At 38.7% G+C, this 144,179-nt stretch overlaps 1 long non-coding RNA gene across 1 annotated transcript; it reads right to left on the reverse strand.

Moving 5' to 3' along the window:
• Window positions 1-11,240: 11,240 nt before the first annotated feature.
• LOC134529270 (uncharacterized) lies at window positions 11,241-70,912 on the reverse strand. The gene is made up of 2 exons (XR_010074519.1): window positions 70,575-70,912; window positions 11,241-11,423 (listed from the first exon to the last, which is right to left on the reverse strand). It is a non-coding gene; the product is annotated as an uncharacterized LOC134529270 (long non-coding RNA).
• Between the last annotated feature and the right edge of the window lie 73,267 nt (window positions 70,913-144,179).

The raw sequence follows: 144,179 nt of genomic DNA on the forward strand, positions 1-144,179 counted from the left end.
TAATTTATTTTGAACATTGTATATTAATTGATTTAAAAACTGTCAAAATATATTAATAGTTATAACAAATTTAGTACGATTAATATTGTTTATTAATAAATTTTTGAATCTAATATACATAAATGCACAACATTAACAAAAATAAATAATACTGATATGACACTGGCATTCATCACAGTCAAGTTTCCATGCATAGCTCTGACTGAATTACAAAGATTAGAACTACAATAACAATAACTTGATGAAGGTGTCTTCACCCCCTGCGACTCGGCTGCAAAGCAACCCGGCTGGTAAATTGAATCTTCTATAATTTGCTTTGCTTCCCATTTGTTGTGTTCAAACACTTGAGATGTGTTTTTTTGAGGCGCACAATCTCTTTCAACTGCTTCAACTTTTTCTGTAACAAGAATTATCCAAATATTCTAAGGCACGCACTTAATTGCAGACAATAATGAAACAGCAAAATTTTAAATTTCAACATGTCATAGGTGTGCCAATTTGGAAGAATGATCTATTATACAATCATATCTGATGGCTAATGGTTTATATATGTTTTAGATTGGCACTGTATTCGTTAAAATGCAATTGAATTCTAATACATGAAAATTTTATCTTTGCTATTGACTTCACACTATTAATAAGCATGTATGTGTAGTTGTATATATGTGTGTGTGTAGTTACCGCTATATTGGAGGCAGGGCTGTGGGGCAGCCAGCTGGCTCGTTAGCCTGCGGGTGGGGTGCGGTCCATTACTGCCACACAGCTTATCGGATTAACAATGGCGCCTCGCTACTCCCGCTTCCTCCTTCCTTGACACCTTTGGAGGGTTTGGCACATTCCCAGAGCCCCGCCTGCGTGAAGTGGTGTAACTAGGACGCCATTGTTCTGGGAGCTTCGTGTGTCAAGTCAATCCTGATGACGCGACACTTCAAGACCATCTCAGAAGGGAGCTGAGGGGTATAAAAATGGCGCAGCCAGCCTCCGAGGAGTGAAGTGCAGAGGACGAGTGACTCCTTGGTGAGCGAAAGTGGACGACAAGCGAAGGGCTTCAATTGCAGAGACTGGTGCATCGGGACTGTGTTGTGTGCGATGGAAGAGTGAGTATTGCGAGGCAGTGTGTTGGGACAGAGGTGCGAGGTAAAAGACGAGTAGGGAGAGTTACTGTCGAGTCGAGCTCCAGTGGGGAAAGTAAACTGTGGACTAATCACTAAACGAAATAGTGATTAATATGTGGAAAAACAATTTAAATGTTGCAATTTAACTAATAGTTTAAATAGCAGTTAATAAATAAAACTGTATTTAATTGACTCGACTATTCTTTTCAAACCGGTTTTCCCACTTGTAAAATTTTGGTCAGAAGTAGGGATAGCCCTAAATAATAGACTTAGCTATTAAATTAAAATAAAAAAAATTAATTTATGCATTTAAGACTAAATTTAGTGTAAAGTTAGTGTTAATTTTGAGTGGAGGTTTAGGCTAGCTCAAAAGTGAACCATAAGTACAGTTAAAAGGATATAAATTACATTTACATGGTCATTGCATGTTGACTAGGAAGATAGCTGCCGACAAACTTAGGAACATAATGGCTTTCGCCTACCCATTCTTCCCTATTTGTATCGAATAATTTATTATTACATACTTAATTTTGTCAGCATATCCTTTGTAGTATCTATTATTAATATCGATGTGGCAGTACTCTCAGTGTCGTTACTTGGCACGTCTTTTTCTAACTAAAACAAGTTATGTTAGCGCTCGTGAAACTAACTCACTCTTGTGCCAAAGTTTCTAACTATTCGTGATGCGTCCAAGATATTGCCTTCTAAACATTACTAGGTATGTTTAAGATTTTTGATGCTTGGAGCCGCAAAACTAACCTATGTCATAAGAGTATAGCTGCACTAACATTTTAAATTGAAACATTTTAAATGTATTTTTCTTGTATACATTGAAAAATACTAGATAGATAAAAGGGCATAAGGTTATAAATATTTTAACACTTTTTTAAAAAACCTTCAGTGTATGTTTTAGCATAAATGAGGATGCGTGTTATGTGTAAAGAGCTTAAATTCCAAGACATACCTATTTTTAAATTATAAATACATAATAATATGTTATTAAAAAAATTTTAATGTATTAGTTAGCTTAAATTTTGATATATGCACCTATGTTAAAGACATAGCAATGTGTTAAGATTATAAATTTACTAAGTTTTATGTACAAAACATTTAATGTTTTATATATCATGTTACTATATATGGTACATACGAAAGGGGTGTAGGTTACAGGTATTACCTGCATCATATTATTATAATAATGAATTTGTTAATTTAAAATACTTTTTGAATGTATTTAATAGCAAATTTAATTATATTTGGCACAAAAAAGGGATTAAATTAAAGACATACCTGTGTCATAAAATTGTAGTTATATGAAGATTTTATTTTTTTAAAACATTTTTAACTATTTAAATACCGCATTATATATATAAAATGTATAAAGCTGTGTAGTGTAAAGACATATATATATCATAAGATAATAATTATAATAAAATTATATATTAAATTTATTTTAGTAAAATTAGTTATAATATATCATACAAATGTAAAGGGCATATGACAAAGACATACCTATATAATATTATTATAGTTATAATAATTAATTATCAGGGATTAGGTCGAAAAACATAACTATTCCCTAAGGTTATGTAATAATATTTATTAAAAACTATTTATTTATTGAAAGATTTGTAATAGATATTTTATTTTTAAAATGTTCTTACTTTATATATATCTTTGAAAAGACTAATATAGTCCATGATGTCATGGTGGCTAAGTGCGCAAAGATGTCTGTTTTTTAATGTACTTTTTTAAAATCAAGCACTATCAAGCATGGTTAGTACTTTGATGGGTAAGAACGATTTTTGTACAACTATAAGAAAAAATAGAATCCCAAAGCATACGGTCGGAGAGCTCAATGGTATAGACCGTCATGGAATGAGCAACATTCAGGAGTGCTGGAAAGTATTTGCTGTGGACGAAACACTCACTCACCCCCTCCCTCTTGCCCAATCCCTTTGTTAATTAGCATATTGCCTCCACACGTGTGTATATATATATATAAACACACACACACATGTATCAAACATTCCTCATAAATTGCCAAAAGCAAACTCGCCGCATTTGATATAAAATTTTTACCTCGCTGAAAGCTTGAAATAATCAATTAGTCGGTACACAAAATTACACACACACACACACACATAAAATTGTTCACATGTCAAGATACAATGATGCAACAGTTTTATTAACGATCTAGGTTAAAATCGCGAAACGAACCTAGATAACTTCAATGATGCAATTCACCCCAAAATGGCCGTAAGATTGTGCTGGTTATTGTGAAATCAAAATTGCTGTTCGGGCACTCTGTGAGAAGATTTGAGTCTCATGTTGTTATATTGGGATAAAAATTAATATCTCATAATCACTTATCAACTTATGGAATTTTTGTATTTTGTAAATAATATTAATACAAACGCAGGAAGGACACGACACGCCCCAAGTTCGTAGCTGGCTAGCGGCCCTGCCTGACCACTGGCGTCACGCGCCATGTCACGAGCCATCCACTGACGTAAGGCATGCCAGGCCATTGGCGTCACGTGCCGTGTCGCGTGCCTGGCCGGATTACAAGGGTCATCGCTACCCTCCTCCTCCCCCCACTCTCAACGCTATCTATCGCTGAGCGGCCTTGGGAATTCCGCGGGCCGCCGCGCGGAGTAGCGTGAATAAGACTTTTTGGCCGTCGGGTCAGCCCGAGATGTCTTGACTGGTCACAGCCGCTATCGTCAGTTCTGGAAAGACGACCCACTAGCATAAAAGGGCGACGTCGGCCTTCGCGGGGTTCCGAGCCAGTTCCGGACGAGTTCCGAGAGTTCGGAGAGTTCCGCGAATGAAGGGAATAGACCATTCATCTTAGTAAGTTCACCTCGGAATTTGAGATAACCAGCTATAAACTAGTATAAGCTTGTATTTTGACATCCTAAAAGTTGTCTCAAAACCTACATATGGTAGGGTGTACGCGACTATTAAAATCTAACGTCAAAGGTCACAAAAATCGATGTTTTACACATTTATTTGCAAATATCTCGTTTCCTAGGGGTTTTTCGCTATTCGTATTTTATTATCAATATTGTAGAGGATTAAATTCCCTACAACTTTGGTTTCACTAATGTTTTCATACGTTGAATCGTTTTCGAGATAGAGGACGGAGAGCGCGCGGTTAGAGCATCATTTAAGGTCAACCGGTAGTCCCGGTCAAAAACACGCCATATAAAGTTTATTAATTATTTATAAATACATAATTTTTAATATTGATCATTTGTTATTAACTATTACATTATAATTAATAATTATTTTACTTGCGTATCTATTTTTAATTATCAATTTATTTAATAATATCTACCTGCCCTTGTAGTTATAGAATTGTTAAAAAAATACCTACATTATATTTCGATTCTAATGTAATTTATATTAATAACTTCCTAAATAAATAAAAAAGAAAGAAATTCTTAATAAATTAATTTATTAGAAAATATCATTCCATACATTTATGATTGTGGAAATTAAAAAAATTGAATAAAAATTACAAGAACTACAACTTATAATTTTAATTATCTTCTTCTTCATCATCGTCGTCTTCCGACCGCTGTAGTATTTCAAAGTCCTCTTCTTTATCGTCTCCAACGACATTTGTCTCCAGGTCTTCCATGATGTCTTCATTGACATCGCTCTGATATGGTAAAGCATTGAGACAAGCTTGCCCATTACACTGGCCACAAGCTAAAGAGCACTGCGACCCCGATTTCCTGCACCCACATTGCGAACCACAACCACTCTTGCAGTTGCAGAATATTGTGTTAAGCAATTCCTCTGGAGCAGTTGCTAAAATTGTGATATGTTCCAGGATTCGTTACGCATTGTCCCACCCCATTCCTGGGGTTCCAAATCACGCCCTAACCAAGTTTGAACTTAATAATAAACACGATTGAAATGTTGTTGAGCTGCTGCACATGTTGGTGGAATATTTGATAACTGCACAGGTTTATTCAGTTTTGTAGACTTGACGTATTGTGCATAACGAAGATGATCGATACTGTCCACAGATTTTGGAGCATTATATACTGCCAACAAGATTTGAATTCCCTTCTCAAATAATCTTTGAACCGGACAGTTTTCTTCTTCAAATGCTGCGACAAGTTGATCCAAATTCGGCAAATGCTTTTAAAAACTTTTTTTTAAAGCGCAGAAGTCGTATCACAGCCACTTAATGCGTGCAGAAACAAGATGTGTTTTTTTTAACGAGGATACTTATCAAAACTATTATTATTTAATAGATAGATATTTAAGTAATGAAAAACCAATTATTAAATATAATTTTAATAGTTAATAAGAAATAAAAATTATTAATAATTATGTATTTATCAATAATTAATCAACTTTATATGGCGTGTTTTTGGCCGGGACTACTGGTTGACCTTAAATGTTGCTTAACCGCGCGCTCTCCGCCTTCTATCTCGAACACGATTCAACGTATGAAAACATTATTGAAACATAAGTGTTAGGGAATTTAATCCTCTACAATATTTATAAACAATACAAATAGCGTAATACCCATAGGAAACGAGATATTTGCAAAGAAATGTGCAAAACATCGATTTTTGCGATGTTTGACCTTAGATTTAAATAGTCGCGTACACCCTACCATATGTAGGTTTTGAGAAAACTTTTAGGATGTCAAAATACAAGTTTATACGAGTTTATAACTTGGTATCTCAAATTCCGAGATACTTACCTAATTTTGACTAAGATTACTGGACTAGAAGAGCGACGTCGGCGAAGAGGGTAAGAGACCCCCCTCAAGAGTGACGCGACGCGGAGCGACGGGATCGAGAGTGTGAAAGTGGCGCGAGACTGTGTGTGTGGACAGGCGCGAGGTAAGGGGCGTACCACTGTTTAGCATAGCTTCAGTGAGGAGTGAAAACTGTGGAACTTGATAGACATTGAGTGACTTGCGAATGAACATTTGTAAGTGACAGTGATTGGTGATCGGACATTTTTAAGTACAATTATTTATTAGTAATGTAAATATTAGTAAATAATAAAACGGTAATAAAACTTAATTGTAAAACTTAATTCGACTATCCCTTACGAACCTAGTTCTCCCCACACAAGTCGCAACATTTTGGTGTCAAAAGTCGGATAGCCATAATTAAATAATTTACGAATAGTTAAGAGAAAATAAAAACAGTAATTAGAATTTAAATTTTTGGTATTAAAATTAGCATAAGGAACTGTATATAGTTAGAGTGTAGTTGTAGTAAAGTTAGTATTAGTTTTCAGTAGAAGTTTAGGTTAGCTCGTAGGTCAAATTACAATGTAGATCTTAGGACAGTAGTGATAGACTGGTAGTGTATGTGGACAAGAACGATGGCTGCCGACAAGCTTAAGCATGTAATGGCTTTCCTAACCGATTTTAAAAATGATATGAGTGAAATGAAGAAAGTCCAGGAGGAAATGAACAATAAAATGGAGAGTAACCAAGAAGAGATGAAGAATTAAATGAGGATTAACCAAGGAGAGATGAAGAATGAAATGAAGAACTGCAAAGAGGAGATTAAGAATGCTATGAATGCAGAGATAGAAGACATCAAGAAGTACCAAGAAGAAATGAAGAATAAGATCGATGAAACCAGCATCCAGTTGGAAGGTAAAGTGCAGTGTTTGTAGCAATATACAGCAGAACGGCGTAACAGCTAGCTCAACTCGAGCAGGCCACCGAACAGCGAGTAGCAGCGGTAACTGAAGAGTGCCGTCGGATGCTCTGGGAAGCTACATCTGCTAAAAAGCGGAGTAGTTCTTCCGGAAACGTGAAGGTGTAAGGTGTGACTGGTCACCCAAAATTCAACAGGCGACAGTTCAAGGCAGCTGCTGAAGTGAATGGTTCAGATGAGGAAGAAAAGGCTTACGGCACTAGTCTTGGCCCTGCGATGATCTCCACTAGAGCTGTTGCATACCATACAAGTCCTAGACCAGAACGACTATGGAGCATTGGCAGAGGCCCTTGAGCTGAGGTATGGCGACCGACACATGGGAGAGGTTTATAAAACAGCCCTAATAGAGTAAGATCCCAGAGCGATAAGACATAACTTATTTATACACAGATCAAACCTTAGGTTCTCAGTAGCGTCTCGTGTGCTTTGAATACCTGCGTGCTTGTGGAGCTCGCCTTGTGACACCTGGGCAGGTATCAGGTGAGAAAGTTAACTAAAAGCAAGAGTTATTTAACTTAAACTTATATGGCTTATTTTTATATATATTTTGTAAAATATTTTTCTGAAGTCGTATCGTAAGTGTCAGACACTTATTATGGACCAGAACTTTTGTCAGACGCTTTAAAGCTCCACAAAAAATTAACGAATTTAACTTATTTTTACATGTCTGATTTTTAAATATGTTATTAAAGTAACTATTACAAAGTTATATTTCATCAGTCAGACAAATTGTAGTGACCAAACATCCCCTAAACAAAAAAATTATTCAGCCAGGAGTACGAGCGCGAGAGCACTATGCATGCGTTTCAGAGCGAGTGAGAAGTCCATAATTTCGGTACCCAGAAATCAACTTTGATGAAATCTTTGGAGAAAGGTGTAGGACACAATTCACCTGATCAAATGGATATCTTATTAATTTATGGATCCTTTTTGCTTCACACCATGAAAAAGTCCCAAAAACGTTTGGAGCTATTTCGAAAAAAATGCTACTAATGGTAACGCAGCTCAAAGCGACAAGATATGACGTTATTTTTGATCAATATTTCTCTCCTTTTATCAAAGACTACGAAAAAGGTCTTCGCCAAGAGTCTACTCAACTGTATTTCAACATTGCTGGACCCGATCATGTTAGATCGTCAGGTTTTTTAAAAGAACTCAAAAATGTCCATTTTAAACAGGCTCTCGTTGATTTTTTTATTCAGCACTGGGCTTCTGATGAAATGGTGCCATCTGTTGAGAATCAACGGATATTTATTAATTTTAAACAAAGTAATTCTTACATCGTTGATAGTAACAAAATATTATCATATGTAAATGACAGTTTATCGTGTCCAGAGCATGAAGAAGCTGACACTAAAACTATTTTTCATGTTTTTAATATAGACGTTCAAGCAAATTTTGTTATAAGATCTTCTGATACTGATATTGCGATAATTATGTTAGGACATATGCATAGTTTGAAAAATGATGATTAAAATGTATGGTTAAATGCAGGCACCGGAAATAACCAAAGATACATTAATTTGACAAATGTTTACGAGCACTTGGGACCATCTTTGTGTAGAAGTTTGCCAGGATTGCATGCATTGACTGGGTGTGACTTCAATCCTGCCTTTTTTTTTAAAAAAAAAGGTAAACAAAACCATTTAATATATTGATGAAACATGAATATCAGCAGCTTTTATGCAGTTTGGATATCCAGAGTCGTTTACCGATGAGCACATACAAGAAGATATTTTCAAAATAGTCCAAAAATTTATCTGCGAAATTTATAGAGTTCCTGGTATACTCGACGTTGATGCTGCCCGGCTTCAGCTGTTTTTAAATAATTACAGCATATCTAATGTTAACGAAGAATTCAATCCAAAAAAATTTTAAAAAATTTTGATGCTAGCAATTTCCGCCATGTAAAACTGAGTTATTGTAACAATTTCTCCGAGCAAATTATATTTCTAGCATATGGAATAATGCAAATGAAAAAGAACCAACCATTCTTACTCCTGAAAACAATGGGTGGAGGTTAGAAGATAACCAGAATCACTTTCATTGGTTTGATGGTGACGAATTACCAGGAGATGTTAGTGAATCCCTTCAAAAATCAGGTAAGTACTATACTTTGACTTCAAGTTTAAAATCTATTATATTTGTAATTTAATGTTTTTTTTAATTCTGTGAACTGTTTTTTTGCAGAAGAAGCTACCAGCAACGACAACATAACTGATGACGATGAGGATGATGACTGAAGGGACAGAATTATGATTGGATGAATGATGAAAATTCTAATTATTGTGACGAAGATTACGATGACTTAAAAAATAAACAAATATTTGCTTTAATTAATCATAGTTAAATATTTTTTAATATAATGAGTTTTTCTTAAAATTATCCCAACTCGTATCTTTTTTACAATAACATAAAAATAATTCCTAATAAAAATAAATAGCTCCGAATATATAAATTATCCCAAATATATGGAATAATTTATTTTACTTCAATATTTATTAATTATAACCTTAATGTTGAAGTTTATCTTATTGAAATAGAGATGCAAAAATCTTGGATCTAAAGCAGTAAGTATTTTTAATACATTTAATTTTTTTACTCTGAGATGCATGCGCATAGTGCTCTCGCGCTCGTACTCCTGGCTGAATAATTTTTGTGTTTAGGGGATGTTTGGTCACTACAAGTTGTCTGACTGATGAAATATAACTTTGTAATAGTTACTTTAATAACATATTTAAAAATCAGACATGTAAAAATAAGTTAAATTCGTTTATTTTTTGTTAAGCTTTAAAGCGTCTGACAAAAGTTTTGGTCCATAATAAGTGTCAAACTTACGATACGACTTCAGAATAATATTCTACAAAATATATATAAAAATCAGCCATATAAATTTAAGTTAAATAACTCTTGCTTTTAGTTAACTTTCTCACCTGATACCTGCCCAGGTGTCACAGGGCGATCTCTACAAGCACGCAGGTATTCAAAGCACACGAGACGCTACTGAGAACCTAAGGTTTGATCTGTGTGAAAATAAGTTATGTCTTATCGCTCTCGGATCTTGGACTATAAAGACACTTCAACAGAGATATTCAGATACTCTCCAATAATTCGAAGCTGGCATCGAGCGACTTATGCAACTCGCCTACCCAGAAGCACAGAGTTCCACCAGCAGCTAGCCACTAGTGCTTTTATAGATGGACTCAGACATGCGGAGGTTCAGCAAACTCTTCGTTTGGCCCGACACAAGAATCGCTATGAGGCCTTGGTCCATGCCCTGGAAATTGAGGCAGCATGTAGTGCCTCAAGAAACACAAGCATCAGGACAAGGAGAGCTGGACTGGAGCCCTACAATGGAGAAAATGCCAGAAACACCACTAATGAAGTATATATATTCATGGCATTGAAGAAGTTGCTGAATGATACTCCAGGTAACCAGATCAGAAGAGCAGGAGGATGTCCACGGTGGTTCGTCTGCAATGAACCATTACAAATAGACTCAGAACAGCCACCAGAGACACTTCACCTGTGCATGGACAGCTGGATTTGGAGGTAAAGATTGGAACTTGAACATTGTCACAGACTTTTATTGTTGCTGATATCACCGATGAGGTAATTTTAGGAGTGGACATCATCAATCGATACGGATTCGTTATTGACATGGAAGGACAGGTACTGTGTATTAAACATGAAGAGGTGGCCTTGTTTACCCCCGACAGTTAGAATTTCCTGTAATGCAAATAGCAGTTATCGAATTTTGTTCAATTTCAGCAAACCATAGCAGTTAGGATAATGGGAAACCCTAGAGGCAACATGAGCTACCTGATAGAGCCGATATGACATAAGGATTGAAGACATTCCTGTTCGCTCGAAGCATTGCAAGGTTCGGCGAGGTTTTACCAGTCAGGGTGGCCAACCTTCGATTCTCGGAAAAGGTTTCTTAAACAGGAAAACCCAATAGCTAGCTGCGAACCATTCTCTTGGGTAGGCCAGTGTGAGTCTTCCTTACAATTAAACATGACTCGCAACCAGTGAACCCAATCTAGAACATCTAGTAAGGCGATTCCAAAATAATCTAACAGATGGAGTAGGTACTAGTAAAACTACAATTTATTTTGAATAACATTGTTTATAGTATTTTCCATTACTAATGCAGTTTTAATGTTTAATATTTTATATGCATAGCTCTATATTTCAGGTAAAAATTCAAATTTGCCTTATAGGCGTATACGTCAGAATACTTGACTACTAGCACTGGTGCCAAGTGTTACAATTCTACCTTTTTAATGGTGTATTTAAGATAAGTTGTAATTTAGTTTATCCCCACTGTCCTCATCAGCATTAAACATATAAGTTAATTCTCTCAAAACTACAATAATAAATAAACTAAAGTTACAAACTAAAACATACGTACTATCTGATGACAGAGCGAGCTCAAACGTTTTCTTCCTGCAATATGTGGAATACTTGCACTCAATTTCAAACAAAGATGAATAGTTGAAGCCAGAACATGAGAGAATCTTCTCCGTGGCACTCAACACAACCGGCTGATTAACAGAGGTACATCTGTAGCAGCGCAGACTCGTTGTATAGGACACTGAAAACATGACCACAAATTCTGTAACTATTTAAAATTAAAGCAGGTAACAATATTATTTCAATAATAGGAAAACATCGGTAAAGGAAACCAAAGTATAATCCCTTGTAAACAATAATTAACTTTGACACTCAATTTGAAAATTTCAGAAAATTGTGAGCTAGTGTTACTCATACCTGTATGAAATACTTAAGCCTACTTGCAGAAATTGTAAAAAATCACTGTGTACAAAACCAAAATTTCTTGCCCACCTACGGCACGATCATACAGGATTATTTTCAAATACATACATTAATTTAATGTTATCTTAGGCAGTTGCTGTTAAGTACTTTTAGATAAAATATGAATATCACGTTTAGAGAGTAATGGTCTACTCTGGTTATTTTCAATATTATACAAGTAAATTCAGATTTCAGTTGATATAGACCTCGTTGCGTTAAGTTTGTGTCAAATTTACAAAAGAAACATTTTTTAGAAATTATTAACTTTGCACATACAGGAATTAGAATGATGTGTTATGACAGTCACTATGGAAAACTACTAAAAAAAATATACGCTCGTGAAATGGATTATAAGACACAAATAGCAAACACAATGCTTAAAAAATTTATTATAAAAAAATGGAGTGTGTATTTTCCATATAATTTTGTACACCAATTATGTAGCCTATACATCATACATTTCTGCATACACGATTTCACTGTTCTATTTGTTAAAGAAATTTCAACCTTAGTATTGGCATTTAATTCAGTAAGAAGGATAGCTTGGTGGGGGGAGGGGGGGGTAGGCAATCACTCACTATCCACTGCCGAGAAACACGAGCGTCGCGTGAATGACCAACGAATGTGAAAGATCACTGTTCTTCAATCTTAAAGCATGATTCACACCGAGGCCGTTCCCGCACACTGCGCATTCATTGGGTGCACGCGTGTGACGTAACTGGAATGGCTGGGAGCAGGCTGGAACGTTGCCAGGACAGGAAGTGAGTGTCCACACATAAGGCAAAGACAAATAAATCAGCTTTTCAGTGAAAATTTTAAAACGAGTTTCATGCTGGGAAAAGGGAAGTATGGCAGGCTACGAAGTCACTTATAATATTAACAACTATGATGTAGAGGCCTGCCTGTCAAAATGTTTGCAGAGCTTCATAAGAACACACGTAATTTAAAGTTCAAACAATTTTGTTTTAAGATATCTCCGTTAAACTTTTTAACGATTTTAACGATTTTATTTATGTTTAATACACATTCTTTTTTACTGGTTTTGGATGTACTTATACTTTTACGTCAATGAAAAATGCTTGTAACATGGCCGTATATCCCGGCCACCCTGTAATTAATAAGCCCCTCATTGTGAAGGCATTTGTAACTGTGAATCGGGGATGATAAACGTACATAATATTAATGCCAATACCATGTTTTAAGAAATACCGGTTAAACATAATGAAGTTTTCAGCTTATTGCATGCATACAGGCCTAGACCACCTAGTGAAATGATTTGTGTCAGTTACTCCCACGCGCAAAAACTTTGGGCCAAAGTACCATCCCTCCCCCCTCCTTAACAAACAGCTGCAAATATTACAGACATACGTCCTTGCTTGAAATCATGTTTTCACAATAATTTATAAAAGTAAAATATCAAGCATACGGTATTAGTGTTATAGAAGTTGTAGCTATTTCTCATATAAACTATTCTGACATTTTATGTATGATACTACAGTATCATTTTAAGTTTTTAAAAGGCGTGCTGCCGATTAAAAGAATGCATGCAAGCTGCGCTCTGCGCATAAAAGCGACCATAAAAGTTTTGTGCGAACCATTGTCGGCCTTAGACTCTCCAGCACTTTTTGACATGGAACACTTAAAGTATTACTTCTAAGCCTTGCGGCTACCATAGTTATATCTATATAGTATTAGACTATATTGTATAAGAAGTATATAATAGGGGCTCCTGCGCCAGGGTCCTGGGTGAGGAGCTGTATGTCCGATCCACCATATTGGATTGTGACGTCACGGCGGCCATCTTGGATGAGTGTAACGGGACACAGCGAAACGGGACAAGTAGGACATTAACCTTTGACCCTCAAAATTCGCCAAAATTGGGCAAAATTTGCCCAAAATTCCTCAAAAATCGCCAAAATTTCCATTTCTGTGGAAAAAAATTCCGCCAAAAAATCTCAAACAATTCCACAAATTAAAAATTTCTCTTCTTGAGGGAAAGATTCCCGTTTCGAGGGAAAATTTCCCGTTTTTAGTCCTTAAAAATCCCGGCGGCTAGAAATGTCCATATGTAGGCTTAAGCATCCATGTCGACAGCCTCCGATAAGCCTCTGACGTCATCATGGATTATGACGTCACCGTTGCAATTTCCGTTACGGTCGCCATCTTTAAAATCTTTATTTATTATCCGATTTTATTGAAATTTTTTTTGAAATTTATTAAAAAAATCACTTAATAAAATATAATAAAAAATATTTAAAAATCATACTTTAACGACACGGAATTCGGAGTCCTCGGTTCGAACCCGGTGAGTGCTAAAAAATTAAAAATGGTGACAGGCTCCTTCCTCAATGGTGGATGCAGGCAAACTGACTCCCACCACTTTTTTTCAAAGGCATATATATCGTCACCTAGTATGACGTCATGTCTTCGATGCTGGAAGCCATCATCATTGTATCGTCGGCTAGAGTGCGCTGATGCCATGTTAGTTTAATTCTTACCCGCTAGAGTGCAGTAATCATTTATTATTACTGTGACACCCGACATTTTGTCATTTGCCCCGCCATCTTGAAAATCCCTAATTTCAATGCTATAAAATCGGGAAAAATTCCATAATTCATTAAATAACCACTCATTAATTTACATATTGAATCGATCGATTCCTGTCCTCGGTTCGATACCCGATCGATGCAATAATATTTAATTTTAAGTAAAAATACCTAAAAAATGACAGGTTCGAAAATTAAAACACCGCAAGTTATTTTACAAACATAATATTTATTACATAAATTCTATTTTACTACAGGATCACCTGCGAAGGTTAGCAATCTTACAAACATTTAGGTCCGCATAGGCGTGAAATGACTAATTCTTAGCTCCAAACGGTTTATACCAGAAAGAGTCCAACCAGATCCTTTACAGACATAGTCCTCCTCTTCTTGACAGAGTTTCTGGATACCTTGTTTAACAGTTTGCTTGCCATCGATAGAACTGTAAATTACTGCAGCCGATGTCTTGAATGCACAATTCTTCACTTTGTCATCGAACGGATAATGCTTTCCATATATACAGTCCAACCACAAGTTATATTTTAAAGGTGCGTTTGTTGCTACGTCATCAGTAAGCTGATTGATTATGTCCTGTCTGATATCATCAAGAAAATTACAAATGTCCTTCAACTCACTTAACGTACTTGGATAATAGTAGTCTTTCAATGTTCCACGAAATGCAGACTGCGCCAAGTAGAAGCCATTATCGTTCACTTGCAATGCACCGATCACAGTCTTAGGTTTATTTTCATGTTCAGATGCCACAGCAATCGGTTGCTACACATCGGTTTTTTTACTTGTACGCTCACGAGTTACCAATCTAAACTCAGGAGTCGTAATTGCTGCAGGTAGTTCAGCAGTAGGCGCACGGACTTCACCTTTACAGTTTATCGCATGTCGACGCAAATTATAAATTCGAGTAAACCATTTATGACACTCGTCACAGCGAAACTTCACGCGAGAAGGATTCTTCGTACATTTACTCCTCTCATGTCTCCGTACATCATGTGCAAATGCAAACGTCATGCCGCAGTAGCCACAAGGATGCCTAGTTGAAGACAAACCCTAACCAGATGTCGCTGTTACTGCAACTGTACCATTTCCAGGCATACTCTTATGCACATCAATGCATCGTTGTTGTATAGAAACCTTTACTTTCTGCCACACTGCAGGACCTTTACATGTCTCCAAGTGATGCTTCAAATTAGCATTTCATGTAAATTGCTTGCGACACTTAATACAACCAAACATTTTACGATAAGGGTTCTTGTCACATTCTCTCTTCTCGTGTCGACGAGCATTGCTGATGTTTGAGAAACTCTTGTCACAGTAACGACATCGATGTTCGTTAGTTGTTGACGATTCGCCATCCATTGAAGTCTCCATCGAGGGCAAAACAGCGTTCGTCGAGGGTTCCTGTACAGCCAGCACTACCGGCATTAAAGGCTCTTCTTTTGGTGGTATCACGTCTGTTGAAATCTCCTCCAATGTTGACATCGTCGTTGCACACGGGATCTGCTCCTTCTTCGTCGTAGCTGTCGTCAAGGTTCCCGTAGTCGATGGTACAACCTCCGAGTTCGACGTTAAAGTCGGTTAAGATGCCATCGAGTTCGCAAGAACAGGTAATTACGCGATTTATGCACAAAATTAAACAAACTAGGTTATCCATACACCGCCGACGTCAGTACATACTGAGCGTCCTGCTGTCTAGGACTCGCTTATATACATGCACCGTATGGAATAATACGCTAGTCAAATCAGGAACCATCTACAATAATACTAGAGTCAAAACAACATTAAAAATAGAAGCCCGACAACGAAAAGGCAGCACATTTGGAAGCACCGACAACGAAAAGGCAGCTCATTTGGAAGCACCGATAACGAAAAGGCAGCACATTTGGAAGCACCGACAACGAAAAGGCAGCACATTTGGAAGCACCGACAACGAAAAGGCAGCACATTTGGAAGCACCGACAACGAAAAGGCAGCACATTTGGAAGCTCCATCAAAAAAAAAAAAAAGGCAAAAAGGAAGCACAAGTTACGAGATCTAAGTCTTAGTTAGAAATCAGAATACAAGAAATAAAAACATTAAATTCTTATAATTTAAATTATTTATTTTATTTCTTTACATTATACAAATGCAAGTAAAACAAACCATTATTGTATGTAGCCAGCTTTCCTCAGTTCCATGGAGCTACGAAGCTTCTAGAACATAAGTTTACGAGACTGCGAGAATACAGGACTACAAGTCTACACGAGTACTTGACTACTTCTTAGCTCCAACAGCTCCAAATGGCTCCAACAGCTCCAAATGGCTCCAAATGCTCCAAACGGCCTCCAAATGGCTCCAACAGCTCCAACAGCCTCCAAATGCTTAACACAGCTCCAAATGGCTCCAAATGCTCCAAACGGCCTCCAAATGCTTGACAGCTCCAAATGTCTCCAGCAGCTCCAAATGCTCCAAATGCTCCAAACGGCCTCCAAAATGGCTCCAACATACACATATTGAAAAGAATATTCATGAACAAACATAATAACAAGAATAATCGGGAGCACACAAAAAAAACCACCACACGTTTTCTTTGATGTCATAAAATTACAGGGAAAAAAAATATTTAATAAATAATAACAAATTTTAAATGTAAAAAATACAAAAATACATAAAATTCTGGCTTGTACTAGAACTCTAACTTTGCTCAACAATGAAAAGTTCACAAGCTAGCAGAATCTGTTTATGTATTTTTGTATTTTTTACATTTAAAATTTTTTATTATTTATTAAATAATTTTTTCCCTGTAATTTTATGATATCAAAGAAAACGTGTGGTGGTTTTCTCCGTGTGCTCCCGATTATTCTTGTTATTATGTTTGTTCATGAATATTCTTTTCAATATGTGTATGGTTTTCTCCGTGTGCTCCCAATTATTCTTGTCATTACGTTTTCTCCGTGTGCTCCTGATTATTCTTGTTAATAATTTGATGGTTTTCTCCAAGTGCTTCTGGTTATTTCTGGCTAGACATCTAATGATTTTCTCCGAGTGCTGCTGATTATTTGTGTGAAATAGATCTCTGCATGAAGGATATTTACTTAATGAGTCATGTCATTTTATTCAGAGTTACATTTAATTTGTGAATTTCTGCTAATAAATTGACACTTGCAATAATTTTACCAGGTGGAATTAAAGAAATAAACAACCATTACTCAGTCAAATAATATGCCATGAGACATCAGCGAAGCATTAACTTGTAAGACGAACTTCTTCTTCTTGGTGTCTAGCGAAGCCCTCCTTCTTTTGCGATCGTTAGTGAGCATCCCGCACCCCACATAAAATAACTGATTAATATTTACCTGCAAGCAACACGTGGCTACATCTGTTGATGACAGCCAGAACTACTTGCATCAATTTGCTTTGCATTAGATAACCTAACTCTCACCACTGAGTGGTGCTATTGTAACCAGTTAGAGTCATGTAGTCTCGTAGTCATGTAGCCTCGTGTCCTGGAAGCTTCGTAGTCCTGTAGCCTCGCAGTCTCGTAACCTTGTGTTCTGGAAGCTTCGTAAACATGATGCATTGGAACCTCGTAGACCTGTAGCTACGTAACAAAGTATCCATGGAATCATATAACATAATGCTGTTGGAGCAGTGGGAGCAAAAGAGAAAATGCCGACGAAGACAGATGCGATAATTGGAGCCTTTTGAAGCATTTGGAGCTGTGTTAAGAATTTGGAGGCTGTTGGAGCATTTGGAGCCTTTTTTTTGGAGCTGTTGGAGCTGTTGGAGACATTTAGAGATGTTGGAGCATTTGGAGCCTTTTGAAGCATTTGGAGCCTTTAGAGCTGTTGGAGCCATTTGGAGCTGTGTTAAGCATTTGGAGGCTGTTGGAGCTGTTGGAGCCATTTTGGAGGCCGTTTGGAGCATTTGGAGCTGTTGGAGCCATTTGGAGCTGTTGGAGCTGTTGGAGCCATTTGGATCATTTGGAGCTGCTGGAGACATTTGGAGCTCTCAAGCATTTGGAGGCCGTTTGGAGCATTTGGAGCCATTTGTAGCTGTGTTAAGCATTTGGAGGCTGTTGGAGCTGTTGGAGCCATTTGGAGGCCGTTTGGAGCATTTGGAGCCATTTGGAGCTGTTGGAGCCATTTGGAGCTGTTGGAGCCATTTGGAGCTGTTGGAGCTAAGAAGTAGTCAAGTACTCGTGTAGACTTGTAGTCCTGTATTCTCGCAGTCTCGTAAACTTATGTTCTAGAAGCTTCGTAGCTCCATGGAACTGAGGAAAGCTGGCTACATACAATAATGGTTTGTTTTACTTGCATTTGTATAATGTAAAGAAATAAAATAAATAATTTAAATTATAAGAATTTAATGTTTTTATTTCTTGTATTCTGATTTCTAAATAAGACTTAGATCTCGTAACTTGTGCTTCCTTTTTGCCTTTTTTTGTTGATGGAGCTTCCAAATGTGCTGCCTTTTCGTTGTCGGTGCTTCCAAATGTGCTGCCTTTTCGTTGTCGGTGCTTCCAAATGTGCTGCCTTTCCGTTGTCGGTGCTTCTATTTTTAATGTTGTTTTGAATCTAGTATTATTGTAGATGGTTCCTGATTTGACTAGCGTATTATTCCATACGGTGCATGTATATAAGCGAGTCCTAGACAGCAGGACGCTCAGTATGTACTGACGTCGGCGGTGTATGGATAACCTAGTTTGTTTAATCTGGTGCATAAATTGCGTAATTACCTGTTCTTGCGAACTCGATGGCATCTTTACCGACTTTAACGTCGAACTCGGAGGTTGTACCATCGACTACGGGAACCTTGACGACAGCTACGACGGAGAAGGAGCAGATCCCGTGTGCAACGACGATGTCAACATTGGAGGAGATTTCAACAGACGTGATACCACCAAAAGAAGAGCCTTTAATGCCGGTAGTGCTGGCTGTACAGGAACCCTCGACGAACGCTGTTTCGCCCTCGATGGAGACTTCAATGGATGGCGAATCGTCAACAACTAACGAACATCGATGTCATTACTGTGACAAGATTTTCTCAAACATCAGCAATGCTCGTCGACACGAGAAGAGAGAATGTGACAAGAACCCTTATCGTAAAATGTTTGGTTGTATTAAGTGTCGCAAGCAATTTACAAGAAATGCTAATTTTAAGCATCACTTGGAGACATGTAAAGGTCCTGCAGTGCGGCAGAAAGTAAAGGTTTCTATACAACAACGATGCATTGATGTGCATAAGAGTATGCCTGGAAATGGTACAGTTGCAGTAACAGCGACATCTGGTTAGGGTTTGTCTTCAACTAGGCATCCTTGTGGCTACTGCGGCATGACGTTTGCATTTGCACATGATGTACGGAGACATGAGAGGAGTAAATGTACGAAGAATCCTTCTCGCATGAAGTTTCGCTGTGACGAGTGTCATAAATGGTTTACTCGAATTTATAATTTGCGTCGACATGCGATAAACTGTAAAGGTGAAGTCCTTGCGCCTACTGCTGAACTACCTGCAGCAATTACGACTCCTGGGTTTAGATTGGTGACTCGTGAGCGTACAAGTAAAAAAACCGATGTGCAGCAACCGATTGCTGTGGCATATGAACATGAAAATAAACCTAAGACTGTGATCGGTGCATTGCAAGTGAACGATAATGGCTTCTACTTGGCGCAGTCTGCATTTCGTGGAACATTGAAAGACTACTATTATCCAAGTACGTTAAGTGAGTCGAAGGACATTTGTAATTTTCTTGATGATATCAGACAGGACATAATCAATCAGCTTACTGATGACGTAGCAACAAACGCACCTTTAAAATATAACTTGTGGTTGGACTGTATATATGGAAAGCCTTATTCGTTCGATGACAAAGTGAAGAAGTGTGCATTCAAGACATCGGCTGCAGTAATTTACAGTTATAACGATGTCAAGCAAACTGTTAAACAAGGTATCCAGAAACTCTGTCAAGAAGAGGAGGACTATGTCTGTAAAGGATCTGGTTGGACTCTTTCTAGTACAAACCGATTGGAGCTAAGAGTTAGTCATTTCACGCCCATGCGGACCTAAATGTTTGAAGATTGCTAACCTTCGCAGGTGATCCTGTAGTAAAATAGAATTTATGTAATAAATATTATGTTTGTAAAATAACTTGCGGTGTTTTTATTTTCGAACCTGTCATTTTTTAGGTATTTTTACTTAAAATTAAATATTATTGCATCGATCGGGTATCGAACCGAGGACAGGAATCGATCGAATCAATATGTAAATTAATGAGTGGTTTATTTAATGAATTATGGGATTTTTCCCGATTTTCTAGCATTGAAATTAGGGATTTTCAAGATGGCGGGGCAAATGACAAAATGTCGGGTGTCACAGTAATAATAAATGATTACTGCACTAAACTGAACTGAATTGAACTGAACTGAATTAAACTAACATGGCGTCAGCGCACTCTAGCCGACGATACAATGATGATGGCTTCCAGCATCGAAGACATGATTTCATACTAGGTGACGATATAAATGCTTTTGAAAAAAAGTGGTGGGAGTCAGTCTGCCTGTATCCACCATTGAGGAAGGAGCCTGTCACCATTTTTAATTTTTTTTTGCACTCACCGGGTTCGAACCGAGGACTCCGAATTCCGTGTCGTTAAAGTATGCTTTTTAAATATTTTTTATTATATTTTATTAAGTGATTTTTTAAATAAATTTTAAAAAAAATTTCAATAAAATCGGATAATAAATAAAGATTTTAAAGATGGCGACCGTAACGGAAATTGCAACGGTGACGTCATAATCCATGATGACGTCAGAGGCTTATCGGAGGCTGTCGACATGGATGCTTAAGCCTACATATGGACATTTCTAGCCGCCGGGATTTTTAAGGACTAAAAACGGGAAATTTTCCCTCGAAACGGGAATCTTTCCCTCGAAAAGAGAAATTTTTAATTTGTGGAAATTTTTGAGATTTTTTGGCGGAATTTTTTTCCACAGAAATGGAATTTTGGCGATTTTTGAGGAATTTTGGGCAAATTTTGCCCAATTTTGGCGAATTTTGAGGGTCAAAGGTCAATGTCCTTCTTGTCCCGTTACGCTGTGTCCCGTTACACTCATCCAAGATGGCCGCCGTGACGTCACAATCCAATATGGCGGATCGGACACACAGCTCCACACCCAGGACCCTGGCGCAGGAGCCCCTATTATATACTACTTGTATACACACTAAATTTACAAAGTGGCAAACAAAAATACAATATAAGAGTTTAGTTTGTTTTATAACTCACTATATGATTATGGAGATTTTGAAGCGCTGAAGCTGCATACATACATTTTTTTATGTGCTAAGCATTGGCTGCTCTATCTTTGTTTAATGTAGAACAATCATTGTCGCTCTCAAGACATTCTTATAAATAACATTTAGCGATCAATCAATGTCTGTACACACATGCCATATTCCATTCCCGTATTTAAATCAAATTCAGTAACTACCGAAAACATCAAAACTAGACTAAACTATTTTTACAATATTGTTTTTCGTCAGCGATGATGAGACAGTAAGTCGAATGTGATACAACTTGAAGTGTCGATCTACGCCTCATATTATATATATATATAGGATATATATACACACACACATAAACACACACACCACTAGTTATGTGAGCGCCATGATTAAATTTTTGTTTGATCGTTTTATGTAACACCATGCTATTTATTTTTATTGCTAATCATTTAATACAGTACGGAAATAATTTCATTGTTGTAAAACTATTTCTATTCAAAACTTGCTCGTAACAAACTTTGCCTTTTCTCTTGTTTTCGTGTTATTTAATTTATTCACGACTTGATTGGAATCTAAGACATATTTCCATTTCACTATCGATGAGTCTTCTGTATCTCCTAAAGAAGTGGCATTTATGTTCTTTTAAATAATTGTGAAATCATTTAGAATAGAAATTAAAATAGCCTAAATTTCAGAACCTACTTTTTGTTTAGTTTCACGAGCCATAGTTTGATGTTTTAAGTAGAGCGTACAACAGTTGCCTCACAAGACGGCAAAAGAGCGATGCGGTACGGCGTTTCCTGTATTGTGGAGAGGCTAACGCCACAGTCTATCACAGGGGAGAGGGTAACGCGCTATAATCACCTGGGCATGTAATCTATAATCGCATAAAAAGAGAGCAGTCGATCATTGTCTGAGCATCTCCTTCAACATTATTCACTTCACCTATTACCGCGAGCGAGAAGCTAGACTAGCGCTCTCCGTGTGACGTCAGCCGGACGTGATGTGGATGGAGGGGGAGGAAGCGTGGGGAGTTAGGACGTGGCGGCCTTGATTCTCACATACGCCCATAGTCAGCAGACAGAGCGGGTATAACCGAAGAGTGTTTACATGTTAGCAGATTATCAGCGCTTTTTTATTTATACCGACCCAAAATAATTAAATAGAACCGAAAGAGAAACTGACTGAATTAAATTACAACTTCCAATTACTGAGTTGAACTTTTCATTGTGTGAATATTTTTAGGTAAGACAGTAAGAACCATGATAAAATTGGCATATGTTGTAAACAAAATAGTGACTCGATTTTGTGTACAAATTGATAGACCTAGGTTATAAATACCGTTACCCGTCAATTAAAAATAATGGTTTGCTCAAATCGGGAAAGCCAAATTTAAAATACTTTAAAAGTATTAATCAATTATTGAAAGTCTTGGAAAATAGCGTTTTGAGTTCCGAATGACTAGTGAAAAATTCGCTTTTTTAAAATTATTTAAAACTTATTAAAACAACTGTAACTTGCTGATACCGAACAGATGAAACGTTATTAAACAGAATTTATAATGAAAAAGTTTGCAAATGATCTACTGTATCAATTCTTGATTTCGACTCTTGGATCACTAATGCTATACGCCGACCATATTCTTAAGGGAAAAATGTGCTCAAAGACAAATTTCCTGTTAGCCCAAAAAGTAATTTGAAAATATAATAGTCCAAATCAAATTTACTGGTTACTATTACTTACACTTAAATACTATTGTTATGAGGATGCTAAAGACGAGGCAATGCAGCAGGCCAGTCAGTCCGGCGTGCAAGCCAGCGGGAGGTCGAGGGAAGCTGTCCGACTACCTGACACAAGTAGCTTCCGTCCCTTTTGCGGTAGTCCGATTAGGAGCGGCGGCATTCTCCTTGTCTCTCGAGGGATCTGCGCGTCCCGAGAGCACTGTCGTTAGAAGTAGCGTAACTAGAACGCAATTGTTCTCGCACCTTCAAGTGTTAAGTCAAGGATTCTGACAACGCAACACTAAGCATGGCTACGAGAACCTTTACAGGTCGAGGCCTGGCAGGTATATAAGACGACGCCGACCTCCGGCGAAGGAGTGGGAGGTTGTTGGCAACACCGGCGAGAGTGCGAGACAAGTGAATACTCGGAACGAGTGACCCCTTGGCGAACGTTAGTGGACGGCGAGCGGCGGGCTTCGCGTGCGAGGATTGGATCATCGGGGAAAGAAGCACCCGGGGCGGTGTTGTGTGTGCGGCTGACTAGTGAGTAGTGTGAGGCAGTGTGTTGAGACCGAGGTGGGCGGCAAGAGACGAGCAATAGAGAGAGCCACTGTCGAGCCGAGCTTCAGTGGGAAGAGTAAAATGTGGTCTATTAAAAGTGTGATTACTTTTGACCAGAAAGTTTAATTGTTATAATTTAAGAAAAAGTGTAATTATTATGATTTAATTGATCAAACTGTAGTTAATTTATTGGGATTTCTTTCCGGACCTGTTTTTCCCACGTTCATAACAATCTTTGCATTTTTTTATTCCATTATACTCTGATAATTTGTAAGAATCAGGCGCAATCATTTTCGTTTACAGGCAAATATAAATATAAAAAAAACTCAACCAATAGGATGTACAATTATGCGTGGAAAAAAATTGACAACCATGTGATTTATGGCAATTTCTTTGGAGGAAATGTTTACATTTATCACTAACCCGAGTAACTAGTTTTCTGCCCTGTAAAACCCTCCATTTCTTAATGTACTACGATGTAAACGCATACGTAGTATGAATGTACCGTTGTGGGACAATGTTAGAACATTAGGTCATTTAACATGCAAAGTGATAAACGTGACGTTTACCAATAATAAAATAAATGTTAGAAGAAGACTGGCATAATTCCTACAATTAACGATGAAGAAAACTTCAAATGACCCAAATACCGAAGGAGCCTGAAAAAATAATTTGATTCAAGCTGGAGGAAAAAAAACATTATCCAGAATCTGTGCACTATGTTTCTTCAATCCATTATAATTACGTGTATGTTCCTGATGTCAGGGGTGGATCCAGTGATGAGTCCTAAGGGAGGATGAGGAACCGGTGCCCTTCAGCTAATTACAAAAAATAACATTACCAGATATGGAAGTCAGGGACTTATTTCCTGAAACATAGAGCAATATTGACAAAACTCTGCTATAAAAATTCGGGCATAGAATATCCAATATATAATAAACATATTTTGATACCAACCTGATAAACATAATTCAAAATTATTAACCTAAAACTAAATATTATTAGAAATCTAAATTCATTATTTTTAAAACAATTCAGATCAAGTATAATGCAATACTTGGGGCATTAAAAAGATATTGGGTAAATCAAAGAAAAAAATATTCATCTCGATTGCTTCGACACCAGATAATTATACAATCTAGGTAACCTAGAAATAATACAATACTGAAAGCATGTCTTAAATGTTTGTAGACCTACGTCCTTCCAAATAAAATTAATTAAAATTTTAACCCATGATATTTGGCTGTAAAACATTTTTTGTGTCTAATGTAAAATGTATGAAAATGAAATAATCAAACCAGTGGACTAAGATACGTATTTAATAATGTTAAAGCAATTAGATAGGCCCACACAAAGAAAATGCATTTATCAATACTTGCTTTAAGCCAGATTTGTATAATCCAGTAATTAAAAAAAAGTGAAAATTTTTCAGTGACGTGGTTTGAACCACGTAAAAAATTACCTTTTATATTTTACAACCATGCGCTCTGCCACCGCGCTACTGAATACATTGGAATCGAGGAAGGAGACTATGTATTATTCTTAGTGTAATGTCAGGTTTCTATCGTATTTAAAACCATGCTGCTTATTTACTTTTACAGCGCGCGAAACTATCTCGGACACTACAGATACCACGCAGTGTTGCCTACTTCATTATGAGAAATTGCTTAAAAAAAAGCATAAACTTCCGATTAAAGATATACTCCACCATATACAGTAAGGTTAACAAGCAGTGTTGCCAACTTCATGTTGATAAATTCCTTGAAAAGGGCACAGGTAAATTTGTCATTAATGATACGAAATATTTTCCATGTATCCTTTGATAAATGTATAAGTGTTGGTATAAATAAACAGCATTCCATTTTTTTTGCAATGTTCGGCTCTTAGGGGGAAATCTCCCCCTCTCCACCCCCTTGAATCCGCCTCTGCTTGATGTACACATGTAAAGTAAACTACATAAGACTAACTAATATGCACATCTCGATCTACAAGGAGGGTAAATATCCACCTTTGTTTTTAGTTCAGAACTACTGAAAGTTTTTTAATCTAAAATATAACTCACCTTTCGACTTATATTATTAGGAGTATATTACCAAAGCATACTTTTTGTTCAAGATTCATAGACAATACATTTCCAGTGCTTATTTTATTAGCACATATACTAAGGGCGACAAGGTCCGAACATTCATAAGACCCACGTTATTTCAAACAACGATCAGCCAAATGTACTGTGATGTCACGAACTGGAAGCCAACGTTTAAGGAGGTGTCCAAAGTTTTGGCATTTTTAACACGAAAAACATTGAAAACTAAAGTGCATACGAAAATAAAAGTTTGCGTCGTTGTATTACACTTAAGGTAATTATTTAATTGATATCGGGTAGAACAAAAATAATTTTCAAGGAATTTTCTCTCTTAAGTATAGAATCTTTATTGTTCTTTAGTATTACTTTGACATCATAGTAGGGGGTGCAGGCTATTACTGGACCAATGTAAACATTGAAATGTAAACATTGCGCCAGTACAAGCCTGGGGGCCGCCATCTTGTTTCATGGAGGCCGCCATCTTATCTCGTGGGGCCGCCATTGTTGTTGACATTAGCTACCAGGGCGTGCCACCGTCGCAGCCACTGGAGGCCACCAAGTTTTTTATTTAAAGGCCGCCATCTTAGTTCAGCCTTTAGTTAACGGAGCGCGCCACCGTCGCTCCGAAGGCGGGAATTGTATACAAAAAATCCTGGGCGGCATGGGGATTCGATCCGTGGGACACAGCAACATCGAGGTTAGGAGGCAGACGCCTTGACCATTAGACCACGGGACCAGTTGAAATATGGGGAATTAAATAATGTACATATGCTTTAAAGAAGCTATGCTTAAACCGCTATGTCTTTAAATTTAGAAACAAATTTGCTTATAAAAACAAATATACCATCATGATGTATGCCTAAAGCAAACCTCCACCACTCCACAACCGCCGCCATGTTGCATGCTTAAACCATCAAATTTAAAAAAAATGCATAAAGCAATTGCCGCTATACTAGCTATGCCTAAATCGTCATATTTAAATTTCGAAAAGAAATAAAAAACGAACCGACATATTTAAAATTTCCAAAAAATGTATATATATGCACCACCATGATGTATGCTTAAAACAAACACCGCCATACTAGTTATGCCTAAACCGACATATTTAAATTTTCCAAAAAGAAATAAAGTCCCCACCATACTAGCAATGCCTAAAAAGCCATATTAAAATTCGAAAAGAAATAAAATATCAAACCATCATGTTTAAAATTTCGAAAAGAAATACCGCCATGATGTATGCCTAAAGCAAACCCCCACCATTATGCTTAAGCCGCCATGATAAAAATATCCAACCGCTATGCTACCGTCATATTTAAATTTCGAAAAGTATGTATGCTTAAAGCAAACTGCTATGCTTAAATTTAAAAAAATAGCTTAAAAGATGCCACCACCCAGAGTATGTTTAAAACAAAAACCGCCATACTAGCTATGACTAAATACCTGGGAGCAACATAACCTCAAAAATCCCGCGCAGAAAGAGCGAGATGTTGTCCGCTTGAGCGTCACTCATAAACTGCACAATTATAATTCCCACATCATATTATAAGCATAATAATGTCATTAAAAATAACACTGTGTGTGAAAATGCTATAGTGGTAGTACTGGTGCAACATGCCAAGTAAAAGGCATAGTTAAAATAGCATAGTTAAAATTTATAATATTGTACAAACACTGTGTAGTAATTGGCTCTCTGCCAATGTGTTCAGTATTAAGCATAGTTAAAATTTATAATACAGTAAAGATAGTTAAGTACTAAGCATAGTTAGGACAAAGACTATTATTTTACGTCAAGTACAAACGCCGTGCTGAGAGCCTCGCTCGTGCGCCGGCGACCAGGAATGTATTAAGCAAAAATAGGACCCCTACAGGTAACACGTAGCATTAAGTAATTAAAAATAAAAATGTAGATGCGGCACGATCGACATAAGTTACCGATATAATAAAAAAAATAAACCAAATAATGTGAAGCGTCATGTACCAATAAGCATACATAAAAGAAAAAAACTCACCGGAATGCACCCAGTCCAACCAGGCGACGTGTAAATAAAAATAAAAACGCAGACAAAAAGATTTATTAAAAATAGGAACGCTATGTAAGCCGTGTAGAGTGCAACCCGCACAACCGACAGCGTTTAGCGATAAGTAAATTTATAAAATATATTACAAAGCGGGAGCGGCCCGCTCACGAATATGCTTTAGTGTTATAAGCATAGTTAAAATTTATAATATTGTGAAAACAGAAAAAATAAGCGTAGTTAGGACAAAGACTATTACTTTGCGTCGAGTAAAATAAGCGTTGTACAAACGTCGTGCTGAGAGCTGGAAGCCTCGCTCGTGCGCCGGGCATAGAAATTTATTAAGCATAGTTAGGAACCCTAAAGTTAACACGTAGTGTTAAGTAATTAAAAATAAAATGTAGCTGTGGCACGATCGCCAGAAACAAATTAGGTATGTTACCGAGGTAATAAAAAAAAGCAAATAAGCATACGTAAAAAAACTCACACGAACGCATTCCACCCACCACGGCGATGTGTAACAAATTAAAAATTAATAAATATTTTACAAACGCCCATGTAGGAAAGAGTGTTGAACGATCGCTCGTGCACCGCTCGTGCGCCGTAGCGTTAAGTAATAAACAAAATAAAAATAAAATTGTAGGAACGCTCAACTGCGGCACGAATGACAGAAATAAACCATATAGGCATAGTTAAAAAAAATGTACGCAAAGTTAAAAATAAAAACAGTTCTAACCCTCCAAATAGCGCTCTGAAACATGTACCAATAAGCATACAGAAAAGAAAAACTCACCGGAACGCACCCAGCCCACCCCGGCGACGTGTAACAAATAAATTAAAATAAATGTTGAACAAACGCCCGTGTAGGAAAGACTGTTGAACGATCGCTTGTGCGCCTTAGCGTTAAGTAATAAACATATTTAAAATAAAAAAACCGCACAGAATGGGCGAAGACCGAGAAAAAAAAAACAAGAACACCGACCCGCTCAGCTGCGGCACGAAGCAAATAAGCATACGTAAAAGAAAAACTCCCCGGAATGCACCCAGTCCAACCCGGCGATGTGTAATTAAAAATAAAAAACGCAGACGAAAAGATATATTAAAATTGGTAACACCTATATACGCCGTGTAGAGTGCAACCCGCACAACCGACAGTGTTTAACGATAAGTAAATATATAAAATATATTACAAAGCGGGAGCACACATCTGTACGCCGTGTAAGCACTCTGAAAACTATTGACAAAGTCCTCATACGACGATAGCGAGAAGGGGGAAAGTTGTTTTTCGACCCTGGCACGCAACATTCTATACTAACTTGCAGGAGAGCCTAAACGTGGAACACAATTAAAAAACGTACAGCCCAGTAATACATGAAACCGCCGAATGCATGTGACAAAAATACCATAAATCAAGTGTAAATACAAAAAAAACCCTATTAAAACATAATAAAACAAAACAAAATGATATAGCAGACACTCACAAACGCAATACAGCGCAATGCATATAAAATCGCCAATCACATAATAAAACCTCAGCAGCGAAAACTCCCATGAAATAATACTCGCTTATTGAGACATCATGATGCAAACAGTAAAAATCCCTATACGTAAATAGGAAAAATAAAACATATGCGGAACCGCGATAAAACAAGCAAAACCATCGACAGCAAAAGCAAGAAATGTAATAAAAATACTAATTCAGTTACACATTGAGGAAATAAATAAGGACGGAAACCTCAGTAGCCACCCAAAAAAAAGTATACCACTAGGCTAAACACAAACCATCCGTAAATCACAATAGAAAGCCAATAAACCAAAACCAGTCTTAAAAAAATCTATCTACGAGAACAATATCATAAAAATACAACACTCTCCAACACACCAAATGGCATGGCCCGAGAAACGAGAATACAAATAAACATAAATAACCATAAATACCTACATCCTCAAAATATGTTATTAAGCAACCGACACATAAGAAAGATACATACACAACGCCAGCGGAACAAACCATATAAGACATCGTGAATGCGCAAACGAACGGCACAACACCAGAGACAAAACATGCGAATCCCATTTGTTAAAAAAAAAATAATAAGACGCACATACGAGTCTTTAGTTGTAGCCCAGCTAGTATACATTCATTAATAAATAAAATCGGTTATAGTATTTGTGTAGGCAATAAATAGGAAGTACAAAGCGATATAGCCACAAGACGTTGTTAAGTAAAAAATATAGTAATAAAGTGTATGTATAACCATTAAATAATATATATGTAAGTAAAACGTGTTATACCCTAAACTAAATAACTGCAGGTTTAATCTCTTATAGTCAAACTTTGTAGGAATATATACATAAGTCGTTTGAAAGGTCTGTGTAATACAAATGCTTATAGGTAGATCATCAGCTCTGACTAATTTGTCCTTCATATAAGAAAACTAGTTCCCGGCTATAAACATACCATCGTTACTAAATAACCATACTATTTATTTATACAAACAAACATTAACAGCTATCCATCCTTCCCTTTCGCTCATGACGTATACATAGTGTGTGTGCGGTGTTCTAAATAAGGAGAGTTGATACCCATAAAGGAATATTATATGAGTCATGTTGTAGAGTAAGAATGCTTATAAGATTATTGTTAACTTTCCATCAAGGCTAGATAAAAAAAAACATTTTCTATATAATGGTATATGAATAATCAGAGACCAACTATAGTCTTCATACTAGTAAATAATAATTAAGGATATACCGGGTGTAAATAAAAAAAACCTATATAACTACTTCCCAATAAGCATAGGAAGCTCTGGCGTTAATAACAAAACGTAAAATAAAAGGTTACTGGTTCAGTTTTAAATAAAAACTATATTCTACTACTACGCATTCCATTAAGCATAGGAAGCACAATAATCCCATTCCGACGAAACCTGAATAGAACATACCAGTAATGTTTGTGAAATAACACACGAGGATATAAATATTAATAACCACTTAGCCAAAATCGTTTACAGAATAGCAGACATAGCAATTCCATGCCTCAAAGACCGCATCGCTTCAACGATGGCCCAGAACACACAAATTATATCTGCCTTCCCCAAGAGACTGCTGTAGTCGCCTCGGCGGACCACTAGTAACATTCACATTGCTTAATAGTGGAGTAGAAATAAAAAAAAAGTTGGAACTAATTCCCACAAAAACGTTTTTGGTCTTAAACTAATCTTTACATAATCTTCACATGCTCGTTTATTCTGTGCTGAAAATATACATGAATATCACTGTGCAAAAAAAAGTTATTTGCATTATTTTCTAGGTCTGTATTTATCATAACTTGTGTAAAGAGCATGAAGATTTTTTTATTTCGTTCTTTGTTTTCAGGTGAATGGCATCTGCATCTGAAAAATTCTAAGATATAATATCTCCAAAATGAATGACGAAAACTGTTTCTTGTGCTCCGACATTCTTGGTGATGGTGCTGCATGTGTGAAACATACTGCTTAAGGTCTAGCAGGCATTATAAATGCTAGCATACAGCGGGAAGATGAAGTACATAAACTCTTGAATCCTATGCCTACTGGTATTGTGAAAGTACATAGTGAATGTAGACGTGTATATATCAACCCACTAAAAATTAAAAGTGATGCAAAAAAGAAGACAGTACAAGAACCGACTGCTTCGACCAGCTCAAGACTGTTGCGTGGAAGTGTACAGTCATTCAGTTTCAAAGACAATTGTTTATTTTGTGGAAGTTAAATAACAGATAATGAGTATCGAAAAAAATCTGCAGATATACCTGTGCGTACTTTTCAGTTTCAAGAGACTATTGTTCAGATATGTAATACTAGAAGTGATTTGTGGGCAGCAAATGTTCATGCCAGATTACTGTCTGTTATTGACTTACCTGCTGCAGAAGCAAATTATCACCAAGTATGCAGTATTAATTTTAGGAAAGGAGATTCCATTGCAATTAGATACAGACATGAAGAGAGTAAAGAAGTTTCTACATCAATGGGACGTCCTCATGACACTGTTAAGCAGGAAGCTTTTGTAATATTATGTGAATGGTTACAAGAAAATAGTGAAGATTCAATGACAGTTCAAGAACTAGCGAAAAAGATGCAGGGTTTCTTGCCAGAAGGAAACGAGCCTTACAATCCTCGTCACCTCCAGAAAAAGTTGAAAGAGTTTGGGAATGAAATCACAATTTAATCTAAAGATGGGAAACCGAATTTTGTAACCTTTGGGAGAACTGTTTCAGACATAATTTTGGATTACCACCAACAGACAAGACTGGCAGATCCTAATCAAGAAAAATTTCGAATAATCGAATCAGCTGCAAAATTGATTCAAAGTGAAATTAATTTGTTGTGTAGCAGTATGGATTTGTATCCTAGTGCATCAGATATTGCATCCCTTGAAGAAAACAATAAAATCTTACCACCTGTCTTACAGACATTTATGGATACCCTTATGACTAAGACTGGAAGTGATTTGAAGAAAGCTGCGATAGGCCAGGCTATAATTCAAGCTTGCCGGCCTCGTTCTTTCATATGCCCGATTCCTCTTGGCATTGGTGTACAGATTCACAGAGATTTTGGATCTCGTTTACTTATTGATGAACTATATAGGCTAGGATTTAGTGTATCGTATGATGAGGTACAAAGATTCTTACAGTCTTCAGTTATGGAGGAAAGGAATGCAGATGTGATACCATTAGGCTGCTTTCCGCAATGGGTTGCTGATAATGTTGACCACAACATAGTCACCTTGGATGGTCATAACACTTTTCATGGAATAGGTATTATAATGTGCACATCTGGAGAATATGGTAATGCATCATATTTGCTAACAGAACAAATTAAACGACTGAAAAATCGCCAATTTGCAAATGAAATTTCAAGAAAAGCGAAGATACCACTGCACTTCATTCAGTCCCCGAATTCTACAACCACGAATAAACTCAAATTTGAAAGTTTGGTTTATGAACCTATTCAAAATAATATGCTTGATGTTTTGTGGAGCTGTAGTAAATTATTTGGACAACCTCGTCCAGGATGGCTAGGGTTTATGCAAACTGTTGTTGTGGGTGAGTTTTCTGGTAAAACAGTTACTTCTTTCCTACCAATGATTGACTTAAATCCAACATCTCACAGTTGTGTGTATACAACATTGAAGTTTGTGTGAGGAAGCAAGAAGGCTGAATGTAGCTACGCCCATCGTAACATTTGATCAATGTTTGTGGATAAAGGCAATGGAAGTAATTTGTTCCAATAATGAAGGTGAATTTGTTAACATGGTGGTTCGACTTGGTGGATTTCACACACTAATGTCTTTTCTAGGAACTATTGGTGATTTGATGGGTGGATCAGGCATTGAAGAAGTTTTGCAGACTGTATATGCTACAAATACAGTGCCACATATGTTAACTGGGAAGGCTTACTCGCGTGCACTTAGAGGGCATTTCCTCATTTCTTCAGCATTGACAGCTCTAATAATTGCAGATATATTGAATTGCAGTTCACAAATTGAAGACAATGCTGACACAAATGCAAACGATCGCTCATCAAGTAGCAATATGTGTGAACCTATGGAAGTACCAATGGATGGAGACCTACACTTAAACTATTTGATGGAACTTCATGATAAACTGATCAAGGGCGAAATTGATTTGAAGGAAGTAACTTCATCAACTGTTCTCTTGAAATTGTCTTCGCTTATAGAAAAAGGAAACATCTTCTGAAATCGCAGAGTCGCACTTCAAGACTTTGGATATTGTATTTGAACATGGTAGGCATAGTAAAGACATTTATTTGGGCAGAGCGAACAGGGAATTTTGAAATGCACCTACAGGCAGTAGAACATATGCTTCCCTTTTTTGGTAGTTTTGGCCATAATAACTATGCGAAATGTGCACGCATATACCTACAACAAATGAGAAAACAGAAAGAAACAAATCAAGAAGTATTCAAAATGCTGAATGATGGTCACTTTACTGTAATGAGTCACGAAAGGAAATGGGCCGGTGTCTGGACCGATATGTGTATTGAACAAACACTAATGCGCTGTACTAAAAGTCGTTCAGGCATAACTCACGGTGGAGGTATGACAGAAAGTCAACGTGCAACATGGGTTATGAGCCATTCAAAATGTAGTGAAATAGCATATGCTATGAGTTTGCTTACAGGCATTTATCGTATTAGCAGTGAGCAACATACAGAAATATCTGATGCCAGGATGGCGAGGGATTTTCAAGATATGAAGGCAATCATGGAATTTTTGAATTTACATAATCCATTTAATAATTGTTATTCTTCTGATTTACGGAATATTGTCAGTGGTATTACAGATAGTGAGAACAAAGTGACTGCAGAAAATGCTGATATTATTGGAAGAAACATTCAAGACAAACTTACTGGAAAGTGTTTCAAAAATGTGACCATGTTAAAATCCGAACAAGCCGTGACTATGAAAGTATTAAAGAAGGGTATTATCATTGCTGGCAAAACCCAGCATATTGATACTCATCTTCTGACTCAAAGGATGCTCGTTTGCCTCTCCTTGGATAATACCTCAAACGATGCAAGGGAATACTTCAGTTATGAGCTGTCTACTGTACCACCATCATTATTTGATCCAAGTACACAGTTAATGAGAAAAACTGACAAATCATCATTAGCAAGAGCACTTGATAGTATTGCTATACATCAATCGAAACGTTCTCAGACAAATGAACGTACATACTTTGTCCTTGATGGTGGGACGTTGCTTCACAAATTAGCATGGTCTAAAAGTGGCACTTGGGTGATGTGATAAGACAGTATGAATCATACGTTGCCACGCAGTATGGAAAAGCAACTATAGTTTTTGATGGTTATCTTACACCAAGTACTAAAGATATGGAGCACAAATCACGAGTGAAGCAGTCAGCTGTTGCCGTTATATTTGATGAAAATTCACCTGTAATTATCAAAAAAGAAAACTTTCTTTCCAACAAGGAAAATAAACAACGATTTATCATTTTGCTTGGACAGTATTTTCAAGATAAAGGACATTCTGTAAATTATGCAGATGCAGATGCAGACACGTTAATTGTCAAAACAGCTTTAAATATTGCTGAAGAACAGCACACCACTGTAGTAGCAGATGATACCGATATCTTAGTCTTGCTACTATACCATTCCAGTAAAAACATTTCAATGCAGTCTGCCACACACAGTGATCATGTACGTAATATTCAAGTCATGCAAAAATCAATTGGCAAAGAAGGTTGCAAGATTATACTTTTTGCTCATGCATTAACAGGGTGCGACACTACTAGTGCGCTCTTTGGTAAAAGTAAAACTTTTGTGTTTCAACATATTTGCAAGTTGGATACATTATGCAATTGGGGTTCTGTATTTGGCTCTCAAAAAAATGTGAGTAGGGATGAATTGGTAGACATTGGTTGCAAAATTATTGTATCACTGTATGGTGGAAATTTTAACTCACGAACCTTGAATACGCTTCGTTATGACCATTACATAGAGAAAATAGCTTCTTCAAAGAAGGAATTCGATATTTCCCGTTTACCACCAACCGAAAATGCAGCAAAATACCATCTGCTACGAGTGAATTTGCAATGCATTGTTTGGTAAACGCTAGACACGACAGCAGCAGATCCTTCTTTATGGGGATGGCAGAAGGTAAATGAAGAATTTCAGCCAATTATGACATGTATTAGTCCTGCCCCAGATAGTCTGTTAAATATGATACATTGTTCCTGTCAAGTTACAATTGATGAACCATGTTATAATATGAGATGTACGTGCCGCAAATATGGACTCTCATGTACATCACTATGCAAAAAATGTTGCGGGAAAGATTGCAGAAACACAGCAGGAAAAGATGATGAAAGTGAATATCACGAACTGGATATTTAGTAATATATGTTAAGATGAAAGGTTAATATTTTTTAAATATTAGGTTTCCATAAACCGAAGAACACTTGGATTTAGTATCTATGTTATTGAAACATTGACTAGTTTGTTATAATGAAGTAATATGTGCTTAATTTGTTTTAACCAGATATTAATTTACATTTTTTATATTTTGTTCTTTGGTGTATTTTATACAAAAGTAATTATTTACTAAAATTTTAGTGGAAAATTTTATTAAATAGCTTAAGAACACTTAGACATGACATATCATTGAAACAGCGCCTACTTTGTTACTATGAAGTAATTCTTGAATAATTTTTTTTGCAGTCACATATGAATGTATATTTTTAACATGTTGTTAGTTGGTCTGTTTTTATTCAGAAAATATTAAAAAAGGTCTTTGTGGTAATTAGTTTCACGATCAGGTGTTTTTTTCTCTTTTTCTACTCTACTATGAGGGCAGACGGAAATAACACACAGGCAGCGTCCTCCGAACACAAGCCCCCCAGCTGTAATGCTGGATAAAATAATATATTAAAATATGTAAAACAACAAGTATTCCTTGCAAACTATTAAGTACGACACCCATGCCTTTAAACCATGTATCGTGAACGACGAAACCCGACAACGACTTTCAAGTGACAAGGAGTAAAGAAGTAAATAATATTTACATGAAAGTAAACATGTAATGTACGAATACTCATTGCCCACCAACTATGTACTACATACTAGTGCTAATCCATTTATTGCCAGACATAAAATAACCAATTATTACTATCTTTATATTAAAATAAATATAGTGTCAGGAGAATACTAAAAAAATAAGTATTGAAATAACGAAGCGTTTACACAAACAAAACTGTATATTCCTTATCATAAACGTTCATTGAATTTGTACCCCCACATAGACAATTCGTTAATATTACCATAATATCGTAACAGTAATAAATAACAACACAACTCGAAAAAAAAACCAAACAACGCATACAGGCATATTGCAACCTACATCGAAACAAGCACAAGACGCAAACCCAGACACTTCATAAACCCACATAGATGGCCAGGAGAAATTACATTCCACATACTACAGATGCTGTATTGAAAAGACACGAATATGCCAATGAGAACAGGTGTAACCGCCATAACTGAAAGTATTATATAAAAGAAACAATACATTAATACCACAGCCTCAACAAATAAAAAATAAAACACAAAACAGGAGAATGAACTAAAAGAGCAATTTCAAAAGTCTAAACTGAACAGAAAATTAGGTAAATATTGACGTATACATGAGAGTACAATTAAGTAGAAATAGATATTTAAAAAATTACATTACCTAGCATAATAAAAATGCATTCAGAAAGACCAGACACCACTTCCCCTCGCAAAATGTTCGATGGTGATTGTCACAATCCCTAATAACATACCTGCAAAATAGAAAGAGTTAGACACCGACTATAAAAAGACAACCACTCGTTAAAGGCGCGTAAAAGTTAAAGGACTAAGCTAAATAAATATAATGAAGCCACATATACGTTTGCGACCAAACACGTTTCCTATACTAAATGTCACTACCCAAATAAATTAAATTCATCAATTGAAATAAAAAGTTTTTTTTTGGTTCACCTAAACGAAACCTAAGTTCAAAAACCCATATGGAAGAGAGATTCCGCATTATATTTAAGTATATTGAAAGGAATTTCGAACTCTAGAGACACACCTTGTTCGCACAAATCATTTTAATTAAATTATGTATGTTTGCCGACAAGTTGAGAAAATGGATTAGTGTAAGAAATTTGATGTTTGCTCAAGTGCTATGTAGTGACAAGAAACGATAAATACGAAATTATATACATATTTAGATACCAACCATACAATAATAACAATTTAAATACAAAAAAAAGAAATCATCGGGTATGTCGTATATCTAGAACCATACTGTCATGATCAAAGATGTCACCAGTAGTTCCCTGTACACATAATGAGGTAATAATGAACATCCAGTGGTTACAAACAGAAATATTACAAAAATATGCACTTAACAATGACTTAGGTTATCCAGAAGCATATAGAAATAAATATACAATTAAAAAGCAAACCAAATTACCAATAATATGGAATCACTTCAAAAAAGTAAACAAAGTTCAGACATTACAAACACAGAAAGGTGAAAAAACGCAAATAGATCAGTAAAAGCTCCAAAGATCAATGATGTTTCCACCATTATGTTTGGAACCGTTATACTTATTTTAAATCTCAATTTACACTGATTAACAACGAGAACCTAAAATATATAAACAACAGCACCGATAGTAGCTAAACACAACACTTTTAATAGAATATTCACCATCACTTTCACAAACCCATCCGTGAAATAAAAAAATTAGCAGCCAAGAAAAAGTATCGATATAAAGACATTAAACTCTGCCGGCTACCGCAACCCAGCATGAGTTGCCAGACGTGTCCTTCACAGACAGAAGGGGTTGCCAGTGAGCAACCAATATGTAATTATTGTAAAAGACTCAATTAAAAAAATCAAACATGTACGTTAAATCAGGCTAGCATTCTCATAGTTTAAGTGAAAACATGTTGGAACAAAACTTGGTAACATAATATTACCTATTCCTAAACCTTAAATACATACAATGTAAGAAATCGCAATAGCCAATTTACACTCATTTTCCACAAAATATAAGTTCACCGAGATACAATGACACACGAATATATGCAGGAATGATAGATATGTACTATACAAGACACAAAAAATTCAAAACATATATATCAAAGTACACTTTCAATACTATCCCAATGAAGCAGAAATTTCCATTACACCCCAAGCATTGTATATGAAAGTAAGCACATATCACAATTGAACTAGAAAAAATAAATATAAAAAATAGCTAGCGAACACACAGACAAATATTCATCATAACACCATTGAGTGGAATGAAGATAGTACCATCAATTTCACCTCTAGAGCCACATGCATTAAGAATATATATATATATATATATAATTATACTTTTATTAACCACACAGGAATCATTTATTGTATAATCGTTGTGTAGCAAAATTAGGAGGATAAAATTACAATGTATTAAAAAATATATATATAATAACAACTATTAAAAAGTATGTGTGCTAACTCACAAGTGTAAAACCATTAATGAAAACTTACAAAACCTCTGTCTTCATCTCTCTCTCTCTTTCTTTCTCGCTTTCTCTCTCTTATTCGCTCTATATACTGGTTGCGAAATTCCACGATTGATACAATTAACTTAGATATAACCCCCACACCGATGCATTGAAACGTCAACTACATTCCGCTTTTGAGAGGGAAACGAGAGCAACACGAGAACACTCGCAGGCTCACAGCAACGTCCGCCACATTTACACACAGAACTAACCACTCGTCCCCACCGGAGGGATAAGAACCCCGAGCAAAAGGCAAACACCTCCGCTTAAACACAATAACAAGTTACCTAAATGTAGAACGATAGTGGTAACGCGAGCAAACACATTGGTTAAAGACGTTTTTAGAATAATCAAAGCAATACACTCTTCAATTCTGTCTCAACTCTGGTAAATCATTTCGTAGCGGCGGCAATTTTACAACATCTTTTATAAAGAACCCTAAAGGAAAAAAAAAATTCAAAGTGAATGATGAAAACAAAAACATAGTATTTGTCGGTCGATGGTAGTGAAATAATGTGAGATAAAACATTAAAATAATGTTAAATAAATCTATTCAATTTTCTTTACTATAAAATGACTCCATTTATAACCATAAGTTTTTGATAATAATTCAACAAATCAACATAAACTTAAATTAATTAAAAGTTAAAATACTAAATTCTTAAAATAAATTTATTTCCTTTAACAAATTAACATAAAGATTTAAAATTAATTAAAAAAATAGTTTAATAATAAATTTAAAAATCTATTCATTTTTTCTTTATTATAAAACGACTCTGCTTTTAACCATTAGTGTTTTGATAATTTCCAAAAAATAAAAATAAATTTAATTATTAAAAAAATTAATTTATAGCAATATTCTTTAAAAAAAAATTTGCGGCCGCAAAATGTTTTTTTAAAGAATATTGCTATAAATTAATTTTTTTAATAATTAAATTTATGTTTATTTGTTGTAAATTATCAAAAAAATGGTTAAATGCATAGTCGTTTTATAATAAAATAAAAATGAATAGATTTTTAAATTTATTATTAAACTATTTTTTTTATTAATTTTAAATCTTTATGTCAATTTGTTAAAGGAAATAAATTTATTTTAAGAATTTAGTATTACAACTTTTAATTAATTTAAGTCTATGTTGATTTGTTGAATTATTATCAAAAACTTATGGTAATAAATGGAGTCATTTTATGGTAAAAAAAATTGAATAGATTTATTTAACACTATTTTAATGTTTTATCTCACATTATTTTACTACCATCGACCGACAAATTCTATGTTTTTGTTTTCATCATTTACTTTGAGATTTTTATTTCCTTTAGGGTTCTTTATAAAAGATGTAAAATTGCCGCCGCTACGTAATGATTTACCAGAGTTGAGACACAGAATTGAAGAGTGTATTGCTTTGATTATTCTAAAAATGTTTTTAACCAATGTGTTTGCTCGCGTTAGGACTATCGTTCTACATTTAGGTCACTTGTTATTGTATTTAAGCGGAGGTGTTTGCCTTTTGCTCGGGGTTCGTATCCCTCCGGTGGGAACGAGTGGTTAGTTCTGTGTGTAAATGTGGCGGACGTTGCTGTGAGCCTGCGAGTGTTCTCGTGTTGCTCTCGTTTCCCTCTCAAAAGCGGAATGTAGTTGACGTTTCAATGCATCGGTGTGGGGGTTATCTCCAAGTTAATTGTATCAATCGTGGAATTTCGCAACCAGTATATAGAGCGAATAAGAGAGGGAAAGAGAGAAAGAAAGAGAGAGAGAGAGATATGAAGAGAGAGGATTTGTAAGTTTTCATTAATGGTTTTACACTTGTGAGTTAGCACACATACTTTTTAATATTTGTTATTATATATACATTTTTTAATAAATTGTAATTTTATCCTCCTAATTTTGCTACACAACGATTATACACTAAATGATTCCTGTGTGGTTAGTAAAAGTATAATTATATATATATATATATATATATATATATATATATATATATACTTAATGCATGTGGCTGTAGAGATGAAATTGATGGTACTATCTTCTTTCCACCCAATGGTGTTATGATGAATATTTGTGTGTGTGTTCGCTAGTTTTTTTTATATTTATTTTTTCTAGTTCAATTGTGATATGTGCTTACTTTCATATACAATGCTTGGGGTGTAATGGAAATTTCTGCTTCATTGGGATAGTATTGAAAGTGTACTTTGATATATATGTTTTGAATTTTTTGTGTCTTGTATAGTACATATCTATCATTAATGCATATATTCGTGTGTCATTGTATCTCGGTGAACTTATATTTTGTGGAATATGAGTGTAAATTGGCTAGTGCGATTTCTTACATTGTATGTATTTAAGGTTTAGAAATAGCTAATATTTTGTTACCAAGTTTTGTTCCAACATGTTTTCACTTAAACTATGAGAATGCTAGCCTGATTTCACGTACATGATTGATTTTTTTAATTGAGTCTTTTACAATAATTACATATTGGTTGCTCACTGGCAACCCCTTCTGTCTGTGAAGGACACGTCTGGCAACTCATGCTGGGTTGCGGTAGCCGGCAGAGTTTAATGTCTTTATATCGATACTTTTTCTTGGCTGCTTAATTTTTTTATTTCACTGATGGGTATGTGAAAGTGATGGAGAATATTCTATTAAAAGTGTTGTGTTTAGCTACTATCGGTGCTGTTGTTTATATATTTTAGGTTCTCGTTGTTAATCAATGTAAATTGAGATTTAAAATAAGTATAACGGTTCCAAACATGATGGTGGAAACATCATTGGTCTTTGGAGCTTTTACTGATCTATTTGCATTTTTTCACCTTTCTGTGTTTGTTATGTCTGAACTTTGTTTACTTTTTTGAAGTGATTCCATATTATTGGTAATTTGGTTTGCTTTTTAATTGTATATTTATTTCTATATGCTTCTGGATAACCTAAGTCATTGTTAAGTGCATATTTTTGTAATATTTTTGTTTGTAACCACTGGATGTTCATTATTACCTCGTTATGTGTACAGGGAACTACTGGTGACATCTTTGATCATGACAGTATGGTTCTAGATATACGACATACCCGATGATTTCTTTTTTTTGTATTTAAATTGTTATTATTGTATGGTTGGTATCTAAATATGTATATAATTTCGTATTTGTCGTTTCTTGTCACTACATAGCACTTGAGCAAACATCAAATTTCTTACACTAATCCATTTTCTCATTTTGTCGGCGAACATACATAATTTAATTAAAATTATTTGTGCGAACAAGGTGGGTCTCTAGAGTTCGAAATTCCTTTTAATATACTTAAATATAATGCGGAATCTCTCTTCCATATGGGTTTTTGAACTAAGGTTTCGTTTAGGTGAACCAAAAAAAAATTTTCTTTTAGATGATGAATTTAATTTATTTGGGATGTGACATTTAGTATAGGAAACGTGTTTTGTCGCAAACGTATATGTGGCTTCATTATATTCATTTAGCTTAGTCCTTTAACTTTTACGCGTCTTTAACGAGTGGTTGTCTTTTCATAGTCGGTGTCTAACTCTTTCTATTTCGCAGGTATGTTATTAGGGATTGTGACAATCACCATCGAACATTTTGCGAGGGGAAGTGATGTCTGGTCTTTCTGAATGCATTTTCCTTATGCTAGGTAATGTAATTTTTTTAATATATATTTCTACTTAATTGTACTCTCATGTATACGTCAATATTTACCTAATTTTCTGTTCAGTTTAGACTTTTGAAATTGCTCTTTTAGTTCATTCTCCTGTTTTGTGTTTTATTTTTTATTTGTTGAGGCTGTGGTATTAATGTATTGTTTCTTTTATATAATACTTTCAGTTATGGCGGTTACACCTGTTCTCATTGGCATATTCGTGTCTTTTTAATACAGCATCTGTAGTATGTGGAATGTAATTTCTCCTGGCCATCTATGTGAGTTTATGAAGTGTCTGGGTTTGCATCTTGTGCTCGTTTCGATGTAGGTTGCAATATGCCTGTAGGCGTTGTTTGGTTTTTATTTTCGAGTTGTCTTGTTATTTATTACTGTTACGATATTATGGTAATATTAACGAATTGTCTATGTGGGGGTACAAATTCAATGAACGTTTATGATAAGAAATATACAGTTTTGTTTGTGTAAACGCTTCGTTATTTCAATACTTATTTTTTTAGTATTCTCGTGACACTATATGTATTTTAAAGTAACGATAGTAATAATTGGTTATTTTATGTCTGGCAATAAATGAATTAGCACTAATAGGTAGTACATAGTTGGTGGGCAATGAGTATTCGTACACCACATGTTTACTTTCATGTAAATATTATTTCATTCTTTACTCCTTGGCACTTGAAAGTCGTTGTCGAGCTTCGTCGTTCACGATACATGGTTTAAAGGCATGGGTGTCGTACTTAATAGTTTGCAAGGCATCCTCGTTGTTTTACATATTTTAGTATATTATTTTTACAGTATTACAGCTGGGGGGCTTGTGTTCGGAGGACGCTGCATGTGTGTTATTTCCGTCTGCCCTCAAGCAATCTGAATGTTACTAGTGGTCCGCCGAGGCGACTGTAGCAGTCTCTTGGGGAAGGCAGATATAATTTGTGTGTTCTGGGCCATCGTTGAAGCGATGCGGTGTTTGAGGCATGGAATTGCTATGTCTGCTATTCTGTAAACGATTTTGGCTAAGTGGTTATTAATATGAATATCCTCGTGTGTTCTTTCACAAACATTACTGGTAAGTTCTATTCAGGTTTCGTCGGAAAGGGATTATAGTGCTTCCTATGCTTAATGGAATGCGTAGTAGTAGAATATAGTTTTTATTTAAAACTGAACCAGTAACCTTTTTATTTTACGTTTTATATTAACGCCAGAGCTTACTATGCTTATTTTATTTTACGTTTTATATTAACGCCAGAGCTTACTATGCTTATTGGGATGTAGTTATATAGAAAAAATTTTTTATTTACACCCGGTATATCCTTACTTATTATTTACTAGTATGAAGACTATAGTTGGTCTCTGATTATTCATGTACCATTATATAGAGATTGTCTTTTTTTATCTAGCCTTGATGGAAAGTTAACAATAATCTTATAAGGATTCTTACTGTACAACATGACTCATAAAATATACCTTTATGGGTGCCAACACTCCTTATTTAGAACACCACACACACGCTATGTATACGTCATGAGCGAAAGGGAAGGATGGATAGCTCTTAATGTTTGTTTGTATAAATAAATAGCATGGTTATTTAGTAACGATGGTATGTTTATAGCCGGGAACTAGATTTCTTATATGAAGGACAAATTAGTCAGAGCTGATGATCTACCTATAAGCATTTGTATTACACAGACCGTTCAAACCACTTATGTATATATTCCTACAAAGTTTGACTATAAGAGATTAAACCTGCAGTTATTTAGTTTAGGGTATAACACGTTTCACTTACAAATATATTATTTAATGGTTATACATACACTTTATTACTATATTTTTTACTTAACAACGTCTTGTGTCTATATCGCTTTGTACTTCCTATTTATTGCCTACACAAATACTATAACCGATTTTATTTATTAATGAATGTATACTAGCTGGGCTAGAACTAAAGACTCGTATGTGCGTCTTATTATTTTTATTTTTTTTTTAACAAATGGGATTCGCATGTTTTGTCTTTGGTGTTGTGCCGTTCGTTTGCGCATTAGCGATGTCTTATGTGGTTTGTTCCGCTGGCGTTGTGTATGTATGTTTCTTATGTTTCGGTTGCTTAATAACATATTTTGAGGATGTATGTTTTTATGGTTATTTATATTTATTTGTATTCTCGTTTCTCGGGCCATGCCATTTGGTGTGTTGGAGAGTGTTGTATTTTTATGATATTGTTCTCGTAGATAGATTTTTTTAAGACTGGTTTTGGTTTATTGGCTTTCTATAGTGATTTACTTATGGTTTGTGTTTAGCCTAGTGGTATGATTTTTTTTGGGTGGATACAGAGGTTTCCGTCCTTATTTATTTCCTCAATGTGTAACTGAATTAGTATTTTTATTACCTTTCTTGCTTTTGCTGTCGGTGGTTTTGCTTGTTTTATCGCGGTTCCGCATTTGTTTTATTTTTCCTATTTACGTATAGGGATTTTTACTCTTTGCATCATGATGTCTCATTAAGCGAGTATTATTTCATGGGAGTTTTCGCTGCTTAGGTTTTATTATGTGATTGGCGATTTTATATGCATTGCGCTGTATTGCGTTTGTGAGTGTCTGCTATATCATTTTGTTTTGTTTTATTATGTTTTAATAGGGTTTTTTGTATTTACACTTGATTTATGGTATTTTTGTCCCATTCATTCGGCGGTTTCATGTATTACTGGGCTGTACGTTTTTTAATCTTGTTCCACGCTTAGGCTCTCCTGCAAGTTAGTATAGAATGTTGCATGCCAGGATAGAAAAACAACTTTCCCCCTTCTCGCTATCGTCGCACGAGGACTATGTCAACAGTTTTCAGAGTGCTTACACGGCGTACAGATGTGTGCTCCCACTTTGTAATATATTTTATATATTTATTACCGTTAAACACTGTCGGTTGTGCGGGTTGCACTCTACACGGCGTATATAGGTGTTACCAATTTTAATACATCTTTTCGTCTGCGTTTTTTATTTTTAATTACATGTCGCCGGGTTGGACTGGGTGCATTCCAGGGAGTTTTTTCTTTTACGTATGCTTATTTGCTTCGTGCCGCAGCTGAGCGGGTCGGTGTTCTTGTTTTTTTTCTCGGTCTTCGCCCATTCTGTGCGGTTTTTTTATTTTAAATATGTTTATTACTTAACGCTACGGCGCACAAGCGATCGTTCAACAGTCTTTCCTACACGGGCGTTTGTTCAACATTTATTTTAATTTATTTGTTACACGTCGCCGGGGTGGGCTGGGTGCGTTCCGGTGAGTTTTTCTTTTCTGTATGCTTATTGCTACATGTTCCAGAGCGCTATTTGGAGGGTTAGAACTGTTTTTATTTTTAACTTTGCATACATTTTTTTAACTATGCCTATATGGTTTATTTCTGGCGTTCGTGCCGCAGTTGAGCGTTCCTACAATTTTATTTTTATTTTGTTTATTACTTAACGCTACGGCACACGAGCGGCGCACGAGCGATCGTTCAACACTCTTTCCTACATGGGCGTTTGTGAAATATATATTAATTTTTAATTTGTTACACATCGCCGTGGTGGGCGGGATGCGTTCGTGTGAGTTTTTTACGTATGCTTATTTGCTTTTTTTTTATTACCTCGGTAACATACCTAATTTGTTTCTGGCGATCGTGCCACAGCTACATTTTATTTTTAATTACTTAACACTAAGTGTTAACTTTAGGGTTCCTAACTATGCTTAATAAATTTCTATGCCCGGCACACGAGTGAGGCTTCCAGCTCTCAGCACGACGTTTGTACAACGCTTATTTTACCCGACGCAAAGTAATAGTCTTTGTCCTAACTACGCTTATTTTTTCTGTTTTCACAATATTATAAATTTTAACTATGCTTATAACACTAAAGCATATTCGTGAGCGGGCCGCTCCCGCTTTGTAATATATTTTATAAATTTACTAATCGTTAAACGCTGTCGGTTGTGCGGGTTGAACTCTACACAGCTTACATAGCGTTCCTATTTTTAATATATCTTATTGTCTGCGTTTTTATTTTTATTTACACGTCGCAGGGTTGGACTGGGTGCATTCCGGTGAGTTTTTTCTTTTATGTATGCTTATTGGTACATCAGGCTTCACACTATTTGGTTTATTTATTTTTATTATATCGTAACTTATGTCATCGTGCCGCATCTACATTTTTATTTTTAATTACTTATAGCTATGTGTTAACTGTAGCGGTCCTAAATATGCTTAATACATTCCTGGTCGCCGGCGCACGTGCGAGGCTCTCAGCACGGCGTTTGTACTTGACGTAAAATTATAGTCTTTGTCCTAACTATGATCAATACTTAACTAACTTTACTATATTATAAATTTTAACTATGCTTAATACTGAACACATTGGCAGAGAGCCAATTACTACACAGTGTTTGTACAATATTATAAATTTTAACTATGCTTATTTTAACTATGCTTATTACTTGGCGTGTTGCACAAGTACTACCACTATAGCATTTCCATACACAGTGTTATTTTTAAAGTCATTATTATGCTTATAATATGATGTGGGGATTATAATTGCGCAGTTTATGAGTGACGCTCCACATGACAACATCTCGCTCTCTCTGCGCGGGATTTTTGAGGTTATGTTGCTCCCAGGTATTTAGTCATAGCTAGTATGGTGTTGTTTGTTTTAAACATACTCTGGGTGGTGGCGTCTTTTAAGCATATTTTTTTTGGAAATTTAAGCATAGCGGTTTGCTTTAAGCATACAACATGGCGCCTTAAGCATACTTTTCGAAATTTAAATATGATGGTATTTTGTTTCTTATTGGAAATTTAAACATGATGGGTTAAGCATAGCGGTTGGATATTTTAATCATGGTGGCTTAAGCATAATGGTGGGGGTTTGCTTTAGGCATACATCAAGGCGGTATTTCTTTTCGAAATTTTAAACATGACGGTTCGATATTTTATTTCTTTTCGAATTTTAATATGGCTTTTTAGGCATTGCTAGTATGGCGGGGATTTTATTTCTTTTTGGAAAATTTAAATATTTTGGTTTAGGCATAACTAGTATGGCGGTGTTTGTTTTAAGCATACATCGTGGCGGTGTATATATATACATTTTTTGGAAATTTTAAATAAGTATGGCGGTTCGTTATTTTATTTCTTTTTATAATTTAAATATGACGGTTTAGGCACATCTAGTATGGCAGCAATTGCTTTAAGCATTTTTTTTTTAAATTTGATGGTTTAAGCATACAACATGGCGGCAGTTGTGGAGTGGTGGGGGTTTGCTTTAGGCATACATCATGGCAGTATATTTGTTTTTATAAGCATATTTTTTTTCTAAGTTTAAAGACATGGCGGGTTAAGCATAGCTTCTTTAAAGCATATGTATGTTATTTAATTCCCCATACTTCAAGTAGTCCCGTGGTCTACTGGTCAAGGCGTCTGCCTCCTAACCTCGACATTGCTGCGTCCCATGGTTCGAATCCCCACGCCGCCCAGGATTTTTTGTATACAATTCCCGCCTTCGGAGCGACGGTGGCGCGCTCCGGTAACTAAAAGCTGAACTAAGATGGCGGCCTCCACATAACAACATGGTGGCCTCCAGTGGCAGCGACGGTGGCGCGCCCTGGTAGCCAATGTCAACAACAATGGCGGTCCCCACGAGACAAGATGGTGGCCTCCATGAAACAAGATGGCGGCCCCCAGGCTGGTACTGGTACCATGTTTACATTTCAATGTTTACATTGGTCCAGTAACAGCCTGCACCCTCTACTTATCATATCACTAAACAAGGCTATGCGCACGACGTAAAAAAATATTGCCAACTTTGTAAACGTATAGAATAAGGATGGTCACAATTCACAAAACAGTAGGTCGTGTGCACCAGATTTGACCGCCATGTTTGATACACACCAGCGCATAGTATGGTCGTGTTCATGCGAGAGAGGTTGTACACGTATGAGTGAAATGAATAAATTTTATTCTGTTACGGACGCATGGCGCAACAGCCAATGAGAGAAAAGTAGGGTACCATTTTGGCGGGACTTGAGTGCTGGGGGCGACTGAATTTCGCCCCATTGGAAAGGGCGCCTTTCAGGTGTTTTCAAGCACACATACAATTATTAAAATCCTGATAGGCTGCTTTTCCAGAAAGAGTTATCAACTGAATTTTAAACCGAAAAGAATCCTGAAATGTGCCCCATTGGAAAGGGTGCCTTTCAGGATTTTCTTTATATGCAAAAGAATTTGTAAAATCCTGATAGGCTGCCTTTCCAGAACGTGTTATAGACTTCATTTTAAGACAAAAATTGTCCTGAAATATGCCCTATTGGAAAGGGCGCCTTTCATGTTTTTCTTCATATACAAAACAATTTGCAAAACTATGAAAGGCTGCCATTCCAGGGCTTGATTTTTCCTTTGTTGTTTGCGGAAAAATTTCCTGAATTGTGCCCCATTTGAAAGGGTCCCTTTCAGAAATTTTTAGTTTTCGTTAGATTGCTGTGGGCACTGAATTTAGCCCCATCGGAAAGGCCGCCTTTCAGGTTTTTTCTTTGTACGCATACAGTTCGTAATATCCTAATGGGCTGCCTTTCCAGAGTTGGCTGTTCGCTTTGTTTTAAGCGAAAGAACACCCTGAATTGTGCCTTATCGGAAAGGCCGCCTTTCAGGTTTTTTCCTTGTACGCATACAGTTAGTAAAATCCTGATGGGCTGCCTTTTTAGAGTTGGCTGTTGCTCTGTTTTAAGCGAAAGAAAAACCTGAATTGTGCCCCATCGGAAAGGCCGCCTTTCAGGTTTTTTCTTTGTACGCATACAGTTCGTAAAATCCTGATGGGCTACCCAGACAGTTTATACTATTAATTTTATTCCAAGACAATTTTGTATCGTCCCCTATTATTGAATGATCGGCGCTGATAAAACACTTTTACATACAAAATAGACATATGTTTTGGTTCCTCCGGAGCCAGGCTCCAGGCGGTGGATTGTGATTGTCGGTCCGCCATCTTGGATTGTGACGTCACGGCGGCCATCTAGGATCAGTGTGACCTTGACTTTTGACCTTGACCTTTGACCTTGACCCCGGTGGTCATATTTGATCTGCCATCTTGGATCTGCCATTTTGGATGAAGTCAATTTGTTTTCTCGAACATTCCGGCCTTTTGTTTTCCGCTATTTTGAATTGTGATGTCACTGTTGCAATTTCCGTTACGTCCGCCATATTTAAATCGAGGGCCCCACTCACTCTTGATGAAATTTTCGTCACGGCCGCCATATAGATTTTTTTTTCTGTTCCACTGGAGACCACCTTCTTGGATGCTGTCGAATTAGTTCCTGTTGTTTGGTCCTAGAGAGCTCCAGCGTCGCTCTTGATTTTTATTCTGTTCCACTGGAGGCCCCCATCTTGGATACCGTCGACTTTGTTTCTGCTGTTTGTTCCTAGAGAGCACCAGCGTCGCTCTGTCTCATCACATAAGGTCGATGTTCCATTACCTACCATAGCTATTATGGTCCTTATCGACATATTAAATTTAATTTTTTATGCCAAATACATTGGAAGCGCTGTGATTCGAACCATCGCAGCTCTGATCTTTGTATGAGGTAACATTATTCTCGCTGATGAAATATGAAAAAAATTCTATTTAAGTAAAGGATCTAATTTTAAAAACTCAGTTTGCATCTTACGTTAGTCTCAGTAACGAATATGAATCCTGATTTGGTGTCTGACGTACCGAAAGGACACAGGTGTAAGTTTTGCAGCAAAGAATTTATCTTGAGAAAGAATGGAAGACAACACGAGAAGAATGACTGTGTTAAAAATCCACTACGCAATATGATAAGTTGTGTTCGATGTAGTAGCAAGTCGTTTACGCGTAGAGAGAGCTTAAAAAGACATGACAGAACTTAACGCCAAGCCTGCGTACAAGCTAGAGGACAACTATTTATCTACTAGACTAAGGAAGGGTGATCTGCATTACGACAATAATTTTCCTTGTCTTGGGAAAGATTATTTTCGTGGCTCTTCCGATCTCGACAAAGAACTTAAATTGAAGGACGTTGATGATTTATGGAAGAATGAAGACAATGGAAGAATCCTTAACGTGAAAAGTGAGAATACATTCCAGCCAAATTCAAGTAGATATTTCCTACTTTGTAAAAATGATGGACTCCTAAAAAGGACGCATGAAGACGATGAACACACTTCGACATCATCGATATCGAATTTTTACGGTAATCTGGGTGAAGACGATGCCTTTTACGGTGATTGCTACAGTGACTCTGAGGCTGTTGACAAAGGCATAGACTGTGATGAAGCACCTAAAGCTGACAATATCGAAGAATGTGGCGGTGTCCTGAGACCGAAACGATGGAAACCACGTGTTATAATAAATAAATCAGATAAAGCTTATTATGATCACTGGGACGATTGTGATATTAAAAGTATTTATAATAAACAAGCAAGTAAGATGGTGGTAGAAGAGATTGATTACACATCATGGAAAGATCCAAACATATTGGTTGACCGGCTAAGACTTCTACATGGCTCGCTTTGTGCAGGAAACTATTCGTGCATCAAAGAAATATCCTTCATATTTAAAGAACTAAGAAAAGCTGGCTACATACAATAATGGCTTGTTTTACTTGCATTTGTATAATGTAGAGAAATAAATTAAATATTGAATGTAAAAATTTAATGTTTTTATTTCTTGTATTCTGATTTCTAACTAAGACTTAGATCTCGTAACTTGTGCTTCCAAATGTGGTTCCTTTTTTGATTGTGCTTCCAAATGTGCTTCCTTTATTGATTGTGCTACAAATGTGTTGCCTTTTTGTTGATGGTGCTTACTAATGTGCTGCCTTTTTGTTGATGGTTCTTCCAAATGTGCTTCCTTTTTTGATTGTACTTCCAAAATGTGCTGCCTTTTTGTTTGTTCTTTTAAAATGTGCTGCCTTTTTGTTTGTTCTTTTAAAATGTGCTGCCTTTTTGATTGTGCTTCCAAATGCGATTCCTTTTTGATGATTGTGCTTCCAAATGTGCTTACTTTTTTGATTGTACTTCCAAATGTGCTGCTTTTTTGTTGATGGTGCTTCCAAATGTGCTGCCTTTTTGTTGATGGTGCTTCCAAAATGTGCTTCCTTTTTTTATTGTGCTTCCAAAATGTGCTGCCTTTTTGTTGATGGTGCTTCCAAATGTGCTGCCTTTTTGTTAATGGTGCTTCCAAATGTGCTGCCATTTTGTTGGTGGCGCTTCCAAATATGCTGTCTTTATGTTGATGGTGCTTCCTTTGTTGATTGTACTTACAAAATGTGCTGCCTCTTTAATGGGATTATTGGTCCTCTTGTAAGCGTAAAAAAATGTTACGTTGGTTTATTTGAATATAATTATCTGTCGATGAAGAAGGTCGTGAGGTTCGGAAATGATTTGTTTATACGTCTGACATTGTTTATGACCCGGTCGCGTGGTCCGGAGACAGTTGGCCTGTATGTATGGCTTTGTACATGGACGGTTTAGAGGGTATTCAGATTATCGAAAAACTAGAATTTTCATTTTTGGCTTATCGGCAATGTATTTAATTCGTCGTACATTGACGTACATTGACGTACATTGTCTTGAGTTTTATTTTTGAAGAGAGAATGATTAATAAACTCCTCGAAAGGTAATGGAAAACAGAATATAAAATTTATTTAATATTTAGTTACACTTGTTACTGTTCAAGTATCGAACCAAGGACAGGAACTGATCGAATCAATTTGTAAATTAATTGTAATTTTATTTTAGTGAATTCTGGAATTTTTTCCGTATTTCTAACTAAATAATTACATGATTCCAATATGGTGCCCAAATATCTATATGGCGGGCACTTTAGTAATAATAAATGATTACTGCACTCTAGCGGGTAAAACTTAAACAAGTATGATGGTAATGTACTCTATAAGACGAGTACACACAAGATGGAGTACTCCAGCAGACGAAAACAAGATGGTGACAATGACCTCTAGCAGGTGGTAGCTCCTGGTAGCATTTACTGAACACAAAATGTTGGATTAATGATGGTCGTTAAGGTCAAGGTCAAAATTCAAGGTCAAAGTCATATTTCAAGGTCAAGGTCAAATTTTAAGGTCAAGGTTAAATTTCAAGGTTATGGTCAAATATCAAGGTCAAGGTCAAAGTTCAATGCCAACAGTTGAGGACAAAGGTATGGTGAACAGAAAATTATACTATCATGTCGCCAGCACACTCTAGCAGACGAAAACAAGATGGCGGCCTCCAGCGGACGAAGGCAAGGTGGCGGACATCGTCATGCCAGCTGACGATATATATATATACCTTATTATTGGTGGTGTGAGGTCAGTCTAGGTAGCTTCTGTGGAGGAAGTATCAAACGTTTACTCTCGCCGGGAATGGAACCGAGGGCTGGAATCGATCTAATCAATCAGTATTCTAATAACTTAATTATTTGATGAATTTTGAACTTCTTTAATTAAAATAGGATAATAAATAAAGATTTTCAAGATGGCGGGCGTAACGGAAATTGCAACATAAATAGGATCCAATACGGCGGTCGTAAAGTAAAGTGTAACGATGACATCATACTCAACCAAGATGGCAGGCGTAACGAAAAGTGCCACATTTATATAATCCAAATTGGCTAGCATAACGATTTGTTTAACAGTGGTTTTTAATTAATATTTTATTAAATTTTTATTATTCAATTCGATTAATTATTTTTTTAAAGATTTTTAAAAATTTTCTAACATACATATTACGGATTTTCAAGATGGCGACCGTAACAAGAGTGAATCAGTTATGGTGGTTCTGTCTCGAACAGGTGATGATATTATTACTTCAATTTAAAAAAATCACAAGTCCGAATATGCATGTTATTTTTATATATACATTATTTAATTCTCAGTCTCGTAAATGTCTCTATGGCCGTGCGGTTAAAGGCGTAGTTTTCCAACCTAGAGATCAGAGCTGCGATGGTTCGAATCACAGTACTTCCTATGTATTTTGCATAAAAAATTTAATTTTATATGTCTATAAGGACCATAACAGCTATGGTAGGTAATGGAACATCGACCTTATGTGATGAGACAGAGCGTTGCTGGTGCTCTCTAGGAACAAACAGCAGAAACAAAGTCGACGGTATCCAAGATGGCGGCCTCCAGTGAAACAGAAAATAAATCAAGAGCGACGCTGGCGCTTTCTAGGACCAAACAACAGGAACTAATTCGACAGCATCCAAGATGGTGGTCTCCAGTGGAACAGAAAAAAAATCTATATGGCGGCCGTGACGAAAATTTCATCAAGAGTGAGTGAGGCCCTCGATTTAAATATGGCGGACGTAACGGAAATTGCAATGGTGACATCACAATTCAAAATGGCGGAAAGCAAAAGGCCGGAATGTTCGAGAAAACAAAGTTACGTCATCCAAAATGGCATATCCAAGATGGCGGATCAAATATAGCCACCGGGGTCAATGTCAAGGTCACACTGATCCTAGATGGCCGCCGTGACTTCTCAATCCAAGATGGCGGACCGACAATCACAATCCACCGCCTGGAGCCTGGCGCCGGAGAAACCAAAGCATTCTACTCAAAATACAATCAATGTATGTCTATACAAATTAATATTCAACATATGGTGTACGACAAAACGAACAATTTTAGTTTCCTTGTAATATTTTATTTAAGCATTATAGTTATCCGCTGATTGATGTCGACCATCAGAAACAAAATCGACGCTTATACAATCGCCCAAGAGATCATAAAGCTATATGTGAAGGAAATGCAACGCAAATAAATTTATAATGCAACTTATTGCTAGGTACTATTACAGAATAAGACCACGGGGCGTGATGACACCCAGTGGGCATTACAGCGACTTATACGGCTGTAGATGTGCACACAGGCACACGACAGCCTTGTTGTTGACATTCGGTGAGGGATAGTAGATAGCTTTTATAAAGATTGCCGTGACAACTTGTCTATGTTCTTGCGGGTTTGTGGAAGTAGTGTTGCATTTTTCTTGGCTGTAGTGGGGTTTAAACTGTGTAACGCAGAAGGCCTACTCACCATAGTTGTAACTTACGTTTTCAACCAAAAAATGTGAAAATGGGCGATTCCATGTAAAGTTAATGTAATAGAACAGAGTTTAAAGTAATAAATTTATAAGCTCTATGTGAAAGCGTCTGAGTGCCGGATTATGGCTAGTAATTATAACATACAAAATGAAGTGTACTCACCGATAAACTAAGCTCTAAGCTCTCTCTGTTTATGTGTATATAATATATATATATATACACACACACACACACACACCACGGTACCAGGTTTTCGTAAAAGCTGCTGCGTGGACTGGGGTTTGACGATATAGCATGCTTTTTTTTCTCCAGGAGGTGAACAGAGCTGAAAAATGTTCACACCATTTTATTTTTAACTCACTAACCTGTGCAGATATGGTACTGCTATTTGGTTCAAAAAAATTGCTAAATTAAAATACCTAAAAATGGTATAGGATTTTGGAAATTCTAAAATTAAGGGAGTGAATAGGGGCGAACACTGTCTTTGCAATTTCCTTAAAATCTCCCTCTAAATCCCCATAACCTGGGCAGATATCGCTATGCTTTTTGGTTTCAAACATTGTTGATTTAAATACTTAGAAAAAAGTATTTTCAGGATTTTTCGAAATTAAAATTTTAAGGGGTAGAAAAGTGGTGAAAACTGTTTTCGCCATATACTTAATCTGAGCAAATATACAAAAATATTTATAATATTCGGTTTCAAATCACTGCTTACTTAAATACCTAAAAACTATTTATTTTTTAGAAATTTTGAAATGTAGGGACTGAAATTGGGTTAAACCTGTTTTCGCAATAAACTGGACATATATCGTTTTTCCCTAAGTATATTAAACTCAGAGTAAAACATAGTAGTGATGGGCAGAACGGTTCTTTTGATCGAATCGGTTCTTTTGGATTAGTTCCGTGAAATGATTCGTTCAGAACGATTCGTTCATCTCGTTCATTTCGTTCTTTTCTGTGTATTGGATCTGGCTCTTTTATCAGGTGTCGTAACTCGTTCATCCTTTAGAGTATTAGCTACGTGTTTGCTTCCAGCCTCCACTCGTTATCGCGTGACCCGATAAAGAGAGGAGGCTGGATCTGCATGGGTAAATTAAATTTCAAACGTCTAGTTGTATACTGACTGTTAAAAAATATTGACTGTTGATCGCTGCAAATGCTTCCTGCAGTGATTCTTTATAATATGGGAGCATTAAATCTAAGAATGTTACGAAAGTGATTTTTCTTAACTTTAATTTGTAATCGCACTATAGCTAGTATTTGAACATTGCTTTTCGTAGCCTGTCAATCACAGTTGCGTATATGAAACAAGATTATTTATCTTTTATTACTTTTTAAGTTACAAATATTAATATACAGGCTATTTACACTCTAGTGACAGTAAAGTGTTTACATGTAAGACCAACACATTTAGAGAAAAAAAGACAAAAATTTAATACTACTACTACTGCGATTCAGTATGAAGAGAGACAAATGAAGTACATTAATTAACCTAAAATGGTAAGTGTGAACATTTGTAGTTACTTTCCCTGTTATTTTTAATTCATATGGTTTTTTTTAAGTTTTTTATTACCAAATTTGTGTATGTGAATGTGAAAAAGCAATTTTAAACCACTACTTAACAGATGACATTTTCAGGTATAGATACTTTTCATGTTACCCTATTTTATTTGATCAGTTATCGTTTGCTCTTGTGAACATGCGCACGCTATGATTACTACTTCTTCAGACTCCTGACGTAATGAATCATTTCACGAACGAATCAGACCGGGCGCGTGGCCGGTTCTCTCATCTCGTTCTCTCGTTCTCTCCGCGTTTTCGTTCTTCCGAATCTTTCAAGGTACCGGCTCTCAAAGAGCCGGTTCTTTACATCGCGAACGAATCGCAAGATTTCGTTCTCTCAAAGATTCGTTCTTTTTGAACCAATCGTTCACGAACGACCCATCACTAAAACATAGACTAAAGAATTTTAATGCGGGTAAAGTCGCGTCAGGACAGCGTCAGGACCATTATAATAATGGTGAAAGTTTTTATTTTTGTTATTTAATCACGCCTGAACAGGTTTGTATAATATTTGGCATAGAGAAAGATTATGTCCAGTAATAGAACATAGGCTATCTTTATCCCGAAAAATGCGTTTCTAAGGGAACGAATCAGACATGTCTTTGTTAAGGCTCTACTATGCTTTTGACGTGACAACGTCTAATAAATTGATGAACGCCGGCTGCACGCACGAAAAAGTGTCCCGTTACGCACATTGTTCCGTTACGCTGTGTCCCGTTACCCTCATTGTACGCTTGAGCCGCATCTATCTCTCTTCCACTCGATTGGCCTATGCGTCCGAGGAGAAGAAAGACAGCGGCAGCACACAAATTACATCTACACGTGAACTGTTTCGTCGACTGGTTATAAAGTGAAGTGAAAAGTTAATGTGGTTTTCATTGCTTATTACAACAACAATTTCGGCAATAAAGGTTAATTATTCTTGCATTTTAAAAATCTGATTACTAGTATAATTTCAAGTATTTATATGTTTATTATTAAAATAAAAATGATTCAATTTTATTAATAAAAGTTTGCAATCATTTCATCAATGCTTTGTTATGACATTGTCACGTTAAACTATCGTCCGTTAAGGTGGGTTTACGATTGAAAATTAAGAATTAAGAATTAAGACTTAGTCGTGTACTTACCAGATGACTCTTTGTAAACTAGTGGAATGGTTTATGACTGTCGTGTGTGAATTTTGACGGGTCGTGTGTGAACCATATGATGACTTAAGACTTAACAGAAATGGTTATATTTTATATTTTTCGTTAAGACTTAAGGGAAGCGACCAATCACAACAAACCGGAAACTTTCAGCCGGAAGTTTATGTCTTGGTATTGGACCGAGCGAGGCAGTATTTTTGGTTAGAATTCGTATATTTGTAATTACGAATTAATTTAGACATATTGAACATTCTTATGCAACAGAATTTGACATTTCAGCAGAAGATGATGTAATGATAGAAGAAAAATAGATATCCCATTTGTCAATAGTCTATTTCAAACCTAGTCCTCCATTTCGAACAATGGCCGACCATGTGTTTTGTGCTGTGATTGGTTGGAATTAACGACTTCCATGTCAATCATAAACTGGAAAATGTAGTTTTGACTTAATCGTGTGCTCGATGTTAAGTTATAATTCTTAAGGAAATCAATCGTAAACCCAGCTTTAACGAAAAATATAAAATATAACCATTTCTGTTAAGTCTTAAGTCATCATATGGTTCGCACACGACCCGTCAAAATTCACACACGACAATCATAAACCATTCCACTAGTTTACATAGAGTCATATGGTAAGTACACGACTAAGTCTTAAGTCTTAAATCTTAATTTTCAATCGTAAACCCACCTTTATATTTTATATTTTACGTTAAGACTTAAGGGAAGCGACCAATCACAACAAGCCGGAACCTTTCAGCCGGAAGTTTATGTCTTGGTATTGTACCAAGCGAGGCAGTATTTTTGGTTAGAATTCGTATATTTGTAATTTGTAATCATCATCCATTTCGAAAAATAGATATCCCATTTGTCAATAACCTATTTCAAACCTGCTTCTCCATTTCGAACATTGGCCGACCATGTGTTTTGTGCTGTGACTGGTTGGAATTAACGACTTCTATGTCAATCATAAACTGGAAAATGTAGTTTTGACTTAATCGTGTGCTTGATGTTAAGTTATAATTCTTAAGGAAATCAATCGTAAACCCAGCTTTAACCGACTTTACAGACAACCATTTTTTTTGTTAGGTGATATGATATTGTGACCATACATAGGCCTACATAAATAATTTATGCAAAGTTCGTTTGCCTTCCGTTACATAAATGTACGTATATGTTCATCGTTTCTTATGGCCATAGCAGGTAGTGTTAAAATTTTTACAAGCATATTATTTAACTTGAGATGTTTGTATGTCTGTGTGTTCGACACTAATCCTGGAAGCAGAATTAGAACCACTTCCCTATGTCCGATTAAGCTCAAATTTGGTGCACGTATGTATCTTCGTTGACAATACGACAATATGGTACCATGAAGTTCTGATGATGGAGCCGGAAGATGGCCAAAGTAACTTCTGAACTAAATAAGATAAATCCATCGAGTTTGGGCGCGATAGAATCGTTTCGAGGAGTATGTTTATAACCTCAAATCTACACTAAAATAAAACTTAGTTTGTAAAAACAAATTTGAAATATAGCAAATGAATTAGGCGCAATTATTAGCTTTGTACTATCTCAACAATAAGCAAAAATTTTTTATTAATAACAAAAAACCAAACATCTATACTATAGTGTTTACATAGAAAAATAATATACACCAAATGTTAGAGTACCACAGGGCAAAAACCACAATATCTGCTTGCTGTAAAAAAGTTGAAGGTCAAGATGCCAAAGTGGAAGACGTTCATCTCTACCTTAAGAACTTCAGATAGTTGACATCATCTTGATTAGTTGCGCAATCAACTGATTTGTAGTATGTCCTTAATTTACAGGCAATTTCATTTTGAATTTAGAAATTAATTTAATTTACATCCGTGTTTTTGGCAGATGATATAGCACGTTCGCTCAACCAAAAATTATCTTTGTAATTTTGAGCGACGTTTGGGAACACTTTTTGTATGAGCTCGGTTTTTGTTTCAGTAAACTGACAAATATTGACAGGAAATGAAATGCTGCCAGTCAAAACATCTACAGGGATTTTGCCATTACCAATGTCAATGAGTTGTTTAGAAAATATTTCTCCAGATCGATCATTTTGCAATTCCACACGCACATTATTGCTTAAATTTAGTATCTTAACATATTTACACAAAATGGAGGACTTTAAACATGCACTGAGTTCATCCGCTGGCGTTGACCTTGGAATCACTGTTAATGTTTGACCAAAATCTCCTGCTAACAAAATCATCGCTCCACCAAATATGTTTTGATTGTTTCACAGATCTTTCATAGTTCTGTCTAACGCCTTCAAAGACTTTTTATGTGCCATCATGCATTGATCCCACAAGATCATTTTACATTGCTGGAAAACCTTTGCCATTGCTTTTAGAGCCGTCAGTAGTTGTTTCCGGAACAATCAGTATGTTATATGTTACTGGTCTTCAATACTAGAGAAGCACCCAATTCTTAAAGTAACAATTACACGCAGACGTATTAAAATTCTGTAAGGAATGGAGGTCTATACTATTTCGAAACTGAATTTCATTCACTGGTAATATCTAATGTTTAATTGTATTTGTATAATTTTGTTCAGGACTGATTTAGCTTAACACAAAATGACCAAAATATCTGGGAAGGCAGCCTATCAGGATTTTACGAACTGTATGCGTACAAGGAAAAAACCTGAAAGGCGGCCTTTCTGATGGGGCAAAATTCAGGGTTTTATTTCGCTTAAAACAGAGTGTGCCGTTAATTAGTAAATTCGACACGATATATTTTAAATTTTTATTATGATTTTAAATTTTTTTGTGTGGAAATTTTATTTGCTCTACTATAGTGTGATTTTACTTTGTTAGTCTGGTGTACTCCTCTGAGTTAAACTTTGTCTCAGTGCTCTGAAGCCCCTTTCCCATCGGCGTATCGGATATTTTGCTGGCCTAATCCCTGACTGGCAGACAGTTTACCATTTCCCCCGCCTTCAGTCACGCCTCAAGCCTGTAATATCATTTCTCTTCGTGACCCTAACTGCATAGACAAGCCTGTAGCTTGCAGGCGACCAGTTCTCAGAGACGAGCTGAGATTGGCCTTTCTCATCACGTATGAGTGATAATTCGCGACCCCCCTTTTTTTTTCCCCCTTAAATTTTTTTTGGGCATTTTCTGCCCCATAGACTGCCTGTATACAAGTTCTAATCAGTTTTGATTTGGACTTTTGCAGACAGGGTCGATGACAGGGAGAGACCGATTGCTCCCATCTCGTGCCCCCCCCCCCCCCCCCTCCTGTTCCGTGGGTCACATTAGAAGAAACGTTTCTACTACCCGACGTGATCGTTTGAAGACCCCGGGTGGTAATGTAAATTCAACATTTCCCCCTTACCTAGCTACGAACTATCTTAAGCGGATGACCAACCCACCAGCGACCAGTGTTTTCCTCAAGAACATGTAGAACGAATAGAACTAATTATCAATGTAATCATCGGATCCATCCAATTTTGGGTGTGAAACTCATAATGCAAATGTTTATATTTCAAACTAAGAATGTAAGATGTTTTAAATAATCGCGGGCCAGCCCCTTTTCGTTTTCTTTTGTTTTTTTTAAATCTTTGAAACTTGTTAAAACCTTTTGTATGTAATGTATGTAAAGTAATGGAAACAAGATAATTCATCAGGGCAAATAAAACAGGGAAACTATAGATCAAGTTAATCGTGTAGTTTTTATTTATTGATTTTAACGATCCACCAACTTCCTCCTTGCTTGTTACAGGAAGTTCCTAAATTTTGTTTGTTCCCCACCTCGTGTCGCCTCTGGTAAATCAATTTATTTAACTTATTTTTTTTTATCCAGCAAGTTTCCAAGGCTCCTTTTAATTAATTCAAATTAATTCAATTTTGAGGCACGAGGGGTGTTACATCTTGGTAGCAGAGTGTGGTTTCCTTGATCTATAGGCATACCTGAATAATATAAGCATATCTAAAATTAAAATAAAAGTAAAAAAAATATATTTTTTTAAATTAATTTTTGATAATAGCAATTTTGTAATAATATTGTAAACTGATCGCTGGTACACCCTGTAGTTATATTGCTTTTCTATTTTAAAATTTATTTTAAGTTTTACGTCCCACTGTGATTGTGTTTGCGCGCGGTGAGACACCGCACGGCCCCGTCCCGTCGGCGCTACATCCGTGGAGGCAGCGTGCCTTATCAGGCACGCGTGTCATTCCCCCTGTCACCCTCTTCACCCCTCCCCTTCCCGCCTCACCGGCTGGAGGAGACAAGGTCATGTCGTTGCCCCCGTGTCTGGCAGCGAGACAATGCGTTGCGGACTAGTTTGTTCCTCACGGCCGACAGTGCCCTGAGTTTGTCTAATTTCCTCCTTTTATCTGTGTTTTTTTTTATAACACATCCGCCTGCAAACCAGGCCATCTTTGTAAAAAAAACTCATCATAGGAGTCCTTTCGTACATCGTGGTATTTTTGTTTTGTCTCTCGGCGCCTTGCGCGCGCCGACATGTTATCTTTCCACATGACAGGGCCGCCAACCACGCGCAACTATTCTCCACTCCACCCATGGGCCACGTATTTTGTAAACAAACTACCCATGCTTTGTATGTCCTAATTATATTATTTTAATGTCACCAAGACAGGCACTATAAATAATCTATACTGCATTAAATCTAGCAGCAAAGTATTTTCTTAATCTAGGGAAACGTAAATTATAACATAATATGTTTATATAACTTAAAATAATATTAACAATACAAATAATATGATAATATAAATATTTTGTTTTAGCTAATGTTAAGAAACGTCCATTGTTTACGTTTTCTAAGTATCATAAAATTAACGATTAAGTATTTTAATTATACATAAAATAAATTTAAAAAAGGGTCCATTCATTAAGTAACATAAAATAAGAATATGTTCATAAGTAATTTTAACAAGTACTCCAATCATATTGCATCGTTCACAAGCAAAGTGAATATACTTCGACGTATCATTTCATTGTGTCACCATACACACCCATGTGCCTAGCTTTTGTTTAGATTTATTTCGTGATCACCCAACGAGAGGTGCAATCACTCATGCCTTTAAGGAAAGGTTACTGAATTAAATTGTTTATATACACGGGTTGAATCCCCAATACTTTTTACGCTAGCCATGAGGTGAGGAATTTATTGTAAGATAGAGTACTATACCTTTTTTTTAACGTCGAGTTTTCTATGAGCAATTTACCAATTAATCTAAGAATGCAAGGTAAAGGATAAATAATATTTTTGTAATTTTGAGTAAACAATTTATTAACTTTTATATTTTTTTTGGATCGGTGTTTATTTCCTTTACAGGGTGGTGTACAGCTATGTAATTTTAAACACCTAAATTTTTTTTCATTATCCATTGTTAATCCAAATTCGTTGATCTTTCGGGTTTCGAACCCGAACTAACTCATGGGTGAAATTCCCTCGTAGGTCTCTCTGATTCAGCCTGGTGGTCTGATCAACCGTCAGAGCTTGAACATAGTGAGCCTATGTGAGTTAATAAATGTAGGTATCCGGGACCGAGGTGTACTTCGCTTTTTAAGCAAGTCATAAATTCATATTTTTCGTCTGATCCATCGTCAGATTGTGCAGAGCTATGACTTAATGCCTTCGACTTCTTATGGACAGCGAAACAATTATGTACAGGGGTTATATTCCCAATTTAGTTTGTAAGTTACGGGTTACCATACCCATTTACAGGGGTTACAATCCCCATTAGTCACTGAGTGCTCAAGGACGCATTTCCCTTGTTTCGGCCTCAGTGCTTTTCGGCCTCCCTCACAGCGCCCATTTTGTGTTCCTACACGATATCCAAAATCTGAGATCAACGGGATGAATTTCATTTCATAATATAGCAAAGACATAAATAGTTGTAAGCATACAGGTACTTTAAATTTAAGCTTTGAATTTAATATTTTTTATTTATTAAATGATTTTAAGGATTTGTTTTAAATAATTCAAACGAAGTTTAAATGGACTCTATTTAATTATAAACCTTGTGTTGGACTTATAAAGTGTTACAGTAAAAGGTCATGGAATTAATTCTGCTTTATTACAAGTAGTAGGGCAACAGACATATTTTTTTATCTTTTCTTTTAGCTCATTAATAATAATAAAATCAATCATATTAAAATACGTATTCCCCAGAAATTAAGCAGCTACGAGGTTACTAGTATCATTTTAATATTTACAGTAATCACCGAGAGTGGTGAAATACTTTTAACCCCCAACGAGAGGTCCACTGAATTAATTTGGATTTGTTTAAGCATCCCGTTTCTAGGCTAGCACAAGCTAGGTAATTTAAGATATTTTAATTTTTAATTTTTACATACGTAAGTTCAGTCTTTAACAAGCTACTTGACGTAAATAGTTTTAATGTTTTTTTTTACTCAGAAATACCTCTCTGATATTTTTTGAATCTTCATGAATCTTGTTCCACGATTTCATATATTTAATTTCTGATTACGTTCCTTTTTTTTTTAAATAACCATAATTCGTAAAGTAAGCAAGAATAATGTTTTGTAGTGTTTTTTGTACTGATTTTGCGTTAATACTTGTACATGTTTATTTCTTTATTTTCCCTTGCACGTAAATGTGATGTACAGTGACGTACATAGAGTCTGAGCACTGAAGCTGTCACATCTAGCCATTTTTCTTTTTCTTTTGCATTCTACCCCAAAGTTGGATTTCTTTTACATCGTTATCGATGAGATTGTTTATTTAAGTAAGAGCGACGTGACTTCCAGACGGCAAACTGGTTTCTTTTATGTGTTTTTCTAAAATAGGAGCTAGGTCAAGCTAGCCAACGAGCGGCGCAAAAGTTAGGGTCCTCTGAGCCAACGAGCCATGACCAAGGTCCTCTGAGTGAAATATCTCATGACACTTTTCGAGTGTTCTTTGGGTTACATTCCCACCACTCATCTTTGGACGGCCTATGTTCAAACCCCCTCTCAGGCAGTGCGAAGCCAATCAGCAGTCATGGAAGATCTAACCGCTCCATTAGACTTTATCCCTTTTGATTTATAATTGTTGGTTTAATGCATTTTACATTTCTTTAAATAATTTAAATTTGAGTGCGAAGTGTCGTTAATTTATCGTTTTGTTTCCAGAATACTTTAAATAATAAATATTAGTTAATAATAATAAACATCAGAGTGGTATGCGCTGAAATTTCTTAATTTATTGAATATTTAATTTAAATTCATTCTTTCCTACGGATGGTTGATCTTTTGGGGTTTTCATCCCCAATCATTTAAAATTCCGCCAAGGGAATTCCACCCTTAGGCCATGTGTCACTCTAGGACTGAGGCTCTGTTTCGCCTTCGGACAAGCAGCAAATTCGACCGTCTTCTCCATCGCCTGACTGTGCAGGGCTGAGTCCCAATGCCTTCGGCTTCTTATGGAAAGACTATTGTACAGGGGTTTACATTCCCACTTTCATTATTTTCAGGGGTACACAAATCCCCACCTTTCATAACTGGCACCCGACGGACCAAGTTCCAGTTTCGGCCCAGTGTTTTCGGCCCGCCTCACAGAGCCCATATTTAGAGTTTTTGTCACGTGACACCATTCCCAACATCTGAGATCAACTTTCCTCATGACATAATTCACCGTTAAGGGTGATTTAGACAATTATAATAACCCTTCGATTTGATCAACATATTTTTTTATAAGTAGTAGGATACAGGCGGACCTGGTACTAGTTTTACTAAGAAGTGAAGTTTATTTTTTTCCCCTATATGCTCCGCATTCAAGCGGGGAAGTATGTGCCGTTAATTAGTAAATTCGACACGATATATTTTAAATTTTTATTATGATTTTAAATTTTTTTGTGTGGAAATTTTATTTGCTCTACTATAGTGTGATTTTACTTTGTTAGTCTGGTGTACTCCTCTGAGTTAAACTTTGTCTCAGTGCTCTGAAGCCCCTTTCCCATCGGCGTATCGGATATTTTGCTGGCCTAATCCCTGACTGGCAGACAGTTTACCATTTCCCCCGCCTTCAGTCACGCCTCAAGCCTGTAATATCATTTCTCTTCGTGACCCTAACTGCATAGACAAGCCTGTAACTTGCAGGAGACCAGTTCTCAGAGACGAGCTGAGATTGGCCTTTCTCATCACGTATGAGTGATAATTCGCGACCCCCCTTTTTTTTTCCCCTTAAATTTTTTTTGGGCATTTTCTGCCCCATAGACTGCCTGTATACAAGTTCTAATCAGTTTTGATTTGGACTTTTGCAGACAGGGTCGATGACAGGGAGAGACCGATTGCTCCCATCTCGTGGCCCCCCCCCCTCCTGTTCCGTGGGTCACATTAGAAGAAACGTTTCTACTACCCGACGTGATCGTTTGAAGACCCCGGGTGGTAATGTAAATTCAACATTTCCCCCTTACCTAGCTACGAACTATCTTAAGCGGATGACCAACCCACCAGCGACCAGTGTTTTTCTCAAGAACATGTAGAACGAATAGAACTAATTATCAATGTAATCATCGGATCCATCCAATTTTGGGTGTGAAACTCATAATGCAAATGTTTATATTTCAAACTAAGAATGTAAATTGTTTTAAATAGTCGCGGGCCGGCCCCTTTTCGTTTTCTTTTGTTTTTTTTTAAATCTTTGAAACTTGTTAAAACCTTTTGTATGTAATGTATGTAAAGTAATGGAAACAAGATAATTCATCAGGGCAAATAAAACAGGGAAACTATAGATCAAGTTAATCGTGTAGTTTTTATTTATTGATTTTAACGATCCACCAACTTCCTCCTTGCTTTTTACAGGAAGTTCCTAAATTTTGTTTGTTCCCCACCTCGTGTCGCCTCTGGTAAATCAATTTATTTAACTTATTTTTTTTATCCAGCAAGTTTCCAAGGCTCCTTTTAATTAATTCAAAATAATTCAATTTTGAGGCCCCGGGGGTGTTACAAGAGCAAACAGCCAACTATGGAAAGGCAGAATTTACGAACTGTACGCGCACAAGGAAAAAACCTGAAAGGCGGCCTTTCCGATGGGGCACAATTCAGGGTTTTATTTCGCTTAAAACAGAGCAAACAGCCAACTCTGGAAAGGCAGCCCATCAGGAATTTACGAACTGTACGCGTAGAAGGAAAAAACCTGAAAGGCGGCCTTTCCGATGGGGCTAAATTCCGTGCCCACAACGATCTAGCGAAAACTAAAAATTTCTGAAAAGGACCCTTTCCAATGGGGCACAATTCAGGATATTTTCCCGTAAACAACAAAGCAAAAATCAAGCTCTGGAAAGGCAGCCTTTCATAGTTTTGCAAATTGTTTTGCATATGAAGACAAACATGAAAGGCGCCATTTCCAATGGGGCATATTTCAGGATAATTTTTGTCTTAAAATGTAGTCTGTAACACGTTCTGGAAAGGCAGCCTATCAGGATTTTACAAATTATTTTGCATATCAAGAAAATCCTGAAAGGCACCCTTTCCAATGGGGCATATTTCAGAATTATTTTAGGCTTAAAATGAAATCTATAACACGTTCTGGAAAGGCAGCCTTTTAGAATTTAAATAATTGTATGTGTGCTTAAAAAAACCTGAAATGCGCCCTTTCCAATGGGGCGCAATTCAGCGTCCCCGAGTGCTGTTCACATTGTAGTAAGAAATCGTCGATATATTACAATGCTCAGGTAATTCCTGCTTTAAAAATAGATTAATGCAATTACTTATACAAAAGGCACAAGCGATAAATGTAAGCACAAAAATAAAGCTAAAAACATATGCTCCGTGGTTAGAATTAACTAAAATTTGTACAGAACCGAAATTAGTTTATAGGTTGAAAACTGTGTTCACAAACTGCTTGTCAGATGTCACAGGATAATCTATTGTTAGTTGATATTATTATTTACTAACATTATCAACAGATGTCCGATACATCGCAAAATTTCATTGGCTAAAATAACAGTAAGATTTCAATTGTGAACCTATTTCGCACATGTCGTGTGCATGGCCTTCTATGTATTTTTTTTTAACCCAGCCTAAACCCTATGAGACACGTACAAAAAGTTCGTGCTCCTGTATGCGTGTACTTCAAACATTTTCTCTTTTATGTAGGTCTTGCACGTCTCATGTCTTAAGGGGTCCGCCTAGTCAGGGGTGTATCTGTGTTAGTGAGGCGGGATAATTGGTGTTTCTAGCGCGGTATCGCCTCTAGGCGCAAGGCTCTGAACTGGCACGTAGTCTTTTCGTCGTGCATGGGACAACTATGGCATTTGAGCGGTGACCAACCGTTAACATTATATGACGGAAAAATGAATATAAAGGTGTAATGCAAGTGACGCATCTGTACCGGCATTTTTATACCTATAAATTACTCTGAAAACACGCCTCTTAGCCAGTTTAACTCTTCTAAAGCACAATTAAAATCTTTATCCGAAAACCAAACTACTTATAGGCCCTTAGCGAATTCACAATTTTTTTTTCTTCGTAAAGAGACCCCACTCGGATATCTTGAGTAGTTTTCAAATTGCGTTGTTTTTTCCGGAAGCTCTGCACACCGTATGTGTTTCCAGGTAGGCGGGGCCCTAAGTAGGCCCTAGACGGTCAATCATTTTTAACAAAAGTTTTAGTCATTAGATTGAGTCAAGTTTTTAATAAAACCATTGCTTAAATGATAGGTATGTAGTTACACACTATATTTAATAAACCATAAAAACGTGGTTAGCTACACAAAGAGCCAAATTTCACTATTAATTCACAAATGTCTTGCGACAAATGGAATACTTCTTTCCATACGGAAACTACACTACGAAAGAGTTTTGATCAGTCAATTGACTCAAACTTTTGATAAAACGATTGACAGTCTATGGCCTTAAAGATTTTCACCATAAGTTAAACTAATGACACAAGGTTAACCACTAAGTATAATATTACGATGGAGGAGCGGCACGGTGGACGAGTATATCTCCGAGGAAGCCCTGCTGCGACCCAAAGCCAAAGGTAATGCTCGTCCCTTCCCCTACCCCTTTCCAAGTGCGTTTCAAAATAGTCTTGGCGCCTCCCTGTCAGGCCTGGTACCTTGTGCGCATTTCGAGAACACGGTAGCGAGAAGTGGCGTAAATAGAACGCCGTTGTTCTTGAGCTTCGAGTGTTAAATCGGAGATTTTGAAAGCGTGACACTTTGGAGGGCCACGAGACCTTTCCAGGTCGGGACTTCGCAGATATTTAAGACAAAGGCTGGCCTGCGGCGAGTAATGTGGGAGTGACAGCGGCTGGTGGCGACACCGGCGAGCGAGTGCGAGACAGGTGAGAGAAGTGAAGTGAAGAGGGTGAGTGACCCCTGGGTGAGCGAAAGTGGACGACGAGCGGCGGGATTCGAGTGCGAAAATTGGTGCAACAGGAACCGAAGCATCCGGTTGTTGTTTATGTTGTGAATGAGTGAATACTGTAAGGCAGTGTGTTGGGACAGAGGTGCGCGGTAAGAGACGAGCAGTAGAGAGAGCCAATGTCGAGCCGAGCTCCAGTGGGGAGAGTGAATTGCGGACTCGATGTACGCGTGGTTAATTTGTGGACAGACAACTAAGTTGCTATAGATTAATTAATAGTGTAAATACTATGTGGTAAATAAAATAGTACATATTTAATTACTTGCGCTATCATTCCTGGGCCTGTTTTCCTCACTCGTAACAATAATAATAATCAATAAAAGTTCACATAAATGTATGGCTCTATCTGTGTTTATAGATGTGTGTGTTTAAAAATGTTTAAAAAGACTTACTGGTCTTAATCAGAGTTCGAAGTGGCAATCTTAGGGATTAAGCTTTTAATTGTTAAGGAAGTTTATAAATTAGTAGGCCTTTTAATTAATGTTATATTGTAATAACGCCACATGTGATAAAGTTGTGAAAAAACAAGCATTCTAGTTAATGTTGCTCCACGGGCTCTCTTAGTTGGATGTTTCTTTGTTATTCTGTTAACAATTCGTTATAAAATAATTTTAAGAAATTATTGTTACTCGGAAATATATATCGTTCTAGCATTCTATTATTCATTTTAAGCTTTATTTGAACATTTCTTCGAATTCAGATAGGTTTAAATAAGAATAAACACCAGCAAAAGACTTACCGGTACTGGAGCTATGTTAAGGGAATTTTCGTGCTCTTTCGATTTATTTCATTGAAACCCCAAAAACTGAAAGTATTTACGGCCCTAGTCTATTGGTCACGTGGTCGATATGACATCCAAAATAACTGTAAATACATAAGATTAAGTCCTACCTAAGTGCAGTTCATTCTAATCAGTCTGAACATACGCCATATGAAATAAACGCTTGAAAAACCAGTTCACAATACGCAGATTCTAAGGTATACTTAGAAATTACAGTTTATAATGTTAGTTTCTTTAAGTAGTTCCTAAATCTTAAACGTTTTTTACGATTAATTAAAATACTAAACAATCTTTTGAAAAAGAGTGAACCAACTAGGTACAGGCTTAACATATTTAGTCACAGGAGTGTTTGTAATACAGACGTTATATAGGCCCTGCCTCCAAAACTTCTTTTTCTGTTATCATATATTTAATACATACCGAAAACTACGCTCCATCGCGCCATGTGTGTTAATATGTTCAACAGCCCGCCCAACAACTGCAATAACAATCGTATAACAGCATGGACTTCAAACTTGTAATTGTTAGGTTTACTCCAATTGTTTTACAATTATGTGACAGAAAACAACTCCAGAAATTGTTTAAAATCATAAGTTTAAATGCAAGTTAGTTCGAAATTAATTGATTTAAAACATTTGTGACAGGCTTTATTATAATATTCCTGTAGGTACGTGTGAATTATCTTAAACTTACGCATAATACTTCTAAATGTATATTTAAACAAAAATGACTTTTGTTTATGGATCATTTAAAAAAATCCTCAACACAAATTATTCTAAAGAAAATATCAAAATAATCACATGTGAGCCAACAAAAACTTCAAAAAATATTTTTTGTGTAATTTTTACTTCGATGTTAGGTATAGTAAACACTTTAAAAAAAGGGGGGAGGAGGGAGGGTTTACCCATGATTAAATCAGTATCAGTACAGAAGTTATTGCAATGCATTGCAATTTGGTATGCCAAAATTCCCTTTCGAGAACTAAAAATATTCGTAAGGCTAAGAGTACATAACTTACATTTCTGTAGAAACATTATGGCAGAGAATAACTGCGTGATGGTATTCATCTTTTCCTCGGCTAACGGACGTGGAACACGAAGAACATGAAAATATTCTACTGAAGTTGGGCTGTCGAGCGTCGCGCGTGAGCTGATAACAGCTGCCACACGCGAGGAGAAATTTAGCTCCCAGTCAGACCCACACACGCACGCGCGCCAACAGCGCCACTCGAACTGACGCAAGGAAAACGAGTTACGATATGCGCCAGCGTGGTCGCGCTCCGCTACTCTTTCAGGTCTGCCGCTAGATGTCGTAAGCTGGTCGAGCGCAGCAGATGTTTGTGTGAGTCATCGTCACTTCAGGCCAGCCGCCTGCGAAGCAATCTGTACAACCTACAGCGGCGCGCGCGTAAGCTGCATAATAAATACCTACGTATTGTGTATGGCTGCTGAGTATAAACTTTTGATTTCTACCTTTATCATAGGCGTTCACTTAATGAGGTATAGGTTTAAAAAACAGAACTGTTTACACGAAAAAAGAAAAGAAAACGTTTCATCACGTAGTTATCTGTGAAATTTTTGACATTTATTTTGGTAAAAATTCAACCAAGGCTACTATCTTATTTTTCAATCATCGAAGCTAAGTGTAGGTGCTTTATTCGAGGGCAGTTTATTAAAGCAAACATGGAGAAAAAATGGGTAGTATCTGTTGTTTATCGAGAAATTTTCGTTTCCGGCATTGCCAGAATTGAAACCATATTCAAATTGATTTAAAAATTGGCAGGTGAATAATTTAATCGTGTCATGTTTGGAGCGAGCACTCTCACTCATAAGATCAACACGAGTTCCATTGAGATTTCACTACAAAGGCCTAGAACTAAACTATAACCTGATGTATTATAAAATAATGATTATGAATGAATGCATTACAGTGCAACTTGAGGCCATGTGACTCAAAATTAACATAACCATGACATACCTCGACATTAACTTTCTCACAAAATAACCCATGATATAAAGTGTTGAAACAGTATTTTAACTAACCTTGCTGTAATGGGTGAACGATAGAGGACAAGTCTGTCTGTTCCTTAATTTTTGCAGGTACTTAGATTTCCCTTACTAATACAAATTTTTCCTGGTTCTAGACGGGGACGCACCACAACGCCGAAATACCACAACGCCGAACGTACAATAACGCCGAATACCATAACGCCGAATTCCAAATTGACCACAACGCCGACGACCCGAAAACTGCTGTGTACCACAACGCCGAATGACCACAACGCCGAAATACATTAACGCCGAAAAATTTCATTGCAGTACTGCCACAAAAACAAACTCAGAAGAAAGTCACTAAATATACTGAAAGAGAATTTAAATGTACAAAAACGCCGAAATACCATAACGCCGAATTCCACCAACGAATCTACAATATGACCATAACGCCGAAACCATTATATGACCATAAGGCCGAAACCATTATATGACCATAACGCCGAAACCTCAATGTGACCATAACGCCGAAATTCTAATATGACCATAACGCCGAAACCATAACGTGTTGCCTACCTGCCAGGCATTGAAATGCTGTATTCGTAAGATAAGCGCACTCTCTTGCAACTGTGAAGCTAAAAATTATACACTTTCTTATTTTTTATAGGGCAAATGGAACATTGATCGAAATAAAATATATTTTTTAAATAATAATTTTTTTTTTTACAATTCAAGGTCAGGTTTAATGTTTTTTATTTCGAAAATGCGACGTTTTTACAAGGGTTTCAAGAAGAGTAGGCGGCCTTTGAAATGTCAGCTCCTTAGAGTTGATTTGAGGAAATAAATTAAATATGAAGTAACGCCGGGAATTATGGGCAGGATAAACACGAGATCCCGAAAAAAAATTGCCAACTTTCGTTGAAAATCTGGAAGTAAATTGGACCCGGATCGATTTTGTGGGAGGCTAATGCTGTAGCTAACCTCCACTCTTGCAGTGCGGATGTGTTACTAATATATTATTCGATTCAGAATTACGTAGTTATAACAAAAATGATATGGTTACCGCTTAAAGTCCCGTAGGTACACGCTGCACAATGAAAACGCTGCATGCTCGTTCAATTGCTTGTACGTGAAGGGCGACTCAGAGTTGGAGGCACCGTGGATAAGGACGGTATATAGATTTAGTGTATCATTCACACAAGTAACCTATGAGTGGACGAGCGTCTTAAACATTTGTCTCAATAAGTGTAGTAGTTTGTAGTTCGTAATTTACACATAAAGTATTTATTTAAAATGTACGCTTTTTGCAAATAGAGCACCACTTGTCTGCAAAAAAAGTATTATACCATTTTAGGCTATTTTCATAACAATATTTACAATTCTTTAGGTGCATAAATTTAAACACTATTTGATTCATTGTTATAAAATAATGTAGATAGGCTATACATAATTGTATAATAGTGTAGAAATAATAAGAGATTCTTTAATACCAATAAGCCTACTATATTTTCTTTAAAAAAATTATAACTTCTGTAAAACTACCTGGCATTTCCCTAAGGAGCTCGCCTACATGTGCCTAAACTGCACTGTAGCATGTCAGAGTAATTTTTTTACAGATTTAGTTAAGTGTCTTTATGCTGTTTATCTACGAAAAAACCCACACTTCTTTCAAGAAAACAGGCGCAATATAAAAACCTTTACTTCGCGTCTAAATAGCCAAAAATGGGGTGTTTAGGGTGCTATTTCAGAAAATTTACTATCTGGATACAAATGAAACTACTTAAGGGCGTTGCAATAGGCGGGCCCCTTAAATGCATTCAAGTGTGAAAAATTCACAGTTTGATGTTTATTATAAATAACGTTAATTCTGTATACATTAGTTGTAAGCACAGTTTGCATATTTTTGTCAAAACAGCTTGTTAAACACTAAATATGCATGTTACAGGAGCATACAATCAGTAAAAAAAATATTAAATTATTCAGAATGAAATTACGTGCGATAGACAATATGCTGAAATATACCCATAACAATATAATTTCTTTATTTTTTTATAATTGCTGCGTTTTCGAAATTTTTTGTAAAATACGAGGTTCTTCTGGTATTCATATGATAGCTATCTTTGGGTTATTATATCCAGTTACGTGAAGTTATTTAAGGTGGTCGTTTAGACCGGCCGCTATAAATACTGTGCAGAGCTTCAGTAGTTCACGTATCACACAAGTGTACCGCGTTTGTGCTCGGCACTTGCTACCAATACCACTTAACATATGTTACACGTGTTCCTAGACCATTGCCTGCTTATACAATCCTCTATATAAATAACCTCTTTTGGAAACTTAAAATGGCTAAAATGGTTATTTTCACAGTCAATTTTAGGTTTGAAAATACAGTTTCACTGACTTGAAAATGGTTTAGGAACGTACAACAAACCTTCATATTTAATATTTCGTCATAAAATGATAGGATACCCACTGAAATTGCCTTAGAGGGGAGTCTTCGACAATGTTGCTGCATGTCAGAAGACCGCCTGGCGGATATAGGCGTTAGGACCTTGATGCGCGTGACTGTATCGCTCTTAGCTGTCCTGCCCTTCCCACGCCTCGAACATTAAAAAAATACCCGCTGTCAGGCGGCCACCTTAAATCGTTGCGCAATATTTAGGATTCCTGCGTACAACTGTTAGTTCATTTTCAAGGTAGGCCGTTCACGGTAAAGTTGACACTTTGAAAATAACTTATATTTGAATAACAACCAAGATTATATTTCGTGGAGGTTTCGAACATATAATTTTTGTTGGGTTGAAAAAACAGACTATCTTGAATAGAAAAATATAAATATTTAGCATAAATGAGTAGTGAAAGGATACAAATTGATCGAGAGAAAAAAGTAACCAGGTGCTCAGAAGTGTTAAATTTACCGTGAACAGTCTTCAGTTTAATTAGTATATGGAATATATATATATGTATGTACATATATACATACATATATATTTTTTGGCTTGTACAGGACCCTAACGGCAATATCCCTGTTCTTATGGCGTACTTCTGCTGATAAGTATTCATGCCTACCTGGCATGAGAAAGTCTAAGGCAGTCACTTTTATGATTTTGTGTATATATATCGCTACTCCAACACCTGATTTTACAGTGATTCAATCTCATTTATGAACGTCTTTAAAAGCGCAGAGGGCATGCTAACGTTCCTTACACTGGACACATTTAAAATACACTTTCATTTTGTTGATATGTTATTTAAAAATCAATGCTCAAACGATACAATTACATAAATGCTACAAATACACAAAAACACTCCTAAGTGGCAGACTTAGTGCTAATATAAAAAATTACAATTATATTACGTTCATGTACACTCACACCCACAATTATACAGATCTGAATAAACATTTTCCGGAATTTCAGTGTCATCCCCTCAGCCATGGGATGACTAATCTGATGTCGGTAAACTGTTCCAAGCTTATGACGCGACAGTAGTTGATGACTTTGAATATAAATTAGTCTTGCATAGTGGTATTAACCATCTATTGTCACTTTAAGAGCGGTGTTTACAAGGTGATAATAATTCAAATATGAAAATCAATTTTTTTTTTTACGTTACCAAGGGTGGAAGAATTTAGTAGTTTAGCGCCAGTGGTATGACAGATCACAACCAGCATTCGGTAATTGCGTAAATCTGTGTGTATTATCATCTATAGTCTGTAATATCCCACACATCGTTGACTCACTACTAAATGAACGTTTATAATAGTAGTTATAGTACTTAGTAGTTGATGGTAGACGTTGTTTGTTTACAATGTGGGACGTGTACCACCTCCTCCCCCACACTTAGGTCCCTAAACAGGTTTATGGTAGTGTGAGGATGGTTCAACCAAATATTTTAGAAGAAAAATATAGGAAAGTCGTCAAAAAAAACGGGCGACACATTCAGCAGCGCATTCTGGCGGCCTAGCCTGGACCTACGTTGTAAGCGCATTTGAGACAATGTTATTTTGCTAATTTTGAATGGACGTTTTTTCCTTGTTTTCTCCTGTTTGAGTTATTTATAATGACTGGGAAAGTTTATGCAATGTTTGGTTGCAATAATTACGATGTATCTAGCTGTTAGAAGTTGTTTTTTTAGTTTTCCGAAGGCTGAAACTATAGCCAAATATCTTAATAGGAACTACAATATTTGCTATAGCCATGTTTACTTGTGTATGGTTTACATCAAATATTCCTTTTCCACTGTTTAAAAATGATAGTGCCTTATTGGAAACAATGATACATATTTCAACATTCAATGTTTTGAAATATTTTTTTTAACCTATGTTTAATAGAATTTTGTTTTTAAATTTTCATTGTATATTTTTAAATATCTTCAAATTCTTATTTTTGCACTCCTCTCATTATGCTGAATGACTTAGTTGTCACTGTAGTATTTCAAGCAGTTTACCAAAATTATTGATTTCAAAAGTTTTATGTTTAATTTTCAACATAAAAATAATGTAAATTAGTTTTAAGTATTTGGTTATGTTAAATAAATTTAATTGAGCTAATTTTTTTTAGTGTTTGGTTGACTTCAATTAGCAATATACTTAATTGTTGTGGTCATTTTTAATTTTGGTTCGGGACAAGTCATATTCAATTTTTAAGTTGTTTTTTTTTTTACTTAAGGCAGTTCTTCGAGGAAATTTTTTTTTCAACTTTCACGGAATATTTATAAAATATGTGATTTACATGTAAGTATGTTAAATATACAACACCTACAGAAACTAAATTACGATTCATGCTGTATTGTAAGTTCAGATTTTGCTTGACTTCATGTCGCACAATTGATTGTTTTTCTCACGCTATTTTAAAACATTTTGTTCCAAGAGGTAATAAAAATTTGAAATATTACAGCAAAATGCATTCATACCTTTGCCGACAAATATTTGGTTTAGTATCTATTTAACTGCAAATTTTAAAAGCACACATCATTTTAACCTTCTACCTTTTTGTAATTTAGGCCTAATCACTGTTATTTAATCTAATAAATTAAAATTTAAAGCTGTGCTTATTATGAGTAATTTTCGCACTCTATTTCTAATCTAAAAAGTTATTGCTCTATAGCATTTAAATATTTCCTACAGTTTTACGTCTCCGCGACGAGATGATTGCGCACACACCTTACACATCAGACAGAGACTGCTGGGAGGAATCATCAAGCATGGCATTTGTTAAGGAACCGTCCCATTATGCGCCTGGAGTGATATAGAGAAATAATGGAAAACCGAAATTAATATGACCGAACCGGGGATGAAAACCGAACTCTTTTTGAGTGCAAGTTCACTCCTAGAAGGGTAAAATATGCACAAGACTTATACAGTTATACATAGATATACTAGGTCCAAATCGTGGTCCCCCCCCCCCCCCCCCCCCGCCCAAAAAATATCTAAATCCGTTCTTGGCTGCTTACTCACTTATACAGCAGTATTTGTTTTCGGACACCAATAAACAGCAGCTTACCAATAGCCTGGCCTATTAAAACTGCCTGAAAAAAATTAAATATAGACAAATAAGATAAATATAGCTAAAGGTTAGTTGTTATAAATCAAATTAAAATTCAGTCCAGAGGCAGTTTTTCTAACACTGCAAAGTAAGTCACATTGCACTGATATTCTAGGAAGTTTTCAGTAGTTGTTCTTATAATTCTGAGCTGTATGTTAACAAAAACATGGCATAGAAGTACACAACAATGAAGTCCTTTATTTTTAAAGCATACATTAGTAAATGTGAGGTTTATAGTACCTACTTAATCGACATAATCAGCGCCAATAAAGATAAAACGGGGTGGGAATTTAACAATGGTGGATCATAAGGGTGGCAGACGTGGGAGTATCTCGATTAAAACTACCGACCACCGGCAATGTACGCCACTATCTCTTGTTGGAAATTCCGATGTCCACCCCACCGCAAGTCGAACCCAGATTACCTTGGATGGAGGCTGATTTGTCAATTGCAGAACCACCAAATATTCTTCAGGTGTTAGTACTATAACTGAATTAAATGCACCAATTAAAGTATATTTATAAAAGCCTAATCAAATTAACATCATAAGAATTTTACAATAAACTAAAGGAAATATTATTTAATGTAAGTACAATATGTATAACATGCATTGAAAAATATTGCACTGTTAAAATGCTATCATTAAAACATTTTCTAAAAAGCTATAACATGTCTACATGTCCGCAACATATTCGCTATTTTCTAACGTATGTTTAATAATAGTTAGATATACTAATTGTACGACCGTAATGCTTTTGCGACACATTCTTTGCCTTTATCACTTCTGACTGACTGGCAGGATTTTATTTATATTAGTACGGCCATAAAATAAAAATAAATTTTAGCGTTATTGCTTTTACAGGATCACTATGCACGATAGCTGCACTCTCAAGTTTCGACTTCTGAGCATACGTTTTCTTCTTGGGACAGTACGATTGTTTCCTTCACCCCATTGTTGTAACAGAACTATTAAGACATCTTAGGCCCATTCTACAATGACACAGATACGGAGACGAATCCCACGGAACAGAGCTTCTACAAGAGCACGCAGACGGAGACGGACCCGCATGGACCAGTTCAGCAATGCTGAGCTCTTCCGTTTATGTTGCTCCGTTCGACCAATATGAGCACGTTATTTTTTCACTGCTTTTCTCAAGTTACGTTTGTGTTTTCATTCCTACAACTGAAAATTGATTTATTTTTGTTAAATTAATATATTTTTATTTGACAGAAACAAAATGGAAACAAGTGTTTGTATTCTTTGCGTGTTTTTCTTCGTGACGAATTTTAACTAACTGCTGATTTTCATGGTTAAAATATTTACTATATATATGACAAGATGGAGAAAAACTTTAAAAGGAAATGTTTAAACGTAAGGCGAGGATAGTTATGCCTTCCATTATATCGGAATTCCTTTCCAAATGGCTATTTCTATATTTCCAGATATACTACCGTACATATAATACAAGGATTTAGAAAGTAATTAATTTGATACTCTTAGTTTTATGTGACGTCACGCTTGCTATTTACTGGCTGTTTTTCTTACGGGTCTGTGTAATTGTAGAAAGAGAAAAATACGGACGGAACGGAACAACGATCCGTTTTCGTTTTCGGTCCCGTCTGTTCTGTTACCGTTGCATTGTAGAACAGGCCTTACTAGAAAAACGTAACGATTTTTCACTATACGCACAGTAATTACTGCATCACGGCAACGTATATTTATGGCAAACCCAATAGAATATCTGACCTACGCTTTCGAACTGAACATACATATATTTAGTTTACATAAATATTCACACTGTCGACTACGAAGTTGTCACGTTTTGTGTTCTGGACTTTCCGGCGCTCTTCGTTGACTTGGAAAAGAACAGACGAGTAAGTGACAACAGCGCGCCTTCCTTAGCACACTGGCCGCTCCAAGCACCTCCTAGCAGAGCACTCCACGCATTCTAGCGGGCTCTTCGGAAGCAACGTTTACCCTCGCGGTATAGAGAATAGTTTGTTCTTGAGCTCATGCACAAACCAATTACCTTTCTTGAACGCAGTAAACGTACGAACGGGACCTAACTCTAGCTTTATCAGTTTACATACATGCTATTTTACAAATTCGTTGCTACGCTTTAATAAGATAAATTTATAATTAGGTGCATAAAATTTACAGTAGCCAAGTAAATAATATTTAATTTATTATTTATTGCAATCACACTAAATTATATCTATGCTAGGCTCAAGATAAAGCCCCTGGGAATGAAAAAAAACAGCAAAATATGTTCGCTAATTATACTTTAGTAAAATCTGTAACATAAATACGAATGGTGCAAGATAAAATTTTTAGGTATAATATGCTTATTTTTTTATTTTGTTAAACACATTTATATCGCAGTTAAGTACGCATTTGCGGCTAGAACAAGATTTATTCTTAACATGAAAAAATTCAGAAACCCCTGCGATATGTAAGGAATTTATGAAATGTAATTTTCAAGACCCTAAAACGCCCGAATATCTCAACCGCGCCATTTCAGTATTAGCCTTTCGGGAAACCATTGAAAACCGGAATCAATGTTTAAAAGTTTGACATTGTTTGGTACAAATATAAAACTACAACTATTATTGCGTCCAAACCACCTTAATACAATGCATAATTATTTTATGTAGTCATCTTGCAAGACTTAAATGTTTTCCAAGCGTTTGAATAGCTACTTCAGTTATATTTGTACCTCCACAGTGCACAATGAAACTTAGGCATGGGGGATAATAATGATACATGGAAGTGAGTTTAAATGCTATAGTGAAATGATAACGAAGCAGTAACTGAGGAGACAGATCGAGAGGAATGATTTTATAAATCACTATTGCGATCACCAAGTATCCGGGGCTACTAATTTTCGCTAACAATTCATATAATAACTGACAATTATAATTTATTTTAATTAATTGTGCCACTTTACAACTACAGATAAGATTCTAAACTTTGCTGCTTTCGTTATAAATAAAATAAGTTTCCAAATACTGCGTTTAGGTTCCTGGCTGGTAGGCAACACGCTTGGGATTCGGCGCTGTGGTCAAATACGGATTCGGCGCTGTGGTCAAATACGGATTCGGCGCTGTGGTCAAATACGGATTCGGCGTTGTGGTCAAGTATGGATTCGGCGTTATGGTCAATATGGATTTCGGCGTTATCGTCAACTTTGAATTCGGCGTTATTGTCAATTACCGATTCGGCGTTATGGTATTCGGCGTTGTGGTATTTCGGCGTTAAGGTACTTTTAAGAAACACACATAAATTCATTAAGTTGTTTTCAGTTTGCTCATGTGGCACTCCCGAAGCAACATTTTTCGGCGTTGTGGTCATTCGGCGTTGTGGTCATTCGGCGTTGTGGTACACAGCAGTTTTCGGGTCGTCGGCGTTGTGGTCAATTTGGAATTCGGCGTTATGGTATTCGGCGTTATTGTACGTTCGGCGTTGTGGTATTTCGGCGTTGTGGTAACGACCCGTTCTAGACACCTTGTCTGAGTATTAAAACAATAAACAGTGTGAATCGCATGCCTGAAAAAATGTCTCCGTATGATTACGATACGACTGTTCATGGAAAATCTACTTAGTTCGTAAGATTTATTTTAGCATTAGTAGTATGTATTGAGGGCTCCGGGCACAGGGTTCAGGGTGTGGTGCCTGGTGCCGACCGCCATCTTGAATTTTTGACGTCACGGCGGCCATCTTGGATGACATAGACCTTGACAATTGACCTTGACATTTAACCTTAAAAATTTGCCAAAATTTGCCTAAATTTACCTAAAAATCGGCAAAATGTCCATTTCTTTGGGAAACATTCCCGCCAAAAACTCTCAAAAATTCGTCAATTTGAACATTAGGATTCCGAAAAACTTCAAAAATCATTTTGCCTTAGAAAGAACACGTATTCCATATATAGGCCTCTTATAAGCCTCTGATGTCGTCATGGATTATGATGTCACAGTTACAATTTACGTTACGACCACCATATTGGATTATGACGTCATCAATGCAATTTCAGTTAAGACCGCCATCTTGAAAATCTATATTTATTATACGATTTTAATGAAAAAAATTCAAAAATTAATAAAAAAATTCAATCAATAAAATTTTAATAAAAATATTTAAAAACATATACTTACACCATGGAGCTCGGAGTCCTCGGTTCAAACCCAGCGAGGACAAAAATTAAAAATGACGTCAGGTACTTCCTCCACGGAAGCCACCGGCAGACTGACCTCCCATCACTTATGCCTAAGTATAGGTGTGTATATATATATATCGTCAACAAGTATGATGTCATGTCCGCTATCTTAAAAATCAGTAATTATTGAACGATTTTAATAAAAAAAAGTATTAAAATTTAAAAAAATTTTAAATTAAAATTGAAAAAATATTACTTAAAAACCACCGTTGCATGTTTCGTTACGGCCAACAACTTTAAAATCCGTACGTAATTTCAATGCTATAAATTCCGAAAAATTCCAAAAAATGTTTAAAATTGCTTACTTCAAATGTTTAGTTACTTAAACGATTTGGTCCTCGGTTCGATTCACGGCGAGAGTAAACCAGTTATTTATTAATATATTAAAAAAATTCTCAATAAAAGGCAATAAAAATGTTTTACATCACACCCAACATTTTGAATTGTCACCATGTATCAATTATCGATACAGGCACCATCTTGAAAATCTTTATTTATTATCCGATTTTAATAACAAAATTCCAAACTAAATAAAAATAAAACTTAATAATATACTGATTGATTAGATCAATTCCCGTTCTTGGTTCGAATCTAGTAAGACAAAAATATAAAAAACGACAATACTTCCTCCACGGAAGCTACCTACAGACTGACCTCCCACCACCAATAACAAGGTATATATCATAAGCTGGTATGACATCATCTCCGCCATCTTGTCTTCGTCCGCTTGAGGCCACGATCTTGTTTTCGTCTGCTAGAGTGTGCTGATGCCATGTTAGTGAAATTTTTTGTTCACATTGAACTTAGAACTGGACCTTCAACTTTGAATTTGACCTTGAACTTTGACCTTGACCTTGAATGTAGACCTTGACCTATAAATTTTACCTTGAACTTGAACTTTGACCTTGAACTTGACAACCATCTTAGATCCGCCATTTGTTTTCAGTACTCACTACCAGGAAAGATAGTTAACATATATCACCTGCTAGAGGACATTGCCACCATTGTGTTTATATCTGCTGGAGGACGCCATCTTGTGTTGGTGTACTTGTCCGATAGAGTGCATTACCATCATATTTGTTTAATTCTTACCCGCTAGAGTGCAGTAATCGTTAATTATTAAGTACTGTGACAACCGCCAGCTTGACTTTTGGGCACCATCTTTAATTGTGTAATTATTCAGCTAGAAATTCGGGAAAAATTACAAAAATCACAAAAAAAATTACAATCAATTTACAAATTAATTCGATCAGTTCTTGTCCTTGGTTCGATAATTGATCGAAGCGAAAAAAATTTAATTTTATGTAAGAAATAATAATTTCAATAAATTATGTTCAAAACCCTAAAAGAGGCTTGCAATCCTCTACTACCAGCCTCCAGCAAGCCATTATGACCGCCATCTTGGAAATTTGTATTTATTGACCTATAAATTCGGGAAAAATTCCAAAAAGTCACCGAAAATATCATACATTAATTTACACATTGAATCGATGCATTTCTGTCCTCGGTTCTATTCTTGACCAGTGACAGGTGTAACTAAGTATTAAATAAATTAAATATTCTGTTTTCCATTACCTTTCGTGGAGTTTATTAATCATTGACTCTACTAAAACCACTTAAGACAAAATACCTGTCCGATGTATTAAATACGTTGTCGCATTACCTATAATTTAATTCAAGTTTATCGATACTTAGAATAACCTCTAAACCGTACATGTACAAAGCCATCCATACATAAAGACCAAGCGTCTTTGGACCGCGAGATCGAGTCATAAACAATGGCAGACATATAGACCAGTCTTATTCGAACCTCATGACCTTCCTCGATGTCAGCTAATTATATTCAATTAAACCAATGTAACATGTTTTATGCTTACAAGAAAACCAAGAATCCCTGAAATTTTTTTTATATCAAGACAAAGAGGTTATGGACTAGTAAACATATAGAGATACTACAGATTTGAATACGTGCATTTAAGGAAACGTCACACATTCAACTAAAGAACACACTGAACATACAGTACACACAGTGCACACAGGAAACGAAATGAACACAAAGTACACACAGTACACACAGACAACGTAATAAACACACAGTACACACAGGAAACGGAATTTACACACAGTAAACACAGGAAACAGAATGAAAACATAGTACACACAGTATACACGGGAAACGGAATGAACACACATTACACACAGTACACACAGGACATGGAATGAACGCACAGTACACACAGTACACACAAGAAACGGAATGAACACACAGTATACAGAGTACACACAGGAAACAGAACGAACACAAAGTACACACAGTACACACAGGAAACGGAATGAACATATGATACACACAGTACACACAGGAAACGGAATGAACACACAGTACACACAGTAAATGGCATGAACACGCAGTACACACAGTAAACGGAATGAACACACAGTATACACAAGAGAAACAGAATGAACACACAGTGCACACGGTGCACACAGGAAACGGAATGAACACACAGTACACACAAGAAACGGAATGAACGCACAGTACACACAGTACACGGCATGAAAACAAAGTACACACAGTAAACGGACCGATCACGCAAAGTTAACGCAATTGACGCGCAATAAACGCTTTGTACACGCAATTTACACAATGTCTAGGCAACGTTCACGCAGTTCAAGCATTAAACGAAAAGGAAGCGCAATCGGTAGCACAATCATCGAAAAGGAAGCACAATCATCGAAAAGGAAGTACATTTGGAAGCACAATCTCAAAAAGGAAGCACATTTGTAAGCACAATCTCAAAAAGGAAGCACATTTGGAAGCACAATCAACGAAAGGCAACACAATCGGAAGCACATTTATCAAAACAGGAAGCACATTTAACGAAAAGGATGCTACATTTTCACAAACATTCAACTCAGCAGGATGCAATCACCATTTTTACGTAGGATATAAAGTCTCCAAAGTTAATTTGCTCTAACAATCATTTGCTCCACCATTCATTGGCTCCAACAATATTTTGGTACCAATAGTCATTGTCTCCAACAGTCATTGGCTTCAATAGTCATGGGTTTCAATAGTATTTTGCTCCAAAAAGTCTTAGGTCTAGCTGCTATTTAGCTACTAGACTAGGAGGCTAAGAAGTTACGAGACTACATGACTACAGGATTACATGGCTTCAACTGACTACGAGACAGCAAGTCTACAAGGCTACGATACTATATATCTACAAGTCTACGAGGCTACAAGTTTACGAGACTACACGACTCTGAACTGTCTTTGGCTTCATTCAGTGGTGAGAGTTAATTTATCCCATGTAAAATATCATGTTTAAAGTAGTGTCGATTCTTGTCAACAGATGTCGACTTTTTTTTGTAAGTAAATATTATTTAGTTCTTTTATGTAGGATGCGGGATGCTTACTAACGATCGAAAAATAAGGATGGCTTCGCTAGACACCAAGGAGAAGGGATTTCGTCCTTCCTGTAAGTGTTTATCAGATGTCTCAAAGTTTATTATTATTTGACTTAGTAATAATATTTTGTTTTAATTCCATCTGATAAAAATATTGCAAGTGATGTTTTAGTAGCAGAAATTCACTAATTAAATGTAACCTTGAATAAAATGACATGACTCATTAAGTAAAAACGCCTTCATGCAGAAATCGGTTTCTCAGAAATAATCAGGAGCACACGGATAATATTTACCTACAAGCAACATGTGTCGACATCTGTTGACAAGAATTGACACTACTTGAAACATGATATTTTACATGGGATAAATTATCTCTCACCACTGAAAGAAGCAAAGACAGTTAAGAGTCATGTAGTTTCGTAAACTTGTAGCCTCGTAGACTTGTAGCTATATAGTCTCGTAGCCTTGTAGACTTGCTGCCTCGTAGCCAGTTGAAGCCATATAATCCTGTAGTCATGTAGTCTCGTAGCTTCTTAGCCTCCTAGTCTAGTAGCTAAATAGCAGCTAGACCTAAGACTTTTTGGAGCAAAATATTATTGAGGCCCATGACTATTGAAGCCAATGACTGTTGGAGACAATGACTATTGGAACTAAAAGATTGTTAGAGCCAATGACAGTTAGAGTGAATGATTGTTATAGCTAATGACTATTGGAGCGAATGATTGATGGAGCTAATGACTGTTGGAGCATATTGACTTGGAGACATTTTATCCTACGTAAAATTGGTGATTGCATCCTGCTGAGTTGAATGTATGTGAAAATGTAGCATCCTTTTCGTTAAATGTGCTTCCTTTTTTGATCAATGTGCTTACGATTGTGCTGCCTTTTCATTAAAATGCTTGAACTGCGTGAACGTTGTGAAGACATTGTGTACATTGCGTTTACATTGCCTGTATTGCGCGTCAATTGCGTGAACATTGCTTGTTCGTTCCGTTTACTGTGTGTATTGTGTGTTCATGCCGTTTCCTGTGTGTACTGTGTGTACTGTGCGTTCATTCCGTTCATTGTGTGTACTGTGTTTCATTCCGTTTCCAGTGTGTACTGTGTGTACTGTGTGTTCATTCTGTTTTCTGTGTGTACTGTGTATACTGTGTGTACTGTGTATACTGTGTGTTCATTCCGTTTCCTGTGTCCACTGTATGTACTGTGTGTTAATTCCGATTCCTGTGTGTACCTTGTGTACCGGTTGTTCATTCCTTTTCCTGTGTGTACTGTGTTTACTATGTGTTCATTCTGTTGCCTGTGTTTACTGTGCGTACATTCCGTTTCCTGTGAGTACTGTGTGTTCTGTGTGTACGTTGTGTTCATTTCGTTTCCTGTGTGTACTGTGTGTACTGTACGTTCACTGTATTCTTTAGTTGAATGTGTGTCGTTTCGTTAAATGCACGTATTCAAATCTGTAGTATCTCTGAATTTTTACAAGTCCATAACCTCTTTGTCTTGATATAAAAAAAATTTCAGGGATTCTTGGTTTTCTTGTAAGCATAAAACATGTTACATTGGTTTAATTGAATATAGTTAGCTGACATCGAGGAAGTTCATGAGGTTCTAATAAGAGTGGTCTATATGTCTGCCATTGTTTATGACTCGGTCTCGCAGTCCAAATACGCTTGGTCTTTATGTATGGATGGCTTTGTACATGTACGGTTTAGAGGTTATTCTAAGTATCGATAAACTTGAATTAAATTATAGGTAATGCGACAACGTATTTAATACGTTGGACAGGTATATTGTCTTAAGTGGTTTTAGTAGAGTCAATGATTAATAAACTCCACGAAAGGTAATGGAAAACAGAATATTTAATTTATTTAATAGTTAGTTACACCTGTCACTGGTCAATAATCGAACCGAGGACAGAAATCCATCGATTCAATGTGTAAATTAATGTATGATTTTTCCGGTGACTTTTGGAATTTTTCCCGAATTTATAGGTCAATAAATACAAATTTCCAAGATGGCGGTCATAATGGCTTGCTGGAGGCTGGTAGTAGAGGATTTCAAGCCTCTTTTAGGGTTTTGAACATAATTTATTGAAATTATTATTTCTTACATAAAATTAAATTTTTTTCGCTTCGATCAATTATCGAACCAAGGACAGGAACTGATAGAGTTAATTTGTAAATTGATTGTAATTTTTTTTGTGATTTTTGTAATTTTTCCCGAATTTCTAGCTGAATAATTACACAATTAAAGATGGTGCCCAAAAGTCAAGCTGGCAGTTGTCACAGTACTTAATAATAAACGATTACTGCACTCTAGCGGGTAAGAATTAAACAAATATGATGGTAATGCACTCTATCGGACAAGTACACCAACACAAGATGGCGTCCTCCAGCAGATATAAACACAAAGTGGCAATGTCCTCTAGCAGGTGATATATGTTAACTATCATTCCTGGTTGTGAGTACTGAACACAAAATGGCGGATCTAAGATGGTTGTCAAGGTCAAGGTCAAAGTTCAAGTTCAAGGTAAAATTTCAAGGTCAAGGTCTACATTCAAGGTCAAAGTTCAAGGTCAAAGTCAAAGTTGAAGGTCCAGTTCTAAGTTCAATGTCAACAGTCGAGGTCAAAGGTATGGTGAACAAAAAATTTCACTAACATGGCATCAGCACACTCTAGCAGACGAAAACAAGATCGTGGCCTCAAGCGGACGAAGACAAGATGGCGGAGATGATGTCATGCCAGCTTATGATATATACCTTGGTATTGGTGGTGGGAGGTCAGTCTGTAGGTAGCTTCCGTGGAGGAAGGATTGTCGTTTTTTATATTTTTGTCTTACTAGATTCGAACCAAGAACGGAAATTGATCTAATCAATCAGTATATTATTAAGTTTTATTTTTATTTAGTTTGGAATTTTGTTATTAAAATCGGATAATAAATAAAGATTTTCAAGATGGTGCCTGTATCGATATTCAAAATGTTGGGTGTGATGTAAAACATTTTTATTGCCTTTTATTGAGAATTTTTTTAATATATTAATAAATAACTGGTTTATACTCTCGCCGTGAATCGAACCGAGGACCAAATTGTTTAAGTAACTAAACATTTGAAGTAAGCAATTTTAAACATTTTTTGGAATTTTTCGGAATTTATAGCATTGAAATTACGTACGGATTTTAAAGTTGTTGGCCGTAACGAAACATGCAACGGTGGTTTTTAAGTAATATTTTATTCAATTTTAATTATTTTTTTTATAAATTTTAATACTTTTTTTATTAAAATCGTTCAATAATTACTGATTTTTAAGATAGAGGACATGAAATCATACTTGTTGACGATATATATATATATATATACACACCTATACTTAGGCATAAGTGGTGGGAAGTCAGTCTCCCGGTGGCTTCCGTGGAGGAAGGACCTGACGTCATTTTTAATTTTTGTCCTCTCTGGGTTTGAACCGAGGACTCCGAGCTCCATGGTGTAAGTATATGTTTCTTTAAATATTTTTATTAATATTTTATTGATTGAATTATTTATAAATTTTAGATATTTTTTCATTTAAAGCGAATAATAATATAAATTATCAAGATGGCGGCCGTAACGGAAATTGCAACGGTGCCGTCATAATCCAAGATGGCGGTCGTATAGTAATTTGTAACGGTGATGTCATAATACATGATGACATCAGATGCTTATCGGAGTCTGTAGACATGGATACTTATGCCTATATATGGAATATGTGTTCTTTCTAAGGCAAAATGACTTTTGAGGTTTTTTCGAAATCCTAATTTTCGAATTGACGAATAATTTGAGAAATTGTTGGCGGGATTTTTTTTCCAAATAAAAAGAAATTTTGGCGATTTTTGGGTAAATTTAGGCAAATTTTGAACGTCAAAGGTCAAGGTCATAGGTCAAGGTTATCCCATATGGCCGCCGTGACGTCACAAATTCAAGATGGCGGTTGGCACCAGGCACCAAATCATGAACCCTGTGCCCGGAGCCCCCAATAGGTACATACTTCTAGCGTTTGCATCCGGGGTAATACACGCGACCCTCCGAATTATTATTTCAATAAATTATAGCTTTGCACAGTTGGGCGAAGTCTACCAAATTTATAACATCAAGCTAAGTCACCTGAGTGTACATCCATCCAATCACATAAACACACTGTTAGGCTATTTTTAAAGGTTGATTCCAAAAGTGCTGAGGTTAGAGTTAAAGAAATATATATTGTAGATTAGAATAGACTTAATATTTTTTTACTTCTTCGAAAGAAAAGAACAAACTTGCGGGACTGGGTAGTTCTAACATAAAAATTTAAGTTCCATTAAAATGTTGAAAATACATGTCTAATGCTCTGAAAAATATTTATAACAATTTTAAAATGTTGGAAGCAAAAAATAAATTATTTAAGAACAACACGATAAAAAAAAACTCATTCTCTTACCCTAGGCTGCTATTGTTGCACACTACATGACGATAAACCTGAACGTCATTTCAGAACCTTGTGTTTAGGTAAATCACATCACTTGAATAATACCGTTGAACGAACTTATATACACTAAAAAATAATTTATGATAAATATTAAATAAAAAATTTTCACCAGCAAGCGTTACTTACAGTCTGCGTTATGTAAAGTGTCCCGAATCTGACACCTCAAAAATAGTACCTATGGTATGTATCCTTCTCTCACTGTTGTTCTGTGAAAAGTGTTTTTAAAAAATTTCATGTAGTTGTCAGAGTTCGTTAACAAACATCATGTGATGCTTAGCAAGTGACAGTTTGGAAAGAGATACCACTGATACTAATGTTGAAATGTGTCAAATTTATGACAAGTTACGTGACACAGACTATATCACTTCCTCAAAATAAATACACCCCTTACTAGAAGGTTCCTTTGAAAAGGCTTTGTAAGGGTCACGTGAGGAGCATAAAATAGGATTATAAGGGAAAGGGAGGCTCATATTTGAAAAGACCCATATTTGGTTTGCCATAAGAAAGAACTGAGTGGATATTTTGATCATCAAAACCAAAGAACTGTTTCCCGGTCGTTTCCTTGCAATTGTCCGGTTTGTTTGGCTTCATTTTCGCTAGCACATGCTCCAACTTTCTTTCTTTCTGTACTAGTCCAGTCATTTTAGGGTTTTACCTGGAAATAGTTCCCTTTAAGGGGATACTTGGCATATGCATAGTAGGTACTAGTGCCCGATAACAACATATCCAAAATAAACAGTTTTGGGTGCTGTGCTATTGCCGCCATCTTGGAAAATGGCGCCCAATTTTCACCTATTTTACTGTATCTCAATAACGGTTGAAAATATAAAGAAAATTTTTAAGAAAAACTTACAGTAAATTTTAAAAAATACACATTTTACGGAAGAGTAATTTTTTTCGTATCTGCATTTGTTTCAGAGTTATTTACCAAATAATAATTGACTAAATAATTTTTGTTCAGATTTTTCCAAATAAAATCCCAAACTAAAATCAAATGTGTTAAAATATACAAAAATATTGCATAAAATATTTTAATTGAAAGTTTTCATGAAGTATTAATGTAGTTAAAATGCAATTTATTATTATTATTATTTTTTGGGTGATGATACAGCAAGATTTGTTTGCTAATTTTCATTTCTATCCTGCTTCGATGAAACCTTAATAGGAAACAAATAAATATAAAATAAACACTACTATTACAATATATATACAGAAATGAATATTTCAAAAATGTAATTTGATATTATCTTATAAACATTCAAAGTCACAAGCTTTAAATGCCTGATGTATTAAATAATGTACAATTTAATACTAATTTGCTTTCAGCACATTTACACTGAAAATACTGCATTTACATAGCAACTGCTAAAAATAGATTTGTCTTTCTTAATCATCCAACTCAACAGCATCAATATTTTTCTAAGTCCACATCAGGTGAGTTCTCACATAATAGACCTTCGCACTTGCTACACATTGCTGAGCAAAAGAGACCTGCTTGTTTACACTGGCAAGAATCACAACAACTCTTACATTTAGGCTACATGAAATCAAATGCATCAGTTTCTTAGGAGCTGGCGGGAGAGTACCTAGTTGGTTTAGGTTGTAGTGAATTTCCAGCAAGTCTCCATCCCCAATGACAAGGGTCCAGATCATTTCCCAACCACTTCTGTACTTGGTAATACACTCAGAAGCTATGTTGAGCAGCGGCTGCAGACGTGGAAGTATGGCTAATTCAAAATTAGCCTGCAGCTGCTGTTTATCTGTTACATGATCATACGTGTAATATCTTTGTTCATCCAATGATTTGTTTCCTGCTTTTCCATACAATGAAATAATGAATTCCTCTCCTGCCGTAGTGATGTCTTCTCTTGTTGGCGTTTTCTCGTTGAAAACCATTACTTCATTTCTCAAGCCTTCATCCTACTTCAGTAAATTGAGAGATTTAACTTTCCCTTTTCTGAATACTGCAGAGGTTGTGTCACACGCAGACATTGCATGAGAAAATACAAGCAAATCTCTAACATCATAATTAAGCTCACGTTGCTTAGAGATATAAAACACAATATCTCCTTTATTAGCATTTTATGGGCGGCAAAAGAAAATGTTTTCTGATGTGGACAGAGACGTTAACAATACCGAAAGGTCAGTATCCTGCCCAACAACTATTACTTCCTTGGTATCGGCTGCATGCTGCAAAGCAAACTTGGTAATTAAACCATCAGCATCATCCATTTCTATATTTTCCCTTCAAGAAATCCTGCTGTTGAAAGGTGATCTGTAAGTGCTGCAATGAGAGTTTTCTTATTATTAAGATTACAGAGAAAGTCACATTGAGTATGAGTTACATAAGCATGTTCGTTGAACTGAACTTTAGGGACTTTTTTCTTGTAACGAAGAGTATGTTTTTCACCTTTAGTAGTTGGAGAATCTGGAAAACAATCAAAAACAATAACAGCATTCTTGCCGAAGTGATTTCCTGCATAGGACTTGTAAGCTTTCATGACATCACCATATGTACCTTCCCTAGGTCACACAACACAATCCAGCAGGTAGCCTCCATCAACAACATATGGCTGGCACAGTTAGAGAAGGCCGGGTTATGCCCTGCACCGTAAACGGTCCGGGGACATGTGGAGAGTACTAAGAAAGAACGTTTAGGTTGAATAAATAATAGTTACCAGAATTACTTGTACCAGGACAACAAAGATGATGACTCCCCACGGAACTCGGCATAGGCTCCGGACTGCGGCCTGTTAAAGACTGCCGGAGGAGAGGCGGCACCAGGAGGGGGAACAATGCCGCCTCGCGCCACACCCACAAGGACACGATAAACATTTTTATGTAAAACTTCAACAATAAACATACAGCAATTTACCTGATTAAACTTATTACAAGAACAAGACTGGATGTTTTAAAAGGTTGCTGTTAATTATACTTTAATAACTAATTAAAGAGTTTGAATTAAAATGGCAACAGTTTGTTTCTTCTATGTTTCAAATACATTAACAGTAGTATGTAAATGGGGCTCCGAAAACAGGCGCCAGGCGCTGGTGCCATGTGTAGGGTCAATGATCGATTGCTCTGACGTCACGGCGGCCATCTTGGAAAAGTGTGACCTTGACCTTTGACCTTGATGTTTGAACTTGTCCTTTACCTCGGCGGCCATTATGTATCCGCCATCTTGGATCCGCCATATTGGATGACGATATTTTGTTTTCTCGTAAATTCGGGCATTTTGTTTTCCGCCATTTTGAATTATGACGTCATTGTTGCGATTTCCGGTATGACCGCCATATTTAACTTTTTTATTTATTATCCGATTTTAATAAAAAAAAATTTAAAATTTATAAAAAAATTTAATTAATAAAATGTTGATAAAAATATTTAAAAAACCTACATTTACGGCATGGAGCTCGGAGTCCTCGGTTCGAACCGGACGAGGGTAAAAAAATAAAAATGGCGACCGATCCTTCCCTTACAGTGGCTGCAGGCAGATTGACCCCCACCACTTTTTACCATGCATATATATCATCAGGTAGTATGATGTCATGTCCGCCATCTTGAAAATCCGTAATTTTTATGTTAGAAAATCGGGAAAAAAATTAAAAATAATAAAAAAAATAATCAACTGAATTAAATAATAAAATCTTTAAAAACACCGTTTCACTTTTCGTTACGGCCACCATCTTGAAAATCCATCATTTTAATGCTAGAGATTCGAGAAAAATTCCAAAATTCATCAAAAAATTCACTTATTAAGGAAATGATTGATTCGAAACTTGGTTCGATCCTGGATGTTAAAAAAACAACTGTAATTAAAAAAATACCATTAAAGTGACTGGTTTGAGAAAATAAAAAACACCGCAAGTACTTTTAAAAAACAAAAATTTTTATTTCATAAATTCTATACTACTACAAGTACAAAAAAAACACAGACAAATTACTAAACTTTTATGGATATCTCGATTCAAACAGTCCTCTTAATGTACGGACTAACCCCTTTATATGACTTTAAATGTCTATTCAGTCTATCAGGTCGACATATAAGTACACCTCAATTTTCACACACAGTCGAATTATCGACTTCATTAAAGGGACAGTTATATATTTCATGTTGTTTTACACTTCGAATAGTTGCTAATGTTTTTTTACAAAATATACAGCTTGTTTCTGATGAATGTACAGCCAGTCTATCACAATTCCTAAGGTGTCGTTTTAATCTGCCATAGTGTATAAACTTGCTGAAACACCTGTTTCACTGATATTTAATGCGTTCATAGTTATTACTACAATTGTGTATTACATAATCCCGTAATTGCAAGTTTTTTATCTTCTCACAGTACGTACAGATGGGTGATGGAACACCGTTGGATGCTCCTTCCTTCATCAATGTTACTGGCGCTGTTGACAACCACTATAACACCGCTGACATGTTAACTTCTGAAGCCTTTGAAGTCTGCTCTGTGGAAGATGTTGCACGCGTCGAAATCTCCTGCTGTGCTGAGAGAGTAGGTTTAGCTGTAGACGACGTTGTCATCGGGCTCTGCACTGATGATGGTAGACCTTCGATCCAGATCGGTGTTGGTAGTGGTAATGATGCCATCGAGTTCTCAAGAATAGCTAGATACTGGTCTATTATTCAAGTCTGACTATCCGATCCGTTCATCATCGCAGCCAGAGACAGACTGAAGTTCATATCACCAGGGTCTCACTTATATATTCTCATCAGCTGGTTTAACACATGAGTCAAAACAATAACCATGTTCATTATACTAGCACTTAACTTGCTCGGAGCATTTTTTATGATGACGATGTAAGCTATCGAGGCGTGAAATTAGTTTACCGCACTTATTGCACTAAAATTGGGCAACGCTGAATTGCGCCCCATTGGAAAGGGCGCCTTTCAGGTTTTTTCAAGCACACACGCAATCTTTAAATCCTGATAGGCTGCCTTTCTAGAACGAGTTATTAACTGAATTTTAAACCGACAATAATCCTGAAATGTGCCCCATTGGAAAGGGCACCTATCATGTTTTTCTTCATATGCAAAACAATTTACAAAATTCTGATAGGCTGCCTTTCCAAGGGCTTTATTTTTGCTTCGTTGTTTGCGGGAAAATATCCTGAATTGTGCCCCATTGGAAAGGGTGCCTTTCAGAAATTTTTAGTTTTCGTTAGATCGTTGTGGGCACTGAATTTTGTCCCATCGGAAAGGCCGCGTTTCAGGTTTTTTCCTTGTGCGCATACAGTTCGTAAAATCCTGATGGGCTGCCTTTCCAGAGTTGGCTGTTCGCTTTGTTTAAAGCGAAAGTAAACCCTGAATTGTGCCCCATCGGAAAGGCCACCTTTCAGGTTTTTTCCTTGTGCGCATACAGTTCGTAAAATCCTGATGGGCTGCCTTTCCAGAGTTGGCTGTTCGCTTTGTTTAAAGCGAAAGAAAATCCTGAATTGTGCCCCATCGGAAAGGCCACCTTTCAGGTTTTTTCCTTGTGCGCATACAGTTCGTAAAATCCTGATGGGCTGCCTTTCCAGAGTTAGCTGTTCGCTTTATTTTAAGCAAAAGAAAACCCTGAATTGTGCCCCATCGGAAAGGCCACCTTTCAGGTTTTTTCCTTGTGCGCATACAGTTCGTAAAATCCTGATGGGCTGCCTTTCCAGAGTTGGCTGTTCGCTTTGTTTTAAGCGAAAGAAAACCCTGAATTGTGCTCCATCGGAAAGGCCGCATTTCAAGTTTTTTCCTTGTGCGCATAAAGTTCGTAAAATCCTGATGGGCTGCCTTTCGAGAGTGGGCTGTTCGCTTTGTTTTAAGCGAAAGAAAACCCTGAATTGTGCCCCATCGGAAAGGCCGCCTTTCAGGTTTTTTCTTGTACGCAATCAGTTCGTAAAATCCTGATGGGCTACTTAGACAATTTATACTCTATACTCTTTATTTTATTCCAAGACAATTTTGAATTGTCCCCTATTGTTGAATGATCGGAGCAGATAAAACCCTTTTACACACAAAATGCAATCAATGTATGTCTGTACAAATTATTATTCAACTTATGGTGTGCGACAAAACGAACAATTTTAGTTTCCTTGTAATATTATATTTAATCACTAGCAGCGATACCAGGCGTTGGTCGGGTTAAGATACATCGCATGTTTAATGATATAAAAATATATATAAGGATACATTTTTTAACATACTAGATATTATTGATTTCTATTTTCGATATTAAGAGACTTATTCGGCCATTAAACATGCGGTGTATATAGAGTAAACTAATCAACGAATTAAACTAATTTTAAGAAAAAGTTTAGTAAATGAAAAATTCATGTTTTATTTACATATTTACATATTATATTATTCATATAGCCTACATATTACATGTTACATTATATATTAACATATATTATACATTTACATTTTTTATTTTAGTATTTTTTTAAATTTATTTTTACAACACTTGCTTATACACTACATTTATAGTTTCTTTGTTCGGACTGTAAAAAAAACAAATCTCGAGGCGATCCTACTCGTGAGCATGTGACGTATAGTTGGCCGTGTGCAAAGCATGGTTTCATTAAGTCAACTCCACAGTACTGGAATGTTTGGCCCTGTGATTTGTTAATGGTCATGCTGTAAGCCAACTTCACCGGGAACTGTAAGCGTTTAAAAGTAAAGGGCAATCCATTTGATATTAAAGGTATCCGTGGTATAAATACTATCTTTCCTTTTTCTTTACCAGTCATTATACTGGCTTCGATGACGTTATTTTGTAGCTGTTTGATGCAGAGTCTCGTACCATTACACAGTTTCGGCGAGTTCAGATTTCGTAATAAAATAACTGGTGAAACAATTTTTAATTTAAGACAGTGTAATGGCATTCCTGAAACATTTAATGAATTTAAAAATTCTGTAGGAAATTGATGCTTTCTAGCTCATCAATCATTGTATCAATTGACATGTAAATTTTCTCTTCCGCCGGAATAATTTCCTGGATGATGTTGTTGATGTCGTTGACAATGTCGTTCTTCGTGGCTAGAATAATTCGGTCGCGTAACCATTCTGAATTGGTATAATTTCCAACAATATTTGGATATACTTCATTAATAAGTTGTTCAGGTGTTTCATCAACACTACATAACTCATTAGTTAATGTTATTTGGCCAGTATTTTCGTCTACTCCTATTTGTAAACGTTTTTCAGAAAATTCTTGTGCCTTTTCATCTCCTGAAATGTGCGCCCTCATGTTCGTTGTTAATTTGATTATTTTTGCGTGTTCCCATATGGACGACTTCTTTAAGCAAGCATTAATTTCATCTGCCAATGTCGATTTGGGAATGACAGGAAGCGTTTGACGAAAATATCCTTGACGCCTTCTGCCTTATGCCGAGGTGATATTAAGGGTGTGGTGTTGCTTTTGGGTGCCAACTAGCAATATTAACTACGTGCTAGTGCGTAGCCGAGACTCTTGGCTCAAGGCGTGACGTCGCCACGTGGCCGGCAGGCAGTAGGGGTCGTTCTGCCAGAGTTACCCCCGGCTGTTTTAGCCACCAGGGACGCTATGCTACGGGCGTTGTAACAGATACGCGGAGGCTCAATTTAGAGTGTTTAATTACAAGGCAAGCTATACATGCGCTGCGTCGTGCATGGTCCACTTACTGGGAGCGGGGCTCTACAGGCCACGTTTCTGATAAACCTGTGCCGCGCTACCCTAATGTTCCGTGCACACTTCACACTACACTAATCTTAAACAGTTCCGGAATTTATACACACAGTTCAAGAATCCACGTAACACGGGGAGTTTCGGTGATGAGTTCAAATTAAGTAAGGCTATCAGTGAATTCAGGTCGACTAGCCGGGCTGTCCGTGAGGCTCGGAGCTGACGGGTTTAAAAACTCACGCAATTCCGGTAGAGACGGCGGCAAGGACGGAGGTCGAGAGGCTCCGCGGGCGACCCGCGACTAGACTCCTCGGAGGGCGGTGATCAACTGGCGATGGCTGTGGCGTCCGCACGACTCCCCAGCCTCGCTCCCGCGAAAACGTGTCGTGTGCAAAAGTAATCCCGGGCCATACACGCCGCCTGATCGCGCTTAAGTCCAGAATTACAAATAACATTTAACCATAGCAGTTACTCAATTAAGATCGTTTTCAAGAGCGCTGAAATTTAATTAAAAAGTCCAGATAATCAGGTTACCTCACAGTACCCCCGTGGTCGACTAGCGCGGGCGACAGTCGATTAGGCGGGGCAGCTTATGTTCGAGGCGTTGCTCCACCCTGCACCCAGGTGCGTTCACGTCGCACACGCTCGTGGCGAGGCGGCGACGCGCCATAGCGGTCTGTGCGGATTCGATGAGCACTAACGGTTGGCGTCAACCTGATAGTATTAACAACACACCTCCCATTATATTCGGGTTGTCGCGTAGATCTTGAAGTGTTCTATTGAGTGCTTCTAGTGATTTTCTATGGGCCATTGTGCTTTCGTCCCATATAATGGCTTTGCACTGTTAGTCCAGGCATTTTATGAGAAAAAGGGGTCGATTTATGGACAAATTTGCAGAAAATTTGCAGAAAATTTGAAGAAAAATTCGTAGAATAAAATATCCAAAATACACTTTATTTTGGTAAAGTTTTTTCTGAGATTTGTCCTGTAAAAATGCGTAATAAATTAATAACTGTAAAACGGTGCATTTTACGAAGAAAGGTGTAGACACTAAAATTTAAGAGAGCAAAATTTATCATAACATATCAAAAATGTACAAGAATCCACTAATAACTACTATTTTGTTTTCTTGAATTCGTCCCGGAAAACCTAAAATATTGAAATAAATTGAAAATGGCGCATTTTACAGCAAAATGTTTCAGGACAAAGTTAAAGTACAAAACGATTTTCAAAATATATATCAAATTCACAAAAATCAACACAAAATAGGTTTTTGGTTTTCCAGAAAATTTCCTGAAAAATATAGACAAAACGAAAACGTTGTATCGTACGTCAAAGAAAGTCGTGACTAAAATTAAAGACTTTTTTGTAATAAATATAATTTAAATTCACCAAAATCTGCTAATATATACATATGTATATAGTTTTTTTTTGTGACTCGTCCTGGAAAATCTTTAAAAATTCAATAAAACGAAAACAGAACATCGTACTAAAAAAGTTTCAGTGGGACAAACAGAAGCACACAAGATTTCCTATACTAGATCCTTAATTCACTGAAATCTGATAAATAGATTTTATTTTGTGATCGGCCACGAAAAAAGTATTGAATATGTAGGCTGGCTAAACAACAGAAAGCATTGTATCCCATGTCAAATTATGTCAGATCCGAACTATATTAATTTTCCATAATATATTTTAAAGTCACTTAAATTATATTCCTTTTTCAGTCAGTGATGTGTAAAACGTTTTTGAAATCTACCAAAATTATGTTCCAGAAGAAAAAAAAAAACAGATTCATTTCAACTGATTATCGTTTGAAAGAAAAATTCGACACGTCCATTCTCACAAAACATACCATACAATTAAATTTACACAAGATTTCCAGTGACCTTTTTCGAGAAGAAATAGAAAAATATACACACATTGGGATGCACTCTGCAACACACAATACTAAATAAACATGCATGGATATGTAGGAACACCCTACCTTAAAAGCCGTCACAGTAATTGCATTCCTCGGGAGGTAATTGACGCCGGTTTTTACAGGTTGATCCATGACAGTTTCCATAAACCGAAGAACATGAGATTCCGTGTTTCCTACAACTGCAGTTGGATGCACCGCAACCATCTTCCTTGCAAGTGCACCTGATTACCTTCAAAAGGCATTCCGGAGCTGTTGGCTTGTCTGTCGAAATTGGCAAGAGAAGGTGGCCACATTTTCTCCATCCCCATTCTTCTGGATTCATCTTAATTCCCTTCCATTCTTGTATCTGATAGAAAACCCTTAAGAAATGGAAACGAGCTGAAGCACTAGTTGGAGGTAACTGTTCAGGTTGTACACATTTGGAACTAGTAGCTGCTTTCTCACTAAACACTTTAAACGCAAAGTGTCGAGTGTGTCACTTCTCGACCCATTGTACAGTCGTACTAGCAAATGTTCTCCCGATTTTACAATGTCTTCTTTTGACACACTGGGAATACTATCTGAAAATACTTTCGCAAATTGCCTGAAGGCACTGTCATTCTGGATCAGATCCATTATTATCCCTTTTCCTATACCTACCATATATGTGTGATGTGTCACATCCCATGAATGCATGGCAGAAAAGAATATTACTACAAATTTCATCACCGAGCTTCAGCTTTAGCTCCTTAATGTGATATGTTTTCTTCTGCCTTTGTTCACTTTTTAAACACAAGCAGTTATGTGATTATGGGTCAAAGTAGTAGAGTAAAAGGACTAGTAAATCTGTGTATGTTTCTATAACTGTTGTCAACTGTTCTTTTGCACATTTTAGATCTTCTTGGAGAATGTAAATATCTGCATCACCTGGTGCTTCGACAACAGGACATTCTGCTTCGCGTACATGTATTGCTAATAACCTTAAAAATTGTCCTTTATTTCGCTCCTTTAAAAGAAACATATCTTTAAGGAGTGATAGTTACATTTCTCCTGTGAATTCAACTACAGGTGATGCATTACCTCTTGTTCTTCTCATATGTGCTGTGTCTTTAGTACTGTGAGTTTTCCCATATCCATCAAATACAGTAGTTGCTAATCCATAATAAAATTGTGATAAAGTTCAATTATATAATGCAATTTTATTGCCCTTAATTTAATTCACGATTCATTTTGAAGTTCGGTGCATGGTTTCCGTTTTTTTTTCTCTTTTGATAACTTTTTTCCGGGACATTTCCTGGAAAAGAAAAAAAAACAAAAAAAAACAATTAAATGTTGATCTGTGTGAAATTATAATATATTATGAAAAACATTGTTTACTTTATCTTTTTCCTAAACCATTATGCTGTAAGGTGCACAATTTTCGATTTATTTCATTTTTAATATTTTTTCCGGGACTAATCCCGGAAAACGAAGCAGAATTTATAAGCGGATTTGCTTGAACTTTGGATATGTTATGGAAAAGTTACTGTTCTTTAATTTTTGTCTCTACAGGTTTTGTCGTCAGATGCACCAGTTTTGAGTTTTTTTTTTCGCGTTTTTCCAGGACAAAACCCCGGGAAAAAGGTTCCAAAAGATAGTGGATTTCGGTGGATTTTGGATATGTTATTCTACGAATTTTTCTGCGAATTTTGATGTAACAAAACCTTTTCTTGCAATGTTTCCATGTTTTTTTCATATCTTTCCTGGACTATGATTCAATATTTGTCCACGTGCTGATGTTTTTGTGATATCACATACCGGAAATTCATAGTCAGCTACATTTAATGGTAATTTCAAACCAGAATGCGCTCATTGTCCACCATCCATTAGTGTAGCCGCTATCCCCGATGATGCTAGGGCGAGAACAATTTCTTTATTTGCACGGATTTCAGTTAGAATTAAATTGATCAAAAATGTTTTCCCGGTGCCACCAGGTGCCTCTAAAAAAATTATGCCACCTTGTTGTTTTATATAATAATACATTATTATATCATATGCCTATTTTTGACTCTTAATTAATGAGGGTTTGTTGTGTTGGATGTAAAGCCCTAATTCGTCGATAAAATAATTTGTTTCTTTTAAAAATTCACTGTTCATAGCATCCAAATGACTTCGTTTAGCAGATTGAACACCTAGTTGTACTAACGTTTGGTTAGATATTGTTAAACATTTATCTTCTATCAATATCAAAGCTTTGTTAAAAATTTCTTCATTGAAATCAATTTCTAAGTCCGGGTTTTGTCGTCGTAGTTCAGCCAAGATGTCATCGCTCATATATTCTCGATATTTAAGCCATAGTCGATTTGGATTAGAAGGATTACATGTAGTTAATATAATTGCAAATAGCTCACGAATTTGTTTCGCTGTTGCCATTTGGACTGCTTCGTTCATAGCTAACTCCCAATGGTTATCGTTTTCTAGTAGGCCTAATCTTTGACATTCCTCTCGATATGTTTCACAAATGTAACCATTCATAGTTTTTAGGTCTTCAAATCACGTTGGGCCACGAATAGTGTGTAGTAATAAACGTAGATAGAAACATTCAGCGTTTTTTGGATGCACTGTGTAGACTCGTCCTATTGTGTTACTCTTGAATACTCCATCATGTCCTTCTACTGGCATTCCACGTTTTCGAGAATTAAATTGTTTACTTGTTGTATTCCATGTACTTCTGAATAAAGTAAAGTTTTAAAAATGGATCTTTCTGGCATAATTCGAAAAATGCTGTTAAAGTTGTTCGTGTTGGTGGTTCTGTCGCAACGTTTTGTGCCGTTTCTGTAGTGAAAAACACACGTTGTCCATTTTCTAAGTGGACGGATAAATGGAGAACCAGCGGATCTCGATCGTGAATGGGAAAACTTAAAATTCGCCAAGTCGCTTCGTTGGTATTGATGTAACGACCCATTTGATACTGTATTATCTCATCATGTTGGTTTTCTTGGTTACCGTAAAAACTGCCTTTATTAATATATTTGCACACATATTTAATCTTTTTGACAGAACTACACTATTCAACATTGATATGAGCATTAAACATTTTGGATAAAAGTGGATTGTATGGAACTACCCATTGATTGTTAATTTGAATTTCTTCATTGCCTCGTACTTTAATTTTAGCTGTAAATCCGCCTTGTTCTGGTGGTCGACGTCGGTATTTCGGATATCCGTCTTCGCCGGTGATTGTTTCGTTCTGGGATAACGTTTCGTACATTTTTCATCTTTCATGCACGGAGATCTTCTATTTAGTTCACCACATGGGCCATGAACCTTGTTTTTTCACTATTATATTATAAAGATCAGGATCTTCTTCCGGGTTTGGAAACTCAGCCTCGATGATATAATCTATTTGATTCGGTTGAATTCTATTTTGAACCAAATTAAGTTGTGAGAATGTGGCAATCCTCGTTTCTGCCATTCAATTGAAAACATCCAGCAGGTAACAGCACCAAATATTTGATTTTTTACGATGGCGTCAATAAATTTAATTTATTTTTGACGAAAAACTCGGGCAACAATATCATGTCGATCACTGGCCGCCTGTCCATATTGTAATTCGTCTTTTATTTCCACCCATGAAGAATTACATGTAAATGGTATAAATAAAGTTATCGCATCTTGAGCATATTCATGCATATGACGTGGACTTCCAGTAAACGTAGATGGTAAGATGACCAATTTTCCCATGTTATCGACGTTTCCATCATTCATCATAGCATCGTTCAAATGAATGTAGCCTATTCATCCGAACGCAACTTTCGTTGATTATGACGAATAAATTCTAATCTTTCCATCTCAATTTTAGCATACATATCCACAATAAACTGCTGAAATAATTGCCAACAATGTAAAATATGGTTATATTCACCATTTCTCGTCATAATTCGATAAGCATAAAATTGCATACCTGATACTTTTTTGTTAGTTTCGGCATTTGTAGCTGGATCGATTTGTTGAATATTAAAGTGATAACCATCCTCACCTTGCCAAAAAAATTAGCGGCTACTGTAGTGCATCATAACTCCGATGTGTTTCAGCAATACATTGCAATTGATTACTTCGGCGTTGGATAATAATATCACGACGACTATATTCGTTATCAACAATTACTACAGCAACTTCGTTCGTTTGAGGTGCATTGAACATTCGTTCGTGTTGACCGGCTGGTCGCTTATCTGCGCGAATGACAATCTTATGATTGTCTGCAACCATTTGGTCTAAAGAAGTTTTAAACACATTGATTAGGTGATTATGATTATGAAGTAGACATAATTTTTGAATAATGTCTCGTTGTAGTCCCTGAATGTGAGAGCAATGTTGATCTATTTCAAGGTCTTCGTCACCAATAAATTATACTTGAAGAAACTTTGGAGTCTCATTAGACATCGGTGATAAATTTTATCTTGAACCTTGAAAACTGGACTGAAATTTTCTTCCTGGCATATTAAAGTAGCTCCAAATGAAGTCATTTGAAAACAACAGTTGTACCGACATATAATTAGTAGAAAATTATTGGAATCTGGTGATTCTCCATTCATATATGCGAATAATTCTGGTGGTGGTACATATAAAGCTGGTAAATTGACTTTACCACTTTAGCAGAACATACCAGCAGTTTCTTCCTTGAATTTCCGTGCATGGCAATACTCGCATATCGTATCCATTTTTCCTATGACAATATTTGGATGGTCACAAAAATTTTTTTGCCAATCATAATGGAATGCCTGGAGTTCTAAACTCTCGTGTGTAGCAGCTTGTTGTTGGTGTAGAGTGCCCATTGTTGCTTTACTTTTTCCTCTTTTCCAATTCACGTTGGTCAGCAGACTGATGATTTCGAATCGATTTGACTCGGGATCGGGTTTCTTCGTTAGTGCATTCTCTTTCTTCTTCGGTTTGATTTTCTATAAGTCTTTTCACGCCTTGACGAATATTTGAAAGCTGTTTTTCCCTATGTTCTTCTGTTTAATTTTGACGTGTTACTTTTCTTCTTTTTGAATCCACTTTAGATTTGGTAAATGCTTTTTTCCACTTTGGCATTTTTTTATATATAACAACGATGTAATAAAGTTACACAAAATAAATCTCTTGATTGTTACAACGATAACACTGACGAAAAGTCACTTAATTTCGGTTTATATACCATTAGAGACCGAAATTTCTAGTATTAGAACAGTCCAGAACATTCAAATAGTTTGTTCTTTTTCACTTGGGAAAATCACTTGATTTTTTTCTGTAACTATTTACTCTTGATTCCAATTGATCTTCACTCGACTGCAAACACGATTGAATTGACAAAAAGTCACTGAATTTCGGTTTATATACCATCAGACACCGAAATTTCCAGTACCAGATCACTCTAGAATATTTAGATGTACATCACTTCGATTTAGTTCTTTTAGATCAATAATAACACTCGTACACATTTTGGAACTTTACAGATCAATCCAAAAAATTTTTAGAACTTTCTCGAACATTTGAAATCGCTTATAATAAATTGCACTCATTTTAGAATTTTCTAGATCATTCAAGAAATTTCTAGAACTTTCTCGAACATTTGAAATCGCTTATAATAAATTGCACCCATTTTAGAATTTTCTAGAACTTTCTCGAACATTCTAAATCGATCATAATCAATTTCACTCATTTTGGAAATTTCCAGATCATTCGGAAAATTTCTAGAACTTTCTCGATCATTCTAAATACATCATAATAAATTGCAATCATTTTGAAAAGTTGTGGCAATGTGAGCAATACTTATTCAAATTCTATTCGTATACTAGCTGACCCGACAGACGTTGTCCTGTCCTTAGAATTTTTCCAATATTACTTACCTAAAAACCTACTCTGACATAGCTACCCACCACCTACCTCCCTACCTTGAAAGACTGATTGATAATTCGCATATCTGGTAGTGGTAACAGTGCACCTAGTACGTTAGCACGTGAGGCAGCTCGGTCAATCGCGCAAAGTTTTCTTTTGTTATATTTTCTAATTTTCCACGCAACTTCATAAGAACCTTCTCCTGACAATAACAAACAACAAAAAAAAAAAGGAAGTAGCGAAATCGGTCCAGACGTTCACTCGTGCTGCCGTGACGAAGGGAAATAGGGATTCACTTTCTGGCAAAAGATGGCAAAAAAAATTAAATAAATAAAATGTATTTCTGAGTGATCATGTTATTTATGTCTCAATAATAAACGACGATTACTTACAAAAATATTTTTTTTTCATTTCGTACACTACAGTACTTTATAAATGTGTTGATATTCATTCTAATGCTTTATGGTATACGATATGTTTTGATTGGTTGCCTGGTGCGTAAACAAATAAAGCTGACGGTTTCCCAACGCGAGAGCAGGCAACATACAACTGTTCATGAGAGAAACATGGGTTTTCAAGATTAACGCCGCAAACACTCAACGCCTGACCCAGGGATTTATTTACAGTCATAGCAAAAGCACGCCGCCTTGGAAATTTTAGTCGTTTAATTTCAAATGGTATGTCAGTTGTTACCATTGGGATGCGAGGTATCAACACTTCTTCTCCCTTACATTTTCTTTTTAGAATTGTTGCTTGGATCACATTGTTAAGTAAATGTTTCACTTCTAGACATGTACCGTTACAAAGACGCGGAGGGTTAATATTTCTTAACATTATTGCTACTGATCCTACTTTCAATTGAAGATTATAGGGTGGTAATCTTGACAAATCCAATGAGTTCAAAAATTCTGGGGGATAGTTGATATCATCTTGATTAGTTGCGCAATCAACTGATTTGTAGTATGTCCTTAGTTTACAGGCAATTTAATTTTGAATTTTGAAGATTATTTCATTTACATCCGTGTTTTTGGCAGCTGATATAGCACGTTCGCTCAACAAAAAATTATCTTTGTAATTTTGAGCGACGTTTGGGAACACCTTTTGTATGAGTTCGGTTTTTGTTTCAGTAAACTGACAAAAATTGACAGGTAATGAAATGCAGCCAGTCAAAATATCTACAGGCATTTTGCCATTACCAATGTCAATGAGTTGTTTAGAAAATATTTCTCCAGATCGATCATCTTGTAATTCCACACGCACATTATTGCTTAAATTTAGTATCTTAACGTATTTCCACAAAATGGAGGACTTTAAACATGCACTGAGTTCATCCGCAGGCGTTGACCGTGGAATCACTGGTAATGTTTGACCAAAATCTCCTGCTAACAAACTCATCGCTCCACCAAATATGTTTTTATTGTTTCGCAGATCTTTCATAGTTCTGTCTAACACCTTCAAAGACTTTTTTTGTGCCATCGTGCATTCATCCCACACGATCAACTTAAATTGCTGGAAAACCTTTGCATTGCTTTTAGAGCCATCAGTAGTTGTTTCCGGAACAATGAGTATGTAATATGTTACTGGTCTTCAATACTAGAGAAGCACTCAATTCATAAAGTAACAATTACGCGCAGACGTATAAAAATTCTGTAAGGAATGGAGGTCTATGCTATTTCGAAACTGAATTTCACCCACTGGTAATATCTAATGTTTAATTGTATTTGTATAATTTTGTTCAGGACTGATTTGGTTTAACACAAAATGACCAAAATATCTGGGAAGGCAGCCCATCAGGATTTTACGAACTGTATGCGCACAAGGAAAAAAACCTGAAAGGCTGCCTTTCCGATGGGTCACAATTCAGGATTTTCTTTCGCTTTAAACAAAGCGAACAGCCAACTCTGGAAAGGCAGCCCATCAGGATTTTACGAACTGTATGCGTACTAGGAAAAAACCTGAAAGGCGGCCTTTCCGATGGGGCACAATTCAGGGTTTTCTTTCGCTTTAAACAAAGCGAACAGCCAACTCTGGAAAGGCAGCCCATCAGGATTTTACGAACTGTATGCGCACAAGGAAAAAACCTGAAAGGCGGCCTTTCCGATGGAGCAAAATTCAGTGCCCACAACGATCTAACGAAAACTAAAAATTTCTGAAAGGCACCCTTTCCAATGGGGCACAATTCAGGATATTTTCCCACAAACAACAAAGCAAAAATCAAGCCCTGGAAAGGCAGCCTATCAGAATTTTGTAAATTGTTTTGTATATGAAGAAAAACATGAAAGGCATGGGGCATGGGGCATATTTCAGGATAATTTTTGTCTTAAAAGTAAGTCTATAACACGTTCTGGAAAGTCAGCCTATCAGGATTTTACAAATTCTTTTGCTTATGTAGTAAAACCTGAAAGGCACCCTTTTTCAATGGGGCACTTTTCAGGATTATTTTCGGTTTAAAATTCAGTTAATAACTCGTTCTGGAAAGGCAGCCTATCCGCTTTAAAGAATTGTGTGTGTGCTTGAAAAAACCGGAATGGCGCCCTTTCCAATGGGGCGCAATTCAGTCGCCCCTAAAATTGTATTCTTTGAACATTATTCGGACAACTGCTTCTTTAATGTCCGCGCGCGCTCGAAGTGATAGTAAATGATGCACCACAGTATTTGCACTGGTGCGATGTATGCTCTTCATTAATTGAAGTCTCCTCTGCAGTCGGTATCGGGATCTCCACAAGTGTCGACACCACAGCCATTGACCTCTCCGCTGTCGCGGTCTCCTCTGCAGCTGGTATCGGAATCTCCGACTCCATCATCGTTATTTTCATCGAGGTCCCCGCTGCTGACGGTAAACAGTCTATCCCGGTCAACATTGGAACAGTAACTAAATCTCGTGAAACTTACTGAAGAGAGCCGGTCCGTACTGCACCGCGGCCAGAGGTGGACTGAGGGTCCACTCGTCTGAACCTCGCTTATATACCCGCGGTCTACTGGAATACTACATGAGTCATAATATTGTCAGTATTAAAAATAATTTTTATTAGGTACCCTAAAATTATAGCAATAAAACACACAAGTTCAAGTTTTACACATTTATTTATAAAAATTACACAAATACATATTAGGTTAAGGAATTTAGCATTTTGGCAAGCAAAGTCTTTAATGCCGCACGAAATGCCTCGTCGACTCCGGTTCTAACAGATTCATTGACTCTGGTTCCAACTGACTGGTCGACTCCGGTTCCAACTGGTTCGCAGGTCACGGGATCAAGAACACAGGTTTCCAGCTGGACATCTTCTGCGACGTCGACAACTCCGGCAAGACATGGTCGATGGAGTCTGTGACCACGTCTGTGCCTTGGCTTTACTGCAGTGCTAGTTGGGACAGATTTACTGCCTGAACTTCGACATCGAGAAGCACGTCGTTTGTACATCTGCATAGAAGCATCACAGGTCGCTACAGGTTGCACGTGCAGACGAGGTGACTACCTCAGCGATGCTAGCAGTAAGGATTGTGTGTGGTCTCATGTGATAGACGGCACAGTTTCCAGGTTCGCAACAATTCAAATAGCTACTGAGTCGGTTCGTAGGACACAGGATAGTGCGCAAACTGCCAATGCTGAGCGCCTCCATCACAGGTTTCTGTATATGTACGTAGATACCCGGCATCCCAGTAGCTGTACTCGACACTGCTGAAGCTAGGTCTTACGCCCACGTACACGTTAGCAGGATTAAATGTAAATATCTCCTTGCAGGTCGAACGACAACTGAAGGCACGTACGGATGTACGCCATCTATATATGCAGGCTCCTGCTAACAGTGTGTGTGCCATTTCTGCATTAACTGCGAGTTTGTACAGGCACAGACACGTTCAAACTTGTCACGTGGCTGCACGTCATATATTGTACTAAGCTTGCGCAGGGAAGGACAGCCATAGTCGGTCTGTAGGTCTACAATTTCAACAGGAGCTTCACACAACTTGCTCAGCCATTTCTTCTGTTCAGGTCCGGCAATGTAAATTATTTCGTTTTGAAATAATAAATCTTTAATAGTGTTTTTCACTTGGTGGTATGGAATTTTAACTTCGTCCCACTCTAGTCCGTGATAATATTTACATAGCCATTCATTCGACCGTTTACTTTTTTCGTCTAGTAGTTTCCAAGGATACAGAGGTCGGAACGTACGGGTTCGAGTCCTGCCGTCTTGAGTGACGGCAATTCCCTTGAGCACGAATCCAATTTGACTCTGGAAACCTTGCAGGTTGCAGTACATCTTGTCGCTAGCAATGCTTGGTCGTAACTAAATTATTATCGTAAATTAAACATTATTTATGTCAGAATTTTCACAAGTTTATTTCGACAATAATTGTACGATGCAAGCCGATCGTGAAGTATCAGATAAAAAGCATAGGTGTTTGGTGGAATATTTCCGCTAGTCGTTATCTCGATCCTACAGTCGATTATGTTTGAATTTATTCGATCATCCTGTTTGGAAACATCAAACACCATTAACAGAGCCTTGTTCTTGAAACTGTCGGGACTCAGTATCGGTGACTGTCTCCGCCCATAGTAAGCTTGCTGAAACTTGGCATACATTTGATATGCGAGAAGAAATCTTTCACTTTCAAACTCCATGTTCATGTCAACATACGGATAGATTTCGCTGTTTAAAAATATTTTTACATTACGTATTTGACAGTTATCGAATACGGAGCGACTTACTCCTGCATTGAGCTGTCTTCCGGTCTGAAGCCCGACGATGATGTATCTTGGTTTTTCCGTAGTGAAGCTGGACTATACTATCCAATTGATACGCTGACTGTGAGACAAGCCAGGATAAGTTTCCAGGCTCCAGGATCCGAATAGCACATCGAAGTTCTTGCCATTTTCTTTATTCTTCAACATCTTTACTCGTTCAATGGAGCTCACTTGGATGTGGGGCAGCATCCACTCGATAGACTGAGGAGTTAGCGAGACATCTTGAGGGTTTTCTTCAGCGGCGAAAATTGCATTAATGTGCTTGTTGGCTAGAAGCAGTAAGAGCTCTTGTTTCGAATTAATGATTATATGCATGTAGTCCTCAGCGAATCCAAGAAGCATGGATAGAGGAACACAAACCTCGAACTTCCCTTCGGCATAATCCGGAAGCTTATATTCGTCTACGAGAGACCAACCGGTCATCTTTCAAGCAGACAGTTTATTTGGCGTGAACGAAAGGTAATTTTTCATAGAAGATGTTATGCCTACATCTCTCGTCTGGTCTACCTCGACGCCATTGAGTACATATGTAATTCGCTCGATTAGGTTGCAACCTTAGGGAGGCTACAAACAAAATTATACAATTAATAAATTTGAATAAAACCCAGCTAAATGGGTAATGGTAGAAAGTAAAACATGTTGTGAAATTTTAGTGAACAAGGGATGGAAACGTAAAACACAACCAAATATACAAAAATAATTATACAATTTATTGTTTATAATCAATATGAAATTGCATTAACCTTTCACATTTATGATGCATTTAGAGGTACAAGTCATCGTATTCGAGACTACTATTTGACGCATAGTCATGACAAATATTTGCATAGTATTGCAATAAATATAAAAGTTCATATATAATCCTGCTCGTGAAAACAATATCAAACCATAAGCAACGTATACAAATATATATCAAGAGGTTAACGCCTAATGAGACCCCTACATTACTTTACAAAGCCAAATTTAACAAACTAACTCATAAAAACACAATTTATGACACAGAACCGAGTGGGTCAAACTAACTGCTCCTCGCGAGGAGATTCAGGGTGCTCATGCTCATGGTCTGTCCGATCCAATGGCCATAGCCAAGTGATAAAATAGAGCAATTATTTACGGCCAACAACAATGAATAAAACGTACATTCTTGTACAAGCAGGGCCAGTCAATGTAATCGATACTTAAGGCAACAATAAGAATGTGAATATTAATTCTGGGGGTGTCGCGCCATGGATCGGGTATCGCGCAGCAGTCGTGCATCAAACAGAAAATTAACATCAAAGCAAACGAAGCAGACACAGGAAATCAAAACCAATTTTTCTAAAAGTGGTGGCCGAAATAGGATTTAGAATATAAAACCCTAACCTCAGGAGAATTTAAGCTACCTAAACAACAAGAGCATGGCCACTTCACACTAATTTAAAGTTACGACTGCTAGAGCATACATAACAAAACCATGTCACGACACCTCCGGACCGGAACAGACCCGAGGCCACAGGGCGCCCACCAATTTATAATCCCAGTGACGTCACGGTAATCGGCAAAGGGGAGGAAGGAAGGGGAAGGTGGCGGCAGTGTGGGAGGGGGAAAGCAACGGAGGCTGTCGGCGGCGCGAGGTTTGAAGTGGCATCCACTTCAACTCCCTCGCCCAAAACGTCCCTACCCGGAGCTCCGAAGAACAAGTTCAAAGACAATAACACCAGAGCTCAATATCATTATCGAAACAACATCTCTTCAGCCGAATCTTCAATCTTCAATCAAACAACTCAGTACAGCCCCAAAATTCAAGTGTAATCACGAATATCTTCTGAACTGTTCACCATCCAATGGCTGCAGGGGGGCAAGATGCCCCAGGAAGTGTGAACCCGCAAACCCACGGCGTCAATGAGTGGTGGGCGGGCCGGCAGGAGGCGAACAGGCTTCGGGCTGACGTAGCAGGGTCTCACGGGCAGGAGGCACACGATGGGAGGAAGAGTCTCCCACACGCGTCAGTGAGTGGTGGGCTGGCTGGCAGGATGCGAACGGGCTCTGGGCTGACATAGCAGGCTCTCACGAGCAAGAGGCGAACGGGCAGAATCAAGCAGTCATCAGACGAAGGCACCACACGCGACGCCTAGGAGGGGATAATGGAAACGGAGGAACACGACCCAAATGACGTCACTGAAACAATATCAAACCCAAAACGCAACCGCACAACGCACACACAAAAAAAAAAAACACTGTAAGAAAAATTAATGCTACAAGCGAATCACAGGCAACAAAAGCCTGAAACACAACAAGGCATGTTAAGTCACATAATATTTCAGCCGTTAAACGTGGGCCTTACGGAAAGCAAATTTATTATCTGACTTGCGCAACAAGGCAGTATTGTCACTCAAAAATTTAATGATTGTATAAGGTCCAGCACAGGGCGGGATAAGCTTGGTGTTAACTTGATTCAGCAAAGATGGTAACGTAAAACATTTACACAGCACTAAATCTCCAATCTTATACCTGTGAACACTTCGGTCTTTATTGTAATTCTTTGATACAGCCTTCCTGGCGAGAAGCAAATTACTGGAAATCTCACTTAAAACTTTATCCAGCTCAGTCTCGTCCAGGCCGGAGGTCAGTGGAGGCAAACCCCATTGATTCAAGAGTGGATGAGTGAGTTCCCTACCTAAAAAAGATACGGACGGTGGGTGCCCAGAGGCCGAATGATATGCAGAGTTAAGCCCCACGTTAATAAAGTCCAAATCGGAGTCCCATAAGGTTTGGTCCGTGCTATAAAAAGATGTAAGAATACCTTTGATGACTTTGTTGACTCTTTCTGACTGGTTCCCTTGTGGAAAATAAGGCGAACTATAGATAGGTTTGATGGCCCACTCAAAACACATATCTTTGTATACTGTGCTCTGAAAATACCGAGCATTGTCGCTGACAAGCATAGCAGGTGGCCCAAACAATTTCCAAACCTGCTCTCGCAGTGCTTTAACTATGGATGATGATTTCATATTCTTAAGTGGTAAGAGGATAACAAATTTTGTAAAAATGTCTAACACAACTAACAAACACACATTACCCTTTTTTGAGCGAGTAAGAGGCCCGAATATATCTATATGGAGAACATGCCACGGCGCTACAGGGGCATCTGCAGTATATAATCCTACCTTGGTGTTTTGAGGCGGCTTAGAAACCTGACAATCATGACACGCACGTACGTAGCTTCGCACATCATTACGCATTTCTGGCCACGCCAGATGGGCGGATATCCTACGGAAAGTCTTATCTATCCCTAAGTGCCCACCTATCAACGAAGAGTGGAAATATGCGAGTACCATAGGTCTCAATATAGAGGGAACAACCGCTATCCGGGCACGGCCTGTTTTGCCGGTAAAGTATACCACGCCCTGCTCCTCTACACACGGCACACATTTTTTGCTCTGAGGTCTTTGCGAATTTGGATGCATAAAGCATCTTGAAGTTGCTGATCCTTAAGATTTAAATACAACTCAGGAAACAATTTACAAGAAACGTCATATTCTATCTGATCCCCGGAATTAGGGCTGGTAACTTCAAATTCGTCTGGGTTAAACATGCGAGATAACGTATCCGCAACAACATTCTCCTTACCACGGACATGGTGAATTTTAAAGTTGAAGCGTGATAACCTGAGGACCCATCGCCCGAGTTTACCTAGCTGCTGCGGGTGATTGCACAGCCAGCTTAAGGCCTGATTATCTGTAAATAAGTCGAACTCACGACAATCTAAATACTGTTCGAATTTCTCCAGGCCAAACAAACAAGCCAAGGCTTCTTTCTCGTACGTTCCAAGACAGCGCTCTGATGCGAGTAGGGTGCGGCTGGCGAAAGCGATTGGTCTTAAAACGCCATTTTCCATGTGTCCCAACACAGCGCCCAAGGCAATGGACGATGCATCAACTTGCAAAGCAAATCTTCGGTCGAAATCAGGAACACAAGTACGGGGGGACTAGCCATGCATTTCTTCAGGGCAGTGAAAGCCGCCTCCTGGGCCTCACCCCAGACAAAGCGAGCATCCTTTTTGCGTAAGGCATTGAGTGAAGCACAAATAGCTGCAAAATCCGAAATAAAACGTGAAAAATATCCTAACATTCCCAGAAATCTCTGTATGCCTTTCAAATTCTTAGGCCGTGGAAAGTTCAAAATCGGGAAATCTTATCGGGGTCCATTATTAATTTGCTTTCAGAAATAATGAAGCCCAAAAATTTAACGTGATTATTTGCCAAGGTGATTTTGTTTGGGTTTACGGTCAGGTGAGCAGTCCTAAGGCGCTCCAGAACTTTATGTAAATGTGTGAGGTGGTCCTCGAATGACTGACTATAGACTATAATACCATCAATATAGTTGAAAACACACTGATATTTTAGATCGCCCAAAACGTGATCCAAAATGCGACTCATTGCCTGACTGCCGAAACTTACTCCCATAGGGATTCTATTAAATTGGAAGTGCCCCCAAGGGGTGGAAAAGGCTGTATATTTTCGGCAATCGGGATGAAGCAAACATTGATGAAAACTCTGGTTCAAATCTATGACTGAAAATATTTTGGCTTTGCCCAGATGTTGGAGGGCGCTCTCCACAGTTGGGAGAGGCCACACATTTTCAGTAGCTATTTTCGAATTCAAAGGTGACGTTGTACCGACCATGGCCTTTAAGCCCGTGCTCCGCTCCGCCAGTATCGTATCCCGTTTTCGGAGCGCGCCCCTTGCCCAGCTGGATTGAGTCAGGCGAGCGCCTCGGGCGTGACCCCAATAGACAACAAACCTCATTAACAGTCACCGCGGCCACTGGCCTTAATTAAAATGCCCGTGAATGTCGGAATAGGAGAAGTCCCTCTAAAACAATTCACAGTGGGACAACATGGTACTAAATTTACAGTCGCCAACTTGATGTCACATTTTAAATAATTAAATACATTAAAACTATTGTTAAGCCTTAAGCACCAATTACCAGGTGCTACATTTTAATTGGGCACCTGGAACATGTTTTAACTGGTAATATAGTAAATTAAATTAATGTAAGTTTTTTGACGCCGACTCACAAAGAAGAGAAAGTTTCTCTTCCTTGCGAGGCGGCCATGTCCGGCAGTCTCGAACCACTCCGCGCCGGGAACAGACGTGTGTCCGTGGGCAGCATCCAAGTTTCTTTCATTTTATTACTTTTTATTCTGTACTAAATCTTTAAATTTAAAACCTTTTGTTAATTCACCGCTGCCCACATCGACTCGGCGCGTATTTTGCGGAGCCGGGCCTATCCCGACCGTCTTCAGTGTGATACCGCGATACGTATCGTAGCACAAAACGTACGGTACTGGCCGACTCCAGCGAAAGTGTTTTTACTTAAGGACGCCGTGCATATGCCTGCCGGCTGCACACACGTAAGTGTTTCGCCGAATTTAGGAGCCCGCTCATAGAGCACCCCCTGCACCCGTTAATGTTCGGCGCTGGCCGTCTCCAGCGAGCATCTACCCGCGTCCCGCGAGACTGCCGCGGTAACCATTAATGTCGCGTAGCATCATGTTTTTTCTGTATTAATTGTGTAACGGCTAGACGTCGCCAAGTGTTGGTGAGAGTGTTTTGTAGCGGGACTAAATTAAAGGTAATTCGCACCAACTCGTGTATACTAATTTTCCGGAGTCTCCCGTCCTCCACACGGCCGAGCGACCTTCACAGTCAAGAGAGAACCATTCAGGGTGGATTCAAGCCGTGTACCTGGCAGGGCACGCGGGGGCAGAGTACCCACGACCCAACATCAACGGCCTAGCAGTCCGCTAGCCTGGCGCCCCTCCGGACAACAAGAGCACCGCGACGCCCGTAGCGCCCGTCAGGTACCCCCCGGGCCTTTCACATAGGTCGGGTGACGGCAAATGGCGCCCAATGTGGGGCATAACTACAGCCGAAAATCAGACAAAGGGGACAGAAGACGGTCATTTTGGACGCGCGCAGTGGAATTTGGCGCACAGAGGAGCAGCGACAAAGGGACCACCCGGAAGTGCGCGTCAACGCCCGCGCCGACCCTCGCCAACTTTCACTTTCACCCCCACCCCTCCCCTTCGGGCCTTCAGCGAACATCCTCGCCCGCACACCACCCCCCCCCCCCCATCAACCTTCACATCCTCGCGCTCTCCGCTTTGTGCGGCTGTCCGGGCGCTCTCGGCCGCCGCTACACACGGCTATCCGCATCCCCCCTTCGCAGTGGCCAGTCTCGGCTCTCCCTTTTGTGCGGCTGTCCGGGCGTCTCTCGGCCAGCGGCCCGAATCAGCGCGCGCGCCAACCCCCCTCACCACTCTTTATTCATCGGGAGTCTGTTTGTAAACAGAGCCACGTGCGCGCACGAAGCGACTGTCAACACCGACGCGCCGCGCGACGCAATGGCAGACAGACTCAAGATGAACACCTGTCGAGTCTGCTACTGGCCACAGGGCAGGGACCTGGTAACGGGGAAAGCGAACCCTCTACAGACATGTAAATGCGCCCCGGATTACAACTTGCCGGCAATCAAGGTCGAAGCGCTCATAGAACCGTGGCACAACAGCACGGAGACGGAATTACAGGCGCGAACACCACCGGTGGACCACACACCCCTACCGAGCCGTACCACCCCGGCCATCACCGCCCCCCCAACCACCCACGCCAGCGACTGGAGCTCGCACCCTGGCCATACAACGCGCGCGCTGGACATCACCGAGGCCAAGTGCGTGTGGCCCGGCCTGGAAGACCTGGCACGAGCCCTGCCGCCCCGCAGAGCGACTCTGCCAGAGTTCGCCGGAGCCCCGCACGAGGACCCAGGGAATTCCTGACGCAGTGCGAGGCGCGCCTGACCGGGTGCCGGACGCACCAATTGGAGTGGGCAGAGCGGGTCAGCGAGCAGCTGCGAGGGACCGCTCGGAGCTGGTGGAGCATGTGGGGCCGGTTTGCCATGCCATAGGGCGAGTTCACGGACACGTTCCAACACCGGTTCGACACAGGATCGCCCCTCGTCGAGTGTTCCGCCTCATTCTATGGGGCTCGGCAGAAGGACAGCGAGGCAGTGGAGGCGTTCATCGCCACTAACTCCAATTGTTTCGCCGCATCTCGCCCGGCACCCACCTGGCCGGGGCACTGCCCATCATCACGGGCTTATTGAGGGACGAGCTGCAGCCCTTCCTGCGTCGCTGCCACACCGGCGGTGTAGCGGAGTACGTGCAGGAAGCACGCGAGATGGAACGCAACTTCCAGAGAGCCTGCAAGCGCGGCCCGACCACGAGCACCCGAGGGGGTGACAGCCCACCAGAAGCCCGGCGGAACACCGCACTACGGGACTCACCCTCACACCAACACCGAGGACCACGAGCCATCGAGGCGCCGCCAACTTGGCGAGCGGAGCGACCGCTGGACGCCGGAGCACGATGCTTGGGATGCCCGCGTGGCGAACGTCACTGGCACAGTGAGTGCCCGCGGGGATTCCGGGCGGCGCGACCCGCCACACCGCCGCACCAGGAGATGCACGTGGTACCACCTTCGCCACAGCGCACCAGCCCGGCCCAGTCGGGAAACGACCCCCGGGGGGACCGGGATTAGAGCCCCCTCCCCCCGCACAGACCATCAACCCCGCGCCTGGCGGGGTGCGCGCCCTCCCGACCTTGGGACAGCTGGGCCGCCCGCGGGACAACCTGTTCCGCATCCCCGTGGAGGTGAACGGCCGGCCAGCTGCCGCGCTCGTCGACACCGGAGCGAGCGACGTGTTCGTACGCCCCGCGTTCGTGCCCGCAGGCGCGTTGCATCCGGGCAGCAGCGAGCTGCGCCTGGCCACCACCACACACACCGGGCGGATGCTGGGGCATGCTGAGATCGTGGTGAGTACGCAGGAATTGAACAGTAGTGTGTCCGCAGTAGTCGTGCAAGACTTGTGTGAGGAGGTGGTGCTAGGACTCCCCTGGTTGGTCCAGCAAGATGCGTTCTTGGAGCTAGGACCCCCCCGCCTCAACCTGGGAAGAGCTGAGAGGTACGTGGTGTACGCGCTAGGACAGACGCCCCCCCGACAGGACGCGGTGCTGACCCTGGCGGACGTGCGCCACGACGTCCCCCCCTCCTACCAGGCGGAGGTAAACAAGGTCCTCGCCGCCCGACCCGAAGTGTTTGCCGTGGACGGAACCTTGAGGCGGACCACCGTCACCGAACACTGCATCCCCACCCTGACTGATGACCCAGTGTTCGACCCGCCCCGCGGCTACGGGTTTCGCGAGCAGAGAATCATCCGGGAGCAGGTGGATGAGATGCTGCACGACGGAGTCATCGAGCCGTCCCACAGCCGGTACAATGCGTGCATTGTGCTGGCCAACAAGAAAGACGGGACAAGCCGATTCTGTGTGGACTTCCGGCCGTTAAATGCCGTGACCGTCAGCGCCCCGCCCCCCCAGATTAGCGTCGAGGCCGCCGTAGCCGGCTTGGGAAGGGCCCAGGTCTTCAGCACCTTGGACCTGAAGTCCGGGTACTGGCAAGTGCCCATACGACGCGGGGACCGGGAGAAGACGGCGTTCACGGTGCCATACGGACGGAGGTTCCAGTTCAGAGCCATGCCGTTCGGCCTAAAGTGCGCCCCGTCCACCTTCCAGTGCATGATGACCCGTGTGCTGGAGGGCTACATCGGGCAGTTCGCCCTAGCATACCTGGACGATGTCATAGTGTACTCAGACACCTGGGAGGACCACTGCCGCCATCTGGCCTTGGTGATAGAGCGGTTGGCCACAAACCACCTGACAGCCAACCCAGCCAAATGCCATCTCGGAGCCGCCGGGGTCGACTTCCTGGGCCACGTGGTCAACGCGGAGGGGAACCGCCCCCAACTAGGTCACCTCCAGCAGATCGCGTGAACGCGGCCACTGGGATGACCCCCGCCGAGATGATCCAGGGGCGTAACCTGCCGCTGCCCGGCGAGCTGGCAACACACGGCGTACCGCACCCAGGAGAGCAACCGGAGGAGCGCGACGAGCGACGAACCCAGGAGCACGACGCGGCACACGCAAGACAAGCCCGCTACAGTCAGGGAATCACGCCCCAGACAGCGCGACCCCCGGCACAACTGCGGGCCGGCGATCGGGTGAACGCCCGAGCGTACCCCCTGTCGGCAGCGCCGCGCAATTACTGCGCCGGACTCGCTCCCCGCTGGGAGGGGCCCTACACCATGACGCGGCGCCTGGGGGCGACGTCCTACATGGTGGACTTGGGCGGCCGCCGCGTGCAGAAGATCCACCGGGACCACCTGCGAGTGGCGGCGACCCCCGGGGAACCACTCCCGACCGAACCCGAACATGGAGACACAGCAGACGGACCAGACATCCCCCTTGATGCACTCCCTCCTGGAGGACTGGAGCAACAGCGAGAGGAAGCCGAGGACACCGCTCCAGATGAGCCCGAGTACCTCACCGACGGGGAACTGGACGCGGACGCACCCCACGACCCCGGCGAGGCACCCTGTCCCGCAGAAACCGCGCCACGAAGGGAGGCCCCCGAGAGCGAGCCGCCCCCGCGGCATGAGACACCTACGGAGACTCACACCACGTCGCGCCGGCGGAGAAGGGGCCGGCCCCGCCACGCCAGGTGCCGGGTGACAGAAGTCGCGTGGGACGACTCCGAAGACCCCGCCAGAGCGACCCCTGACCCCGAACCCATCATATCCGACCCAGACGAGGACGAAGAGGAATCGCCCCCGAGCCCGACCAGAGGTGGTTAGGGGCACGCGGCCTCCCTTGCCGACGCAACTTTCCGCGTCACCGTCACACAACCGCGCGAGGAGGGGGCTGGACGTCCCCGTCGGACACGACGCAGACCAGCGAGGCTGCAAGAGTTCGTCCTGAACACCACCCCAGGGCGGAGCTCACCCAGCCCGGCGCTGATACCCGAGCGGGAACGCCAGCCCTACGGACGGCAAGGCCCGACGAGCCCCGAGGGGAGTAGCCCGCGAGAGCGCCCCCGACGGGAGCGCCGGCCCCCGGCCCATCTGGCCGAGTATGTACTGGGCAGTCTCGTCACGCCGCCCCACACATCACGCGCCGCGGCGCCGCCTCCCGGCCCAGCTGCCCACGCAGTGACCGAGGCGGCGTCCGCCTGCGCCGACACTCCATGCACCGCGGCGCCGCCTCCCGGCCCAGCTGCCCACGCAGCGACCGAGGCGGCGTCCGCCTGCGCCCGCACCTCATGCGCCACGGCACCGCCTCCCGGCCCAGCTGCCCACGCAGCGACCAAGGCGGCGTCCGCCTGCGCCGACACTCCATGCGCCCCGGCGCCGCCTCCCGGCCCAGCTGCCCACGCAGCGACCGAGGCGGCGTCCGCCTGCGCCGACACTCCATGCGCCGCGGCGCCGCCTCCCGGCCTAGCTGCCCACGCAGCGACCGAGGCGGCGTCCGCCTGCGCCAGCACCTCATGCGCCGCGGCGCCGCCTCCCGGCCCAGCTGCCCACGCAGCGACCGAGGCGGCGTCCGCCTGCACCGACACTCCATGCGCCGCGGCGCCGCCTCCCGGCCCAGCTGCCTACGCAGCGACCGAGTCGGCATCCGCCTGCGCCGACACTCCATGCGCCGCGGCGCCGCCTGCCGGCCCAGCTGCCCACGCAGCGACCGAGGCGGCGTCCGCCTGCGCCAGCACCTCATGCGCCGCGGCGCTGCCTCCCGGCCCAGCTGCCCACGCAGCGACCGAGGCGGCGTCCGCCTGCGCCAGCACCTCATGCGCCGCGGCGCCGCCTCCCGGCCCAGCTGCCCACGCAGCGACCGAGGCGGCATCCACCTGCGCCAGCACCGCACGCGCCACCGGCGCTAAGGCGCCACGCGCTATGGGATCGCGTGTCGAAGGGTGCCGGCTGAGCTAGGGGGTCGTCGTACCGCGGGAGCGGGAACACGGGGCGGAGACGGGCTTCCACTGGGGGGGGCATTTGACGTCGTACCGACCATGGCCTTTAAGCCCGTGCTCCGCACCGCCAGTATCGTATCCCGTTTTCGGAGCGCGCCCCTTGCCCAGCCGGATTGAGTCAGGCGAGCGCCTCGGGCGTGACCCCAATAAACAACAAACCTCATTAACAGTCACCGCGGCCACTGGCCTTAATTAAAATGCCCGTGAATGTCGGAATAGGAGAAGTCCCTCTAAAACAATTCACAGTGGGACAACATGGTAGTAAATTTACAGTCGCCAACTTGATGTCACATTTTAAATAATTAAATACATTAAAACTATTATTAAGCCTTAAGCACCAATTACCAGGTGCTACATTTTAATTGGGCACCTGGAACATGTTTTAACTGGTAATATAGTAAATTAAATTAATGTAAGTTTTTTGACGCCGACTCACAAAGAAGAGAAAGTTTCTCTTCCTTGCGAGGCAGCCATGTCCGGCAGTCTCGAACCACTCCGCGCCGGGAATAGACGTGTGTCCGTGGGCAGCATCCAAGTTTCTTTCATTTTATTACTTTTTATTCTGTACTAAATCTTTAAATTTAAAACCTTTTGAAGCCAAACACCAGAAAACTGCAGTTTGACTACTAGTGCCTCGATTACAAAGAACAATAATGAGATATTAAAATCCCTTAGCATGGGCCAATTGTTGTGTGTATAACTAAATCTTGTTTATATGGTGCTTCAATAATACATGCGTCTATTATCAATATAAGTTTATTTATATTTACAACCATTATCAGCATCAATTCTTTACATACGAATCTTTACAATTTTGGGTATAATCTATATATATATATATCTTTATATACTGTGCATTTACTAAGTACGAATGTTGTACATATTTGATTAACACTTTACTTTTACGGCACAAGGTAATAGTAACTGCTCTTTAATGTCTTCCTATACAACAAGAATAAGCAAAACTATGTCCGCCTATGTGTAGAACCAATGCTATATGCATATTGCCTTATGGTATTACGTAACATGTTGCGGAAACATTCCTAACGTACATAGGGATTGGTTACAGTGTTCTCGTGAATATGTAAGCGTATATTTTACCTACACCGGCTATGCGCTAACATCTGAGTAATAACGAAATAGCAAGCTAAGTTAAATAGTGCTGGCGCACAACACGCAGTTGTAGAAAGCCGAACTAACAATATAAATTGCATACAAATAATGGCGGGCCCAACACTCAGCGATCGCCGTCACTATTACCAGCATTTACTTTGCAAAATGTTATGCCGCGGATTTACGGTTTCAAGATCTACGTAACACGAATCTAGGTTCATAACGGTCTAAACGTATTCGGGCAGCATGACGACGCTGAGTGTAGACGTAACTCGTTAGCGCTAACCGGCGGACTGTCCCCTTAGACCTACTGGGCAGACAGCAACTATAGCGAGCTGAGAGCCCGCTTAAATACTCTAAAAAGAACGAAAATCACAGATGTCGCTAGTGTTGAATCTAGAGGGAAAAGAGGGGAAGGATGAGAGGCGGCAGAGGGGGAACAAGACACCTAGAGGGGGAGTAGGGGAAATGAAAGGAGGTGGCGCTGCATCGCGACTGGCGGCGACTGAGCGCAGCTACTGCTGCAATCTCCCCTCCCTTAAGACCGCGCCTATCTGATAGTCCGCCTTAGTAATTTCAACTTGCAGTAAAACCATCCTCTTCATACCAATCATCATATACGGGTAGGTCCACTCATGGACACGACTCTAACACTGTTACGTCAATGTACTCATACATAGTGCGTAGACAATAAAAAATAACAAGCACAAGGACGCTTCTTGCAGCAGGGCTCTGGCTGGTGGCAGACAGTCCTGCGTGTCCCGCTCTTGAGGCCTCAAAGAGCCGGACACTGGAATGGGCCGCCGATGGTTATGCAGCCATCCTATACGAAGTAGCGCCAGGATAAGCGCCCGGTCGTCCTCTGGGAGCCTAATCACGTAGCTCGTCCTCGGCGAGCTCGCAGAGCTGAGGCGTAGACTCCTCAGGCGGTCTCGATCAGACAGGGGTCGGGGAGGGGAAGCGACGAGAAGAGCCTCGCTAGGACGTCTCCTTGCGAGGTCGGCATGGGGCCGTCGATGCAGATGCAATCAGCAGATGCAGCGGGGGGGGGGTAGAGGGAAGGAAGGAGAGGCGCGCCCAGCTGTAAAAAGAATGGAAGCGACAAACAGCGAACACACGAACACTCCTACAGTGGGGACAATCAACAAATAAATAAATTATAAATCTCACACCTCATAGCCTATAATATGTTGATATATATATATATATATAAACTAATTACAAAGAGTCTTAACTCACAAAAGGTTTTACTTGACTAACATGGCACTTTTTATATTTATTTTTAAATTTACAAGAGCGTAACAATAATGTGTTGGTGCCAAGTATCCTATCGACCACAAAGGGTCCATCGTACAATGGTAATAATTTCGAACTAACTTGGGCAGCTAAGTTGGGTAAGCGATATGAGCGACATAAAACAAGCTCACCAACCTTATAATTAGCCACTGTTCTGTTTTTGTTATAGACCTCGGCTACTGTACTGCGTGCCCGTTTCAGATTACATTCAACAGAATTTAAATTTTTATCAAGCTGTTGGGCTGTGAGACTGGAGTCAATGGCAGGCAGGCCGCACTGATTTAGTAAAGGATGAATTAAATCTCGACCCAAAAATGGAAGACAAGGGGGGAAGCCAGTGGAAGAGTGATGGGCGGAATTTAAACCAACATTAATAAAGGCGATATCAGCGTCCCACATGGTCTGATCATCCCTGTAAAATGATATGAGGATGCTCTTTAAGACTTTATTTACTCGCTCCACCATATTCCCTTGGGGAAAATATGGTGAGCTAAACACGGGTTTTACCGACCACTCAAAAAGCGCATTTTTGTATATTATGGACTGAAAGTATGGAGCATTATCAGAGACTATGATATTTGGAGGTCCAAATATTTTAAAAACCTGCTCAGACAGAACCTTAACTATTGTTTCGGCTTTCATATTTCTCATTGGAGACAAAATTACAAATTTTGTAAATATATCCATAATGACCAACAAACATATGTTACCCTTTTTTGATCGTGTTAGGGGTCCATAAATGTCAATATGTATGGTATGCCAAGGGGCAACTGGCGGGTCTGCCGCATACAAGCCCACATTAGCATTACGTGGTGGTTTTGATACTTGACAATCTATGCAAGAACGTACGAATTTACGGACGTCATCGCGTAAATCCGGCCAAAATAGATATTTACAAATACGTTGATATGTTTTCTCAATGCCCAAATGACAACCTATGACCGAAGAGTGAAAGTATGTAAGAACCATGGGACGTAAAACGCTAGGCACAACTGCTCGTCGTAATTTACCATTTATTCCTGTATAGTACAGTATACCTTGCTCTACAATGTACGGAATTGGTTTCTTTAACTTCAACTCTTTTACAATTTCACAACACGATAGGTCTTGTTGTTGACATTGTTTTATATTAAAATAGGATTCTGGAATAAATTTGAAGGCCAGTGCGTGTTCTGTTTGTAATTGATTGTCAATGTCGTTCTGTTCAAACTCATCCGGGTTGTACATGCGGGAGAGTGAGTCAGCTATCAAATTTTCCTTACCGGGCACGTGATGTATAACAAATCTAAAACGTGAAAGACGTAAAATCCACCTACCTAATTTTCCCAGCTGGTGTGGATGATTAAATAACCAGCTCAATGCTTGGTTATCTGTGTACAGATCAAATTCACGTGAATCTAAATAGCTCTCAAATTTTTCTACGGCAAATAAACAGGCAAGGGCCTCCTTTTCGTATACACCCAGTCGGCGTTCGGATTCAGATAGGCAACGACTAGCATACGCTATAGGGCGGATTGTCTTTCCTTCTTTGTGTCCGAGTACGGCGCCCAGGGCCAAACTAGACGCATCAACCTGTACAGCAAATCTGTCTTCAAAATTAGGAAGAATAAGAATTGGGGGTGTGGTCATTGCTCTCTTTAAGTTTTGAAAAGCCTTTTCCTGATCTGGCCCCCAATTAAAAACTACATCCTTTTTACGAAGTACGTTCAGGGGGGCGCATTTTGTAGCAAACTCTTCAATAAAACGTGAATAATATCCTATCATGCCCAGAAATCGCTGTACCCCTTTTAGATTAATAGGTCGAGGAAATTGAACAACTGCAGCTATTTTTTCTGGATCAATTGTAAGTCGCCCCTGGGAAAGTTGGTAACCTAAGAATTTTACTGAGTTTTTACAAAATTCAAATTTTTCCGGATTAACTGTTAAGTGGGCTTTTCTTAAGCGTTCCAAAACCTCTTTAACATGACTTATGTGTTCTTGCAAGGATTGACTATAAATAATAATATCGTCTATGTAATTAAATACGTATTTATACTTAAGGTCGGACAAAATATGATCTAAAATTCGGCACATGGCCTGGCTACCAAAGGTGACTCCCATCGGGATCCTGTTAAACTCATAATGGCCGAATGGCGTGGAAAAGGCAGTGAATTTACGACAATCTGGATGAAATAAACATTGATGAAAACTGTTATTCAAATCTATAACAGAAAAATATTTTGCCTTTCCTAAATGTTGCAGAGCGGACTCCACAGTGGGCAGGGGATACACGTCCTGATAAGCTATTTTTTTATTCAAAGGAATATAATTATGAGCTAGTCGCCAGCTTACGCCGTCTTTCTTACGAACAAGAAAGGTAGGCGTACTAAAGTCCGAAGTCGAGGGCGCTATAACTCCTGCAGCTAACAGTTTATCCACAATCTGTCGCATTGCTTGCAATTTAGGCGGAGATGCCTGATAAGGTTTACTATACACTGGCGTTTCGTCACGTAAATAGAATTTATAGGGAAGAATATCACATTTACCTATTTTCTTAGTTATGGTGTCTGCAAATTGTGACTTTAAAGATCGTAAAGTTTGTTCACGCGTAGACTCATTCACATCGCTACCAGCTACGATAATGTTACTACATACGTCGTAACGTAAGGGAATCTTAACGTTAGGAGCAAAGTCAAACCGTAATTCGTGGTTACCCAAATCTACAACACTACGTGACTGACCTAAAAAATCTAAACCAATAATAAACTCAGGGGAAATTCCCGCCACTATGGCAAACTTCCACGACCATGAGAAATGTTTGATTTTAAAGTGCAGTATTACAGATTGTTCAGAGGGAACACAACTCCCATTTGCCACACACAGCTTTATAGATTCACTAACAAATGATGAGGCAGAAAATAATTTAGGAAATTTAAGCTGAAGGCTCTTTACAAAATGCTCACTCATTATAGATCGTGTGGCTCCAGTATCCACCAGTGCCGGATAGAACCTATCTTTTATCTGTATGGGCATGAAATGTAGAAAATTTCTGTAAGAGGATTTCACCAAAAAACGACGGTAACGCCCTCTTTTACGTCCCGTCACTTGTAGTTTTCCGGGCAATTCGCACGATAGTGACCCTTTCCCTGGCATCTAAAACACTTACGCTCTTGCGCCTCAACACGCGGCCCTTTACACTTAAATGCTATGTGGCCAAATTTACTACAATTAGCGCATCGTAGGTGAGTATTTTGCGTGTCGCCCTGTAGTTGCTGGGCAGTACGGGCGATGTGAAGCGGCCGCGACGGTGTCTGTTCACCCGGATCACTTACACAAGGCGGAGTTACCTTGTGAGGCCCCTGTTGGGTGGTCATATGATACATACGTGGACGAGATGTTTTAGTGCCTGTAATCTTTTGGCTTTGCGCACCTTGAAATTGCAGTTGATTATATTTATAATTACTGCTTGACTGCTGCGGAAGAACCGCAGGCTGCTTATATCCTGCTGTAAGTGTATCTGGAACGAGCCGCGTATTATCGGACATATGCCCATGTAACCCTGTGCCGTGTAAACCTGTCTGTTTACTAAAAGTTGCTTCATACTTTGACACCGCAGCTAATCGAGCATCCACATCCGTAGCCCAACTACGTAAATCATCCACGTCTTTGGGTGGTGACAGCATGCTAGCCATGCTAATGACGTGGGGTGCCACATTCCCTAACATTAAAGAAATTAATTCGTTGTCACCAGTGTCCAATTCTAATACCGATGCGTATGATAGAACACTATCAACGAATTGGGACACGCTCTCATCGGGTCGTTGTAATCGCAGAACGTAACTACGTTTACATGAATCCAACACATGGGGTGGGCATACAGCACGTATAACAGAGGTCTTAAAGGCCTGGTATTCCACGCCTTGAATAATTGCCTCTGTCAATCTATTGACATACACCCCTGCGCATTTAGTTAGAAGTCCCTTCATAAGGGAGGCGGAAGGGACTAATTTAAGTTTACTCAGGCGATCAGCCTCTAAAAAAAATTTCAATACTACCCCAGGGTCGGAGCTATCAAGGGTTGGTAGTGCCTTAAGCACTGAAAAATAAAGTTTTTGGGAGAATGAGTCTGGAGGTACACTTACATTAGCGGCTGCCTGCCCGCCCACTGCTCCAGCTCCGTCGCCCTCACTGGGTTCAGCCACAGACTCACGCAAATGACGCGACGGTATCACTGGAATCTGTAGGTAGGTTGCTTTCTTCACAATATTGGACGAGGTCGGATCGGTGCAGTTGGTATACCCAACCGACCCCGACCAAAGATGCAGTCGAAGCCATGGAAACATACAAAAAACAACAATTTAGCTGCCGCTTCAGCAGAGTTGCGCAGAACTTGAAGCCAAACGCCAGAAAACTGCAGTTTGACTACTAGTGCCTCGATTACAAAGAACAATAATGAGATATTAAAATCCCTTAGCATGGGCCAATTGTTGTGTGTATAACTAAATCTTGTTTATATGGTGCTTCAATAATACATGCGTCTATTATCAATATAAGTTTATTTATATTTACAACCATTATCAGCATCATTTCTTTACATACGAATCTTTACAATTTTGGGTATAACCTATATATATATATATCTTTATATACTGTGCATTTACTAAGTACGAATGTTGTACATATTTGATTAACACTTTACTTTTACGGCACAAGGTAATAGTAACTGCTCTTTAATGTCTTCCTTTACAACAAGAATAAGCAAAACTATGTCCGCCTATGTGTAGAACCAATGCTATATGCATATTGCCTTATGGTATTACGTAACATGTTGCGGAAACGTTCCTAACGTACATAGGGATTGGTTACAGTGTTCTCGTGAATATGTAAGCGTATATTTTACCTACACCGGCTATGCGCTAACGTCTGAGTAATAACGAAATAGCAAGCTAAATTAAATAGTGCTGGCGCACAACACGCAGTTGTAGAAAGCCGAACTAACAATATAAATTGCATACAAATAATGGCGGGCCCAACACTCAGCGATCGCCGTCACTATTACCAGCATTTACTTTGCAAAATGTTATGCCGCGGATTTACGGTTTCAAGATCTACGTAACACGAATCTAGGTTCATAACGGTCAGAACGTATTCGGGCAGCATGACGACGCTGAGTGTAGACGTAACTCGTTAGCGCTAACCGGCGGACTGTCCCCTTAGACCTACTGGGCAGACAGCAACTATAGCGAGCTGAGAGCCCGCTTAAATACTCTAAAAAGAACTAAAATCACAGATGTCGCTAGTGTTGAATCTAGAGGGAAAAGAGGGGAAGGATGAGAGGCGGCAGAGGGGGAACAAGACACCTAGAGGGGGATTAGGGGAAATGAAAGGAAGTGGCGCTGCATCGCGACTGGCGGCGACTGAGCGCAGCTACTGCTGCACTTTCGTTAATTCACCGCTGCCCACGTCGACTCGGCGCGTATTTTGCGGAGCCGGGCCTATCCCGACCGTCTTCAGTGTGATACCGCGATACGTATCGTAGCACAAAACGTACGGTACTGGCCGACTCCAGCGAAAGTGTTTTTACTTAAGGACGCCGTGCATATGCCTGCCGGCTGCACACACGTAAGTGTTTCGCCGAATTCAGGAGCCCGCTCATAGAGCACCCCCTGCACCCGTTAATGTTCGGCGCTGGCCGTCTCCAGCGAGCATCGACCCGCGTCCCGCGAGACTGCCGCGGTAACCATTAATGTCGCGTAGCGTCATGTTTTTTCTGTATTAATTGTGTAACGGCTAGACGTCGCCAAGTGTTGGTGAGAGTGTTTTGTAGCGGGACTAAATTAAAGGTAATTCGCACCAACTCGTGTATACTAATTTTCCGGAGTCTCCCGTCCTCCACACGGCCGAGCGACCTTCACAGTCAAGAGAGAACCATTCAGGGTGGATTCAAGCCGTGTACCTGGCGGGGCACGCGGGGGCAGAGTACCCACGACCCAACATCAACGGCCTAGCAGTCCGCTAGCCTGGCGCCCCTCCGGACAACAAGAGCACCGCGACGCCCGTAGCGCCCGTCAGGTACCCCCGGGCCTTTCACATAGGTCGGGTGACGGCAAAGGTTTATAATTATGAACCAATCGCCATTCTGAAGAATCTTTCTTGGGTACAAGTAAGGTGGGCGTGCTCCAATCGGAATCAGAAGGCGTGATCACATCTGCCTGTAATAATTTATTAATGATCTGCCGCATAGCTTGAAGTTTAGGTGGTGAGATTTATGATATTTACTTCGAACAGGTAGTTCATCTTTCAAATAAAATCGATAAGGCAAAATATCACATTTTCCTAATTTCGTGGTAACTACGTCCGGAAACGATTTGACTAGCTCAGCGATAGCCCTATCCATATCGTGATCCTGAGGCCTAGATGTTTTACATGTAGCAACAATAGGTTCACGCGACTCATGGGTGAGCATCACTTTAGATGAGGGTGCAAATCCAAACTTCAATTCATGGCGGGTTACGTCCAGAACGCAGCGTGTTCGTCCCAAATATCCAGTCCCAGAATCAAATTAAAAGATAAGTCGGGGACCACAATAAATTTCCAATCCCAGGAAAATTGATTAATCTTTATGTGCAAAATAACCGCTCTATTAGCGGACATCAAATTACCGTTAGCCACGCAAATATTCTTCAGAGAAACCCCAACGACACGCTTCGCAAGAAAAGGATGCTCAGAAATTAAATATTCTAAAAAAATTTCATTTATTAAAGATGTCGTAGCCCCTGTATCGATTAAGGCAGAAAATGTTTTGCCAAATACTAAGGTAGGCACAAAATGCAAAAAATTACGAGGTTGGGATTTCCTGAAAACCCGACGCAGACGACCCAACTTACGTCCCGTCAATGCGCGTTTCCCGGACAACTAGACTTATAATGTCCCGTTCCCTTGCATCGAAAACATTTACGATTTGAAATATCCACACGTGGATTCGTGCATTCGGTGACAACGTGCTCAAACATGCAGCAGTTGGCGCACCTGCCACGCCTATTTGTTACGTCGGGCGCATTACCCGGCGCTGCGCTTATCGCTTGAGTGCGCGGCAGACAAGGCGGCTCGCTTACACTGGCCGGCGCCCGCATGGCCCGGCGCGCTTCCACTTGCGCGGTAGCAGACGCGACTGAAGCTGAGACAAACGTTTTTCCGGGTAAATGGTTATCAACCCAACTGCCGGGTTAAAACCCCGGGCATGTTATAGGAGCAAACTCCGCATGATACTTCTTAATTGTTAACAGGCGGCTTTCCACTTCGCTGCTCCACAAACGCAAACTATCCATAGTGGATGGCGGCGTAAGCATTGCGCAATGTTGCAGGGCAAGGGGTGATATATTACCTAGTACCAATTGTACAAATTCAGCCTCGGGGATTGCCAGATTTAAGGCGTCAGTGTACGAAGTCACGGAATTAATATACTGCATTAGTGACTCGTCAGGGCGCTGGAAACGAAACACGAATTCGCGTTTACAGGAGTCCAACACGCGGGCGGGGCAGACAGACTGTAGCAAACGTTTTTTGAAGGCGGCATAGTCCATCCCCTGTATGACAATCTGTGTTATCATATCAGCGTAGGGATCCTTACACTTCGTGAGAAGTGCCTTCAGAAATCGCATTCGCTAACCAAAGACAAATTATGAATTCTTTTAGAATCTATGATGAAATTCAACACCGACTTAGGGTCAGTGCCCTCTAAACAGGGCAGTGATTTTAATGTTTTAAAAAAAAGTTTAGCATTAAATGAATTGATGGGAAGTTGACTCACTCCAGAGGGTGTTTGCCGCAGCTGAGGCTCCAGGGTGGACACTAACTCGCACGAGTCTCTAAAGGCCCGGACAAGTTTAGCCCGAAGCTCCGCCACAGTTTCCGTCAACTCGTACTCGATATTATTCTCTTGAAGATATTCTAGCAGCTCAGTTCTCCTGAATTTATAAACCCAGGAGGTGGCCGAGGTGCTCATGGTATCCATGAAAAAAAGAACAAACACAGCAATCACAATCTGCCTAAAGCAGAGTAGCGCAGAGTTGCAACCTTAGGGAGGCTACAAACAAAATTATACAATTAATAAATTTGAATAAAACCCAGCTAAATGGGTCATGGCAGAAAGTAAAACATGTTGTGAAATTTTAGTGAACAAGGGATGGAAACGTAAAAAAAACCAAATATACAAAAATAATTATACAATTTATTGTTTATAATCAATATGAAATTGCATTAACCTTTCACATTTATGATGCATTTAGAGGTACAAGTCATCGTATTCGAACTACTATTCGACACATAGTCATGACAAATATTCGCATATAAAAGTTCATATATAATCCCGCTCGTGAAAACAATATCAAGCCATAAGCAACGTATACAAATATATATCAAGAGGTTAACGCCTAATGAGACCCCTACATTACTTTACAAAGCCAAATTTAACAAACTAACTCATAAAAACACAATTTATGACACAGAACCGAATGGGTCAAACTAACTGCTCCTCGCGAGGAGATTCAGGGTGCTCGTGCTCATGGTCTGTCCGATCCAATGGCCATAGCCAAGTGATAAAATAGAGCAATTATTTACGGCCAACAACAATGAATAAAACGTACATTCTTGTACAAGCAGGGCCAGTCAATGTAATCGATACTTAAGGCAACAATAAGAATGTGAATATTAATTCTGGGGGTGTCGCGCCATGGATCGGGTATCGCGCAGCAGTCGTGCATCAAACAGAAAATTAACATCAAAGCAAACGAAGCAGACACAGGAAATCAAAACCAATTTTTCTGAAAGTGGTGGCCGAAATAGGATTTAGAATATAAAACCCTAACCTCAGGAGAATTTAAGCTACCTAAACAACAAGAGCATGGCCACTTCACACTAATTTAAAGTTACGACTGCTAGAGCATACATAACAAAACCATGTCGCGACACCTCCGGACCGGAACAGACCCGAGGCCACAGGGGGCCCACCAATTCATAATCCCAGTGACGTCACGGTAATCGGCAAAGGGGAGGAAGGAAGGAGAAGGTGGCGGCAGTGTGGGAGGGGGAATGCAACGGAGGCTGTCGGCGGCGCGCGGTTTGAAGTGGCATCCACTTCAAGGTGAAGAATACCATTGCAGGATATTGACGTCGTTGTCCGATGCGTACCATCCGCTTTTGTCAGCGTGCCTGTTATACGTAGACATGACTGCGAAGGTAAAGTACAGATATCTTGGTGCTGTACGCGATGCATACTTCTGATGGTAGTACGTACGGTTCGAGCAGGAAAGGCTGGTACTCATGCAATTCCATTTTCGTAATGCTGTCATCAAAAATGACCGGATCTTCCACGTTGAGGATTTCGTCTTCCATATTTATTTGGCACTCGTCCAATACTAAGAAGATACTATATGCTCTCAGGTGTTAATGCACCGATGTCTGGTAGAGAACTGTTCTTATTCACGCCAATGCGATTTCTTTTATAACTGTTCGTAGTTACGAACTTTATGCTCATCGCTTCAAGTGCAGACGTATAATAATTTCTTTGTCTTGAAAATTCACCAATTGTCCTCGCTGGTCAACGATTCTGACGACGACTTCGTGTGCGCACTTTACGACGACTGGAACGTAAATGATACTTTGCGGTACCTCGACCAGTTTATATCCTGGCGGGACTGTTGGCGAAAAGTCGTGCAGCATGTTGCCTAGTCTTCCGTTGAGATACGTTCGACTTGCCAAATTACAGTTTATTCTTATGACATTCACAGGCATAATGTTTACTGCGCGTGTAGATTCGTACGTTCTTCCTGTATCACACACCTCTGATTCGAATCCGAGCATCGAACCTATGGTCCCAGGTTTCGTTAAGTCGATATTTTCACTGTATGTTAGAACTCTTTTTTGAGTGTTTGGATTTCCACGCAGTTGAAAGTTTACATCCTGTGGTAACATATCTCTGATGTAATTTGCAATGTCGTCAATTTAATAAGAGCCAACAGGTAACTGTATTTCATGAGCGGTCCCATCGCTTTTCAGGAATCAGATCTTGCAATTTTCTTCGTCGATATTCGATATGGCATTATACGTTTGAAAATCTACGAGTCCGGTACACCATTCTCCATCTAAATCCAGAGGCGGGAAATTAACCGCCTGCAGCTCAGATGCGTGACCTGTCAAGGTAAGTGTTATCGACATGACTAATAAATTATCATCACTGCACAACCTTTAAGTAGCAATTGTTTTTGTAAGCTAATTATTTTAGTTAAAAAGTAAAGACACAAGTGTCTACAGTTTGTTTGATTAGGTGACTGTTCGGTGTCGTAATTGTTGAACAATGTAATGGTCCGGCCCAGGTACCGCCTAAGTTCTGGCGGAGGCCGTAAATTTCCAAAACTATCGTAATACTCGGCCATTTTTTCAGACTTTATGTACGCCACCCAGTGCGTGCCACGACCTGCCGATATGTCTAAATTAATGATGCCGCGTTCGTTCGTTTTTGGTTTTCTGGGCAAAGTGTCTCGCATAAACACGCCGTGGAAATGTGGTATTTTCAGTTTTCGTGCGTACTTTATTAAATCTATATTGGTGAGCGGACGTTTCGGCAGAGAACTTAAAATTTTTTTAATTCGTTTCTTTCTCATGCCTCGACCTGTCTTGTGAGCTCGTAAGTAGAGTCCTGCGCCGTTTTTTTACCCATGGCAATGGCTTCCATACTGGCATTGTGTCGTTGTGCCTCTTTAAAATGCTTGCGCTCATTCTTCGAAGTGTTGACTGCCCGCACTATACCGCTCGTTGCACTGAGGCCGCCGAGAGCACCCCATGCAGGCAAAAGCAAAGGAAGAAATCCCCCTATAATCTTCTTGTCGAGAGTGTGTAATTTTTGTTTGGACTTTTGCATGCCTGCACCAGTTTTGCGTTTGGTCTTGCGTGAGTTAGTCTTTGACTTGATGGAGCTGGCATTCCTAATTTGGTCTTTGCCTTCATGATTTTGGAAACGCCCCAGGCCGCGATTTTCTCTCCTAGTCCTGCCTTTGACGATTTACTTATATCTTTGGCTTCCTGTGCTAATATCTCGTCGGCCCAGTGCCTGAATTCCAGATCCTTGCTTAATAAATATGCAATATCGTGCTGCTTGCACTTTCCGTCGAGCAAATTAATGCCAACATCACCGCGAGCTAACCTTTTCGCTAGTTTAGTGCCGGGGCTGCAGAATCTGTAGCGGGAATGTGTAGCTCGAATGGCAGATTGTTTATCAGCGAGTTTACGAGTCCTGCACCGATGTGATTTTTGTTCGTACCTCTTCGAGTCATTGCGCACAACTGACCAGAAAGTATAAAAATGCTTCTTTTATACAATTTTTTGTTAGTACAATGCAGGTTGTCAAGCAAGAAGTGTGTTTGCCCATGCGCATTACACAAGACAATGTATTTAGTGCGTGTGAACACGACATGGCTTACTGTTGCTTTCTGCCATACGATGCATAATGACGGGGCCATCCAACTGCGGCAAAACGTGCGTTCTACTGATTTTATTAGAGGAGCCAAACGGTCTTAGGTTCGAAAACGTGAGTAGTGTGTAATAGTATGTCCTGAAACAGGCATCAGGCTGTGGATTGTGATTGTCGGTCCGCCATCTTGGATTGTGATGTCACGGCGGCCATCTTGGATGACCATGCCCTTGACCTTTGACCTTGGCCTTTGACCTTGACCTTGGCCTTTCACCTTGACATTGGCCTTTGACCTTCAAATTAGCGAAAATTAGCTAAAATTTAGCCAAAATTTGCCCAAAATTTACATTTTTTTGGAAAACAATTCCGCCAAAAAATCTTAAAAAATTGCTCAATTCAAAAATTAGGATTTCGAAAAACCTCAAAAGTCGTTTTGCCTTAGAAACCACGAAAATTCCTAAAAACGGCTTAATAATCCATGTATACAGCCTCCAACAAGACATTTTTTTAGGAATAAAGATACCATGACCGCCATTTTGAATTATGACGTCACCGTTGCAATTTCCGTTACGCCCGCCATCTTTAACATTTTTATTTATCAACCGATTTTAATATAAAAAATTAAAATTTATAAAAAAATCAATTAATAAAATTTAAATAAAAAAATATAAAAAAAACATTTACGGCACGAAGCTCGGAGTCCTCGGTTCTAACCCGGTGAGGGCAAAAGAAATAAAAATGGCAACCAATCCTTCCCTCACTGTGGCTGCAGGCAGACAGACCCCCACCACTTTTTACCATGCATATATATCATAAGGTAGTATACCGTCATGTCCACTATCTTGAAATTTGGACGACATCTTGAAAATCTGTAAATATAATGTTAGAAAACCGGGAAAATTTTTAAAAATCATTAAAAAAAATTGATAAAAAATTAATAAAATATTACTTAAAAACCACTGTTGCACTTATCATTACAGCCACCATCTTTAAAATCTTTATTTATTATCCGATTTTAATGAAAAAAATTCAAAATTTCATCAAAAAATTAACTTATTAGAATTCTGTTTGATTAGATCGATTTCCATCCTTGGTTCGAATCCGCTAAGAACAAAAAAAATCAACAGATTCTTCCTCCACAGAAGCCACCTACAGACTGACCTACCACCAATACCAAGGTATATATAACATCAACTGGTATGACGTCATGCCCACCATCTTGTCTTCGTCCGCTGGAGGCCACCATCTTTTTTTCGCCTGCTAGAGTGTGCTGGTGACATGTTAGTATAATTTTCTGTTCATCATACCTGTAACCTCAACTGTTGACATTGAATTCTGACCTTGACCTTGAACTTGGACCTTGACCTTGAACTTTTACCTTGAACTTGAAATTTGAAATTGACCTTGTTCTTTGACTTTGACCTTGATGACCATCATGGATCCGACATTTGTGTTCAGTACATGTTACCAGGAGCTACCACCTGCTAGAGGACATTGCCACCATCTTGTTTTCGTCTGCTGGCGGACACAATCTTGTATGTGTACTCGTGTTACTATCATTACCATCGTGCTAGTTTTATTCTAATCTGCTAGAGTACAGTAATCATTTATTACTGAGGTGCCCCGACATCTTGAAAGTTGGTCACCATATTGAAATCATGTATTTATTTAGCTAAAGATTTGGGAAAAAATCCAAAAGTCACCAAAAAAATAACTTATTAATTTACATATTGAATTGATGGTTTCCTGTCCTCGGTTCAATTCTTGACCAATGACATGTGAAACTAAATGTTAAACATATTTAATATTTTGTTTTCCATAACCTTATGTTGAATTTTTTAATCATTCACTCTACGAAAAACAACTCAAGTCAATATACCTGACCATCTAAATAAATACAGTGCCGCTATGCATTACATGAAAGTCTAGTTTTTTGATACTTAGATTAACCCTTAAAATGTTAATGTACAAAACCATCCATACATATACACCAAGCGTCTTCGGACCGCAAGACCGGGTCATGAACAATGTCAGACATATAGACCATGAACACAGTACACACAGGCAAACGGAATGTACACACAGGAAAACGGAATGTACACACAGGAAAACGGAATGTACACACAGGAAAACGGAATGTACACACAGGAAAACGGAATGTACACACAGGAAAAAACATAATGTACACACAGGAAAAAACGGAATGTTCACACAGGAAACGGAACGTACACACAGGAAACGGAATGATCACTCATACAGTAGCGGAAACACATGCTTAGTTGGAAATCATAATACAAGAAATAAAACATACTTTTTTTTAAATATAAATAATTCATTTATTTTTCAATAGTACACACATGACAGTTAAACAAATGATTATTGTTTGTAGCCAGTTTTCCGCAGTTCTTTAAGTATGGACGATATTTCCTCGATATGCGAGTAGTTTCCTCTACGAACAGAACTCTAACTTTGCACAACAATGAGAAGTTCACAAGCTAGCAGAATTTTTTGTATGTTTTCGTTTTTTATATTTATTTTTTTATTTATTTTTTTATGTAATTACATGTTATCAAAGAAAAATTGAGGTGGTTTTCTCCGTGTGCTTCCGATTATTATTCTCAATATTATGGTGGTTTTCTCCGTGTTATTCCGATTATTCTTGTCAATATTATGGTGGGGTTCTCTGTGTGCTTCTGATTATTCTTGTCAATATTTTGGTGGTTTTCTCCGTGTGCTCCTGATTATTCTTGTCAATATTATGATGGTTCTCTTTTAGTGTTTCTCATTATTCCTGACTAGACATCTGATGGTTCTCTCCGAGTGCTTCTGGTTACAGATTAGAAATTGATCTCCGCATAAAGGACTTTTTACCTAATAAGTTATGTCATTTTATCCTGTGATGCAATTACATTGTTAAATTTTTGTACTAAATCAGAACTGACAATATTTTTATAAGGTGGATTTAAAAAAAAATTACTCAGTCCAAAAATATCTGATAATACGGATGAGAAACACTATCACGAAGGACGAAATTCCTTCTTCTTGATGTCTAGCGAAGCCTTCCTTCTTTTGCGAACGTAAGTGAGCATCCCGCATCCCACATAAAATAAATAATTTTTACCTGCAAGCAAAATGTGTCGACATCTGTTGTTGACAAGCAGAACTACTTGCATCAATTTGGTTTGCATTAGATAACTTAACTCTCGCTGATGATATATTAAAAAAAATCTATTTAAGTAATGGTTCCAATTGGAAAACTGTCAGTTTGTATCTAACATTAGTCACAGAAGCTACCATGGATCATGGTTTGTTATCTGCAGCTGAATCGGAAGGAAGCCGCTGTAGATACTGTGGCAATGATTTTGTCATGAGAAGGATGCTAGACGTCACGAAAAGAATGATTGTGCTAAAAACCTCCCAAGCAAAATGTTAAGCTGTAATCGGTGTAGCAGGATGTTAACACGAATTGACAGCTTAAAAATACACGGTAAAACATGTAAAGCCAAGCCCACTTACGGAAAAGAGGACATCTATGGAACTACTAGACTAATTAAGAGTGATCTGCATTACGACAATAATTTGACTTGTCCTGAGCGTGATGGTATTAGCTCACCCGATCGTGACGAAGAACATAAATTGAAGGATGCTGATGGCTTCGGGAAGACTGAAACTAATGGAAGTATAAGCACCGTGAAAAGTGAGAATACATTCAAGCCTATATTCAGTAGATCCTCCATACTTTGTAAAAATGATGGACTCCTAAAAAGGAAGCATGAAGACGATGAAGACACTTCGACATCAACGATATCGAGTTCTTACGGTAATCTGGGTGAAGACGATGCCTTCTACGGTGATTGCTACAGTGACTCTGAAGCTGGTGACGTGATCGAAGACTGTGCTGAAGCACCTAAAGCAGGCCAGATCGAAGACTGTGATGGTGTACTGGGACCGAAACGATGGAAATGACGTGTTATAATAAATAAATCTGATCAAGCTTGTGATGATCACTGCCTCGATGATGAAAGTTACCCTGAGGTTGGTGTTAAAACGGAAGACACCAGAGATCATAATATTTATTATAAACGTGCATGGAAGATGGTGGCAGAAGAGATTGATTACACATCATGGAAAGATCCAAACATATTGGTTGACCGGCTAAAACTGTTGGTGACATCTGTTCGTAGAGGAAACTACTCGCATATCGAGGAAGTATCGTCCATACTTTAAGAACTGCGGAAAGCTGGCTACACACAATAATCATTTGTTTAACTGTCATGTGTGTACTATTGAAAAATAAATGAATTATTTAAATTTAAAAAAAAGTATGTTTTATTTCTTGTATTATGATTTCCAACTAAAATGTGTTTCCGCTACTGTATGTGTGATCATTCTGTTTCCTGTGTGTACGTTCCATTTCCTGTGTGTATATTCCGTTTTTTCCTGTGTGTACGTTCCGTTTTTTCCTGTGTGTACATTACGTTTTCCTGTGTGTACATTCCGTTTTCCTGTGTGTACATTCCGTTTTCCTGTGTGTACATTCCGTTATCCTGTGTGTACATTCCGTTTTCCTGTTTGTACATTCCGTTTTCCTGTGTGTACATTCCGTTTTCCTGTATGTACTGTGTTCATGGTCTATATGTCTGACATTGTTCATGACCCGGTCTTGCGGTCCGAAGACGCTTGGTGTATATGTATGGATGGTTTTGTACATGAACATTTTAAGGGTTAATCTAAGTATTAAAAAACTAGACTTTCATGTAATGCATAGCGGCACTGTATTTATTTAGATGGTCAGGTATATTGACTTGAGTTGTTTTTCGTAGAGTGAATGATTAATAAATTCCACGAAAGGTTATGGGAAACAAAATATTAAATATGTTTAACATTTAGTTTCACCTGTCATTGGTCATTGGATAGGAATCCATCAATTCAATATGTAAACTAATAAGTGATTTTTTCGGTGACTTTTGGAATTTTTCCCAAATCTTTAGCTAAATAAATACATGATTTCAATATGGTGACCAACTTTCAAGATGTCGGGGCACCTCAGTAATAAATGATTACCATACTCTAGCAGATTAGAATAAAACTAGCATGATGGTAATGATAGTAAGACGAGTACACATACAAGATGGTGTCCTCCAGCAGACGAAAACAAGATGGTGGCAATGTCCTCTAGCAGGTGGTAGCTCCTGGTAGCATGCACTGAACACAATATGTCGGATCCATGATGGTCATCAAGGTCAAAGTCAAAGATCAAGGACAAGTTCAAATTTAAAGTTCTAGGTCAAAGTTCAAGGTCAAGGTCAAGGTCAAAGTTCAAGGTCAAGGTCCAAGTTCAAGGTCAAGGTCAAAGTTCAATGTCAACAGTTGAGGTTACAGGTATGATGAACAGAAAATTATACTAACATGTCACCAGCACACTCTAGCAGGCGAAAAAAGATGGTGGCCTCCAGCGGACGAAGACAAGATGGTGGGCATGATGTCATACCAGTTGACGTTATTTATACCTTGGTATTGGTGGTAGGTCAGTCTGTAGGTGGCTTCTGTGGAGGAAGGATCTGTTGATTCCTTTTTGCTCTTAGCGGATTCGAACCAAGGACGGAAATAGATCGAACCAAACAGAATTCTAATAAGTTAATTTTTGATGAAATTTGGAATTATTTACATTAAATTTGATGATAAGTTAACATTTTAAAGATGGTGGCCGTAATGATATGTGCAACAATGGTTTTTTAAGTAATATTTTATTAAATCTTTATTAAACAATTCGATTAAATAATTTTTTTAATGATTTTTAAAAATTTTCCCGATTTTCTAACATTATAATTACAGATTTTCAAGATGTCGTCCAAATTTCAAGATGGCGGACATGCCGTCATACTACCTTATGATATATATGAATGGTAAAAAGTGGTGGGGGTCAGTCTGCCTGCAGCCACAGTGAGGGAAGGATTATTCGCCTTTTTTTTGCCTCATTGGTTTCGAACCGAGGTCTCCGAGCTCCGTGCCCTAAATGTGTGTTTTTTTTTATATTTTATATATAAATTTTATTAATTGAATTTTTTTATAAATTTTAAATTTTTTTCATTAAAATCTTATAATAAATAAAAAAAATTAAAGATGGCGGGCATAACGGAAATGGCAAGGGTGACTTCATAATTCAAAATGACGGTCATAGTATCCTTATTCCTAAAAAAGTCTTGTTGGAGGCTGTAGACATGGATTCTTTAGCTGTTTATAGGAATTTTCGTGGTTTCTAAGGCAAAACGACTTTTGAGGTTTTTCAAAATCCTAATTTTTGAATTGGGAATTTTTTGAGATTTTTTGGTGGAATTTTTTCCAAAAAAAATTAACATTTTGGCGAATTTTGAGGAATTTTGTGCAAATTTTGGCTAAATGTAGGCTAATATGAAGGTCAAAGGTCAAGGTCAAGGTCAAACTTCAAGGTCATGTTTATCCAAGATGGCCGCCGTGACGTCACAATCCAAGATGGTGGACCGACAATCACAATCCACAGCCTGAAGCCTGTTTCAGGACATACTATTACACACTACTAACGTGTACCTCTATTCCAAATCGTTGCAACAGCCAAAATATAAGCGACTAGCTACAGTTCTACAATCGGTGGATGGTCTGGAGTAATTCCTGAGTAATGATAATACTGATGTAGTACCTCCAAGCTAAACAAAAGCCAATTCCGTGTTTGTTTTCGACGATGTAATGTGCGAGAAGCAAGGCATAATAAAAGAGTACTTTTCCATGGGCAGACACGCTAAAGAAAACTGCGTTTACCTGTGTCAGACGTACAGTCGTATTCCAAAACATCTCCTACGAGACAATGCGAATGTCATAGTACTTTTTCGCATAGACGAAATTAATTTGCGTCACGCTTATGACGATCACGTAAACACCAACATGTCAATCCAGGAATTTAAAGACATGTGCTCCTTGTGTTGGAAAGACGAACACGGATTCCTAGTTATAGTCAAAGACTGTCTCTATATAAGGGCAGGTCCAGACGAGGTTTCGATCAGTTTATCGTCAAACATGATTCATAGCATTTCTAAATTTGGTCGTAGCAGTCGAGACTTACGAACTGCTCTCAAGTCTCATGGCGACGTTATCCGCAAATACATTTCGCTACTGGCTCAAAAAGAAGAAAGTGTGAAAAACGAATTACTAGAGTATCTCGTTGCCATCGACCAGCGCGTGGAAGCCTCGGATTCTCGCATTCGCGACATGATCGAAGTTAGAATACACAAAGGTGTGACGTTTTGAGGACTTTTCAAAGTAGTCTGAAAGCATCACTATCTCGTTTGTCAACAAATTCAGATTTAACCAAACACAAGAAAGAAGTTTCTGCGAACGAATAAAAAAGTATAAAAGGAGGTCTTGCAATATGTTTTCAGCCAGTACAATGTCGGACCTGGCCAGTGACCTTCATCGAGCTATACAGTCCGTTCGTGAAAAATATATACTTGCTAGACGAACCAGACTTGCATGTGAGATGGAAAATGAGGAGATATTTAAACCAATCACTAGTCGCCTCAACGAACTTAAAAAACAAGGAAGAACCAGCCATAATTGTGAAGACAGAAGTTGAAGATGAAATGCCAACTGTAAAGAAGAGAAAGTATGAGCCAGATCGAGAAGAAGAGGACTTAACAAGTACAGAGTCCATGCACAAGAAAAACATACCGACAAAGGGACACAAAGTTAATTCAATGGTCCGGCCATACCTGATATCGTTTACGAGTCGGAATAATGACATGACCTACGGAGTATACAGAAAACATAATAAGTGGTTCCTCGGTGCTAAAGAAATAGACTTTCTACCAGGAAATATTGTACGCGTAGAAGAGTTCAAAACGCGCGGGACTCCGGGTCTGTACGAGTTGCTGTTTCGCAGGGAGCCTAAAGGATATTCTCACAAAGACTTACAAGAGTACGAAAAACTGCTAGAGCTTACCAATGCACATTTTCGCGATAACGATCCAGATAGTGGTGTGTATAAAGACGAAGATCATGAAAAAATCGACATTCTCGCTAATCTCTTCAGTGAACTAACAATACATGGTGAAGGATTAAAATAGCAAGAAAGTGGTCAGATATTTGACTATGTATATTGGGACAACCCCAATGAATTAGTTGATCGTCTTAGAATTCTACATGCTTCTCTTAGTGTAGGAAACTATTCGCACATCAACGAAATAGTCTCCATACTTGAAGAACTGAGGGAAGCCGGCTACATACAATGAGTCGAACCGGAATCGCTCGCGTACTTCATGCTCCTGCTAGACAAAACTTACCTTTGCCGCAAAGTCATAGTTCGCGGAATTGATGATTGATTCCAGCGGATCTTGTTGAGATGATAATGTTTCCCGACTGAATAAAGGATTCAAGTACATGTTGACAGTCATCGATGTTTATAGCAAGTTCGCTTGGGCTAGACCTGTAAAATCAAAGACTGCAAATTAAGTAGCCAAGGTCATGAACAATATTTTCCGGGATGGACGTTTACCGTCGCACCTGCAAACGGACCTCGGGAATGAATTCTACAATGCAACCTTCAAGGCTTTGATGAAGAAGTATGGTATCAAACACTATTCTACATTTAGTAACGCCAAAGCCTCCGTTGTCGAAAGGTTTAACAGAACTTTGTGTTCCAAGATGTGGCGGCAATTCACGGCTAACGGAAATTACAAGTGGCTTGACATATTGCCAAAACTAATAAGCGAGTATAATTCCACAGTGCATTCTACCAAGAAAATGAAGCCAAAGGACGTAAAGGACAATCACCTACTTCGAACAGTGTTTTCCAACACGAAAAAGAAAGATCCACGAAAGCTTAAAGCTAACGTCGGTGACATTGTGCGAATCTCCAAGCATAAACGTATCTTCGAGAAAGGTTTCACTGCGAACTGGAGTCCCGAACTTTTCCGTGTGACACATTTTCGTGAATCAGAACCTAGGTCCTACTACCTCGAAGATTTGGACCACAAACCTATCAGTGGTGGCTTCTATGTCGAAGAGATTCAGCCTACGTTGTATCCCGATACGTACTTGGAGGAGAAGATTATAAAATGAAGAAATGGACGGTCATATATCAAGTGGTGGGGCTTTCCAGCTCGCTTTAATTCGTGGGTGGCAGATGCAGATATCGAGAAATCCACAAAAGTACAGTACTTTGTCTGTGGTTTTTTTGTACTTGTAGTAGTGTAGAATTTATGTAATAACATTTTTTTTGTTTTTTAAAAGTACTTGCGGTGTTTTTTTTAATTTTCTCAAACCAGTCACTTTTGTAGTATTTTTTTTAATTACTGTTTTTTTGTATCATCTAGGATCGAACCAAGTTTCGAATCAATCATTTCCTTAATGAGTGAATTTATTTGATGAATTTTGGAATTTTTCTCGAATCTCTAGCATTAAAATGATGGATTTTCATGATGGTGGCCGTAACGAAAAGTGCAACTTGCTTTTAAAGATTTTTATTATTTAATTCGGTTGATTAATTTTTTCCCGATTTTCTAACATAAAAATTACGGATTTTCAAGATGGCGGACATGACATCATACTACCTGATGATATATATGCATGGTAAAAAGAAGTGGGGGTAGGTCTGCCTGCAGCCACTGTGAGGAAAGGATCGGTTGCCATTTTTATTTTTTTTGCCCTCGTCGGGTTCGAACCGAGGACTCCGAGCTCCATGCCGCAAATGTATGTTTTTAATATTTTTATTAACATTTTGTTAATTGAATTTTTTTATAAATTTATAATTTTTTTCATTAAAATCGGATGATAAATAAAAAAGTTAAATATGGCGGTCATACCGGAAATTGCAACTGTGACATCATAATTCAAAATAGCGGAAAAATAATGCCTGAATGTTCGAGAAAACAAAATGTCGTCATCCAATATGGCGGATCCAAGATGACGGATACAATATGGCCGCCGAGGTCAAGGTCAAGTTCAAAGGTCAAGGTCAAAGGTCAAGGTTACACTCATCCAAGATGGCTGCCGTGACGTCAGATCAATCGGTCATTGACCC

The sequence above is a fragment of the Bacillus rossius genome, chromosome 2 (genome assembly GCF_032445375.1).
Source record: "Bacillus rossius redtenbacheri isolate Brsri chromosome 2, Brsri_v3, whole genome shotgun sequence".
Taxonomy (NCBI): Eukaryota; Metazoa; Arthropoda; class Insecta; order Phasmatodea; family Bacillidae; genus Bacillus; species Bacillus rossius.